Source organism: Anolis sagrei, chromosome 2 (assembly GCF_037176765.1).
Source record: "Anolis sagrei isolate rAnoSag1 chromosome 2, rAnoSag1.mat, whole genome shotgun sequence".
In the NCBI taxonomy this organism is placed as follows: domain Eukaryota; kingdom Metazoa; phylum Chordata; class Lepidosauria; order Squamata; family Dactyloidae; genus Anolis; species Anolis sagrei.
This window is the reverse complement of record NC_090022.1, coordinates 136,283,859-136,400,447: the sequence shown is the minus strand read 5'-3', so window position 1 is coordinate 136,400,447 and position 116,589 is coordinate 136,283,859. Positions and strand designations below refer to the sequence as shown.

General features: G+C 39.9%; 6 protein-coding genes across 6 annotated transcripts in view; 4 read left to right on the top strand and 2 right to left on the bottom strand.

Moving 5' to 3' along the window:
• Positions 1–17,709: 17,709 nt before the first annotated feature.
• Positions 17,710–29,279, top strand: LOC132765532 (keratin, type II cytoskeletal 6C-like). Its single transcript, XM_067463876.1, has 9 exons — positions 17,710–18,342; positions 21,133–21,347; positions 22,897–22,957; positions 23,687–23,782; positions 25,681–25,845; positions 26,258–26,383; positions 27,214–27,434; positions 28,381–28,415; positions 28,654–29,279. Exons 1-9 carry the CDS (start codon positions 17,818–17,820, stop codon positions 28,956–28,958), a joined length of 1,749 nt encoding a protein of 582 aa, XP_067319977.1. The 5' UTR covers positions 17,710–17,817; the 3' UTR covers positions 28,959–29,279.
• A 3,317-nt stretch (positions 29,280–32,596) lies between these two features.
• ETAA1 (ETAA1 activator of ATR kinase) lies at positions 32,597–42,596 on the bottom strand. Its single transcript, XM_060764202.2, has 6 exons — positions 42,345–42,596; positions 40,039–40,176; positions 38,796–38,872; positions 37,065–37,183; positions 34,478–36,465; positions 32,597–33,233 (listed from the first exon to the last, which is right to left on the bottom strand). Exons 1-6 carry the CDS (start codon positions 42,514–42,516, stop codon positions 33,121–33,123), a joined length of 2,607 nt encoding a protein of 868 aa, XP_060620185.2. The 5' UTR covers positions 42,517–42,596; the 3' UTR covers positions 32,597–33,120.
• A 9,176-nt stretch (positions 42,597–51,772) lies between these two features.
• Positions 51,773–68,932, top strand: LOC132768384 (keratin, type II cytoskeletal cochleal-like). The gene is made up of 9 exons (XM_060764203.2): positions 51,773–52,676; positions 54,394–54,602; positions 59,194–59,254; positions 60,438–60,533; positions 61,283–61,447; positions 62,223–62,348; positions 63,000–63,220; positions 64,822–64,856; positions 67,627–68,932. Exons 1-9 carry the CDS (start codon positions 52,248–52,250, stop codon positions 67,857–67,859), a joined length of 1,575 nt encoding a protein of 524 aa, XP_060620186.2. The 5' UTR covers positions 51,773–52,247; the 3' UTR covers positions 67,860–68,932.
• Positions 68,933–74,212: 5,280 nt separating this feature from the next.
• LOC132768385 (keratin, type II cytoskeletal cochleal-like) lies at positions 74,213–83,769 on the top strand. Its single transcript, XM_060764204.2, has 9 exons — positions 74,213–74,754; positions 76,854–77,062; positions 77,974–78,034; positions 78,767–78,862; positions 79,699–79,863; positions 80,810–80,935; positions 81,338–81,558; positions 83,029–83,060; positions 83,184–83,769. The coding sequence occupies exons 1-9, from the start codon at positions 74,284–74,286 to the stop codon at positions 83,459–83,461; spliced, it is 1,659 nt and encodes a 552-aa protein (XP_060620187.2). The 5' UTR covers positions 74,213–74,283; the 3' UTR covers positions 83,462–83,769.
• A 2,936-nt stretch (positions 83,770–86,705) lies between these two features.
• On the bottom strand, positions 86,706–100,140 carry LOC132765533 (keratin, type II cytoskeletal 8-like). The gene is made up of 10 exons (XM_060759815.2): positions 99,706–100,140; positions 97,306–97,514; positions 95,944–96,004; positions 94,242–94,337; positions 92,188–92,352; positions 91,948–92,073; positions 91,070–91,263; positions 90,430–90,456; positions 89,186–89,217; positions 86,706–86,944 (listed from the first exon to the last, which is right to left on the bottom strand). Exons 1-10 carry the CDS (start codon positions 100,138–100,140, stop codon positions 86,706–86,708), a joined length of 1,584 nt encoding a protein of 527 aa, XP_060615798.2.
• Positions 100,141–108,045: 7,905 nt separating this feature from the next.
• The window catches only part of LOC132768387 (keratin, type II cuticular Hb5-like), an 11,846-nt gene continuing 3,302 nt past the window's right edge, over positions 108,046–116,589 (top strand). Inside the window, exons 1-5 of the mRNA XM_060764206.2 lie at positions 108,046–108,504; positions 112,003–112,211; positions 114,445–114,505; positions 114,905–115,000; positions 116,286–116,450. Coding sequence (XP_060620189.2) covers positions 108,046–108,504; positions 112,003–112,211; positions 114,445–114,505; positions 114,905–115,000; positions 116,286–116,450 — 990 coding nt within the window. The remainder of the gene's footprint in view (positions 108,505–112,002; positions 112,212–114,444; positions 114,506–114,904; positions 115,001–116,285; positions 116,451–116,589) is intronic.

The window sequence follows — 116,589 nt, the reverse complement described above, 5'->3', positions numbered from 1 at the left end:
TTGATTTCCCACTCAGTCATGGAAACCCACTGGGAGACCTACACACTCTCCGTCCCAGAAAACCCCATGGTAATCTCATTTCAGGGTCATCATAAATTGAAACAACTTGTAGCCACAGAACAATACATTTTTGGAGGTCTTGGGAAGAAACTCCACTACCTGCTGCTTAAACTTTTAACTGGACATGCCAAGGACTGATGACAGGATCTCCCATTCATGAAGCATGTGCTCTGCCAACAAATTTTAATCCATGCCTTGCCCCATACAGAGAATTAGTAAAGACATTTGAGGGTGGTGGGAGTAAAAGTATGTCTCATGTCTCATGGGATCTCCCTTTCACACACAGAATCATATAGAGTAGGAAAGCACTTCTTAAAATGATTCCATTCCACATATACAATCCCATGTTCTTATACTTCCAGTGACTTAACTTCTTTGTTTTCTGACTGTCTGGTTGCTATTTATAGCCAGACATGTCTATATTATGTGTATGAAACTGTAAGGTAAATATTTATCCACAAGTATAAGGTGGGCCAATCTAACTACACAATCCCAGTTTAACTGCCCAAGCACACTTCTCTTTTAAAAAATGCCCCGGTCTAGCAACTCACTCATCCGAATACTACTTGGTTCCAAGATCATCCAAGAAAGGGAATCCTTGCATTTTCTCAGAAGCAAGAAATGATAGCCTGTACCAACCTGTAAAGAAAGATCAAAAGAGCATGTAGATCTTTAGAGATCAGTGGTAACACATACAGTTGGAGATGCAATACATATAAATGGAGATGGAAAGAAAAAAAACAACCCGTAATGAGGGTGTCAAAAAAGGGGACTGCTGTACAGGTCATTTTTATAGTTTCAAACCTGCAAAGCCTATTCGTCTATCTGGGTTTTTTTTCCTGAATATTCCTAGGGTTTATGCCTTTTTTTTGTCATGAAGCAAAATAATATACTTCAGCTACTACAGGCTATGCATAACATGTGTGCCCCACTTCTCCATGGTGTGTGGGAAATTCCATGGGTAGCATTTACACCAGAGGTTAACTAGGCTAACCATGAAAAGTGGGGTAAATAGAGATTTGAGGCATTTCTCTGAAACCTACAGACTCTCATGTTGGAAGAACAATGAAGATTGGAATAGGAAAGAGAAACAGGGATATTTTTATAGCAGCTGGGAATGTGGGATGACATAGAATTCAGTGGGGCAGACCCTTTTATACTGGGACAACTGGAAGGCATGTAATTTTGTAGTGTGAAGCAGGTGTAGTGTGCACATCAAACAACAAGGGTTGAAATTACTTCTGCTTCATGGATGTAGGCACAAGTGGCATGTACTCTTTCCATGTACTGTAATGTACAGTTCAGCACTGAGCTGGAAGGGGGCATGAATTTGCCCAAAATTATTGGTGGTGGGATCCTTTCCTGCTCATTCCAAGAGTTGCCCATGCTCACCCTATTTACCAGTGAGCTATGAATCTTCCATATCATTGTTCAACTCTTGATTCTTCTTGCTATAAAACAAGCAAAAAAAAGTGAGATGTTCCCTGAGTAACAATTCTCATGAATGTGCATAATTGAACTGAAATGTCTTTCATAGTGATTACTGCAATAATATTTTATGTTCCATAAAAAGCAGTATTTTTGTGCTAATCAGTCCTTTTAAGTCATCTTACCATGCCTCTGGCATAAATGTTTTTAATATATACCCATCCCTGTAATAAAATGCACTTTATTAAGACTTTCCCCAAAAATATCTTTAATAAGGATAATGTATGATAAGAGTTATAACTCAAATGCGGAATATCCCTTGGAGTGATGCAAATCTATTGTGAAGAGGCTTTAAATAAATTATATTACATCCCCTGAAATCTTCTCAGTGGCTTGAGGCAAACTGCTGCTCTGTTTCTCTTCCAAGGCAGTCCTAGACATGTCTACTCAAAAATAAATTTGGCTAAATTCAGCTAAACTTGTGCAAGGTAAGTAAATACGTGAACTGGTGTGGTGAAGTAGTTTACATTTAAGAACAGTTAAGGCTAGGGGCTTAAATATACTGACAGGAAAAAAAATCCCCTGATGAACTCATCTTGCTGTTAGAGCCCAAGGCGGTATACATTTCCAATCCTTCACTCTTCATCATGCATGCAAATGCACACATTTCCTGTTAAGTGGAAGTGCACTAAAAAAGCAGTCCACAAGTTATGAACAAGATATTCTATTTGTTTGTAAGTTGGAACAGGTACATTTTTGAAGTGTAACTCCAGCCATACACACACACACACAGCTTTGGATAGCACAGGAAAGGGTTAACACCCTTGTGGTGTTTGTTTTGCTGTTGGTGTTCCTGTTCAGAAGATTTTATCTCACTTTCTGTCCCTGTGATAATTGGATTTTGCAAAATTTAGCTTGCTGTTGAAACAAGGATTGGTGATAAAGCTTCAGTGGATACACCTTTTCCCCATGATACCTCTTTTAGGAGTGAATTTCCTTTTTGAAGGATAGATTTCTCTCATTACCTGTTGTCTCACCCCGCCCCCCTTCTTAAATATAATATATTATCCTTTTTAATATAAGTTGTTTCCAAGTCGGATGTTTGTAACTCGGGGACTGACTTTATGGATAAACTTACATGCAATTATACATGTGCACATACCTTGATAAAAAAATAGCAACTTCAGATTTAAAATTCAACCTGGGAAAGATCAATTTCTTGGTGGGAATAATTATTTCCTGCTAACTGCTCCCTGCAACTCTACAGTGAAGGGATGCCATCTGGTGGGCCATAATCCAGGTGGCATCTCTTCATGGAATATGATCCATAATCCAGATTGACCCAGATGAAAGTGTAAAGATTTGCTTTGCAAGAATATCCTGTGCCAGGATTACAGCATCTATGAGACCTGACTAAGGCAGGGGTCCTCAAACAAAGGCCCGGGTGCTGGATACGGCCTTCGAAGGTAATTTAATCAGCCATTGCTCAGGGTTAACTTAAGTCTGAAATGACTTGAAAGCGCACAACAACAACAACAATCCTATCTCATCAGCCAAAAGCAGCCCCACACTTCCCATTGAAATACTAATAAGTTTATATTTGTTAAGATTGTTCTTAATTTGAATTATTGTATTGTTTTTAAGTGTTTTTGCAAATAAGAAATGTGCAATGTGCATAGGAATTCATTCATGCTTTTTTCAAATTATAATCCCCCCCCCCCCAACAGTTTGAGGGACTGTGACCTGGCCCTCTGTTTAAAAATGTTTGAGGACCCCTGGGCTAAGGTTTGAATCCTTTTCAACCATGGAAATTCACGGGATGACCATGGATAAGTCACATTCTCACAGCCTCATAAGAAGCCATTGCCAAATGCTCTCTGAACAAATTAGGCTGAGGAAACCTTTGGATATAGTCACCAACATAAATTGGAGTTGACCTGAAGGCATGGAGCAATGTAAAAGTCAATATACAATTGCAAACTCAGCTCTTATCTATCATTTGGAGAGGATAATGATACTTTCAATCTGTTTTACAGCAAAGTAGCATAGATTATTGGGAAAATAGATTAGAAACCACAGAAGCTTGTCTTGGAAAAGAAAGATGTATGTTCACTGCTAGTAAGGTCTCTCACCTCCAGAGGGGACTATCTCCACACTTTTATGGCTTCAGTTTGATTAGCATTTTGGATGTAAGTCAAAACCAAAAGAAAACACCACCAAGTATTTTTGCTAGGTGACTAATAAGTAAAATGCCAAAACATAAGAAAAATACATTCTATTCTTTGAAGATAGATATTTTGTGTTGCTAAAATCAGGGAGGGACACTTATAATGGTAGGATTAATTAAATACACTTCTTAAGCAGGAATTAGAATGACGCAACCCTTCAGATATTGTTGAGCTGCAAATCCCAGCAGCCCTTGGCTATGCTGGCTAGGTCTGTTAGGACTGGCAGTCCAACGATTTTAGGAGAATTTTGAATGAAAAGTAATAATTCTGCTTTGTAAAGCCATATAGGCCTGGAACCACACGGCAAATCATCATAAATAAATGAAATAGTGTGCCTGCAATGCCTATAGACTAGACAACTGTTTTCATTTATACTAAACAGTGTGCTCAATTGTTGATGGAAAGTATCATAGACTTGACAAAGTGATGCTATGAATTAGTATTTCCAAAAGACATCAATCTGTTTATCCTAGGGGATACTGGGAATTATTCACCAGATAAATAACTTTTTCAAGCTGTAGTATAACACAGAAGAATGTTAACTGGACAATGGCAAATCCTTTCTGAGGTCTTATTATTTGCTATAGAAATGCATTATTTTCCAAACGCAAGAAGCTTGTAAGACTTTATGTGTATTTGTCTTATTTATTTACTATATTTATATCCCACCCTTCTCAACCCTGAAGGCGACTCAAGATTATTTTACACATAGACAACTATTCAATGCCTTAAAACAATGTACAATTAAAATCAACATTAAAATTAAAAATAAATACATTAAACATGTAAAAACATTACATTCACTATTTAAAACCATGCTATCAGCAATCATAATCCAGACCATTCCGGTACATTGCACATAATTCCATATCCATCTATTGCACTGCAGATTCTCCGGTCTTGATCCCAAAACCATGTTTTCACTCTCTTTCTGAAAGTCAGGAGGGAGGGGGCTGATCTAATATCACTGGGGAGGAAATTCCACAGCTGAGGGGCCACCACTGAGAAGGCCCTGTCTCTTGTTCCCACTAATCGTGCCTGCAAAGGGTGCGGGACTGAGAGCAGTACCTCCCCAGATGATCTTAATCTTCGAGATGTTTCATGGGGGGGGGGGGTACTTTTGGACAGGTAAGCTGGACCAGAACCATTTAGGGCTTTATAGGCTAAAGCCAGCACTTTGAATTGTGCTCAGTAGCAGATTGGCAGGCAGCCAACAACAACAACAATAACAATAATAATAATAATAATAATTGTATATGTGTATATAAACTGAATGCAAATATTTCATAACCTTTTTCAATTGGGGGGAGACTTCAGCTGAAAGTTGGGAGGGGGGACAAATGTATCTGTTTTCTCTATCCTTCATACTCATTTTATTAAATTAGAATAAAATAGCAACTGAAATGAGATCCTCACTTATTCTTAGCTGAATGTGATAAAATGTTTTTGTCTGCTCTTGAGGTTTACAACCGAATAACACTTTTGGCAGCCCTAGGGGAACCAGACAGTTTAATCTTCCATAGAAAGGTTAATTAGAGTATTAGGGCCACTCCTTTGCCAAGTTCAAAGGAATAGTTCACTTGATGTTACTGATGGGATAATAAAATGAGGTTGAACATTTATAAGCTTCATACAGGACAACTGTGCAGACACAGAGTTGTGTATTGTGTAGTCCAGATAGACATTTACTATCTGTGATGCTGTACAATAGAAGAAGTGCCTTGTACAGATATGCACTACGGTAAAAGGATGTGTTTTCTTTGGCAAAAGAATGAGGATTTCCCAAAGTATCTGATGGTTCCTGGAAGCCACACCTCTACTTCAAAGGACGTTGAGTAACTGACACTGAAGTCATGAGAAAGTAAAGGCAAAGGTCAAAGAGGTGACTTTCCAGAAAAGAGGAGGTGTTGTGACACCTAAAGAGGCTAGGTGGAATTCACTAAATGAAAGAAGATTTCTGCCTGCTTCTCAGCTTCACATGTTGGTCTATAAATTTATGGAGTAGCCAAGCACAGATGGGGAAAAGTTAATAAATTTCCTAAATTGGCAGAGTGAAGCAGATTCAGGAACTTTATAATAACTAGCCCTATAGGATTGACCTCCAGAGATCATCTGAATTTGTATGATCAGAATGAAAACTGACTTGACTGCATCTACACTGTAGAATTGTTGAGGTTTGATACTACTTTAACTTCTGTGACTCAGTATTATGGAATCCCAAAAGCTGCAGTTTTACATGGTATTTAGCCCACTCTGCCAAAGAATGTGGATGCCTGACCAAACTACAGCTACCAGAATTCCATAGATTGAGCCAAGCAAGCATGTAGCCGGGGGGGGGGGGGCGCTTGAGGGGCTTGAGCCCCCCCCCCCGAAATTCTCATGGTGGTTTGCGAAAAGGCCTTACTGGTGCATTATTTAAACTGTTATGTTTATTCATATCATGATCAGATCACCATACTCAATATATCCCATATGCATGGGGGTATTGGGGTAACGAAACAAAAGGTTTGCTAGGGTAGACCCTCTTTCACTCAGACTCAGCCCCCCTGAAACTCAGCCTCCCTGAAACGCCCCCTGAAAAAAACTCAGCACCCCCCCCCCCCAAAATCGAAATCCTGGCTACGGGCCTGGAGCCAAGGCAGTTAAAGTGTGAAGTTGATTAATTCCTCACTTTTCTAAATCCCTGTAGTTCCCAACTTCAGCCAATGACTCAGATACCTGAAGGAATACAGAATCAATGGAAGACTAACCATGTTAACAGGTATCAGGAACCGAAGGACTTCAGGGCCAAATTAAGATCAAAATAGGACATGACACAGAAATTCTGGAACTGATTGTTTTTAGTAAAAGAAAAGGAGGTCTAATTACAGATCACTCACTTCCTGCCTAGTTTGGACTTTGCTTCATCAGCAATAAAGCAAGGCAACCGAGTACATCCCTACAAGTGGATAATTCCATTCAATAAAGAGAGAGTCAAAATTAAAGATCTCACTGAGCTTTCTCATCCTGGAACAGGTTGAAAACATATTAGAATACTTTATGGCATCCTTTCTCAATGTTTTTACCTTGGAGGAGTCCCATAAAAATTATTAATATATAAACAATTGTTATTGCCCCCAATCATGATCTCTTGCAGTATACTTAGAACTTCATCAGATGGACTATGGTGCATGGAAATGGAGCCTAGAAGCCATCTTCAGGAGTCTGCTGTTACCAGACTCCAAACAGCAGAAACTGGGAGGAAAGCAGGGGAAAGAAGATGGGGAAAGACAGGAGTGAACAGGGTAAGACTGTCCCCTCCCCTTCCCCCCATGCCCTCCCGCCGGTCTGGCTAAGTCCTAATATTGTATCCTAGGGTTCCATAGAATCTTTGGGTGAAAACCTTTGTTTTATGGTAGCATCCAAATTCTGGTAGTTTCTTAGAATTGTAGAGTAGAAGAGAAGACAAGAGAGGTTTGACCAAAGCACAATCGAGTGGTTGTATTATGCCCTTTGATCTAGATACTTCTGTGGATGTTGCCTAAAAGCACATTAGCTTTTAAAACTGCTGCTTCACTCTGTTGACCCATGTTCAGCTTGTGATTAACTAAGGGCCCTTCTACACAGGGCAGAAATCCAGGAGGAAGCAGGTTAGAATAGTTTCTGTCCCCACACCCTCCCTTAACTCTGGGCTTTATCTTGTTGAGTGTCTAGATGCTACCCTAGGTCAACCCCCCATTTCCCTCCTCCCAAAAATCTTACCCAAGGGGCCTGCGAGCAGCATTGACTCCTCTGTAGAGTACTCCTGATGCTTGAAAAAGATGCATCAGGAGGTGGATGTGGGGGGAGGAGGGAAATCCTTCTCTCTCTCCTCACCTCGTGACAAAATTGACTTATTCATCCAACTCTTTATCATATGAAATTAATAACTGCAAGCAATATTTGGTGTACTAGGTATAACACTAATCAGCAATACCATGCATAGAAAATAGAGCGGAGATAATTTCTATATTAGCATCACACCTAAACTATGGATATGGGATCAAAAATTCATGGTAAAATGTTTCCAGCAAACCCATTAACCACAGCTCTTAAATTACGCTATGATGACGGCAAAGTGAATATGATGAACAGGAACAGTGTTATCCTGGTGAATGTGGATAAAACTGTTATGATGTTAACAAACTAACTGTTGCTAAAAACAATGGAGGGTGGTAGCTCTGCTCTCATCATCAGTCACTCCCAAACCTGTAGCTACATCTCCTTACACATAGCTTTGTCTTTTGTAATCAGCGTTTCCTTCGAATTCCTTTCTGGTTAATAAGAACCAACTGTACTTGCCTTCCTTTGAATACCAAGTGCAGACTGTTCTTTGTTTTTAAAGACTAATAAAACACATGTCTTCCCCACATTCTACCCACCCATTTATCCCATTGTAATTGACAAAAAATCCAGCAAATCTTACATGTGTATGCTTGTTAAAATTTCTCTACAACCTAAATGAAGGTTGTTTTCCTGGAGGAAAAAATGACTTCTTAAAAAAACTTTATTAAACACACCCCAAAATTATAATAAAATAACATAATAGTTTAATGTTTTATAGATGTGGATTTATTATGTGTGAAAAGGAAAATGGATTTCCTTAGAACTAGAAAGACCAGTATCCACTAATTGCAGTGATGCAAATGATGCATTGCTTTATTATGTGTGCCATCTTCATGTATTTCTCTAATCTGTGCCAAATGAACATACCCAGACCCCACTTGATGCATCTCAGTCCTTGGCTCCTCTATTCGAAACTTTGGCTAAAAGGAGAAGGATATTTCTGATTCTTCTCCTCCTCATTGGAAATATCAGAATTCCCTATTCTCCATGAAAGATGCCATCCAAATTAGATGGGGATCTATGCTTAAGAAATAGCTTCCCTGTTCATACCTGTTATTGGGATTCAAAAGCCAAGCGAAAGGTCCAGATTTGAAGGCAGTGGAATAGACTCACTGAATCAATGAGATCTTTGTCAACTCAAATGAATTCTCTTTGGATTTTCCTTCCTGATATGAAAAGAAAGATGAGAAACAACCTCAATGCTAGGAAGTTTCATGGAGTGCACCAAAATCTGGGGGTGGGGGGAGAGAAATAAAGAAGAAATAAATGAATCTCAATTTTAAAAAGCAAATCAAAGCTGTAATTTGAGGATCTGGAAGTGGAGTACACATGCCTATATTTAGGGGTTTCTGGTGGTGGATCCCACTCCACATAGGCATTTGGTCAAACTGGCATGTGTTATTGCCCCAACCATAATCTCCATCGTCATTGCAATGATACTGCACCTTGTTGATGGGAATCTTCCTACTGGCATGGAAATCTTCTATTGGACAGATGGCAAGCTATTTAATCTCAGCAGACTGAAAGCCAAAACCAAGGTCACAACAATATCTGTTGTAGAAGTCCAATACATTGGTGGCAGAAGAAGAGCTACAAGTCACTCTAAACACCTCTGCGGAAGCATATGAATAGCTTGGTCTCTTACTGAACATCAAGAAAACCAAAGTGCTCTTTTAGCAGGCACCAGTCAATCCCTCTCCAATGGCAGAAATACAGCGAATGTTAGAAGATGTTGACCATTTCCGCTACCTTAGCAGTCACCTCTCCACAAAAGTCAACATTGACACTGAAATACAACGTTTGAGCTCTGCGAGTGCAGCATTTTTCTGAATAAAGCAGAGAGTGTTGAGGATTGGGACATCTGTATGGAGACCAAGATGCTTATTTATAAAGCTATTGTCCTCCCAATCCTGTTATATACCAGCGAAATGTGGATCATCTGCAGACGTCACACTCAACTTCTATAACAATTCCATCAGCACTGCCTCTGAAAAATCCTGTAACTCTTTTGGGAAGACAGGGGACATTCTGGAATTTTGGAAGAAACCAAGACCACTATCATTGAAGCGATGATCCTCCACCACCAGCTAGAGTCGCCACATTCCCGAATGCCTGATCACCACTTCCTAATGCAATTACTATACTCCCAACTCAAGAATGGAAAATGGAATGCTGGTGGGCAGGAAAAGAGATTTAAAGATGGATAAATCTTCCAAGAGGAAGATACATCAAGCCAATCCTGACCGGGACCTCCTTCCACCTAGAAATCTATGTCCTCATCATGGAAGAACATGCAGATCAAGAATAGGTCTACAGTCAGCTACAGACCCACTGCCAAGACATTACACTTGAAAGATAATCATACCCGGAAATGAGTGATCGCCGATGATTATGATGATGCATCTGGTAATTCATTTGACCATCCAGTCAGATGGAAAAGGTGTAATTTATCCATGATGATCACACATTGCCATTCAGCTTGTGATACATGGTGGTTCTCCCTCTGAGACTTGGCAAATGAGAGTTCTTGGTCAAGGTATTTGTGGGGCATTATTTCACTATCAGGGCAGCAACAGTGGCTGCCAATTGTGATGTTGTATCAGTGGCCATCAAATCATGATTGTTGGAAGGTGGGGCTTTCTAGGCTTATGTCTGTTAGCATGGATCTTGGATCCTGGATCAAAGGTTGCTGTGCAGGTGGTCATTATTGAATATGGGATTTCCACCAGGGGAACTAGAGTTGAGAGTGTGGTTTGGATGGTGGGGGACAATCCTTGTGAACAGTATCCAAAAAGTTTTGTCCTTTTATTACCCAAATTATTGTGTCATCACTTGTGTATATATGTGTGACTAGGAGATGACATCCCCACATCCACAGAAACAAACAATATTGAAAGAAATACCTGTTGCAAACACCCAGCCAACACCCTGATGGTCCCATTATGATTATCTTCACTTTTAGTCCTCATTTACTCAGGTACCCACCCTTCAGGGCCAAGATTCCCAATGTTAAAAAAAGTTTTGATCACAGTTCCTAGCATGCAAATGCTCAAATCTATTTACCCATAATAGAGGAGCATGTACAAGAAAAATAGAAAGTAACCACAGTAGGAATGTGCAACCAATGTGATTTTTGCTAGTATTCAGAGATACAGTGGGTGGAGGAGTCCTTGTGGGATTATGGAAAGCAAAATCCTTGATATATTTAGGGAAATGCCAGTTAACCTCAACCACAAAGGCATGCAGATACATGACAGATACCAGTTATCTATGTCACTGTTTGAACATAATGGCTTAGAAAACTCAGGGTTGGATTCTGACTGTTCTTAGGTCCATGCCTAGTCTATCTCAACAATGTAAGTGCTCACATTAGAGGAACACATTTCCAAGCATGGACCACTTCAAGGTATACATACACTGCATTGGACACCAAAAGTGGGAGACAAACGTACCAGAGTGGATCCGTCAAAGACAAAAGGCCCACAACATGTCATGTAAAAACAGAATGCATGGTTTCCGTCTTTGTTCTGCGCTGTGGGAAAACCACCGCTACAGCACCACCCTATGAGAAAGCCCTTTGTCCTAAGCCAGAGCCTAGAAGTAATGCAGTAAGATGTGGAAAGTTACTTTTTTCACTAAATTATTTTACAAAAATTGTGGAAGGAGAAGAAATGTTTGGTTTGTGTATTGTGTGTCAGTAATATAACATTTTAGAGTACATCATGGCGGTTTTGCAAGTTTTATGTCATTCTTTAAATAGTCCCAAAGGTTTTTTTTTTGCTTTTTTGTTTGTATCCTCCTTGTATCAACCTTTTTTTAAAAAAAAACAACAACTATGGAACAACTCGACAATCTGCTTTTTAAGTAATTTCAGTGCTGTCAATTCACTAGGGAAGGGAACTCTTATCCAAGCAGCCTATTTCTGTCTTCCGTTTCAGCAATGCTCTAGCATTTTAGACAGGGTATTCAAGCTAGTCCTACTGTTGGTTGTCCTTAAATTGGAAATGCTGGAGGTATAGCACCAATCAGTGCCTTTAGACATATGGTAGTTGCACTGCATTGCCGTTATCAAGTGGGTAGAGACATTGCATAATTGAACCACATATGTACACATTTGCTTTACGATGGGGAGGGTAAAGTGGAGCTGATGGGCAGCATGGATCCTATTTTATGCCTCAAAAAGCCCACCACAGTTTTCCAAAGGCTTACAACTTCTAGGGACCTTTTTAAAAAACCCCCAAAAAACCCCAGTGTGATTTGTGGGCCAATTTTTGTTCTAAGGCCATGCAGAAATGCCTCCAACAAATACAAGAATACACACACATACACCTCCACCTTCACATGCACACCACAAAATTGTACTATTCCATACCTATATTTTCCTTTGTACATCCTTTCAAAATAGTAATAGGAAATAATGAAATATTTTGAGAAGGGCCTTTAAGAAAAAAGGCCCTTTTCTCAAGGACCTTTGAGAAAAAATGAGGTTTTTGGGATTGCTGTAGGTCGGTGCTGCCCATATGCGGGGCAATTACCTGGCGGGATAATTAGGTCCTGCTTTGCCTGCCCACCCCATGTTACACAATGGCAAATGCAGACTGCAATGACATAATCAAGGAAATGATATATCATGGTGTCACTGTTACATCGATCTTAGCTTAAGAAGCACAATCATTTGTAGCAGGAGCTCTGTTTACACAATCAGGTACTGTCCATTGCATAATGAAGAGGGACAACCACAGGAATACAGGGATTTCCACTGGCATATTTCATGCACAGGATGCCAAATCAATCTCAAAATCACCAGTTCTGGCTACTTCAAGAATGAAGATCTGGTGGCTGACAATTGGGCTGGACTGTCTAGTAGAGATGTGCATGGAATTAGTTTCTCCCATTTCCTTCACTTCTTTCATGTCTTTCTTCGAGTACATAGAACAGGAAGGCCCCGCACCCTACAAAAATCAGCTCAGTACGAAAGCAAGCAGGAGCGGGTTGTGGCTCCTGCCCTGCTTTTTGGCATCACAGAATAAGAGCCGGCCCTGGCAGGCACAGATGCTCCTGCACACCACATATCCACTTTTTACGGATAGCATTCATGATAACTGGCTTCACACTTGGGGCTTGTCAAAAATTGACATTCTTCCCAGGGAAGGTGAATTAGAAAAGCTTTGGTTTGCATCTTAATTACTCTACCAAGAAAAGGTCCAAATGAAATAAACAAACAGCTACTTGTTCCTAAGTAGCTCTGACAACCTTAAAAACTGCACTTCATATCTGCACTAGACGAAGCTAATACTAATAGTTATTTGGTAGACATTTAGCAAATAACAACTGGCAATCTTATACTCACAAAACTATTATTGTTTCCTCATTGCAGATAAAACTAGTAGCATTACCACAGTCCCTTATTCCTCCACTCTTTCCCTTCATTACTCCACTCCCCCTTCTCCCAGCACCAGTCCCCGGCACTGACATTCCTCCTTTTCAATTATCTTACTATAGCCATACTCTGTCTTTACACCAGCCTCCCATTTGCCCATCTGTCCCTTTTCCACTGATCTGTGCTTTGACAATCTGGCCAGCCCCACCCATTATGCTTTAAGTCAGGAAATTTTCACTTCATTTGTTTGAAGGCGGGCCCCTCTTTTCTCACTATTCTGTCACAGGGCCCTTCTATACATGCAAGATGTGGAATCAGGTCCTCATTGTATCCAGACAGCGACTTCTTGTGACTGCCCAGCCATGTTGAACATAGTTTTGCATTGCTGGACAGCAGCTCTAGGGGTTCCCCGCCCACTGTACTGCTGATGTCCCTAGTCATGACATGAAAGCTACCTGGTCTTGACTGCTTTGGCTTATGTCACCCATAGCACTGGCTCGCTAAGGAGGCTGAGAGGAGGGGAAATCCCTCCTCCCTCTCCTATCCCATTCAGTGTGTGGCTGCTTTGGTTGAAATCAGCCAGAGCATTCAAGACCAGGTAGATGGGTGTTGCAGCTAGAGACAGTTGGCATCATAGGTGTGTGTGACATGGGATACCCCATAGCTCTGAACAGACTGAGAATATGGGATAGCAGTCAGGACATCTGCAGTCAGTTCTGGTTAGGAACCACACTGTCTTCACTCCCTTAACTTAGGAGAAAGCTCGAATTCTGAGACCCTTAGGGGTAAAGACAACAACGAAGGGAAGGACAACAAGAGATGGCTATGAGCAAGCATTATGTGTGCATTGGATGACTTAATGGTAATATACGTTGCATTGGACACCAAAAGAAGGGGAAAATGTGGTTTGTTTCAGCTAAGAATAAGAAAAGTCAAAGGGTTAAGGGACGTCTTTAGAGAACAAGACATAAAGAAAATTTTGAAACACCTCCAGTGTACTATCCCAGTTTTGCAACCTCCAGACACTCTAAAATATGAACAATGGGTCTTTACTTCTGGTATTTATCTAGGAGACTGCTAGTATAAACAGATTTTGGTGTGAATCACTTCTTCTCTGAATAGTCTGGGAAGAAATAGAACTATATAATATGCAAGTTACTAAATGAAATAAGGGGGCCCATCCCTTCTGAAAAATGTTAATCAGAGATACTGTGGATTATCTACTCTTTAGGTTTGTCAGCCTATGAATTCTCTGAAATCCCAGAGTAAATCTTTTAAGGAGTGTTTTGGCTAAGTGGAAGCTGAGCAATCAAAAATTATATATTTTGCTTGCCATCTGGTAACTACCATTTCAGCAACGACTCCTTTTGTTTCAACTATTACTATTACATGGAGCACAAAATTGCAGGAGAAAAGTTTCCTCTGGGAGCATCTATGCAAAGGAAAGAGACGGTTTTTGCTTTTGGAGAGAAACTGTTGTTCAAGCATAGAGAACATACTTTAAGATTAGTGAAGACACACGTTTCTACAGATAGAGAGTGAAAACAATTCTGGACAAAAAGGATCTATGGTCTAAACTGGTACTGTAGGATCCTGCATTACTTATTCTTTGCTAGCTGCCTTTTGTAGTTGTGAAAGGATGTGTGATCATGAGACCTTTTTGAATGTGATCAATAACCCTGACCAACACAGATTTTGGATTCCTCAAATGTTAGCCCTGTTACTGGGTATAGTTGACATGCTGATTCCAAAAATGGCACATTTTCCCCTATTATCTCTAATTTTTGAGATGTAGAGCATGTGCTATATCTTATGTTCAGCCATAGAAATCATGATAATCATACACACACACACACACTATGTATGTATGTGGCAGTGTATGTTTGCAGCAGCTTTCCTATTGTTTCCCAATTTCACAGACCACTGTGATGCCCAGTAATGATGAATCTATAACAAATTTGGCATACAGAACCCTGATGACCAATACAACATGGTGCTGGGGTTTGGGGGGTGAGGGTGGGACTGACCCATTCGAGTGGGAGTTTTAGTTCACTCTGTACCCAGAGATCACTCTGAATCCCACCAATGAGGGGTCTGAAGCAAACTTGGCAAAGAGAACCCTGATGACCAACTGAACCTACTTAGAGGGGGTTAGGGGGACTGACCCACCTGGGTGTGTGTTGTAGTTCAGACTTCATCCAGAGAGCACTCTGAATTACATTGATTACAGATCTGGACCACACTTGACACACAGACCCAACATAACCAACTTTGAATAATGTTGGATGGCCATCTGTCAGGGGTGATTTGAATGCAATATTCCTGTTTCTTGGCAGGGGGTTGGACTGGATGACCCATGAGGTCTCTTCCAACTCTTTGATTCTATGATTCTATGAATACAGGTGGGGTTTGGGGGTGATTGACCCACATTTCTGGGAATTGTAATTCAGTCACATCCTTATGCATTTTCTAAGGAGAGCATTCATTTTTTTAAAAAGGCAATGGGTGACTTTTTCCAAAAAATAGTGTTACAAACTGATATTACCGAACATCCAAAACCAAACAATGCCTTTTTCAAATAACCCAGGCATCCTCAGGTACCCAAGCTAGTAGCTAATAAGCTAGAGGTGGTGCCTTCTATCCATTCTAATTTTCTGAATCACCACTCCAAATAATCCCAGGAACAGGCCTAAAAGCCGAAACATCAAGATTTTTTTTTGGTTGGGCTGCATTTGTATGCTGAGAAAACACACAAATGGTGCTTCCCAAAGGGTTGATCTCTGATGGGATGAATATGTTCTTAAACATTTCTAAATTATAGTTTGTATTTTGTGAACTAAGCATCCCTCCCTAAAGTGGTGCAACTCTTCTCCCTTAACATGTTATAATAAAGATCTACTGAGTAACTGTGTTGATTATATTCTGAGCGGATACACACAAATCCAAAGAGTGAACAGAATAACTAGTGCAAATTCATATTTATTTATTTATTTATTTAAAACATTTATATCCCACCCTTCTCACCCCGAAGGGGACTCAGAGAGGCTTACAAGTTATATGTACATGCAATATATTATATTATTAGTATAATATTGTATATTATTAATATAACACACAATATATTATAATATTGGTATTATATATTACTATATTGTACTATACCACTATACTGTAAAATTATTAGTAATATTACATGTAATATGAAATATAAAATTATTATATTGTATTATTATTAGTATTATATTGTATTACATTATAATATTATCAATATTATATGTGTATTCACTAATAATAATAATAATAATAATAATAATAATAACTTTATTTTTATACCCCGCCTCCCTCTCCTCAAAGGGCTTCCATGGGACCAAGCCTGATCAAAACAATTAAAATGTGGCCCATTAAAATACATAACAACAATATAAAACAAAGTAAAACAACAAAATTATAACAAAATTAAACAGCATCAAATTCAACAACCAATAACAAAATTCAGTTTATCGTCACGAGTGTGCGGACTGGTGCAACAATAACTTAAAGGATAGGGCTAATAGGTAAAGTGCATGGGTCATAAGGCAGCAGTAAAGATAGGAGTAATAGTAAAGTGAGAGGACAAAATTTAGGATCCTAGCTGGGGCCAGCTATCTAAGGAATTATCTACTCAAAAGCACAGTGGAACATCTACATCTTTAACTCTTTGCGGAAGGTGGACAGAGAGGGGTGACAAGGTTCCCACTAGCCATGCCTGAGACAGTGGCAGAAGTGAGAGGAGAGCCTCTCCAGAGGATTTTAGAGATTGCAAAGGTTTGTAGAGGAAATGCGGTCATGAAGATAGGCAGACCCCAAACCTTTTAATATATTATATTATTAGCACAGCACAATATTAGTATTATATTACCGATGACCCAGGAGACATGGTGGAACTCTGTCTTCTTGGCTCCCCTCCTTCACTCTGGCTTTACAGCATTAGTTGGTGATATGATATATGATATCATATCATATCATATGATCATATGATAGGGAACTGAAATTAAATTTAGTTGCAGTCTTCAGATTTCTATGAATTTTCAAATTCTGCAGTACAATCTCTTACACAGCATCCACTCACTGTATGCTCAAGAGCAAGATGAAATTGGAAGGGGCTGCTGAGAGTATGCTCACAGGTCCATGGCGCATTGGCAAGTTAAGTGGCATGCAAGTGGAGCAGATTTGTTTTGCTATACTTCGCATATCATACTCAGGAGCCCATTTACTCCTCTCTCAGCATTTACAATATCTAGAAGCTTGGTCAACACTACACTTCTGAAATTTAGGAGGCCACTAGCCTTGGGTTGATGTTCATTTTCATTAGATTTGTGCCTAGAAAGGGATTAGGCATGTCCATCTCCTCCTTTGCTTTGTCTTGGTGTAGAGAAAATGGTAGAAAACAGGACATCTTTCCCTTGAGTAACTGGTTCTTCTTAGCTTCTTGTTTGCCAGCCCAAGAACAAACTGAACTCATTAATATCCCCAATCTCCTTTGCCTAGTGTGTAAGCTAAGAAAGGTGATCATTATTCCAAATTACTCACAAGCAGGAAGCTTAAGCTGTGTCACTTGCATTCAGCCTTTTTGTACAGGCGTGTGTGGCAGAGCTTTCTGATGTCACTGTACACAAACACCTCAGGGCATACCCGGCCCCATTAATCAGAAAGATGATCCACATTTTTTTCACAACCAATCCTACTTCCTCAAGGATATAAATAAAAGAAGAGCCCCAAAGTGTTAGAGAAGACAACCGCACCAGCCCCTGTGTGTACTCATTCTCTCGCTTCCTCTGTCTTCTTCGTCTCCCTTTGCTTCATTCCAACTGGGCTACAATGTCTCACCAAGCCACCGTCAAGATCCAAAGGAAAGGCTTCAGCAATTCCTCTGCCATCCTGCCTAGCACTAGCCGCACCAGCTTCAGTTCACGCACCGTGTCCAGGGGTGGAAGCTGTGGTGCTGGTGGTGCCGGTTTTGCTAGAGTTGGTGGTGGTGGTGGCTTTGGCAGCCGAAGCCTCTACAATTTTGCTGGATCTAAGAGGATCTCAGGTTTTGGGGGAGCTTCTGGTGCTGGGTTATGTGCCAGCATTGGTGGTGGCTATGGGCTTGGAGGCAGTGGCTATGGGCTTGGTGGAGGCATTGGTAGTGGCTTTGGGGTAGTTGGAACTGGTTTTGGTGGAGGAATTGGTGGTCCAGGCTTTGCTGTTTGCCCACCTGGTGGAATCCAAGAAGTGACCATCAATCAGCACCTGCTGACACCTCTCAATCTGGAGATTGACCCTGCAGTACAGAGAGTCCGTAAAGAAGAGAGAGAGCAAATGAAGACACTCAATAACAAATTTGCTTCTTTCATTGATAAGGTAAATGAATGGCATTTCTATACCCTCCAACTGTCCTGATTTGAAAAGGACAGTCCTGATTAATCCTCTGCGATCCCACTTTTCTACTACTGTTTAAAATGTTTCTCTCCTAACCTTCCTTCCCTCAATTTTTTTCTATTGCTATAAATTGAGTTTGGAGTGCAAAATTAGCGAGGAGGAGAGGAGGAGGCAAGACTCTCCCTTCCCAGGAGGCTTGGGGAAAAAACAAATTGTTGGAGCATCTTTGACAACATTGGCTTGAAAAGGGACATGTGAAAAGGATATAGGCCTGGATCTACACTACAATATAATGCAGTTTGAACTGCATTATACAGTCAGTGTAGAGCCATATAATGCAGTTTAACTGCATTGAACTGCATTACATGCATCTACACTGTCCACATACTGTAGTTTCAATCGAAGTGTAGATCCAGCCTAAGAGTCTTTGCTGACTCATGTTCAACTTGCTGACAAGTTGAACATGAGTCAGCAATATGATACAACAGCTTAAAAAGCAAATGCAACTCTAGGCTACATCAACAGGAGTATACTGTTTAAATCGAGGGAGGTATTATATTCTAACTTGGTCTGAAATCAACTAGAATACTATGTCCATTTTCTGGGCACCACAATTGAAGAAGGCTATTGACAGACTGGAACATGTCCAGGGAATGGCAACCAAAGAGGCCAAGTCGAATGAGGAGCAGGTTAAGGAACTGGCTATGTTTAGCTTGGAGAAGGGAAGGTGGAGCATAAACATGATAACCACGTTTAAATATTTGAAAGGATGCACACTGAGGAGGGGCCAAATTTGTTTTCTCCTGCTCTAGCGACACAGAGCAGTGGATTAAATTGGTAGGATAAGAGATTCCACCTCAACATTAGGAAGAACTTTCTGGCAGTGAATGCTGTTTGGCATGAAATATGCTGCCTCAGAGAGTGGTGAAATCTTCTCTGGAAGATTTTAAGCAGAGGCTGGATGGCCATCCATCAGGAGTGCTTTGATTGGGTGTTTCTGCATAACGAGGGTTGAACTGGATGACCCTTGTGGTCTCTTCCAGTTTTATAATTGTCTTCTAGCTCAGGTTTTGCCTTTTTGACCACTCACTTCATCTGTTTGTCTGTGAAATGCTGAGGAGTTTTACACACTCTCTATTTTGTAATTGCTTGCATGGTATGATGTTTTTAGCATTGGACTATGTGTCTAGAGACCAAGATTTGATTCCCCACTTAGCCATGAAACCAGCTGGCCAATCCTGGGCAAGTCATACACTCCCAACCCCAGAAAATGCCATTATAGATTCATCTTAAGATTGCTGTAAGTTAGAAAGGAAGCAACAACAACCAAAGCAGGTCTTATAATTCAAGAACCCATCTACAGTTAACGTCTAAAATTCTAGCTCATGCCATTATCACTTTTAATCCGGGGATATTTTGTCCACGTGGATAATACAATGCAGAAAACACTTCCTTTGCTCTATCCCTATGCTGTCATCAGCATCCTAACATGCATCAATTGTGTAGCAATGAATTTTCAGTATGAAAATAAAATGATTGAAAAGGTTCCTACAGTTTTTCATGAAACAGAAATTTGAGCCAATGTTGTAGGTTCCAGCTTGTAAAAATCTTGAGTATTTAGAAGTTTCAATAAGGCAATGTTATTGGGAAGTCAGTCCTCCTGAACTCATATTGTGTTTACTTCTAATTCATGATTTATAATAAGCTTGGCCCTAGGAGATGCCAAATTTTGAGGAGATTCCCACATCCCTTTATTTGAGAACCACTGCAAGTCCTAATGTTGTTAGATGAATAACTAAAGTCATTAAAAAAATAAGTTGGAAACCTAGTCCAAAAAAGTTGAGCTTTTATAAATGATGTGTGTCCCAATTCTGGGTCTTTCCATTGAATGGATAGCATATGGTTGAAAGGGTAGGTGACTCATGATGTGTAAGAATGACATATGGAGAGAGGCAAGACAGCACTGAGGATGTCTGCATGATGAGGCTTGAATGGCTCTCCATGCATTCGTTCATTCATTCATTCACTCACCTCTACATTCATTCATTTATCTGGCTAGTCATTCACAGTTATAGCTTTCCTAATTCCAGAGATTTAGCACAGTTACAACATGCGAAAGATAAACAATGATTTAGCAGCCTGTGCTTATGCAGGCTCAATTTCCAATGTTTTGAGGTCTTCAAGTAAATTGGTATAGAACTACAGTATACAAAATTTCAGTTAAAAGGATGGATGAAGAATAACCAATATTGCTAAAAACATTGTTTAAGAAAGCAACACAATAATAACTTTATTTTTATACCCCACCTCCATCTCCCCAAAGAGACTCAAGGCGGTTTACATGGGGACGAGCCCAGACAAACATAGATTAAAACACGATAAAATATAACATCAACTTTCATTCATCTATAGTGTAATTCTCAGCTGTTGATTCTCCAGATGCTGCTGGACTTCTGCTTCCAGAATCCTGACCATTCACCATGTTGGATGGGGTTTCTGGGAGTTGAAGTCCAAGTCTCATGGGCAAAAATGGTAAGGGATCACTGTTCTAGAGGCCTTACCATAATGCCAACAGCCAAGCAGAGTGGAGAGAAAGAGAAACACTACTTTAAAGCATACTTGGTTCTGGGCTAACAGATGAATTTCCAAGAGACAGTGGGAAAGGATCCCATAACTGCTGCAGCTAAGGGAGCTGAGCTGTCTTAAAGCCCATAGTAAAATTTACCTTTTTAGGATGCATGTTGTTATAATATGAAGCTTTTTTGCCTTCAGGTACGTTTCCTTGAACAGCAGAACAAGGTATTGCAAACTAAATGGACCTTGCTTCAGGAACAAGGGCAGAAAACAGTTAAAAACAACTTGGAACCTCTTTTTGAAGTTTATATCAACAATTTGAGGAAACAGCTGAATGGCCTGGAAAATGATAGAGGAAGACTCCTTGGAGAACTGAATAACATCCAAAACCTTGTGGAGGACTACAAGAACAAGTAAGGCTCTCTCTTTTTTATGATTATTTCATTCTCTCTCTCCCATCTACACCTTTGTTTCCTTTCTGTACTGCAACTAAAGTCACAGTCTGCACAAGCAGCAATCTAAGGGTATATTTCAATTCAAAAGGCATAGAGATTGCTCTATGGTTCTACCTAAATCTTGTCATTCGGATCTGGCACATGGTAGCTTTCAACATACCTCTGGCCTCCAAAATGCTCCCCCACCACCTGGTTTGATGGAGTGGCAGTTCTGGCTTGCAGCTTTGAGGTCAGTTGAGTAGTGAATACACCTAGGTTGTAGGTTAACCTTTAAATAACGTATGTGAGTGTTGAGAAGTATCGTCGAAGGCTTCCATGGCTGGAATCACTGGGTTGTTGTCGGTTTTTTGGGCTATATGGCCATATTCTAGAAACATTCTCTCCTCACGTTTCATCTGCATCTGTGGCAGACATCCTCACAACCTCTGAGGATGCCTGCCATAGATGCAGGGGAAACGTCAGGAAAGGATACTTCTAGAACATGGCCATATAGCCCAAAAAACCTACAACAACCTGTTTAGCAGTATTCTGAAACTAGGCTCAAGATCTTGGATGGCTTCTTAAAACTTCTGACTAAAACCCAGATCCATAATCCCAATCACATCAGCACTGCCATCCATCGCTGTGAAGTCAACCAAGATGGTAGGCTGACTGGCTACATTAAAATATTCCATCTAGTTTTATTTTACAACAAAGGAGTCAAAAGAGAATCAGCCTGAGGCTGAAGAACAACTTTTAAAGTATAATTTTGATTTAAACTGTAACTTCTAGCTACATACATTGTTAAGAACAAAAGTGGTTCATGTTTTTGGCACACTTGCACAGTTCCTAGAACATGTAAGGTCTTAGGGAATTTTCCCTTCTTAACTCTATTATTTAAGGAATATATACCTGCCCAGAAATTAAGGTCTGCTAGAAGGGGGTCTCAATATGAAAGAAGAGGACATAGAAGGTGGCCTCCTCAGCTGCTCCACTTCATTTGTGGAATGCTCTCACTCTGGTGGTCTCACTGGTGCCAAAACTGGTTTCTTTCTGTCAGCAGTTGACAGCATGGCTCTTTACGAAAATCTTTGAAGACTAATTGATTTCAAGGCATGTGCGAACATGGTCTGGAACTGTGATAGCTTTTAAAATGTTTTAAACTATGGCTGTTTTTAATATTTATATTATGTTTAAATGATGTATGCTTTCAGCCTGGAACTGTTGTAAATCCTGAAATAATATGCTAAAAGAAATAATAATAGTCTTAAAATTAATAAAATAAATAAGCAGAAGAGAAAAGCAGGCTGTTAGGGCTCTTGGTATGCCATCCTCTGGGCTATGGGCTAGCAAGTCCTCCTCTCCAAGATACACACACATACTTTAACACACATTTTAGCACTTCTATTACTGTCTGGCAATATGCTGAAGAGTAATCTTTTTTATTACAATCCCATAAGCATTGCACTACATGCCTATCTGATTAAATAAAGCATTGTGTTTTCCCCTGCCTTTTGTGTCCTCGTAGATATGAAGATGAGATCAACAAGCGAGCATCTGCAGAGAATGATTTTGTCACACTGAAGAAGGTGGGTTACTGTATGTAGATAAGATAGATACACAGTTATTCAAAACAGCATTTTTCATGTTATAGTTACTGTAAAAAAAGTATTGTGTCCAAATATACAGTAATACTTTCGTAAAAATGTATTTTTAAATGCAAACTTCAGTTTGCTGTACAAAACTCTTTCCAAAAGCAACATTTTTTGCAACTAAAAAAAGTCTCAAGAGGTTGTTTAAAAATGCACATCAAGTTTTATAATCTCATCCAGTGGAGGGAAAAATCATTGGTTGTTGAGGCTGTCACTATTTGTTGCATGTGGGGATGAAATAAGATTTTGAGTAATTCACAGTTTGGGTCACAGTATGCGCCCCTATGACTTCTGAACTACACTATGTAACATGATTTTTGTTCCTGGGTTATCCATGCCATTTCCTTATTGGTTCTATCATAAAAATATGGAAAACATTTATTAAACTGCACAAACTTTGTTTTTGTGGAGCATCCTGCAGCACATTTTGCTATAATTTTTCATTGACCATCTCATAGAGTCTCAGCCAATTCAACATAGTTTGTGGCAGCCACAAACACAAAGTTTCTGGAGAATAACAACTACTTTCAAAGTAAATACTGTACCATGGAGCAGGAAATAACATTTTTAAAACAGGAACAGAAAATGTTCATAGTGTTATCTGCCAACAAATTTCCAAATTCTAGTTCAACAGTATCTTGCTTCCCTCTCACTCTGCAACTCCAGGATGTGGATGCTGCCTACATGAACAAAGTAGAGTTACAAGGCAAGGCTGACTGTTTGAATGATGAAATCAACTTCCTCAGAACCGTGTATGAAGCGGTAAGTATTACTTTTATTCTCTTTAAACAGACATTTTCTATGCAAACTGCAGTGCACAGTTGTTTATTTGATTTGTTGCCGAGTTTGAGACATTTCTGTAGTAAAAAGGAATGCTGCCTAATAGTCACAGAATTGTCATTTACCAGTAGCTGTTTTCATCAAGGACTGTCACCAACTTTCCTAAAACAGAATTTTGTAGCAGTAGAAAGCCAACACACACACACACACATGCATCTTACCATAGTAAGGCATGTCACGGGAAACATCAAACTATCCCTCTCATTTTTTCCCATGGACAATTAGCAATACTTCTATGGAAAAAAATTAGAAGGTTTCCCAAGAATGAGATTTACCATTAAATTGTTGATTTCAGTTACAGTGAAACTGAGGCAAGTAATAATGTTCCTGCTGAGGAATTTTCTAGATAGAGATAGATAGATAGATAGATAGATAGATAGATAGATAGATAGATAGATAGACAGACAGTGGCTCCGGTCATTCCTGGAGGGTCGATCTCAGAAGGTGTTGTTGGGGGACACCTGTTCAACCCCACAACCATTGTCTTGTGGGGTTCCTCAGGGCTCAATATTGTCTCCCATGTTGTTTAACATCTACATGAAGCCGCTGGGGGAGATCATCCGGAGTTTCGGGGTACGGTGTCATCTGTACGCGGATGATGTCCAACTCTGTCACTCCTTTCCACCTGCTACTAAGGAGGCTGTCCAGGTCCTGAACCGGTGCTTGGCTGCTGTGACGGTCTGGATGAGGGCGAACAAATTGAAATTGAATCCAGACAAGACAGAGGTACTCCTGGTCAGTTGCAAGGCCGAACAGGGCATAGGGTTACAGCCTGTGTTGGATGGGGCCGCACTCCCCCTGAAGATGCAGGTTCGCAGCTTGGGTGTGACCCTGGACTCATCGCTGAGCCTGGAACCCCAGGTTTCGGCGGTGACCAGGGGAGCATTTGCACAGCTAAAGCTTGTGCGCCAGCTGCGCCCGTACCTTGGGAAGTCTGACTTGGCCACGGTAGTCCACGCTCTGGTTACATCCCGTTTAGACTACTGCAACGCTCTCTACGTGGGGTTGCCTTTGAAGACAGCTCGGAAGCTCCAACTAGTCCAACGCTCGGCAGCCATGATTTTAACAGGAGTGGAACGCAGGGAGCATACAACCCCCCTGTTGCGCCAACTCCACTGGCTACCGATCTGCTACCGGGCTGAATTCAAAGTGCTGGCGTTGGCCTTTAAAGCCCTAAACGGTTCCGGCCCAAGCTACCTATCTGACCGCATCTCTGCCTATGAACCCACCAGGAGTTTGAGATCTTCCGGGGAGACCCTGCTCTCGATCCCGCCTGCTTCTCAAGCTCGGCTGGCGGGGACGAGAGATAGGGCCTTCTCGGTGGTGGCTCCTCGGCTGTGGAACGCCCTTCCTACGGACATTAGACTAGCACCATCTCTAATGGTATTCCGCAAAAAGGTGAAGACCTGGCTGTTTGTGCAGGCGTTTGAGTAATTTAGTGCAATCTGGTAATGGAACATAGGAATGGAACAATGGACGACGAATCTGGACTACGCTTGGATGATGAGAAGATTGGGTACGGTTGTTTTTTGTAATAATTGTGCATTGTAATTGCTTATTGGTAATTTATGGATAATGTGTTAAGTCAATTGTTATATGTTGTATGGAACCACTGCTGTTTCTACTGTTTCTACTGTTTGTGAACCGCTGTGAGTCGCCTTCGGGCTTGAGATACAGCGGTATATAAGCAAAGTAAATAAATAAATAAATAATAAATAATAGATAGATACTTAGATAGATAGATAGATAAATAGATAGATAGATAAAGATATATGGATGTATGGTTCAATATGTATCTTTTATTCTTGTATCATCTGCAGGAGCTTGCCCAGATGCAAACACAAATCTCTGACACTTCTGTGATTCTCTCAATGGACAACAGCCGAAACTTGGATATGGATAGCATCATTGCTGAAGTAAAAGCCCAATATGAAGAAATTGCAAACAAGAGCAGGGCTGAAGCTGAAACTTTGTACCAATGCAAGGTAAACAATCATAACTAGAGAACAACAGCATCCTTTTGGTTCACGTTGCATTGGTCTTAATAACAAGACATTTACACCTACAGCTAAATGAAAATGCCCTGCCTTTTTTTCCAAGGCCAGTAATACTTTAGACATGATTTTGCACTACTTTTTCTTCTTTACTGATTTCTAATCCATTCGCACATACTTTAAACAACATGAATCTGGTCAGAGAACTAGTGGCAATGGGGCCGCTTGAATCTCATCTTGGTGTGGTGGGTGGCATGATGAAAAGAGAGAGTAAATGAGCTCTGGTGAAAAAATATTCCCTTGGAGGTATTGCAAAAGCTGTGTATCTGCTACACACGACTCAGTAGGAATGGTTACTCCATATGGGATTTACATTGAGTTGTGTGTTTTCTCTATATATCAGTATGAAGAACTCCAGGCTACTGCTGGAAGACATGGTGATGACCTTCGCAACACCAAGCAGGAGATTTCAGAAATAAATCGACACATCCAAAGACTGCGAGCTGAAATTGACAATGTGAAAAAGCAGGTATGCTATGGTCATCTCTTAATATAATCATTGTTTTTGGTCTCTGTTCTCATCCACAGGAGATCGGTTTTATGATTTAGAGTTTTCATCCCAGCCAATTTTCTCATTATTTTCCTCAGCTGAACTGGTTTTGGACTTCTCACCTTGGGTCCTTAGACCAGTCTTTACAGCACAGATGGACTACTTTGGGAGCCTAGGAAGGCCACACTCCCTTCCACATGCCACTGCAAAACCAAATATTTTCCCCAAATGGCCCCCAACAACCTTATGGAACTAAAAGCCGCCACCACCACCCCCCCAGCCAAAAGGGGGGAATGAAATAAAAGAGCATTTCAAGTTCACTTCTTGATTTTTTAAAGGTCTCTCTTTTAAATTGGACTAATGGTGGATGTGTTAAAAGTGTGACCACATCATCTCAAGGGTATTTGGGGTGTATTTTTGACCAATTAAGGTTCTGGGGGTCACAAAAAACTCTAGAACCTTAACTTTGTACCTTTTGTATGTTTACTCATGGATACATGTACCTACTCTACATGTATCCATGAGTATTGTCCTCATGAATGTTTGCTTCTACAGTGGCGTCATTGTTAGGATAGTTTCAACATCAGTCCTGATATTATAGATGTGTCAACAGATAATTTGTGATACTTTTCACACAGAAGCAAGCTGTGAAGGAAGGAAAAGAAAGGTTGCTCAGTGTGGTGTTGCATTGGAAATTCAAATTATTTTAGTGACAGCAAGGTGCACATAGAGCAACAGAAAGAAAATATCTCTTGACTCCCAAGAAGTGACCTATTCAAATGAATGGCTCTTTGATTTTCCCCTCCTAGTGTGCCAATCTGCAGGCAGCCATTGCTGAAGCAGAAGAACGTGGCGAGCTTGCTCTCAAAGATGCAAGGCAGAAATTGGCTGAACTTGAGGATGCTCTCCAGAAAGCCAAACAAGATATGGCTCGCCAGCTGAAGGAGTACCAGGACCTAATGAATGTCAAGCTGGCTCTAGATCTTGAGATTACCACCTACAGGAAGCTGCTGGAAGGAGAAGAATGCCGGTCAGTGAGATACAATTACATACACTTAAACGCCATATCCTTACATGCTCCATCTCGATAAATAACTTGCACCTCTGTCTCCTGTACTCACGTCTCCAATTCAATTTGGTATTGCAACTTCACATCTTTCTACCATGCTCACTGTGAAACATTTAATAACATTAAGTAATCCTTGCAATGATTTTAAATTTCTGCCTCTCTTGAAGCCCAAATAGAAGTTATTGGACCCTTTCAATCAACAACTGAAAAGTTGCTGTATCTTATATCAGGTCAAGCTCATGGTGGTCTGTAACAAGTGAAAAGATGGGGAAATTTTTCCTTCTACTTCTCTATCCCCCCCCTCCCCGCCATTCCCCTCCCCCACACACTCACTTCAAATGCAACAGAGGGGAAAGACACACTCTACTCAGTCTTCTTGATGGGATATCTACTGTTTGCTGTTCGATGACTCTGGCAGCCTAGATGAGACTTGTAAACTTTGAACATCAAGTGTGCAACATTTGCCCTCTTTTCCTGAGCATGCTCTCCTTTTAAGTTCATCCCCTTGCCAGTCACATACTTCTCCTGAACGTATAGGCGACAAAAGCAACCAATTATAGAAGTTTCAGCTCTCAGGACTTGGAGCTAGTGACAATTTTGTCAGATTATCCAAAAATGATCCTTGGTACTTTAATATAGAGGAAGTTTGGACATTTTGATTTCTCCAATGCTAGGGCTAATCAAGGTAAAAGGTGTTTTTATCTACCGTTTGCTGGCGCCACATTAGACAGCCAAATGACAATTTGATAGGTATAAGCAGAATCTTACAGAAGACCAATGTATGTTCCACATAACATGTTATCTGAAGGGACATCCAGACTTTGTCACAATGCAGCATATAATCCTGCCACTTTTGAAGTACCTTGAAATGCTCAGAATTCTTACCTCCAATTTTCTGTCCTGACAGGCTGGCTAGTGATGCATCAGGAGCTGTGAATATCTGTAAGTATTCTGTGGGCTACAATTTAGTATGAGGGGATAGTGCTACCAATCACTCTTCCTGTTGTTTCTTCTCTCAGCTGGTGTCATAATCCAGCTCGAGTCAGCATTGATGAAAGGTTCTTTGGAGTTGGTTTGCATCATTTTCTACTTGACATTTTTTAAGTATCCTGTTCATTTATTTTGCTTTATTAACTAGCAAATTCTGAATGAGATTGAGCTTGTGCTCCTTTTTCCACAGCTGTTGTGTCTTCAACTGTTTCGCGTGGAGGTGCTGTTGGCAGTGGCCTTTGCTATGGAGGTGGGAGCAGCCTCAGCCTGGGAGGAGGCAGTGGTTTTGGAGTAGGAGGAGGCCTGGGAATTGGCAGCGGGCATTGCATTGGAGGAGGCAGCTTCAGTTCTGCGAGTGGAAGAGGGATTGGAGGAGGAGGCAGCTACAGTTCTGCGAGCGGAAGAGGAATCGGCGGAGGAGGCATGAGTCTGGGAGGTGGCAGCTCCTCTAGTGTGAAATATGTCTCCACTTCTCAGTCAAGTTACAGAAGCTAAACCTAAAAATCAGGCAGCCTTCTAAACATGGAAACAGAACACAAACCACCCCTGACTTGGACTTTTGTCTACATAGTGCACACAACTTTGGAAATCCAGTTTGTTTGCTCTCACTTGGCAACATGCAATACTCTCCTTTTCAAATGATCCCACCATACTGTAGTGAGTTCTGCCTTCGGCTCATTTAGTTCACATCTGTTATTGTTCTTTCCCCTCCTTGCTGGCTATCAAGGTTGAGTGCTAAATTTTCAGATTTTGTATAAATTAGATGTCTATTTGTTGCGCTTTGGGTTGTTTGTGTTATTGTCCAATAAAATGCATATTGTAATTTATAGTTGTTTGTTCCTTCAAATACCTAATACAAACGAAGATTCTAAGGGTGCTTAAAGTAATTCTTAGCCCTTCTATAGCAGATTTAAAGAATCTGAGATGATTAGGAGACTTTTACAGGCCAAGATTATACAGTTTGCTGCTAGTGGAGACAAGTGATTTCCCTAAAGCCATCTAGGAAATGTGTTTAAGTAAGATTTGAACTAGGGACTTCATAGTTCACCTCTTAACCAATGGGTTAGCTAGCTATAAAATACTAACTTCTCACTTCAAAGCAGTCCAACTATGGAATAGGGAATATCATATCGAACAAAATGAACAAGTGATTTTGTGAGATAGTTTATTTTAAAACTAAATTGTAGACCATCTATTACTTTAAGTCAGTGGTTCCCTACCTGTGGTCCATGGACCACCAGTGGTCTGCAAGAATGAAACTATGGTCTGCGGCCTCACCATTACTAGTTGCTTTGAAACCATGTGGCAACAAGTGACTGGTCTCACAAAACCCTTATAGTGCCAAGCCAATGGGGAAGTCAGGAGGGGAGAAGCTGACTACCCACACAATATTACTACTACTACATCAGCTACTACTACTACATTAAATATGGTTTTCTGTGGGTGAGCAGATGGCGGCTACTGGATGGCATATGTTCTGTATCAGAAACTAGAGTTGATGTGGTCTATCCAATATAATTTTCTCAATCAGCACCCCAAATAACCTAACCAAATCTAAAACTGACCAAAAACCGATTTAACACTTTTGATACTAATTTTGGAGAGTGGTCTCTGATCAAAGTGCTCCCTGGTCAAAAAAGGTTTAGGAACCACTGCTTTAAATGCCAGTTGGACAAGATTACTAAATTCTTGGATGCTCTTAAAATCAAATGCTGTCCTAGCATAACAAAAAGACATGTCATCATTCTTTTTTGTTGTGATGTGCCTTCAATTGCGCTCATATGGCAATCCAATCAAAGGGCTTTCTTGGTAAGCTTTCTCCAAACATTTGCCTTGCCTCCTCTTTAGGCTGAAAATGTGATTCACCTAGTTTTCTGAGGGCTTCCAAGGCTGAGCAGAAATTCTAACTCATTCCCAAATGTCATAATCCAACACTCAAACCACTAGCTCTCCAACACTAGCATCTTTCTCTATTTAATGGCTATTTAAACAAAGAATAGAAAAGCAGTCATGATGAAATACAAAATTAGATGCCATCTGTTCATGCAAACCCATGAAAGAAACAACCAACAGCCTTGTCAGTTGCCCACTGCTGCTAACCGTGCTAAACAGCAATTCTATTTTTTAAAAACTATTTCCTTCTCTAATCCATTTTATATTCTGAGTAGACTAGCCTTTACTCTGTATAGTAGTACTTGCTTGTTGGGGGTAAAGAATCACAATGCTTAGGCTGCGAGCTTCAACCAAACATACCAAAGTATAGTTCCAGTGAGATGAATTACATCAAGGACATTTGGAAATTTGTAGTTCTCTAATTAACCTTCATCCCGTTGCTAAATACAGTGGGCCCATGGCTCCAGAGCCCCAGTAAATATTAAAATCCATGGGTATCCAAGCCCCATTATATACAATGGTAGAATAAAATAGTGTCCCTCACATAAAATGGCAAAATCAAGGTTTACTTTTGGGATTCTGGGAGGAAATATTTTCAAGCCATGGATGGTGGAACCCCCGGATGCAGAATCCATGGAAGGCTCACTGAACAGCAAGGGATCCAGGTAAATAAAACCAAGCATTTCTTTAGCACTACCAAATCTGCTACACTTCAAAAAGTGGTTGGAAAAAATGAGGTTTATGTGAAGCATGTAGTGAAGGAATAAAACTCTAAAACATGATTTCAGATAACTATCTCTTCCACTCTACAAACATTTTTTGCCTTAAATCTAGTTGCTAGGACCAACTAAGTGGGGAGGGAGTGACCATGACATTTTCCAGCTATATTCTGGTAAGACCAACAGACCAAGTATTTAAACTGAATTTAAATCACAAGTTATCATAAGCTTAATAGTTCACTCCCTAACATAAATTTATTTGGATTTAATATAGTGTATTAATTACTTTCTATTACCTTTCCTATTTCTAAGCCTACTAACCCTAGAACTCCATTAACAACTGGAAAGACAAACCATGAAACTCCCAGAATCTTTCAAGGCATAAAATCTGTGGCACTGAAGCATTCCCATTACTCTCATTGTAAGACATGTCTAAAGTCTTTAAGACAGCCTGTCATTAATGTTTGTTGGGTTCACAGAAATAGTGGTGACTTCTTTTAACAAATACAATGTGATGTGGGGACTGATGTGATCCCATATAGTTATGGGGTCACATTAATCCTCTTTTTTTCAAAACCTATCAGAAGACTGTAAGTTTTGGATAATTCAATTCCCAACTTTTTCTTTCTAAGCTATTTTCCCAATTGAGGAGTGAGCATTGTGATTGTCGTCTCCACAGGGCTTTGTCTTGGGTATCCTCAGGTCTCAGGCTGGCAGCAAGCATGTCTTCGTTTATGGTGTCCATCCATCTTTTCTTTGGCTGTCCACACAGTTGTTGTCCTGCAATCTCCAAATGTGGTGCTGTTTGTGCTACTGATGTTGGTTCTCTTCTCATGACATGGCCATACCACTGTAGTCTTGCTTCCTGCATTTTCTTGCTGCTCGCTTTTCATTTGGCACATGGCCAAGAAGTGTCAAGCCAAGTGTACATCTTATCATTTTCATTTCCGTTGTTAGTTCATGTTTCTTTGTTGCTGGCCAGCACTCTGCCCCACAGAGGGCTACTGGGAGAACAACTGTAGTGTAGATATTAGCCTTGATTTGTTCTGGTATTTTTGAGTCACATGGAATGCCAGTAGTTTGCCACCATTTCAACAGGTTTCATTTATTTATGGCCATACACCTGGTATTGTGTTGCCATCTGTGGAGCCTTTTGTCCAGTAGTCTTTCAAATACCTTCATTGCATGACATTCTGAAACCTCCCGTGGAATTGCCTGTTCATTCCTAGTGAGACAGCTAAGAGACTTCGTTGCCAACCCTATCCATGGAGACATAATGAGCTCAACCCAATACTTTTTCAAGAAGACCGTGTTGTAAAGGATGCCTGTTGTTCATGTAGTTTGGGCAATGTGAAATCTGTTGGAACTGGTCCATGTGACACACAACACACACTTTGTCATACCAATTTTGGTTCAGGCTGATGAAATTTTCTACACCAGAATATACCACTTCTTATGCATTTGAAAAGAACCAAGCACTACCTATATTTCCCATTGCAGACTAGAGGGAAAAAACTCTCATTGGCATAGAAACAGCTACAATTTTAATCGTAATTTACAAAGTGTACAAAATTTACACAGATAAATAAATCCTACATAGCTCAGACCTACTCTGTACTTCTTTGAGAATACAACATTTAAAAATGCCCCCAAGTTGTGAACTGACTGCTTGCCTGGATTTAACATGATGATTCTGCATTTGCCAAATCATTACAATCGCAAACCATTAGGCCTGGAACAGTGTTTACTATGATTCTGATGTATATATATAGACTGCAATTAGGAGACCCACATTGTCCTATCAAGAAAAACATTTCTAGATGTCTGGCTTCTCATACACCCATAATTAAAGCTGGCACTGTCTTAGTTCTGACATAATCAAATGACAACTCTATTCACAAAGAGTGGAGAAGAATTCGTTAACAGTGGTTCAGATGCTGAAATTTTAATCCACTACCTGGAAAACCTGTTGACAGTTTAGTGGTTTTAATTATTATTCTGCCCAGCTGTCAATAATTCCTCCCCATTCAATATATTGAGCCCACTCAGGTAGGTGCTGTATTTTTGAGCAAGCCTTGCATTTTACATCTTCTCCGCTCAAGAGCCTCTTGCTTCTTCCTTGCAATTTCTTCTTGAGAACATTTTGTACTTTTCTGTTCTGTAATAGAAAATACGTTATTAGTAGCCTGTATTATGAAATATCATGGTCTGAAGGTAGCTACATTTCTATGGCTCCAATGTAATTCAACTGAAAAGCAGAGAGATAGTTTATGCCTAACCTCTTAAAATCTTGGTGCAAGAATACTGATTCAATACTCTTCAGTATTCTCGCATCTATGCCTAACAAAAATGAGGGAAAAGAGAAAAGACTCCATATCTTTTGAGCTGCCTCATTAGAAGTCTGTCTGGAGTTGTAAAGGAACTGGAGCATCAAGAAACAGACAGGTGGTCAGTAGTCATTAACACTGGGAAATATTCACGTTTGATGAAAGTTTAACATGGGAATAAAGGATAAAAAACAACTTCCAAGTCACAATTCCATGACACAATTGCCAAACAAATCCATCGTTAGCAATGGCAACATCATACTAAACTAAACACATTTATTAGTCTAAATGTTACCCTAGGAGGCAACTGTAATATATACAAAACATGTACTATGTCAATCCTGCGCAGTGCAGAACAAAGTTTGTGAGCCAATTTAAAATGCAACTTGAGATAGCATGACTTAGTGAGATAGCATGCCCGCGATAGATGTGGGCGAAACATCAGGAGAGAATGTTTCTGGAACATGTCCATACAGCCCAGAAAACTCACAGCAACCTGAAGTCCCATCAATTTATTAAAACATAAAACACACAGCTAAAGACTGAATTGGGGGTCTTGTACTTGTAGAGCATATTCTCAAACACTAACGTACTCCCTTTCCTATTTTACTCATTCATCATCCATGAATGACAGTCACCACTGAAAGTTCAGAAATCACAATGGGAAAGAAACTGGGACAACTGCAGGTTTTTAAAGACAATTATTTAATGTTTGCTGGTCTCTTGCAAAGAGTGTTTGACTCATGCAGTCATCCAGTGTGTTTTCATGGCTGAGCAAAGGTTTGAACCCTGGTCTCCAGTTATAGTCCAACACTCAAACAGTGAGCCCACAATGATAGTCCAACCATTTAGACTTAAGGACTATGGCTAGCATTCCAGCAGAGATCCGAGGACAAAGGAAAACATGATGCAAAGCCTTATCATGACTTCAAAGTGAGAAGAGAGACACTTCTGTTTTTTTTTTTTCCAACCATGTCTGATAGCAGGAAAGGGTACCCCAAGGATGGTGGAATGGCAGCCTGGATCTGATCTCAATTTGAGATTCTGAAAAATTCCACAACCTTCAATAACTTACCTGTTTTGTACTGTGCAAGGCAATCAGAGAGGTGCCTCTTAAAAGGTGGCTTCGTGTTTGTCTGATTTGCTGTTTGGCTTTGGATGTTGGGTGCATTCTTGTTTTCTCCCAATCCTGGAAGAGTTTCCAAAGTTTGGCCTATGTTTACACTTCTATAATCCAAAGCAAGAGTTTGAGAAGGATTAGCCTTCCTGAACACATATTTTGACTTCTCAGATGGCAGCTGATTAATATTGCTGTTGTTTGGCACTCTGTCCATGTTACTTAGGCCATTCTGCCATTGTACATTACTGTGATTTAAACAATCATCTGAGCGAGTAGCTGAGCTTGATCCAGAACTAAAGTCTCCTCCAGGCACCGAATGAGATCTGGACCATTTTCCTCGGATGCAGTTTGTGCTCTCAGTTTTAAAGGCTTGCCAGTTAGGCTGCACAGGATTTGTACAGTTCTCTTTCTTTGGCAGTGTTGCAATTTTAACGGGAGTTCCCAAGGAGAAGGTCTTCCTCCCATTCTGGCTCTTCTGGATCAGTGGGCAATTAGAAATCTCTTGATTGGCTTCTGTGAAGCAACTACTTGCTTCCAACTTGGAAGCCCTTCCCAATGTTGGCATGGCTTTTTCCTTCTCTTTCACTACCTTTTGGCTCAGAGTGTTTTTTTCCACATCGTCACAGACTTGACAAAGCAAATCATCGTCCTCATCACCGTGTGTGTCCCAAAGACTATCTGATTCACAAAATAAGTCTAAAACATCATCTGAGAACTTGGGCTCATCCCAGTCATCAAATGAAAATGCACTATTCTTGGGCAATTCTTTCTGCATCAAATGGCATGCATTGTCTGGACCACTTGCTTTCCTGATGCTAAGAGCCTTCATGCTGGGAGAAACAAAAGATGACTGATGGTTGGTACTGGACATACTGCTTCCATATTTTCCTATCTGTGGTTTAGGAAGAGCAGATGGTTCTGAAACAGAAAGAGATCTTTTTTCAGGAATACTTCCACTGGCTGGACATTTGAGTTGAGTAAATCCCTCTCGTTTGCTCTTGGTTCCTGATTTCACTGGAAGAGGATTATAGCAAGTGATTTTGTTATCTCCAGTTGTTGAAATGAATTTTGTCTTCTCAGTTTTTATAGTAAGATTACTATGCGGAAGGACTCTCTCTGTATTACCTATATCAATGCTTTGCTTCTGTAAAGCAGATAATTTTGGGTCAGTCTTAAACGAATGAAGCAGTGCCCCCTGAGCAGAAACTTCAGAACTTTCTTTTTGTTCCACATTTTTATTGGAAACATGAGATAAAGGACTTTCATGGATAATTATCAATTCAGGATTCTGGGTAATTTGCATAAGAAATGAATCATCTCCCCAGTCATCAAAATCATCATTGGCAATTTGGTCCACTTTACTGGAGACAACGGAGCCAGTTGTACAAGAACTGATTTTTGGAGCTGTTTTTTCAGAAGACCCTATAGAATTGGAAGCGGGGATAGTTGACAAACATTCTGTAAGCAGCACTGCAGTTCCTTCCCCCCTCAGAGGTGCTTCTTCAACTGTTGGTTTACTAGCAGCTGTAATATTATCCCCCTCCAGGAGCATGTATTGGTTTTCATGGAAACTTGAGTTTGATGAACAATCTGAAAGACCCTGGCTGAGCCCACCACTACATTTCTGAGTGGGGCCATCAAAAAGTTCATTAAGCGCTATTTCAGCATCAAGATTGAAGGGTTCCTGCCTACTGTCTTCACAGGGCTCAAGAGCCTTGGTGCTCCTGCCAACAGCCCGAAAGGTAGGATTTTCTTCAAGAAACTCCTGTTGATTTTTCATCCAAGGCTCATCCTCATGTTCGGTAGAATTTTCTGCTTCAGATGTAGAGTGAATAATGGTGTGGCATGAAGAAGTTTGATCTTGGATGGCATCTGTTAGGTTTTTGTCAAATTGCTTTGCCAGTTCCATAAGCTCCTCTTCTCTGTGTTTTGACTGGCGGCCTCTACAAGAGCAAACACAATTGAACATACATACACATTGATGTCACAATTTTTTCAAAATTCAAATACAGATTTCAGCATTTTACAGTTCAAACAATTTAGCAGATTTTTATCCTGCCTTTCAAGAGGAAATATCCAAAGAAGCTTAAATATAGAAGGGATGGAAATAAAAGATGGGGGCACTGACAGCATTGTCACTGAATAATAAAAAAATATAACGTTAGAAGGATAAGGAGCAACAAAATATATTAGATGTACTGTCCATTTGTGGATCTCTAGAAGCTGTTGGATTGTACTGTACTGGCTAGGATTGATGGGAGCTGCAGTCCACATCATCTGAAGAGCTACTAGCTGCCTAACTTCTGATTAAGAACCTAACAGTCTACATTGTATTAATAAAACCTTCTTGTAACAAAAATGTTTTACTAAGAGTCTAAAAGCAGATGAAGAGAAAACATAATGGAGCTGGGTAAAGCTATTGGACAAAAGCTCCAAAAATAAATCTCATCTCACTACATAACATGGCAAGCTATTCCTGCATGTTTTGTGAAGTAAGAAATTATTTCAGAATGTTTATAAAGTGAAGCAACTCTCAGCATACCTGGCACCATTTACTTTTCTTCTTGATCGTACTTTTGTAATTGCTGGAGTACAAGGAATTGCATCATCTCCAATCCAAAACCCAAGAAGATTTCCTTCATGACAGGCAGGCTTTTCATCCTGAACAAGAAGAATCAAATAAGTAAACACCACGGTTGTACATCTGTCAACCTTCCAGATTTTCATGTATTTACCTTGTTCTTCTGTCAAATTCAAAGCAGTTTTTATAATTACAGTGTTTCCTCACTTATAGCGGGTGTTACGTTCCTACTCTAAAAAGCCCAAGTGAGAAATTATATTTAAAGAAAAACCATTCCAATGCAATGTCTATAGCAATGGTCCAAATTTAAAACAAACTCTGTCAAAGAGTAAAGACCTACACATGTTGGAAACTAAAGACTTATCAGAAATGTAAGTGCATGTTTTTTTAAAAAAATGGGAAAGGCAAAACCTTTAAAGATTTGGGATGTCTAGTTCAATCAACATGATTTATTTCTGAAGATACCGTGAAGTTTCCATCCAAAACAGATGTACAACTTTATCCTACCATTAATCTTTACTCATTATCTGGGGGGGGGGGGGGGGGGGGGTTAAATTTATATTTTGGATTTTTTTTTCTCCAGTGACATTGCAGGTTTCAGTTCTAAGACCGCAGTTTTACAATGTTCACCTGTGCAAATATGGGTGGATAGCAGTCTGCACTTTATTGCCAAGATGAGCCAATATGTCACAATCTAATTATTTACTAGAAATTAAACTGAATGGGGTTTCAAGAATAAGGTTGCACATCTGTAACTTAATTTATGAAAGAGTGCACCACCATCCACTTGCCAGGAAATAAATATGAAGCAGCGCAAGCACAAGTCATAAAAGATAAGAACATTTCAAAATACATATAGGTCATTTTTTAAAAAATGGGCAGGGAATAACAGTGCACTCATAGTGTGACTACACTAACTGGAAGTAAGCCAGCCTTCCTATTAGCACTAGGTTGACATATCAAACATAAAGACGTATCTTTATATATTATCCATAGTCTCAGAGACAGAATAGATCTCCTTAAAAACACTGACATTACAGAATGTGTTATCAGCATTATAACAAACATTGAGTTTTCCCAGTGCAACTGGTATTTTTTCTTTTATGAGCTAAGTCCTACTCTGGGTGCCAACTAGACTGAAGAAACAAGAAGTGAATCCTAAAACTTATAGAAGTAGATTTGAATAGTTATGAAGAAATACAGAGTTCATTCAGAACTGAAAATATTCAATTGGTCAAAGAGCAGAAATTGTCACTCAGAAAAAATAAAACAGATGACTGAAAAATGGGTGAAAAATCATTCAGGCCTATAAAGGAACACACAAATTAAGTGAGGAGACATACTGCAGCAATATGTGGCATGTTTCACTTGTATCTAAAAAAAACCAAAAAACACAAAAAACAAAAACAACAAAAAACCCAAAAACAAAACAAAACCCTAATATAGCTGTTAATATCAGTTACAGCATCAGTTGAACGTATACTAACTTGTATAGCTGCCTATAGCTATACAAATATGATTTTACTTTGTATTAAGTATTATAATTATGCAGACATTAGAAAGTTTAATCTAACAATACCACAGTATATCTCACCAGGTTTCCCCAAGCATTCTTTTAAAGCAGACTATTTTCATAAAAGAAAAAAAATGTGTCAAGACACTGCGGCTTTACTCTAAGAAACAATTAATTACCTGGGGAGCAATCCGATTTACGATTTCTGAGATTTCAACTGTGTGTCCATTAACTGTCTGCTTCTTTTGTTCTTTGCCTGAAAAAAAAATAGAATTTTTTCAGCACTATACAAATGAATTTTTTTTAACCTCAGAAGTCAATCAAAGCTTGCAAATGAATATGCAGAGCACTTGCTTTGTACTATGACCCACTAAGTCAGGGCTGATCCGGCATGATATATGTCAGGCACTGGGGTGGGCAGACAGCACCCCCTCCTTCCCAAATGCCAACTGTTCAGATGGGCCCAAAGTCAGGAGATACTGTACTTTGGATCCTAGACTAAAATTTGTATTGTCCTCCAATTTTGGTTTTTGCAGGGGCAAGGTCGTGTTGAAGTTTTCTTGCTTAATGTTGCTGATCCAGGGCCCATCTGACCTAAGTTGGCAGTGTAGCTATGTCACTAGTGTAACTGTAGTGAAAATCTGAAAATCCACTACAGAAGAAACATTCAAACAAGAATTATTTATTTAGTATTTCTTGTCTTTTCTTTCAGCTATAAGAGCAATAGAGTACCTTACTTTTAAACTTTTAAAACACACACTCAGAAAACCATTCCAGTTAAATACCTATTTGATAAAAATCAAAATACCAAGGTAACTAAATTCAAATGCCCTTTCAATACTTGGAAAAAGCACCTGAAACTGAATAGTTATATTAGCAAATTGTAATTATCCACCAGCATAACTATGCTAGTGAGCCAAGGACCAGCTTTTTCTTCAGCTTCTGCAGATATGCAATAGCAGCCAAACACTTCTGGGCTTAGTAATACTCATCTTCTCAGCCACTGCATGAATACACACTCTCTCTAGCTGCATTTGCGTTATGGAGAGGAACCAGCAGCAACAATTGCTACTGCCACCTGGACAACAAGTTATGGCCTTATAGTTGATCTACAAGATTCCAGACAAAAATAACACTTTTTACTTAGTAAATACAAATGTGCAAATTCCAGAAAAATCAATCTGGGAAGACTTGTCTAATTTAGGGCACCACAGATAAAATGGTCCAATATGGGAAGCCATCACACTACCAGGGATGGGAAATCCAGAGCAAGGCATCCACCAATGGCCTTAACAAGAGACTGTCTTGTTATTCTAACAAGATAATCTAAATCCAAACAATTAAACCCTTTTACTCCACAACTCAAAGTTTAGATTACACAAAGGAGGAGTTTAAATAAAAACAACTGCAATGAGTAGTTACCCAGCTTATATGCAATTGGTGACTGAGGATCCCAGAAGATCTCTTGCTGCACATCGGTTTCATTTGCAGGAGAACTGAACGTTGGCAAGCGTGACCTGCCTGCTCGTGTTCTTTTGGGAGTCTTATATGAGTTAGTTTCTGTGTGATAGACATGCAAAAAGGTACTTTAGTAAAAATAATAAAAACCAAGCAATATTCTTGAATAAAATGAGTAACATTGCATGGACATCTGTACTCTTCTGATGATGAACATGAGCAAACAGCAATAGGTACCATATATATTTTTACGAGTCAAGGACAGTTTGTGGCCTCCCAAAAGTGGATTTTCATGACCTGTAGACAAGTTTGAGGGTTATTCCACAGGCCAGCACTGCCTCAGGAGGGTAGCTGTATTGAGAAAATGGTTAATGTAAGTTCTGCTAGAAGTCAACTTCATGGCTTACCCTCTCTCCCTAATTTTCACACATAAATCACCTGGCAATAAAAAGCATAGCCACTTTAACAATGCATTTGAACTGATTTTTTTTGGTTCCTCCTCTGTTCAGCTGTTTCAATTCTAGTTTGCAATGCTGAGCACTTTGTAACTAAAAACATGCATCTCAGTTTCCTTGTTTCGTACTCCACTTTGCCTGTGGTATTGCAACTTCTAAAACACAGGGCATGGGGAGTATTGTTTCTTGTTACATCCAGATCTAGGAGTACAATATGGTTAAAGAGGGGAATAAAAATGTTTCATGTAAGTTATGCCTTTTTCTCCAGCCCACTTGAGTCAATAATATGGATGTCATCACTTCATATCAATCCCAAGGTAACTGTTCCCTGCAGTCATCAATGAACATTTCAGGGAAAGATCCACTCTGGGGTAACAATGCCTTATCCCAGCTCTGTCTAACCATTGTATAACTGTGGATTAAATCCTATGAAATGCATGAGGTTGCCATAAAATGACAGGCAACTTGGACACACATGCATTACATGTCCCTTAAAGTATTTCAGATTGCAGTTCCTATACTGCCTGACCACTGGCCATACTATGTGGGGGTGACTCAAAACTACCAGTTTATTGTGTAGTAAGCCATTAATGACGCGGAGTAACACCTTCAAGTGGGCCTGGTATGCCCCAACTGTGGATAACATAATCATCAATTTTGATTTACCTTATCTGAAAGCATTTTATGTTTTTGGCATTTCTGTGCTACAAGGGGAGTTGATCCTGAATAGATTTGTTTAGGATATCACTTTGCCTAATTTTGCATAAACTTTGCCTAATTCAGCCAGTAAGAACCAAGTTCTCAGGGCCTTTCCATACAGCCCTATAACACAGAATATCAAGACAGAAAATTCCACATTATCTGAATGTGGACTAACCCAGTTCAAAGCAGATATTGTGGGATTTTCGGCCTTGATATTCTGGGATACAGGGCTGTGTGGAAGGGCCCTGGGTTATCTCACACTACTATACAATCCTGTTCAATGTGGATTTTATACACATTGAAGGGGCCTGAGAGAAAATATCCATACTTCAAGAACAGTTCCCGTTCAAAGCAGAAAATGTGGGATTTTATTCAGCTGTGTGGAAGAGGCCTCATTTCTGCATAAAGAAAAAAAGTCTATCCTTTCTGTCTGCTTGTATGGATGCGGCATATTATTAGGCACGACTCAGCACAGATTATAATATACTTATGCCACACAGAAAATGAGGTTTTTATAATAATTTCATTCATTATCATGAGTCCCTACAGGGGAAAATAAAGTATTATTATTATAATTTTTGAGGCACCATGGGACACTTCCTTTTTTGCAGTGGAAGGACACCTGGAAGCTACAGCAAAAAGCGAGTACAGAAGGAAAAGAGGCAAGCAAAGGATCCTGCTCAGGATCAAAATATCAGAAAAGGGTCTTTTCTTAAACTGGGAGAGGCAAGCTGTTTCTATGGATTCCAGTCTAAGCAACCAAGGGGCCTTCCCCAGACGTTTTGGGAATCACAACTTCCATCAGTTTCAAGCAGTGGTGGGGGCTAATGGAGGTTGTAACCCCAAACGACTTCCTTTTCTTGGGAAGGAGCTCCTTGTTTCTAGTGCAACTTTTGCAGAGTCCAATTCTCAGCTTTACTGCAAAACATGCCACTAGTTGTTGTTTTTCTCGTGAGGGGCGGAGAAACAACTCTCATCCGCTCCAGCTTGCAATCAGGGAAGATAGGCACTGTAACCAAAGGCAGGCCACTGCCATGGGAGGGCCCTCCCTTGCTCCCAGGGCAGCTTAGGCACCGAGGGGGGAATGTGCGATTGGGAGGCAGGGGCGAGTACCTGGAGGGCCCCGGGGGGAGGCGGGGGCCTCTCCCGCCGCTTCGCCTCCCTTGGCTTCCTGGGCACCCTCGGCCGCAGTCTTTCGCCTGCTCCTCCTCCTCATCGCGGGACTCTTGAGGCGAAGCTCCTCCACGTTTGTCGCCGCCGCCGCCGCCCGCCGTTTACTCGCCATTAGGAAAATACAAAACTCCCGCGGCGGCGGCGGCGGCAACTCCCCACACGCTCATCACACCGCCATCTTGGCCCGAGCTCGGAGGCTGCCGCTGATTGGCTGGAGCCGACGCTGCGGAGGCGAAGATTGGTTCAGCTATTTTGAGAAGGGGCGGGTGGGAGAGGAGGCTAGCCCAATCTGGTTGGAGAGGCCGGGAATGGCAAAAGGAGGCGATTCACACAGAAACTGGCAAATGGATGGAGGGTTGCTAGTGTTCAGTGACTAAAGGCGCTTTGTAATCTTTTGATGCCAGCCAGGGCCCTGCTCTAAACTGGGTTATAAAGCAGTGTGGACTCAGATAACTAAGGGCCCCTCCACATAGCCAAATAACTCAGAATATCAAGGCAGAAAATCTTACAATATCTGCTTTGAACTGGGTTATCTGAGTCCACACTGCCATATATTCCAGTTCAAAGCAAATAAAGTGGGATTTTATTCAGCCTGCGTGGAAGAGGCCTCAAGGCCTTCCGCACAGCCCTGTATCCCAGAATATCAAGGCAGAAAATCCCACAACATCTGCTTTGAACTGGGTTATCTGAGTCCACACACAGATAATGTGGGATTTTCTGCCTTGATATTCTGGGATATAGGTCTGCATGGAAGGGCCCTCAATTCAAAGCAGATATTGTGGATTACCTGACTTGATAATCTGGGCTGTATAGCTGAATGGAAGAGCCCCCAGTTCAAAGCAGGTATTATATGGCTGTGTGGCAGGGCCCTCAGTGGTCCCCAAATGTTGTTCCTCCCAGGCTTTTGGACTTCAACTCCCAAAATTCCTAACCATTAGACATGCTGGGTGGGGCTTCTGGGAGTTGAAGTCCAAAACCATTGATCTCAAAAAGATTCTATGGACATTTGTTTTGTGGGTTACAAATCGTTTATGATTTAAAGCTCTTCTACACAGTCATATAATCCAGAATATCAAGGCAGATAATCCACATAATCTGTTTTGAACTGGATTATCTGACTTTACACTGCCATATAATCCAGTTCAAAGCAGATAATTTGGATTATATATGGCGGTGTAGAAGGGGTCTCATAGTGACCCTAAGTTTCATGGAGCTGGCTAGATTTGTTTGCCTCTTCTTTTCTCTGAGGCTGAGAGCGCGAGACCTGCCCAAGAGCACCCTCAGTTTCCATAGGTTGGGCCCTGTGAAATAGCAGTATAACCGTTTGTGAAAGCATGGGGTACCTCTACACAGTAAAATCAATGCAGTTTGACACCTCTTTAACTGCCTGGATTAACTGCTATGGAGTATTAGGAGTTGCAGTTTGACAAGGTCTTTAGCCTTCTCTGCCAAAAAGCGAAGGTGTCTCAAACTACAACTCCCAATATTCCATAGCACTGAACCACAATAATTCAAGTTATGTCAAACTGCATCAATTTTGCAGTGTAGCTGCAACCTGAGATTAAGGGCCCCTCCACATATTTTGGACTATAGCTCCCAGAAGCCACTGGTAGCAGAGGACGAGGGAACCTGCAAGCAGAGAAGGCCAACTATCTGGTGATGTAGTGATTTGAAGGCTGGATTGTGGTACGGGGGTTAAGGGTGGGTTTGAATCACTGCTCAGCCGTGGAAACCCACTGGGTGGCCTTGAGCAAGTCACATTCTCTCAGCTTCAGAAGGAGGCAAATCTCTTTTGAACAAATTTTGCCAAGAAGACCCAATCAAAGGTTTTGCTTGAGGTTCGAAATGGCTTGCAGGCACAAAACTGATAGAGTTGTCAACGTAAGATTTGGTGGGGTCTCCATGGACAGACAGCATACTTCTGAAAACCAAACATGCAACTGGAATGGAGTAGCCTTCATATTTTTACTTCTCTATTTCCCAGAAATTTCTCAGGCCCCATCTACACTGCCATATAACACATTTTTGATATATATGGCAGTGTAGATAAGGCCTGACAATGATAATTCTTTAGTAGTAAGGCTTTTGCCCCTCTCTTTTACAAGACCCACGAGCATCTTCTGCCGCCTGCCCAACTTCAAACAGTTTAGCTCAGCTGAGTTGCACCTGTTTTTTCTGTCTTAAGTCATAAGCACCTGCCTTGAATGCATTTCTAACCAATATGTCTGGGGATGCACACCTGAGTGTGTTTATCCAGGAAGTCATTCCCACCATGATTATTTTGGGGCCGATAGCTACTGAATTGAATTGTTTTAAGTATGCCCAAATCCCCACAAGGTTATAGTTCTGAAGTTTATTCCTGTGCATTATTATGATTCAGAAGTTAAGGCCAGGATAAGCAAGCTGACTCCCAAATAAGTGCATATGAGGACTACTTTCTTAGCTGTTCTCCACTTAAATTGCTCAGCTGCTTTCAATATACACATTGACCCTTCTCTAATCATTATATATGGAAAACATATGATTTCATTTGGGGTTGTGGGAGGGAGGAACAGGCACATAAGAGGCCAAATAAAGGCAGCCCTCTGTACCACGGATTCAAACATCCATGCTTGAAAACGTTCCAAAATGGCTTGATTTTTTCCATTTTATATAAGGTCATTTTACTATTATTATTTATTACTATTAACTTTATTTATACCCCACCTTGCTCCTTGAGGGGACTCAAGGCAACTAACAATCTCGCACTTAGTCAAGTTTAAAAAGCACAATTCAAAAGTTAAAAAAACGATTAAATGGTGACAGTGTGATCAAAACAGGTTACAATACATTTTCAGTACTTATGACTATGAGCTGCTCCTTGCCAATCTCTCCCCCCCCTCCCCCGTTTAGTTTTGCCTGAAGGCATATTTGTACTCAGGATTTTTTCTTACAACTGGGACTCAAGATGGCTTACAATTTAAAAACAAATATAAAAACACTAAAAATATTCAAAATGGCCATTAAAATATACAACCAGTGAAAACCATTTTACAACAAAGAATCAAAGCAAATAATAGAAGTTACACATACCACTTTTTTTTTTAAAAAAACCCTCATCCTATAAAATAGTCAGGAATTAGATTTGCTACCCATTACTCTGATCAACTAATGTAGCACTATTACTGTAGTTACGGTTTCTAATAGAAGAACCAGTGTGGTATAGTGGTTTCAGCATTGGACTGTGATTCTGGAGACCAGGGTATGAAACTGCTCAGGCACAGAAACCCATTCAGTGATCTTGGGCAGGTCACATTCTCTCAGCCTCACAGGAAGGCAATGACAAACCTTTTCTGAATCAATCTTACCAAGAAAATCCTGTGATAAGCATGTTTTATGGTTGCACGAGAGCTGAAATGACTTGGACATACAACATCATCATTAGGAAAGATTATTTGGTTTCCCTGACCATTCTAATTCAAAGTAGAGTAACCTGCTTGGAATCCCCCTTTCTTAGCCACACAATGCTGTGCAGTGCATTTCAATGCTTTGGAGCAGCACACAAACTCAACCATTCAATTCCCCATTGCCCTGCATCTCTTCTCATTATTGCCCTGTGTCTCTTGCCTGAGCACTGAGAATACTCTCTTCTCAAAACCTGCTCAGAACAAGCCAACAAAGGCCAAGTGTATGTTCTGTCCTGTTATTTTGGAGAAGCCAGCTTTGCAAAGCAGCCCTCACAATGACTTACTTTTTCTGGCAGTGGCAGCAGTCCCTTTCATTTGAGCAGATGGAAGAAGGTGAACAAGTAAATCTAAAACAGGCTAGTTTTTCCTAAATAAAAATAAATACATCCAGTGAGCCTGGTTCTTCAGGTAGCTCATTTCCCCATTTCCTTGCTAGATGTTCTGCTGCAGCACAAGGCAGCCACCCATGTGACTCTTCCTCCTCTACATCCCATTGGCTGAATCGAAACACACTCCAAGGAATGAGTTGTGGGGGACACTTACATTGTAGAATTAATCCAGTTTGACCCCACTTTAACCACTGTGGCTCAGTGCTATAGAATCACGAGAGTTGTAGTTTTGCAAGGCCTTTAGTCTTCTCTGCTAAAGCGTGCTGGTGCCTCTCCAAACTACAACTCCCAGGATTCCATAGTATTGTGCCATGACTGTTAAAGTGGTGTTGAACTGCATTCATTCTACAGGATTGATGCAGCCTGTGTTGACCTTGAATTGCCAAGTTATAATTATGCTGAAAAGTGGTGCATTGTAGCCATGGCTGTTAGCAGGCAAAAAAATGACACCGTGCAAGCCGTGCAGTAACTTTTGGGAGTGTTTTTTCCCCTAAGCTTTATGTTGTTGTGGAGGGCCAAATATACTTTTGTGCTAAGCCAGAGAGATGGCTGCTCAGTCTAAAACCACTTTGCATACAAATATGTTAAACTTTCTCTTCTCCAAGCACCACTTATATTGAAATATTTCAGGAATTTCTTGAGACTTTAGCCAGTGCCTTGCGATCTGTCTGGAGAAGACTTATTCCCATTGGTACAAACATGGTGTTCTGGGGGTGAGTGAGAAGCACCATAAATTTGCTAGAATAAAGTCCACAGAATGTGGATTTCATTTGCACCAGTCCTGAGCAGCCGTAGGTGTTTTTCTTCATACTGAAACTATCAAAAAGGAAAACAATAACAGCAAGAATCCATGGAAAAATATATATATAATATATATATATATATATATATATATATATATATATATATATATCTTCTGCCCTGGTTGGTAAAAATAGCAAAGTTTTACCAACAACAACATTTTATTATAGTCCAGAGGCCCTTATTGCTCAATAAGTGTGCATAATATCAAGGTTAATAAGATTAAAAACACCTGACTGATTGAACACTCGGATGAAATTAGTGACAGTTAAAACTGGTTAAAATATGAGATTAAAACCGAAGCCATATCAGATGGCTATGAGCATAGGTAAAAGACTACAAAAAGGTACCAGGTATATTTCAGGTATAATTCTCCAATCCTGGCTGCCTCTGAAAGAAACGTGGCAACAGCCAGGGTCACATGGGGAAGATCATCACCAAGTAAAAACTTCACATAAAATTTCACTGGACTGGCCGGTAAATTTCTCAGTAGGGAATTGATTACATGTGCTTGAGCTTGTTCATAAAATATGGTAGATGTATTTTACTTCCTCTTTGTTACATGGCCAGAGTCTCATTCATTGTTACATGGCCATGCACTCTCATTCATATGTATATTGCTCCCCAAGGACATTATCTTGGGCCTTTCCATGCAGCAAATAATCTAAAAAACTTGGCCAAATACCATTGCCTATTTTCCATGTCATGTAATATGTTCCTGTCTGAACTGCTACGTGGGAGATTTGCGGGTATTCCATCCAGTGAAAGACTCTGCCCATGTTGTTACCCGTTGAATCAATGGGATCTACACAACATAAAATATACAACAACATTGCCCAGTACTGAAGTGAGAAAAAACAGCATTTGTCTAACTTACTTTTTCATGTAGTCCAAAAATCCTGTTCTGGTCAGTGGGAAAATTCTACCTTATTGTTGGGCAGACTTAAATGTTAAGCAATCACCCTTGATTAATTGAATTTATCACGTTGGAATGCTTAAACCAGGCATATTTTTAACCAAGATTATAAATTGCTTCCTATGATTGCGTTTTACTAGCATGTTGTAAAATTCTGGTTAACAGTGTCATTTTGAAAATCCATTTATAACTCTTAAACATGGAGGGAGTCATTTAGGTTTTACAGATTGCCCTGCAGGCAGCAAAGTTAAAGAGTTCAGGAAATAGTGTCACTATATAATTTGATCTGGAAGCACATCTGAAAGGCATGGAGAAGACTTGGATATTTTTCTTGTCTGGAGGGATCCTTATACAACCCTAGTGAACATTGGAACTTATCTATTATCTGGAAAGATGATACTTTATTAACCAGGCCATTTTTAAGGACTCTTTAAGGACAGCAATCCTTAATCTTTATTTGATTTAGTGCCCCCTTTCTTCACCATGATGAAAACCAAGACATTTGTGGCCAAATTAACATCAGAACACAGTCAAGATGGCAAATTAGAAGAACACTCAAACTAGGAGAAGCTGTAACAGTTTGTGTTGGTGTGTGCCTTAAAGTCATTTTAGGCTTAGGGCTATCCTACGGTGAGCCTAATGATTACAAAAATTTGAGATTTTCCAAGGACCCTAGATATTTATTTATTTATTTATTTATTTATTTATTTTATTTCATTTACTTATACCCCGCCCTTCTCACCCCGGGGGGGACTCAGGGCGGCTTACAGAGGAGGCACAATTAAATGCCTAAAACAATTGACAGTAATACAAAATACAAAAAAGCAATTCAACTGTTAGAATTAAAACATCAGTGCATAATAAAATATTAAGACAATCTCATGCTCGGGTTCAGAGTCCATATATCCATTCCATTCCATTTGTCCTTGTCTGTTGTCAGATCCTTAATTTAGCTGCCAGTGTGTCCAAAGGCTTGGTCCCAAACCCAGGTCTTCAGTTTTTTCCTGAATGCCAGGAGGGAGGTCGCCGATCTAATCTCCCCAGGGAGTGAGTTCCACAGGTGGGGGGCCACCACTGAGAAGGCCCTGCTCCTCGTCCCCGCCAACCTCACTTGTGAGAGTGGCGGGGTCGAGAGCAGGGCCTCCCCGGAAGATCTTAAGCTTCGAGGTGGGATGTAGAGGGAGATCCGTTCGGACAAATACACTGGGCCAGAACCGTATAGGGTTTTGTAGGTTGCCATGAGGAAACACCCCACTGATATCTAGGGAAGACTGGCGAGTTTCGCTAACAGAAATCAGGATCTCAACAAGCAAATCCATCTCATTAGAATACAAATTTGCTTTCATATTCAATACATTGTTTTAAATAAATTTCTTTATGATTTGTTGACAGTAAACAACATTGATATTTGTACCTATTTTATATGCCTATATATTGCTTTGTTCTGTTAGAACTGTAATATAACTGACTGGTTGCTGATGCCTTGATAAATAAATGCCTATATACCTGGGGTCATGTAAACACTTTTTTGGTGAAAAGGGGTCACGACTGGGAAAAACGTTTAAGAAGTCCTGGTCTAGAACAAGTGTCGCAGCTAGAGTGGACTCAATGAGTCAATTGCTAATTGTAACTTGTGTAGATCCAATGATTCAGCGGGTCTCCACTGGCTTTGACTAGGTTTTAGGGAATGTCTTTCCCCCTCTTATATGTATCCCTCAGGAGAATTTGCCCCCAATGATAACTGTGCCTTTGTTCACATGAGGTGCAATGCAAATGGCATAATTCCCTTAATAATTAAATATTCCACAACCACAGAGTTGCACTAACCAGAGCAGAGCTAACATTGTATGTGCAAAGCCAAGGTTTTTGTGATCCACCCAAGAGCTTGTTTTCAATGTTAGGGGGTGATTTTACATGGTGAGAAACAGTGGGGTGTTTCCTCATGGCAACCATTCCAGTTCACCTTGTACTATACAGACAATTGCCATAGGGCCTAATAAAATCTCATGGCATTACATCATTTCCTTTAGAAACAAAGATGCCCCTATTCAAGTGCTACATTTATCCCATCTAAAGAAGAACAGAGTCCCCTGATGGTAGTTATGGGAAATAGGAAGCAGAGGCAATGCCTTGGGGGTGTCCAGGTTTTGGTAGGAGGAAACTTAAAAAATTCAAATTCTCGTTATCTAATTTTTAATTCTCAGAATTTGGAGGCCATAATTAACAGAAGTTTTTGTGATTTTTTTATGGTTAAAAAATCCAAATATAACACAGAAGAGTGCTGTGTTTGTGAAGTTTTCAAACATAGTCAAGTATATGTTTTTTTAATTGTGTGTTTAACCATTATTGTTTCGCACTACTGTGTATCAATAAAACACTGTTCCAAAAGAGAATGCAATCTTGATAGTGTGCTTGTTGTACAAGCTGTCATATAAAAATTTTGTTTCAAAACCAGTAGCCATATTAGTCTGTTGTAGCAAGAATAAGGAGTCTAACGTTGTTGTTGTTTTCTTTCAGGTTATTTGTAACTTAGGGTGACCATATCCTAGTGTTTTCTTGACAAAATTTGTTCAGATAGTGTTTGTCCTTGCCATCTTCTGAGTTTCAAAGACTGAGACTTGTCTAGGGTTCTTAGTGGCTTTCCACACCTAAGTGGGGATTCAAACCCTAGTTCAAACTCAAACCACTAAACCACGCTGCCTCACAGTATGGAACTTTAAAGACTAACAACATGTAGCACAAACCTTTATGTATTGTTGTCGACTTTATTAACTATGTGGAATCCTACCAAGGTTTATACAGGCAGTCCCCAAGTTACGAGCAAGATAGATTCTGTAAGTTTGTTCTTAAGTTGAATTTGTATGTAAACCAGAACAGGTACATTTTTGAAGTATACTCCAGCCACACACGCATATTTATATATGCATGCTTTGGATAGTGTAGGGAAGGGTTAACACCTCTTTGGTATTTGTTTTGCTATCTGTTGCCCTGTTCAAAAGATTTCATCTCTCTTTCTGTCCCTGTGATGATTGATTTTGAAAAAATTGGCTTGTTGTGGAAAAAAGGATTGGTGAGAAAGTTTCAGTGGAGACATCTTTCCCCCATGATAACTCTTTCAGGGGTAAATTTCCCTTCTTAGAGTTAGATTTATCTTTCTTCCTGTTGTCTTACCCCCGTTTCTAAGTATGAGTTTGTATCAATGGGAGTGGGGTTCAGGGTCCTAAAACAAACTCCTAGAAAATACAGATGATACACTTTATTCTGGAATCACTACCATTGCTTCTCCATTTTCCTTCATCTCTAGGGCTGCCCTGACCAATAAATATAGTCAAGAAGTCACTTCAGGTGGTTTATTCTGGTTGTCATAAAATAAAGTGAATGGACAAAACTGCAAGGAAATTAAACAATTATGGATGGGAAGTGTAGGGTAAATATGATTAAAAGACACACAAGGTCAAAAATTTTCTATTTGTACTTTATGTTATTTTTAATATGTTGTTAGCTACATGTTGAGTCCTATTATCTGGCAAAATGTGGGATATAAATGAATCACAACAACAATAATAGGGCCTATACTGTAGAAGTGATGGCAGTAGAGAATTCTTACTTAAACATTGGAAAGAAGCGAATGATGGAGAGAAAAAGCAAACGGAGATCTAGAGGTATGGATAGACAAGGCAGAGGGAGGAAAGGAGAACCTTCCTCTCTTGATGGGATTTAGCAGATTAGGGGTGGATGAGTTTCTGAATATTTATGCCCTAACTTGTGCTTTTGTTGATCTCATGGTGATTGTTGTAGTTGCATAAGTAAGGAACAGATGTAAGGATGTGCACCATGAGAACCATTGTCAAGGGAGCTGCCTGAGAAGCACTTACTTCCCTCCTGGGACAATTCTGTTCCCATCAAGTTCAAAAAAGAAGAAGAGGGAAAAATGCACGTGTTGATTTATATGCAGTTAAAAGGAATGCCTTGAGGGAACCTCTGGCACTGTAAAATACAGGGTTAGAAGCTCCTGTTGGATTTTACAAGCCCCCAGATTGCCAGGGCATTACGTTAGGAACATCCAGTGATGAGCAGAATGGAAAAAATGGCTTTATGCCCAACATACCAAAATGATTAATTCAGCCCACTGTCCTATGATCTCTAGTGGCCAAACCCAACTCGTGAATTAGATAAAAGGGGGAAACTTGAGAGGTTTCAGAGGGATTATTTCACCTTCATAGTCCAGGAACCTTGCCTTGGTTCATCTTTCCATCTTTCTCTTTCCATTTACTCCCTGTGTTCAAAAGCAATGGCTCAAAAATCAGTCAGAGTTACTAAGAATTTTAGTGCATCTTCGGCTGTTATGCCAGGTAGCCGAACTGGCTTTAGCACTGTTTCAGTATCCCGGGGAGGTGGAGCAGGCCTTGGACATGGTGTTGGTGGCTTCGGGAGCAGGAGCCTCCATGGTTTTGGAGGAAGTAAAAGAATCTCCATGGGTGGCTATCGCACTGCCCGATCTGGATACGGTTATGGGTTAGGTCATGGAGGAGTTGGGTACAGGATTGTCGGTGGTGCTGGGTATGGAGTTGGAGCTGGCGGCATCCATGAGGTGACGGTCAACCCAAACCTCCTGGCTCCTCTCAACTTGGAAATTGACCCAAACATCCAAAGAGTAAAGAAAGAAGAGAAGGAGCAGATCAAGACACTCAACAACAAATTTGCCTCCTTCATTGACAAGGTAAGTTTTCTTTCTCATATTGTCCTTTGGGGATACTTAGGGATTTTGAACAATGTGGACTTGTATACAGATTGGAACATTGTTATCTTTCTATTTTTGCTCTTCTCCATTTTTTTGTGGAGCACACATTTGTTGGGAAAATAGATTCAAAAGTAACTTGACGCAGAAATGAGCTTAAGAAAATAGCAAGGTTTAGAGGCAGAGTGATTAAATTGAAGCCTAAAGAGCATTTGTGTGTGTGTACTAGCAATATTTTAAAGGTGTCAAAAAGAAAAAGCGATGCAAACACAGAAGGAATTATTCTTCATAAACAGATTCCACAGCTGGAACTTGAAAGAAAGCTGATTTTTGCTATATTGAGATAAACATCTGAATACTTGCAACTGTTGAAGAATAAAACAGATTTTGTTTGGCACTCTTTGACTGGAGATGCTTAAGTCTAGACTGACTAACCGTTATCTCCTTCCAGTTCACTGGTTGTACTATCCTGGATCCCAGGACTACATCTCATAGAACTTGATGGATCTTACTTTGTGATAGATGTATGATTGCCCTATGACTGTAGTCTGAGATCCAAAGAGCTACTTTACACAAAAATGGCCTTCTTGTCATTTCCCATTTTTAATAATGGAAGTAAGAGATATAAGCTTATTATGAGCTGGTGGGAAAAAATGCTAAGGCAGAGAGAAGGACCCTTCCAGCAGATCTCAAATTGTAAGGAAGAATACAGACCTGGATTTGAGCCGTATAGGGCTGTATAGGTCAAAACCAGGACTTTCAGCTTGGCCTCCAAGTGGATTGGCTAGAAAGTGGAGTGCTTGCGACAAGGGATTTGTGTGCTCCCTGTAGCCAGGTCTAGTTTGCAGTCTGGTTGCAGCTCTTTGGACCAGCTGAAATTTATGGATGCTCTTCAAAGGCAGCCCCAAATAGAGCATGTTACAGTGAGCCAACCAGGATGCAACAAATCTGGTCTTAAGGAACAGGCTCAGCTGGTGGAGAAGTTTGAACTGTGCAAATGCACTCCTGGCCACCACTGAAACTTGAGCTTCCAGGCTCAGGATATAATCCAGGAGTACATCCAAACTCCAAACTTGTATATTTTCCCATCTAGCACAGGTTTGCCATCTAGCACATGACTATTCTCTGATCTGCCTTCTGACTAACCAGGAACACTTTTATCTTTTGTGGAGGTTTCAGTTTATTTGCCATCATCCAGTCCATTGTTGGGTGGGTCTAGAAATCTCACCTTGCGGCTTCCAAATTACTAGCAGAAAAAACCTCCATCACTTGGTGCAGCTGATGCCTGTTAAAATAGGATTTTGAGTCTGTTCAGGAGAGGTTACATAGTTCTGCATTTGACTACATTTGTAATGCTTGTTCTCTGTCAAGTTTTTAAAAACATTTAGAATGCGTACAAGCCTTCACAATTAGATCCCCATTCCTGAAAATAGCAGTTCCCAGCGTCATTCCCACATCTTCCCATTCTTCACCAACTGAAGGGATTTGTCACTTTTTCGATCCTCTGACATCAGTCACCGTATGATATTATTAGAGTTGAGAACTGACAAATTTCTATCTCTCTCCAATGTAGACATCCTTCCTGTCCAATTAAAATAGAGGGAGAAGATGCTAGGAGGTTATTTTTCTGTTTTGTATTAAGATGTTTTGTTTTGTCAGTGAACTTCTGTTAATTTGCAACTTGGTTTTCCTTTGGTAGGTTCGCTTTCTAGAGCAACAAAACAAAGTGCTAGAGACAAAATGGAGCCTCCTGCAGGACCACAAGATCACCCGCCATAACTTTGATGCAATGTTTGAGGCATACATCGCTAATCTAAGGAGGCAACTAGAGGGTATTTTGGGAGAGAGACCACGGCTAGAGTCAGAGCTGAAGAACATGCAGGATACTGTGGAGGACTTCAGGATCAGGTGGGCAACATAAAAGAAAGATGAATGAAGACTGCTTCTTAAAAGCGGTCCTATCTTCTTCTGTCACAAACCTTTTTAGATATATTTTTGCAAACCACACAGTAATTTTCGCATCACATGTATTTTGGAACCTTCTTCCAGGCTTATTTTTTCTTCTCTTTCTCTTCCTCCTCTGCATCCTGATTACACATCAGCCCACACCACTGGATGAGTTATTTCAATGGTTCCTTATAGATGATAAAGGCATGAGGAGAACATATGTCTTTAGCATTCGTCTTGAAATTGTTCTGATTTGCCTCTCAGGCTGGATCTATACTGGCCTGTATCCCAAGATCTGACCTCCTTAACACGCCTTGGAAAGAGTGCATGACATGGTGCAGGCCCAGGAGAGAAAGCGTGCATGCCTGCCTGCCTGCAATGTCTCTCCTCTAGAGTAGAAACAGCTTTAAGAAGCATTAAACCCGGTCTTCTATAAAGACAGGAGGGAAAGAGTTGTGTCTTTAATGCTTTTAATCCAGGTCTTAATGAAGGATATGGAGGGGGGTGCCTGTGGGAAGTCACCTATCTAATGGGCCAGATAGGGTGCTTCCTTAACACTGTTGCTGACACCCAGGCTCCATGAAGGGAAAAGAAAAGCTCCCAGGAACAGAAAGGGGAACCTTATAAGCTCTTCATTGCCACCAATGGGCCGATCCACCTGCATTTATCGGCTATGGACCAAAAATTGCTATCTGGCTACTCGCGCATTCTCGGGAGGCATGCAAAAATACATATGGGGTCTACTAGTATCAGGCCAGCAGAAACGGATCAAGTTTCAGCTGAAATGCACAAGCCTAAAGAGTAGATATCCATTGTCATCAGCCACATATATGTATGGTGCCAACTGAAGCACATGCCTACCACCACCTTCAGAAAAGTTGCTGATGGAAGCCAACATTTTTCTTTCTCCTCGGTTGCCAGTAAGTGATAGTCAGCAATTTGTACTAACCAACAACTTCCCTAGCCACTGCAGTACAATTCTACCTAGAGGGAAATTCCAACCTGATTTTTTTTTCTTTTTGTGGCATGTGACTGTAAACCTTCTGAAATCATTGGGATGGCATTTATGCTTCTCTAATTTATGGGTGAGGTGTTAATTACTTCAATGCCAAGTTCCAGCAACATGGAAAGAATGTTACAAAGGGCTAATAAAAGCTGTTAGTTTTCAAATTAAGGATGAAATTATTCGAGTTTTAAAAGAGTTATCTCTTTCATAAAGGTTTGGCAGTTGCCTGATGGCTTGCTTCCATGGCTAAGTTCTATTTTTCCCCAAGGATTGGTCATTTGATGACACCTACTCCCTCAAAGACCAGTTCCTACAGCCCCTTTTGGCAGCTTCCTGTCTGGCACCATTTGAAAAGCAAAACTAGATAGATAGATTTATGTTGGCCTCTCCTCAAAGTCAAGGCAGTAAAGCTAGTCTGGGCATACTCATGTTTGCATTCCTTTGAAAACATTCATCAAAAAGAAAGTGCCCAAAATGGAAACATGAAGGTGCTTAAGGGCACTAACACAGGGCACTAACACAGACCCATTCAAACTTCAAAAGCATATCTGAGAAATCTAGTGGATTCAAAAATAGAGACAGTTGAGCATTTGTGGCCTTGCATTTTTATGCAAAATAACAAGGTTTATACACTCTGGATTGAAGGTCAAAACACAGTTCTACACACATTCCTACATTTTGCAATGTAATTTACAGCTTTAAAACTCTATCTGGAAATGCACTTATTAAAGATGGCTCCATGCAGAAATGTGTGCCAGAGACGCTGATGATAATGATGTTGGCTTTTATTGTTTCTATTGTGGTCTTATAGTGTTTTAATGTTTAATTTGTATTTTGTTATTATGTGTACTGACTTGTTGTAAACCACTTTGAGTCGCTGAGCAAGGCGGTATACAAGTACAGTAAATAAATAATAAAGAACTGTGTCCTGTCCTCTCAGGTGAAATATGCATGATATCTGAAAAATCATAATGGCACTACAAAACCAATTGCAATGATAGAAGACATATCAAACCTTCTACTTGTCATAGAAGCTAACTTTGTCAGAAAATCTTTGAGATTGTATTTTTCTGAGATCTTATTTTCTCACCTTTGATTGCCTATCCCTGAACACTGACCATGTTGTACAATTTCTTCCAAACTGTCTTCTCAATTTTCTTTTTGCATATGATGGCAGCCACACTTTAAAAAAAATACATACATAAAACCTCCAAAATGGCATTAGTTCTACATCATTTTAAAGGATGCAAATCCTGATCATGGATAAGCTGCTTAATGATCAAGCCACATTAAGAGAAATGAAAGAATGTAGGGTGCTACCATTACTCATGGTGATTCTTGTCCCTGAAAAACCTGATAATTTCTCATCTCTCTGGAGAATGGTCCCAACAGTTGTGTTGCCCAACCAGAAAATTTTGGAGAATTTGAACAGAGTTTGGAAAAGTTATTTTTGGGGAATCCCAGCCTTAGGAATGCTGGCTGGGGAGTTCTAGAAGTTCTGCTCCAACCAGGTCATTTTCCTGAACTCTGTTTTTGAAAACATAGTTCTGGATTCCTGACACTATTTTTCTGATCCAAGTCTGAATGTCAGAACACCTATAGCCAGGCTTCCTGTGTTTCATAGGGATCAATGGTGGGAAGCCACACAACAGACACATCCCTTGGTGGGATGGGGTTTGGAGTAAGTCAGGTGATGTGGGGTATGGGATAATAAGTTTCCCACTGCTCTCACCGGGCACCACCAGATTCACCACAATCTATGGCAATTCAGGAGGCCAATGTGATAAGGTTGATATACTCAAACGCACAGGATGAATTGTTGATTATGGTTCTGGTTATCAGTTTAGATAGCTTCAGAAGAATTTGATGAAATATATATAAAAAATATCTGATTATTTTAAAATTGGTGTGATAGCTAAATGGAATCTCCATGTGGAGGATCACATTACCTCTAAGTACCAAAAATTGGGAATTGACTGACAACTGCCTTTCTGAGCTTTCTGAAATCAGCCATCTGGCTACTTTTGCTAGTTTAGATCTCTGCTTCTGCCCCTGTGGGATTGTTTTATGTTCTCATGCTAGATCTGGAATTTGTGAAAATGTTGCTTTTAGCTAATACTTAATTCTAACATTAAGACATTAAGGACCTCTTCACACTGGGGAAAATACCCTAGTTTTGCCGCTTTTATTTGCGGCTTGGATGAGACCTGCCAAGCGTCATCAGATGGCATATGGTAGGTCCTACCCACATTCCTCCCAAAGTGGAGGGGAAGCACCAAAAGGCACTTCTTCCATCACCATGGGGGAAGAAAGAGCGCTTTGGGTATTTCTGATGGACCTACCCGCATTTTCCTCTCTCTTTCCCTGTATGATGGGGAAAGGGTGACGGGCAACATGTGTTGCTGCGCATTGTTGCCCTTTTCCCCACCTGATGGAGACAGGATGCCAATGTACCCTGTCTCATCCCCACCATATGAAGGGGAAAGGAGGGAGGGGTGCTACAAGTCTCTCTGTTCACCTTCCCTTTCATGGACAACTACCAGTGAAATAGTATGGCCTGAAAGGGCTGTGTGAAGCGGTCAAAAATCTCCTGTTTTGTACACACTGGCTTTTAATTCTTCTGTGTATAATTTTATGGGGTGGACAGATGAGTAGGCTTCATATCTTGTTTTCACTAGTTATTATTCATTATTATTTTTATTCATTTATATGTCCCGTCCCCCCCTCCCCCTCCAAGCCATAACGGGACTCAAGATAGCTTACAAATTATTAAAAACTATCTGGAGTAATAACTATATAAAACATCAACATAAATATTAAAGTTATTTTGGAAAGATATATACAATTTGGGAAAGTAAAATTCATTAAAAGATTACAGTTGGCCCTCCCCATCCATAGATTCTGAATCCTTGGATTGGCTTTTAAAAAAATAAAAAGATTCTCAATTTTATTTAAGGAACACCATTTTACTGTGCCATTATATATAATGGGACTTGAGCATCTGTGAATTTGGGTCCCCATGGGAGTTCCTGGAGAAAATCTCACCAGTATATACAAGCCAACAAAACAGTACAGTACACCATTAAAAGCGCACCACAATAAGTAATCACCATGCGAACCAAACTGGAAGACAGCTCACAATCCTTTCACACAAAATTCCATTTCTGTGCTTTCTCTCTCTCTATGTGACCCCCCCCCCCTTCTCTCTCATACACAGAAATCCTATAGAGACTTTCACACACAAATGCCTTTACTTTCAACACTACAACTTTTTGTTAGTAATGGGCCATTTTGTTGTGGCCACTGCTTTAAAAATGAAATGAAACTTTGCAGGTCTACTTAAAGCAGCCTAAAAATCTACTTGTAGATTTTACTCTATCTTCTGTCTTTTCAACCCTCTTTCTGATAGGTAAGAGATAATAGTAGATAGATTTAGAAAGAAATGGTTGGAACAGAAAAATAAGAAGTTGTTTCTTTGTTAATTAGTTTTTGGTCTTGTATTTTTGAGTACTAATGAGTTGGATAATTCCTCTTTCCTCTTAATAGGTATGAAGATGAAATTAACAAGCGTACAGCTGCAGAAAATGAATTTGTAGTGCTCAAAAAGGTAAGTAAATTAGATATTTGTGTGTGAGAGTCATGTATAGATGCACACAAGCTACCCATGCACACAAAACAAATAGTGTTAAAAAAATAGTTGCTTTTGAGAAATGGGAAGTGAAAGAAGGTAGTATTAAAATGGTAAGTGTAGAGCAGGGGTCCTCTAAGGCCTGGGGGTTGGATACGGCCTTCCAAGGTCATTTACCCGGCCCTCGTTCAAAAAAGCACACAACAACAACAACAATGCTGTCTCATCTGCCAAAAGCAGGCCCACACTTCCCATTGAAATATTAATGTTTATATTTGTTAAAATTGTTCTTCATTTTATTCATTGCATTTTAAGTGTTTTTGCACTACAATTAAGGTATGTGCAGTGTGCATAGGAATTCATTCATTTTTTTCAAATTATAATCTGGCCCTCCCACAGTTTGAGGGACTGTGACCTGGCCCTCTGCTTAAAAAGTTTGTATAGTATCCCCTATATCCTTGGGGGATAAATTCCCAGACTTTGAGTGAATAATAATAATAATCATAATAATCATAATCATAATAATAATTTTGTTTCTTATCTGCCTCCTCATGGCTTGAGGCAGGTCACAGCACAGTCAAAAACACACAAATACTATATAAAAAGTCTACACATATTAAAATGCAGTTCCATAAAAGATACATATCAAAACATTTCTATAAAATACACATTAATAACGCAGGGCAGAGACCAAAACATAGGACATGAATTTTAAATTTATACTTTCAACGGGCTGGGTAGGCTGGAAGAGATAGGGTTTTAGATAGTTTTTAGTGAACCCATTGAAATGAAGGACTTCCAGCCCAAGAATGCCATAAAGTCAAGCTGGAGGACCTAGAGAATGCCTAAAGAGGATGTGGATAAATACAAAACCCATGAATACAAGGTCATACTGTACAATAGGAGTTTGCTCATCCCCCAAAACAACTATAACTAATTACATTTAAAAGTGCACTTTCAAGTTCTTTCTCATTCTAAGGAGGTCTTTTAAATGTAGGTATGTTGAGAATAGCCTATTGCTGGGCAAAACTGATGGGGATTGTAGCCTAAAATATCTGAAAGGTGAAATGTTCTTAACCCAGTTTTAACCTCTTAGGGGAAATTGTGGCTTCGGTTCCATAGCAAGTGCTGCAGTCTTCAGTCTTTTTGCTTCTTTTTCCAGGATGTGGATGCTGCCTTTATGAACAAGGTTGAACTGGACACCAGAGTGGATTCCATAAATGATGAAGTCGCTTTTCTGAAAGGTTTCTATGAAGCGGTAAGGAAAAGCATTTTCTGGTTTTTACTGGCTGCTAAAGAGTTGGTGGGAATTATTGTCCAATTCTTCTGGAGGCTGGGAAAGTCTGATTTGGAGAATAGATATAGAAAGTGAGGCTTTAAAACATCTGTCAGGGATGCTTTGATTGTCTTTCCTGCATGGTTGGGCTGGATGGGGTGAGTGGTTTCTTTCATCTCTATGATTCCATGATTCTGTGAAAGGAATTCCCTTCCCCCAAAAATGCACATGGACCCATTTCTGACTTTTAAAAGAAACCTGAAGACATATCTATTTCAGACTGTATTAAGTTAGTTGTGCTGGAGACTGAAGTATTCGTCAATTCCTAAGTAACAAAGGTATATCTCTATGATTAGACAGAGTGAAGCAGTTGCTTCAAGCAACAGGTTTCAAGTATCTTTTCATGAAAAGGAAATGAACTTTTAGTTGATAAATGTGTTATTATTCAGTTTCTATTGACAAAGATAAAGGGAGAAGTGCTTGAAAGCTCTTCTCTGTTCTGTATGTTAGATAACTTGTGTGTCCAATATATCATGGGTGGGGATATTTTTGCTGTTTTGAATCGGACAGCAAGATATTTTGGTCTGCTCCTGATCCATAGCATCTGGCAGTGCTTCCCATTTGCTTCTTGTATGGTTTATTTTTTCATGATGTATTGTGAAGTCACTTCCTGTCTGAGAAGGAAACTAGAACATATTTCATGTGTTTTGCTTTGGGAAAAACATCTGTAGGAATTAGCCCAGATGCATGCCCAAGTTTCAGACACCTCTGTAATTCTTCAAATGGACAACAACAGAAACCTGGACCTGGATAGCATCATTGCTGAAGTTAAGGCTCAGTATGAAGATATTGCCAACAGGAGCCGAGCAGAGGCCGAATCATGGTATCAAAGCAAGGTAAGAAGGCCAGAATTCTTACTTTTTGTGTCAAATTTAAGAAGATCCTGGGCTTAAAGTTTCTTCGAAATATGACTGGGTTTTTTTTTGATGGCATAGAAACTCTATGTGGTCCTAGCCAGAAGAGATATTGTTGAGTAGCATGAGGCAACTGACTTAGCTGTCATACCAGAAAAAGTGGTAGATGGTCATGCATTATTCCTCACTTCTACATGTGTTAAGGCAGCCCTGATTTGTAATGAGAACCTCCTTGTTCATTCTGCTGAGAGATAAAGTTAGCCCACAAATGAGCATTGTTAGGTATTCATCAACGTTTCTAGAAGTAGCATTCAAAACAATGTTGCATTAAAAATATGATATACTTGACCCTCCACATTTTTGCATTTAACTTTTCATTTATGGATTTGATTAATATGCTCTTTCTATGAATTTCTAGCTTCTCCAGCACAATCAACTGGTAGTTTACCATAGAGTTCTACTGGAGAACCTACAGATTCCTAGAGGAATGTTTCCTTAGGTTAAAAGAAATTAGGTTTTTTATTTGCAATTTTCCCACTTTTGTTGGAGTCCTGAGTCACCAGCCTCACAAAAGTGACAGGCCTATTGCATACCCATTTTTCTAAATTTGAAGTTGCTGCTCTTTTGATGTAAATAAAATAAGTGAAGCATCATCGTGCATTCAAAATTGCCTCCATAATTCATTACCAGATATCATAGTTGAGATATAGGGATTGAAACAATTTCATTTAATAGGGTCCCTCTTTTTTCTTTTCAGTATGAGGAGTTGCAGCTGTCAGCTGGAAGGCATGGAGACGATCTGCATAATACGAAGATTGAGATCTCAGAGCTGAACCGCATGATCCAAAGGCTCCACTCTGAGATCGACAATGTGAAAAAGCAGGTACTGTTCTGCAGAGGAAACAATATAGGCTTTCATCTGGGGAAATAACGCTTTGGGGGGGGGGGGAGTGAAAAAATAGTCAAATAAGACAAGCAGTATTTGAAGGATTGGGACTGTAGCTCTCAGGTCTCTGAGCTATCACCATATTTAATCTAAGCATTTATTTAACCCCAAATAGAAACTCTTGCTTGAGTGATTCATAGAGATAGCCAGCATAGTGTAGTGGTTTGACCTCTAAGTTACAACTCTAGAGACCAAGGTTTGAATCTACTTAGGCATGAAATCCATTATTCAACAAAAAACACTAATTATTATAAGATTTTCACTCGTCAGGGCACAGGTTCCTTGAAGATACAAAACTGTCAACCTTAAGTGGTTATATACCATTAAGAGCAAGGAAGGTTTTTGGTTTTCTGAACTATATTCAGTTGGAATTCCCATAATTCTTAGGCCCTATTGTCATTGTGAGGAATGATGGAATCCATAGTTCAATAACATTTGCAGGACTATCCCTGTCCATTGCAAAGGTGTGCAAATGGATGCAGAATCAGAGACATCAGTGAAAGGGTACTATCATGAATAAACTCTATTAATGCCACCAATTGAAAGATTATGTTGTCTGAACCAAGTTCTTGCCTATGCATCTTGCAGTGTGCCAACCTGCAGGCATCCATTGCTGATGCAGAGCAGCGTGGAGAACTTGCCCTGAAAGATGCCAGGAACAAGCTAGCTGGATTGGAGGAGGCTCTGACGAAGGCCAAGGCAGACATGGCCCGTCAGCTACGAGAGTACCAGGAGCTAATGAATGTCAAGCTGGCCTTGGACATTGAGATTGCCACCTACAGGAAGCTGCTAGAAGGGGAAGAGAGCAGGTAGGTGGACTGTGAAATGCTAAACAGTTGTTTATTCTGTGTGGAAGTAGTTTGGCATGGACCAGGGTGCACAACTGTATTGTAGTCATATTTGCAGGGGGCAAGGGTTTTATTTCATCTGAGATGTTCCACTTGACTTCTTATCACTCAGACCTAACCTAGCCTTGAGGTCTGGACTGCAACTCCATCTATTCCAGCTGGGCTTCAAAGGATGGAGATGCTGGGATCTTCCAGATGTTTGGAGTCCCAAACATCTGGAAGTCACTAGGTTGGAGAAAATTGGCCTGTCTTTTCCATGACTGCAACATATATATATCTAACCAAGAAGGAACCCATAATAGTAGATTTTAGGCACGGCTTATAAATATCATTTTTTAAAACTACATCTCCTGGAACACGTCATCTCGCATGGCGTTCTAGCCCCAATACTAACTTTCAAAGCTCATTCTCTTGATTATTTTTCCACACTTTTCTTTTGCCTTTCAGAGGTTTCCTTGAGAAACTCATGACCAAGTCCCCTTCATTTTGTTTACGGTATATAAGAGAGCTAATATATTTCAGTAAAAGAGCCTAAAATATCAAGTCCCAATGACAATATTTTCACCTGGACATCAATAATTTGCAGAAATTACACATGAGTAACTGAAGAGGCAATCAATTTCTTTTAACTCAGGGTTTCCCAAACTCCGATCTTCCAGATGTTTTAGATCTCAGTTCTCAGAATCTGAGAGCTAAAGCCCAAGACTTGAATTTAGGAATCATTACTCATGGAAAAACGTGGCTATTTCAAGAGCATGAAGTTCTGCCTAAATATGATTTAGAAAAGGAGTAGAGAAATGTAGTGCTCTAGATTGTGCAGGGTAACAGGGTCCATCGAACTGAGCCAACATTCTGAATTACAAGGAAAGCTGTAAACGGAAATCTCTCAAAATTAAGAGGGCCATGGTTGTTCATGCCTGATTTAGAAAAAGAACACTTTCCCTTGCCATAGGGTATTCTTTAACACATGCTGGGCTGGGATCCACTGCCAAAAGGAACACCTACATGGACCTATTGCCAATAGCAATGCCTCCTGGGTCTGTCATTTAGCCGGGACATGGTTGCATCATCTTTATCATTATTAGCCACAACCTTCGTGCCTCAGAGAATAGTTTAAACATTGGATTCAGGAGAAACTGAAAAGTCAGGGTAGGAATTGTGCATCCCTGCAGGTGTTGTTGAACTGTACCTCCTAGCTTTCTTCAGTGATGACTATGATTTTTAGGGCTTCTGGGAGTTGCAATCCAAAATCTCTGAAAGGCACAATGTCCATGCCTGGTTCAGTCAAGGCTCTCCTGGGTGACAATTTGATCCCAGAGCCATTCTTCAGTATTCCAGAATTCTAGACCACACTATTGCTATAATGTGGAAGACACAACGTCTTGCTCTCTGCAGATGGATGATCAAATCGGTTGTTTCACTTGGGAATCTTACTCTTTCCTAAGACCTCATTCATGCAGTGACTAAGGTGTGAGGAATGTATGGAACAACTTCTGAACAGCTGCACCTGGCCTTCAAGATGTTGAGCACAACAATAACTTTCCTTGTTCCTTCTTTAACAGGCTTGCTGGAGAGGGAGTTGGTGCAGTAAACATTTGTAAGTAACATACATATGAATCACAAAAAGTCAGTAAGTTATGAGCCTCTTATGTATAATGTCATCCTTCTGATTTCCCTTCTTCCCTTCTGGCAAAAGGTACCCAAAGCCTGCAGAGCCTTCATACTGAAACGTCTGCACAAACCATCACCAGGAATTTGCAAAAGCCCCTGAAAATGTATCCATTTAAAAAAAAACCCATATAGCTTCTATTGACATTTTTCAATCTTTTAACTTTAGAATGACTTCAAATACAACTCCGAGTTTGCTTTCAGCTACCCCTGATGGGCAAACCAAGGGTGCACAGATGCTATTTGTTTCCTTCCGTTATGGCCTGATGTAAAATCACCAGACGCTTCAAAATTACTCTGTCAGTCAGGGTTCAATCTATGACATTCCAGGGTCTCTTTTCTGCTGTACAAATGTAGCACTTTGATTTTTATGGCTGCCTCTTAAGACACCCTGGGGTTTATAGTTTGTTCAGAGGCACCAAGGGAGCTCCCTGGCAGAAGACATTAAAGGTCCTTTCCTCAACCACAAGTCCCAGGATTCCAGAGGGTGGTATGACAATTGAAGTGGGATCACAGTATGGTATTTCTATAATGCAAATGGGATCCAGTTGCTCTTGGACTCTTTTCAGGGGACTGTTAACCATGTTTGCTTAACTGTTAGCAGTGCTGGATAGACCCAATGGAAATTATAACCCAAGAAGTTATCCACTTCTGCTTTAGACCTAAAATGGGTTTTAGATGTTTTGGGGCTCACAGCCAACATGGCCAGCCAGCAGACAGAAGCAGAAGCTGAAGCCTAACTATATCTGAAGACTTCCTATGCACCACAAATGCCATGAAAGTATAAGCCAATAAGATTGTCCACTAGGTCAGATTAAATTGCTGCCTAGTTCACCTTCTTATTTCCAAGAGTGGCAATGAGATGCCTCTACAAACCCCACCAACAGTTCAAGAGAGGATAAGACCCTCTTGCTGCTTTTCCATCAACATCTAGTCTTCAGAAGCATGCGACTTGAATCCTAGGGGCAACTCAGTTTAGTGTATTTTCAGTTTAGTGTTGAATATGTAGCTATGTATTTGTGATGCATTGACAGATAAAACAGTTTCTTATTTTTAACAATACAAGGGGGAAAAAATCTGTCTTTGATGGCATTACAAAGGCAGTTGAGAACACTCTTTAGCTGAAACATCTAGTACTTTGCCCCATGATTTCTCAGGCAGGCCCTTTGTGAAGCTTTTCAGCATTGGCTGGAGGGAAAAGTGGAGGGCACACTTGCAGCCAAAGTAGAACTGAAGGACAAGTGGCAGAATTAGCTAAACCAGCCTGGAGGACTGTTGGGATTCATACCCCGTTTCAAAAGCACATGTAAATAACAGTGCAGGACATCAGCCAATAGGTAATCAAATAGAGGGAGAAAAGAAAAGAAATGAAGAGAAAGCTTTCCAAGGAAACTGGCTTTTGGAGCAGGCTCTTGGACACACTAAAACATGTAGTTAGCTGTGTAAAATTCTATTATGCAAAGGCTGATAAACTGGCTGTTTCCCCACTGCCATATACAGGATCCAACTTTCAGGAATGACATCTCCATCAATCCATACTAAAAAGGGATTCTTGTATGTGACAATCAGTATCTGATAATAACGTATGTGTCAGTTGTGGGCTAACAAGTACAGCCTGTTCTGAAAGGGTTGTGTGAAGGATTTGCTTAAGAATGTGTTCTATTGAATTTAGTGGGGCTCTGGAGTAAATGTGCACATCTCCTTAGCATGCTTTTATGGGCTACCTTTGTAATAAGCATCTGGAAGTTGCTGGCTCTCCCATGTCAATGAAGCTGACCCAAGTGCATAAGTGCAGTCACATACCAACATGGGATGTAAATATTTGCTTGTTTCATTTCCTAAGTGCAAAAACAAATTGAGTTAGCCATCCACATTTGTTGGCATTAGGACACAGGACTCTGCTATTTTGTACCTAAAAGAGCACCTCTCTAGGAATCTCTTACGTCCACTAGCATCATTCTATGATTAACCTCCATTGGAAGTTGACCACAGAGTCACATTAGAAGAGCTAGCAATTCCTGGAAATAATATTTTAATCAAATCCACGAATAATCAAATTCACAAACGTGGAGAGATGACTATAATTTTAGTTCCACAAAAAAAACAGAGTTTCTGCATAAACAGAAAACACTAGTTGTGCTTCAGAACCCCCTTCACATAAAGCTCATGTGATATTTTTGTGCAAAGGTTTAGAACAGAAAATGCATATCTTGCACAAATATACTGATTCCCATGCAGAAATATTGTGGATTTTTTCCTTACAGAAAATACACATTAACTAACTACACATATGTTTTTTGCACAGAAATCTGTATTTTCTGCAAACTATGTGAGTCACAAATTTGTAGCTTGCAGGAAAGACTTTTATCTGCAGAAACAAAACATTTTCTGAGGACAAAAACTACATTAATTCCTGCATTAATCCCCTTATCACACACACACACACACACACACACAGTTCTGAAGTATAAGGAAGCTTATCTCTGATTTCCCTTCCTTTGGTGGGATATCTCAAGTGTTGTTGTGGCTGTAGCTAGTAGACAGTAGTCTTTCCATCCCTAGCACATGTGCACACACACCTAAAGATGATGTGATATATTTCCCATCTCTTTATGCCTCTATCACCCACCTATTTGTTTGCTCAGCTTGTTCCATAGCTCTGACTATCTTCAGCACCAACCCTTTCATTCTCTTTGCAGCTGTTGTCCATTCATCTGGAGGCATGAGCTATGGAGGCGGCAGCAGTGCCATGGGCCTTGCAGGAGGAGCTGGTCTCGGCTATGGAGGAGGAGGCCTCAGCATGGGAGGAACCAGCATCAGCTCTGCTGGGGGAAGGGGGCTTGCAGGGAGCATGGGTTCGGGTAGGGGGAGCAGTTCCAGTATGAAAATTGTATCCAAAACATCTACAACCAGAAAGAGCTATCAGAGCTAAAGGCTTTGGCTGTAAAAATCAGTTAGAGCAGATCCCCACTCCAGCCAGAACAAACAACACATGGCGTTGCCACCAAAATCTCTAACTCAACATGTGAGGGAATTCTGTTGTCTTTTAGCTGCTTTTTCATTGCAATTTTCATCAGCCTTGACAGGGTAGTAAGTGGTGAGGGATGATGAGTGTTGCAATCCAAAACCAGCTGGGAGAATAAATGTTTTTTATTCCTTCTATAAAGCATGGGACAATTTCTAGCATAGTATGGACTTGGAGGAAAGGGGTGCTTTCTCCCTCAAAGGACTCCACTTCAGCTGTTTTTCTTTTCATGCAATCAAACACCTGAGGCTGTTTTTGCCAGGAGAAAACCAGCTGGAGAGAAGTGCTTTAGAGGTACAAAGTCATTAGCCAAAGAAAGATTCAATTCACATGCAGCATTCTGGCTTAGTTTGCTGTGTGGTTTTAACTTGGCCCATGCTTTACATAATTTTTTGCAAGTCCTATTCTAAAATGCAGGTTGTGTTTCCATTAAGTCTAGCTTGCTCCTATCCCTCATCTTGTATAAGAAATCCAAAAGCTTCTTGTCAAGTAACTCTTGCTATACATGTGTCCTCATAAAGCTTTCCTAACTCATGTATACTGCTCCAAAGTCTCAGTGGTTCAACAGCCTCAGATCTGGATTTCAAGTTCTCTTCATTCTCAGCTAAAATAGTGCTGCTCTACAACCCACAAATTTTGGATGAAGTGAGTTGCAAATTCCAAAGATTCCCATCTGTCTGGTATATTTAAATCAGTGCGAGAAGCTACAGTTGATCCTGCCAAGCTCTCCGATATGCATGATTCCAGCTTTTTTTGTCAGCATTAATGGCTTTTCACAGGATTTTATTACATCAGGAATATAAATTATCAGGTAATCTATCTTTCATCCTATTCTTGATTTTTAATAGATATGTGATATCTGCTGCTTTTCAAAGATATGGTAAATCTCCATAGTCTCTCCATCAGCAGATACTGTAGTATACCTTACTGAACAATGTGCTAGTATTCTGTTTTCATATCTTAGGGGGCATTTGCAATTTTCAAACCTTTTAACTAATTAGTAATTAACCTATTCAATTATTTGATTTAAAATCCTTTAAGTACTTAATAATTAAACTATTCAATTATTTGGTGAAAAACATCACAACCCACCTAAAGTTAAGCAAGTTAAGTGCTGCTGATGTGAGGAAGTTTCCACCAAATTCCCCTTCCACGGCCAATAGCAAGTGGGGTGTTGAAGGGCAAATAGTACAAAAGAGACCACATCATCTACAGCACAACTACAAATCTAGAAATCATTCAGTCTCCAGAAAATAAAGTGAATATTAAAAGAGCCAATAATAGTTTTGACCTAAGAAGAGTTAGCTATTATGGCTACCTTTGGCTGAATCATGTACTGCATATGGAAATTAGAACAATCTATTTTTTTTCCTTTTCATAAGGCTGGGAAAAAGAAAATGTTTTCATAGGCATTGTTTGTTCTTTTAAAATACCAGGGGAAAAGGTGGATTTATTATCCTATCACAGAAAATCATCTTTGAAAGATACAGTTAAACAACAGGTGTGCGCCTTTTTTGAACTAAAAAATACTTTTGTATAATTTTTTTAAAAAATTTCAAAACATTTGAGGATCTTTGGTGTTTCTGGTGGTGGCACGCTGAAAGCATTATGAATATAACCACCTTATCACATTGGGACCTTTTGCCCCTTCACAGCACTTTGGAGATGGTCCCTGTCAAGCACCATAATCTGAAACTCGGCAGACCCTCCCAAATGCCGAGGAAGTGTCACAAGATGCTCCCTTGGCAACAAGGGAAGAGTAACTGTGTTTTGGGTAGCTACCTGCATTTTTTGACCTTTCCTCTATCTGATGAGGGAAAAGGCAACGTGGCAATGCACATTGCCACCCTTTCCTCTATCTGACAGGGACAGGGTACCAACATGCCTTGTCCTATCCTCACCATGCAATGGGAGAAGGAGGTAGGGTGTGTGGGGTGCCTCATGGCACCCCGTGAGACTGCCAGCAAAATAACTGTTTGGACTTGGAGAAACACAACTCATTTTACAATACAGCTATAAAATAATTGTAAATTACAATGTTGGAATTAAAAATATTACAATTATTTGATGTTCTTAATCTGCAATCCTAAAATTCAACTATGGAAAAATTACAAATTAGTTTTACCTACTGCTACGTGAGTGTAATATGGCAACAGAGTAAAAAAAATCAGATAAAAACCATAAATATGTATCCATAATCAACCCATAGAATCACTTGTCATAAGCAAAATGGCCGCATTCGTCGATTGTCTCTAGGCATGTTCATTGTTTGTGCCTTGTAAAGAAGAAAGTTGTAATCAGACTACTGCTCCACTTATTACTTTGTATTTGCATTGGAGTCTTTCAGGTTTCAAGGAATCTCCTTAATAAATTGCTGTTAACCCAAGATGTGTCCATTGATTATGACTTTAACTTTGATAAGAAACAACTGAGTGGTTCCATGATAGCCTTCTTTAAATATCTTAGGGGATGTCATGTAGAAGGTGAAACACACTTGTTTTCTGCTGCTCCACTACACTTGAACCAATGGGTTAAAATCACAAGAAAAGAGGTTCAACTTAAACGCTGTGTAGAATGTTTCCTATAAGAACAGTTGAACAGTGGAATAGACTGCTGAAATGAAGCTGGGGAGACTTTCCTGCTTTGGAGGCATTTAAACAGAGACTGAATGAGCATCTTTTGGGAGTGCTGTATTTGTGCATTTCTTCTACATTGGGGTTTGGGATCAATAAGTATTGCCATCTCTTCCAGCTCTATTATTCTCTTCTAGCTTTCAACATGTAGCCTCCATGAAAGCAGAAACATGTTGGAAAGGCAAGTCTGTTTTCCTGAACTAGGCTTAAACCCATGATCTTGTCAGAAACCAAGAATCAGCATTGGCTTTTAGAAAAGTACAAAACTGGTTTATGCTATACCAGGCCATGTTTGTCAGTACTGTCAACAATGTCTGTGTGCAGACTATCTGGCATTTCGGGGCTAGAGATGCTGGGGCCTTCATTACGCAAAGAATGAGCTCTTAGAAGTGGCTGGTGGATCAGAATGGAATAAGAAATTGAATCCAGGTTTTAAAGATATGGGATGACATACTATTTTTTCCCTTTAGATTCAGTTCTCCACCAGTGATATGGGAGGTATCATCTGCCATTGTGTTTTCCTACTGATATCTTATGACCCCCACTTTAACTGGACCAGCAAATGTTTTCAAATCTCTTCTTTAAAGCCACTAACAATATGGAAAATTTCTCTGGAAAATCACAGCCAGCTAACTGGCACATTGAAAAATATACATTCCATGAAATGGAACATTGGATGGGCTCCAGGGATGCCAAGGGAGTGATACATAAAACTCTACAGTGCTATTCTTCCTAAATGTCCACAAACAGGTCTTTCAAAAAGGCAGTTTATTTAATGCAAAGTGATTTTATCACTACCATGTGTAGTTTGGCTATTGGAAGAATGTTTGGACAGCTTCAGAGTAGAGTTGCTCACTGTGTCCCTTGCAATTTAGTAGAACATGTATGGAACCAGACCTTAGCCAGGTGCCCCCTACCCATGTACAACATATATTTTTTCAGACATAGGGTCTTTTATTTGCTTTGAGAAAAATAACAGCTCATTTGTCCATGTCTGTGAGCCTGCAGTTTCCTGTATATCATCAAGTAAGCATGAATCCAGTTTGGGATTTATGCATAGGAGTAAGAGGGATTTAAATTTCCATACACACGAAGAGCTAATTTTCCTAAAGCTCCCTTTCTACAAAAAAAAAACAAGGAAAGAAAGAGGGGGGGGGGAGGATGGGCATCAATGAAGGGTTTATTTTAACCCTAGCATGGTGCTCATGGTGCATATTTAGGGGGGGGGGGAGGTGGGAGAATGATTTAAACTTCACTTGTGCATACATAGAGGATCCCAGTCTGGACTAAAACTTCACAATTCTTTGAGGTAAAGGCAAATTAAAAGGCTCTACATAGTGTGGCTTAGTTTTTGGGAACTACTTCTATGACCTGGCAGATAAGGGATAAAATGGATCAGGTTGGCACAAGCAATTTTAGGCTGGGGTGGCACAGCACTCATCAGGGCAGTAAGACAGAGTCACTGGCACAACTCACTGTGAGGGTGCTAGAGCAGGTACAACACAAAAGAATCACAAGATACCCGTGAGCATGGGTATCTTGTGTTTCTTTTGTATTACTCAGGCAAGAACTATGGATATATAGGCAATTGTCATGTCAAAAAACCACAAGGTATGGGCATCAGATCTAAAACACCAAATCCAAAAGCCTTACAAGTAAACAAGGCTTGTTTATTCAGAATAAGATGACAACAAACACTCTCACGACGGTGTTACTTCAATTAAGCATGTTGTAGCAAAATCAACCAGTATTGTGTAGTGTTTGAGTGTTGGACTATGACTGTGGAGACCAGGTTTCAAATCTCTTCTCAGTAATGACATCCATTGGGTGACTTTGGGCAAGTCTTTGAGGGTCCTTCTACACAGGCTCTAAAATGCAAAAGAAACTGGGATAAAAGAGGGGGTGGCAGCAGCTAGATGACATTTGTTAAAAAACATGTATTAAAAAGTGGATTTAAAATCTAATTCACATCACTGAATATGATGTGGGACGTCATTGCTATACATTGGTGTGGACTGCTCCAGAGCATATGTGCATTTTAAAATCTCGAAACAGCTGATGAGGGCTGTAAACAAATGGAGCCATAGACACACAGGTGGCTAAATGCAAGCACAAAGAGAACTCTCTGCAACCATTCCTTTGTTCTCATATTTGTGAAATTAAATGGAGCTTGAATGGACACCAGCATGGCAAGAAAGTGACCCCAAAGGGAAATGGGGTTTAAAAAAGCAAACATAAAGGCAGAGGAGGATGAGGAGAGATAATTTGCTTGTGTGCACATTAGAGTTTATGAGGTCCAGCACATCTCAGAGAGTCAATAATGATGATGATGATGATGATGATGATGATGATGAACGGTAAACTTCTAGTGGATGTCCTGCGTCCATCTTGTGGATTTCTAAAATCTGCTACAACTGAACCTGTCAGGATGCTGGGGGATCATTTACCGGGACTGACACCTTAGTGTCTGGACTCTTCCTAAGGTCTCATGATTTTTAAACCCACTTCTTTGTCCCGCATTATGAGGCTGTCTGGAAGGGCTCTGAGGTTCATCACATTTCCTGTACTGAAGCTAAACAAGCAGCTGATTCTTATTTTGCCACTGAAAATATGGAGCAATGCCTTTAATTGCAGTTGACTAGCTTGGTGATGGAAGGCCAGCCACATACCTTTCTCTTCCAAGTTCACGTTATCTTTACCAAGAAGAAGAAGAAGAAGAAGAAGAAGAAGAAGAAGAAGAAGAAGTAGTTGGGATTTTTTTGTACCCCACCTCCATCTCCCTGAAGGGACTCGGGGCACCTTACATGGGGACGAACCCAAACAACATGGCTAAAATATAGCACATTGAAATATATAAACAATAACACAAAAAAGAATAAAGCAAAAGCAATTATAACAAAATACAAAAGCAAACATCCCCTGCTTCAGTCAAGCCAAGCAACTGCCTCATTGTGGGGATTAAATGCATGTGAGGACAAATCAGTACTACAATTTTCTCACAATTAGGAAAGAAAATGCATATTCATTGGAAACATTTTCCTAGTATTCAAGCAACACAATTTGTTGTGGAGGAATTCTTTTGTATAGAAAAAGTATGGGTTTGTGTGTGTATGTGTGTATGTGCTTTTCCAGTTTGCCTAACTAAATTTAAAGCAAAGGCAAGACTGATTCAGGATTTCTGCCTCTTTTCTATCCTCCAGACTGTATACTTAAATATTCTCAGGCAAATACATACACTTAATAGACAAGGCATTTGCTCTTTTCCCACATATAAAATAAAGCAGCCACCTCTTTCCTAACTCACAAGATGCTGAGAACATCAAAGGAGTCCCTTCCTCCTGCTGTTTTAATAATCACTATAAAAATGGGAGGTTTGCAAGTCTAGTTTTTATGGAACTGGATTTCCCTGCCATTAAATGACTATTTACAGGAGATGTACTTTCAAGTAAAGACCACATATCTCTCAGCAAAATGGATAAGCAAATTGGTGAGCTAACACCCCAAGCTAATAAATGCCATTTAAGTGGCCATCTGAGCTGGATTAGACAGTCAAGGGCTACTTATCCCACAAATAAAAAGGGAGAACATTCCTGTTCAGGTTTCAGTGGGAAAGAACCACCACTAGATCCTTTCCAACCTGCTCCCGTACTAACGGGCTGAAACCACATCAGCTTTCATTCCTCTATCCACCAGCCATCATGTCCTGCCGATCTTATCATGTTAGTTCTAGGGGCGGTGGTGCGGTCAGGAATTACAGTTCATCTTCAGCTGTCTTCCCAAGGAATGTAAAACGCTACAGTGCCGTCAGCACCATCTCATACAAAGGGGGCAATGGCATTGGTGCTAAAGGGTTAGGCTTTGGGAGCAAGAGTCTTTGTGGCGTTGCATCTTGTCGGCCCAGAATTGCACTTGGTACCTACCAGCCTGTGAAATACGGATACAATTTGGGGGGGCCCGGTCTTGGATATGGCTATGGTATGTCCAGCTTTGGCTATCGGGTTGGTGGAGTAAGTGGACCTTGTCCAGCTGGTATTGCACCGGTCACAGTCAACCCACACCTTCTCCAGCCTCTGCACTTAGACATCGACCCCAGTGTCCAAATGGTGAAGCAACAAGAGAAAGAACAGCTGAAGACCCTCAACAATAAATTTGCATCATTCATCGACAAGGTGAGTTCTGTGAGATCTCAGGCCCCATTTGTGACAATGTATGTAGACTTTTCAATGGAAAGGTGCACCAATTCTACAAATTTACAAAAGTCAGAAATGTGGACGGACAATGAAATGATTTTTAATAGTAGTTGTGTTTAGACGTTTACATACTGAAATACCTCAGGCAATTTGCAATTGTGTTCAGTTGAGTTTTACTTAGAGAGAGATAATTACTGAATAATTTCTTTGGAGGTGAAAAAATACAGTAGTTAACTTCTGCATGCTTTTAATTGATTTTAAAATCTATTATGATATTGTTTTGAGTGTTTCTAAATTATATGTCAAAGTTTTCTTTTGCTCCACTCCAGAAAAAAACCCCCAGCACATTAAATAAATAAACAAACAATAATGAAATAATACATAGTTCAGATTGCTGGTTAAGGCAACCAAGTTTTTAAAAATGCTTTAAGGACTAAAACTTCCTGAATTTGCTAACCAGCATAGTCACTGGCAATGCTGGGAAGTATAATGAAAAAAGTAGCCTGTCCTGTGTTGTCTTTTCAAACTAACAGTAGCTCACTAAAGTAGCAGCAGTTGTCTTTGCTATTATCTCCTAGGTAAGAGGAAATTGTTCAGTTTTGTTTTCTTCTACATTTGAAATTGTGTAAACTTCACAAGTTCCTTTCATTCTAAATATGTAATCTGTGAATCCCTTTGCCCAGCACCCTACCTTATCTGCAGATATGCTTCCCCATCACACGTGGGGAAGCATTATTACTCGACTTCCCTCCATGCTGGCCCCATTGTTCCCAATGGAACATGTTTCCCATCTTTCGAGGGGAGTGTCCTACCATGCTGTCAAGATGCTTTCTCCATTGAGCACCTCCATAAGTTGTTTTATGTCATGTGATGGCATCCAGCAGGCTCCGAGGAGGAAGCCACCTGGCAGCATGCTATGACACCAATTTCTCCTTGTGTGATAATGAGGTGGTTGGTCTCATATTAGAGTTAAAATAGTCAAAGCCCTGGACTTGAAAGAATGAATCTGTCTTTTTTTTTACCTTTAATCTTCCCCTACCCCCAGTCTTAAGCTTTTCTTTCCCCATTTAGAGTTTGGGCAATTTTTTGTTCAAATAGATTTGAAATAAAATGCCCACCCATCTCTGTTATTTACGCTCCACTGTCTCACTTTCATGGGGTTCCTATGCCCATATTCCCAGTGAATGTGGAGGGCTGATTGTATAATTATATATGTATTTGTGTGTGCACATGTTTGTATTTAAAATATGTTTCCAAGGCTGCATTATGTGGTACCGCATTTCTGTGTACGAACCCACACAATCTCTTTGATCATCTGGAGAGGCCCTGCTTGCACTCCCACCTCATTCACAGGCTCGATTGGTGGGGACGAGGGAGAGGGCCTTCTCAGTGGTGGCCCCCCAAGTCTGGAACTCACTTCCCAAGGACATCAGACATGCCCCAACTCTGGTAGTCTTTAGGAAGAGCCTGAAAAGGTGGTTGTTCCAGTGTGCCTTCCCAGAATAAGGAAAACTCTCGGCAATATGCCCTCAAAATGCACTTTACCACTGATTTAGGACTGACTGCATTCCCCTCATCTCTCTTTGAAAACCCTATATCAGTTATATCCTACCTTGTTCATGCTCAGCGTTATTTTTAAAAAAATTAACTATTACATTTGGCCCGGCCATAGGTTTTTAAATGCATGTGTGTTACTGTTTATTGTTTATTATTTATGTGATTTATATTAATTATATTGTATTGATTGTTTTTGTTATGGCTTTTGTTATTGATGTACTGTGGGCTTGGCCTCATGTAAGCTGCACCGAGTCCCTTGGGGAGATGGTAGTGGGGTATAAATAAATTCTTCTTCTTCTTCTTCTTCTTCTTATTATTATTATTATTATTACTCTGGGTACCATAATTATTAAAAAAAATTCAAAGGTAATATTCAGCATTTCACCTGTCCAAATTAAACTAGATTATTTTGGGGAATTGTGATATATAAAGTGATATAACATATAAGTTTGAAAGTGAGCATTCCACAAATTATAAGTACTGATAATAACTAGTGTTATCGTTTTGGGTGGGGGAACTAGGTTCGTTTCTTGGAACAGCAAAACAAGGTTCTAGAGACAAAATGGAGTTTACTGCAAGAGCAGAAGCGAGTCAAGAGCAACATAGAGCCCCTGTTTGATGGTTTGATCCATAAGCTAAAGAAACAGCTTGAAGCTCTGGGATGTGATCGAAATAAGCTTGAGTCAGACCTGACTAGTTCAAGGGACATATTGGAAGATTACAGGAAAAAGTAAGTGAAGGTTTATACTTATCTAAGATCTAAGATATCCTCAATTTTATCTGAAAGACTGATCTCATGTTAATGGGGTTATGAATGTATTACAAGGTGCTGAAATTATTTAGCAATAGGTAAATAGATTTACAGATGCAAAGTTTACCTATATATTGCGAATAGATTTGCAATATTTTACACTTGGCACATACCAGCTTTCCCGAAACAACCACCAACCAATGAGCTCTATGATATTATTATCATAAAGCTCATTGGTTGTTGGCTGATGTTTGCTTTTATATTTTGTTATAAAGTTGTTGTTTTGTTCTGTTTTATTATATGTTTTTAATATGCTATATTTTAAATATGCAGTTTGGGCTCGTCCCCGTGTAAGCCACCCCGAGTTCCTTTGGGGAGATGGAGGCAGGGTACAAAAATAGCTATTATAATATTATTATTTCCTGCTTTTTGGCAGGGAGTTGGACTGGATGGCCCACAAAGTCTTTTCCAACTCTATGATTCTATGATTCTGTAAGATGTATACAATAAGGCATTTGTTTGTCTTATCTGCTAAATATTTGGATGGGTGATTGCCAATGGATACCAGGTTTGTTGCCTATATTTCAGAGGAAGTAACCATCAAAATGACTGCTGAGAATGGGAGTATATGCTAAAAGCCACATTTCCACTGGAAATAATCAAAAAGGTGATAGGCTATGACAGTCTTCAAGCTACCATAATGATGGCTGTTCTGTTCCACATTCATGTTTTTATTCCACTGAGTTTGAGAAAAGTTACCCATTTTGTTCTTTTACTACAATTTTCCACTATTGTAGCAACACTTTAAGAATGGTAACCTAAAAATCTATTTTTTTAATCTTTGTGTTTACAGTATAATAATACGTCCAAACCTGTTCTCTTCTTTACAGGTATGAAGACGAATGTAATCGGCGGACAAGTGCTGAGAATGAATTTGTAACTCTTAAAAAGGTAATAGTTCAACAATGAGTGGAAGCTTTTATTTTTGGCCTTCATTCATACACAGTGCATCCATTTACATTTTACATACAGTCCTCCTCCATATTTGATGGAATTAGGGAGCAAGACCCCTGCAAAAGTGGGTGGGGTAAATTAATTAAATGACTTATTTTTTTTTCAGGAAATAGCACCACTTTAGGACTCACTAGATCTTACAGCATGTTGACGGAAAAAATGATTTTAGTGATGAGATGCTGAGGACTTATTTTTTACGGCTTTTATTGTTTTATTGCTTTTATATGGTTTATATTATATGTCATGTTTTTAACTGTATTTTATGTTGTTTTGGGGCACTGACTGCCGACTGTAAACTGCTTCGAGTCGCCTTCAGGCTGAGAGGGGTGGCATATAAATGTGATAAATAAATAAATAAATAAATAAATAAATAAATAAATAAATGTGGCCACTGCCGTGTAAATCACATTATCTGCTTTGAACTGGATCATCTGAGTCTACACTGCCATATAATCCAGTTTAAAGTGGATAATTAGGATTTCATATGGCAGTGTAGAAGGGCCCTGTGAGTCAGTCATACTTTCTCCAGACTGACTTATCTCATAAGGATGCTATGAAGGGAAAGTGAGGGGGAGGTGGAAAGTGCTAAATTGTAACCTTTGTAACCCATAAAATAAAATAAGTAATCTAATAATGTAAGTACTTACTACATTTTTGTTTAATGCCTAGGATGTTGACTGCGTATATATGCATAAGGCGGATCTGGAAGGCAAGGTGGAAAGCTTAGTGGAAGAGGTCAACTTTCTGAGGTGTTTGCATGACATGGTAATGGCAATTCCTTTTCAGTATTACATCATGTGTAACTCTACCACCACCAATCTTTGTCCCTATATATTTCTTTAAAAAGTAGAACAAACAGGATAAAAAACACAACAGATTAATAATTGTAGAGATATTTTTACATATGAGTTCATGAGCACTTATGGCAGAAAATACCCCATTTGCTTTTTCAGAAGAAGAAATTGTGTTTAAGATGTTCATGTAGCATAACTGTAGAACAGTAGTTCCCAACCTTTGGTCCTCCAGGTATTTGGGACTTCAACTTCCAGATTTACCAGGTAAATTGGCCAACTGTCTGGAATACTGGGAGCTGAAGTCCAAAACACCCCAGAGACCAAATAGGAACTACTCCTGGAAAACATTAAGAATCAGGGCACATAAGCCTTTCAGAAGCAGCAACTGAAAGAACTCCTTGTTGTAAGTTGTTGCTATTAAGAGCACTAGTTGTTTCTTAAATTTAAACACATGCTTAGGTTAGTTTTTGAGAAGGTGCGTGTGTGTATTTAGTGAAAGGATGAAATTTGAAACACAAATAAATTAATAGTATCCAAATAATTCTGTTAACACTTGCCACTGGGAGCCCACACTGTAATAAAGAAAGCTACCTGGTAGCATCTAAGCCAGAACCTAATGATCTTCACTGAAGATCATTAGGATCTGCCAACCAAGCTTGGCATAAGTCAATGCCAACCCTACCTCTAGCTATTGAAGCCATTGCCCAATTTATGACCTCAGATTAATCAAATAAATATATTCTGTGACATGCTAGATCATACCCAAGGTTGGGTTGTTTTAAAAGATTTCATCTGTGCTCCATGCAGGAACTACAGGAGTTGCACTCCTGCATCTCAGATACTTCAGTTATTGTGCAGATGGATAACAGTCGAGAACTGGATTTGGATGGCATCATTGCTGAGGTCAAAGCCCAATATGAGGACATTGCGAACAAGAGCCGCTATGAGGCAGAGTCATGGTATCAATGCAAGGTGAGAGTCCCATTTCTTTGTAAGACCCCCCCCCCCTCCTCTCTCCTCCAAATTCTTGTATGGGCATAGCACTGATCACATGAAACTGATAAATTAAAAAAAGGAAGTGAATTCCAAGTGAAAGTATTGTCTAACATGAACACAGAACCGTGAAATGGTGGACAATATTAGCACTGTTTTGAGGTTTCATTTTGATCTTTTGTCTGCAAATGGGTGGGGTTTTTTTACATTATTAGTATTGTTTTTCAAATTTAAACAAATGCTTAGGTTAGTTTCTGAGAAGGGGTCTGTTTGTACTTAGTGAAATGATGGAATTTTAAACACAAATAAATTAATAGTGTGAATATGTAAAATTAATGGTGTAAAATTAAACATGTAATGAATTTCCTCCCATATGAGTCGATAGGTGAGAGGCATATTGAAAAGATGGGATAACTTAAACAAGTTCATTTGCCATGTTGACTGTTGCAATTCACCAGGGCTTTAGATGTGGCAGCAGTGCCACCAAGGAGTTTGTCCCTCAATGTCCATAGGTGATGCACACCAAACAGTGGAAAGTATGCTCTGTCTCAATAGTAACAGCTCTGGACACTGGAGAGCAAACAAACAATATAACATCTCCATGTCTCATTGCAGCAGTTTGGCTGAGCAAAAGAAAGGAAGAAATTGGGGGGGGGGGGGGGGGGAGCTGCATGCAAAAGATTACTGGAGGAGAGAACACAGAAAAATAGCTCATATCAAGATGGAACTTGTATGATCACCTCATCCCTTGATCCTATAACTGTAACTTTAGAAAACTTTAGCAAATCCGAAAATGATTGTACCAAAAAAACAAACAAAATAGAAAATCAGAGGATTAGGACCATACCATAGACCGTTAAAGACTCTGACTCACTCAGAAATGATTGCAATGAGATTTTTCACACTGCATCTTTGTTTTTCCAAGTATGAAGAGATGAGGGCAACCGCTGGCAAACATAATGACCACCTACGTGACACCAAGAATGAGATCATGGAGTTGAACCGTGTGATTCAAAGACTGAAGGCCGAAATTGACACTGCCAAAGGCCAGGTAATTCTAGTTTTGCTTTCTGTGTTATTAATGGCCTCAGAATTATGATTTTTGCTCATCAGCACAGAAGACTTTGGGGAAGTAGTGAGTCAGAAATAGTAAAAGGACATTTATAATAACATACTCTCAATTAATCTTCTGCAATAATCAACTATATTGTCTCAATCTTAAACCTCCTAAATAGGATGGTTTAAGCTATACACTGGGATTTTGGCTTGTGCAGCACACTTGCTTAACAGAGTTTATTCAAGATGTCATTGTATAGTACTTTTTGATAGGTATTTTTTTTGCTCTTGCCCTATCCCAGCTGTGGACCATTCATTCTGCAACCAGAATGTCACATTTATCCATGATGGTGGTATTGTAGGGCCCAATAGCTGAAAATGACTGTTCTCTCTGTAGCGTAGCAAGCTGGAGGCTGCCATTGCAGAAGCTGAGGAGCGAGGAGAGATGGCTCTCAAAGATGCCAAGTGCAAGCTGACTGAGCTGGAAGATGCCCTCATAAAAGCCAAGGCAGACATGGCTCGCCAGCTGAGGGAGTACCAGGAACTGATGAATGTCAAGCTGGCCTTGGACATTGAGATTGCCACTTATAGGAAGATGCTGGAAGGAGAGGAAAACAGGTATGTAATTGTCTTGCATCTTTCTCCTAACTTAGGACTCAAAGTGACTTGGCTAAGTTAGGGCTAAAAACTATTGCAACTTTAACTGCATTCATTTTCTTTACATATGCTTGTTTGATTTGCATTTTGATATATACCAAGCTAATTTATACTCTCAGAACAAATATATGATGCAGAATATGGATTTCTTCTTCACTGCACACTTTTTTGAATTCCATGGTTAGAAAAAAATGCATGCAAAATGTGTATATTAGAGAAAATGGTATGCACAAATGTTATACCTTAACATATGAATTATGGTATGCATGCATTTTAATGCATACCCTGGGTCATGTGTATCAAAAATCCACCTTGCTTAATATGCATGCTAAAATGCATGTATCGAGCGAACCATTTACAAAAAAAATTGTAATGAAATTAGATAGGTGAGCATTATCCTAGAGAACAGGATCAGGATTCAAAATGGCCATTACAGAATGCAGAGCTAGGGAAAAATTAACAGAATGAATTTCCAAAAGGATAAATGATGGGAACTACAATTAGACAGTAAAAATGAAATGCACAAATATAGGATGCTTGATGATAAGACATGTGAAAAGGATCTAGGGATCTTATGGAAGGCAATCCTAACATGAGTCAATAATATGATGCTACTGTCACAAAGGTTAATGCATCTCTGGTCTGCAACAATAGGAATATAGTTTTCAGATCAAGAGATGTAATAACATCATTCTACCCAGTTTTAGGGACCTCATCTGGAGTGTTTTGTCAAGTTCTGTACACCACAGTTAAAAAAGAATGTTGAAAAGCTGGAAAATGTTCAGAGGAGGGCAACCAAGATGGCACAGGATCTGGAAACCAGGTTCTATAAGGAATGACTTAGGGAACTGGGAGGTGAAGAAAAAGAGGATTGGGAGGTGATACTATAGCCATTTTTAAAGCTGCGAAAGAATGTCATGTTGAAGATGGAAGATTCAAATTGCTAGAATTTTAGGAAGAATTTCCTGACAGAACTGTTCCATAGCTAAAGAAGCTGCCTCAAAATGTGGTGAACTCTTTTTTGGAGGTCTGGAAACAACGCTTTGGTTACTATTTTTAAAAAAAATACTTTGATGGTATATTGTTTTTTCCAACACTATGACTCCATTATTTTTAATTTGGGCTGTTACCAGAAATTCTCAGTGCAGAAATGGGAATTAATGAATCTGACCTCACAAGTTGTAAACCAAAATAAATATAACTCTTGGCTTTAAGCCTCTTTTCTGAAGCAACCAAGTCTTCTCTGATCTGTCCCTAAAGACTCTGGATTCATCCAAAAACAATTCAGGCAAAAATAACCTGGAAATCTAGAGCAGGGACAAGCTCTGGAGACTGGCCCCATCTGGTGAGTCACATGAATGCTACCTGGCCAAAAGAAATGCAATATGCGTTGTGAAATAGACATGTGAAATGTTTCTATTTTTTTAACAGATTGTATGCGGATTCCTGTCCAGTGAATATATGTAAGTAGTCTTTTGGTTACTTTCTCCATTCTCCACCTCAACCTGATCTTTATTATCAAACTCACACAGAATATTCATTTTTGGAAATGGGTTAGACATTATTTGGTTTTCTTCTTCCTGCAGCTGTCTGTCGAACCCAGGGTGGACTGGTGTGTGATCCTGATCCTAGCATCGGAGGAGGATATGCTTCAAGCAGCAGAAACTTTGTCAGAAGTGGAGGCATTGTGAGCAGTGGAGGACAGGGAATGTGCAGCCCTGGCCTTGGGCGAAATCTCTCAGCAGCCAGTTGCATTGATCTGGGGGGCCCTGGGCTGCCCACTGGAGGATACAGCACTGGGAGTGCTAAAAGCTCTAATGTCAAGTTTGTGTCGACTTCCACATCCTTTAGAACAAAATATTAAAAATGAAATACTGTAAAGGCAGCTCATTCTGAAAGGGGAACTTTGTGCTTCAGTGGGGATAGCTGCAGCCTTCCAAAAAGTGCAGGGGGGAGGGCTATTTGCCTGTTTCTTTCTGTTGCCAGTCATAAACAGCTGGCTACAAAAATGAGTAGATTTTGTCCAATTAATGTAATGCACATGTATTTGTTTGCCAATGCTTTTTGCCAGGGCTTCTCTTTCTGCCAAACCCAATGGAGACTGGAAGCCTGAACCCTGGCAAGGGAGTATAAGGAGGGGGGCATCGGAGACTTATTTTGGTTTCTCCTGAGCTGTTCGCAAAGAAGCATCCCTTCAAGTCCCTAGGTTTTCCCTAAAATAAGGAACCCTGCTGCTGTTTGTTATAAGGCAGGCTGTGGCTGAATGTGGACTGCTTGGCCCATTGAGTCTCAAATTGCAAGTAATATCCTGAAATCATTGTGCAGATATCACGGAGTGAATATACATGTGGAAATCTGTCTTTTCCCCAGTATATGCACCATTTAGTCAGTTAGCACCACTGCTTAGCAATTGCAATTCTTCCTCATTTTTTGAGTAGAAATGGGGCTCTCTCATGGATGAAGTCCTACCACTATCTCTGTGGTTTGTATTTCTCTTTGGTTTAAGTTCTATATTTCTAATAAACACGTTCAGCATACTGCTTCCAATGCAGTGAAATCTTAGCTTTGTGAAAAGATGAATGGATACCACTGCTACATTGCTACTGTTAGATCAGATTTGCCTGGGACCTAATGCGACTTTGTTGTTTCTGTATGCCTTCAAGTCTTTTCTGATTTATAGTAACCCTAAGGGGAACCTATCATGTTTTTTATTTTGGTAAAATATGTTCAGGGGCATGTGTCTTTTGTCTTCCTTTGAGGCTGAGAGTATGACCTGATTCAAGTCAGACAATGGTTTTCTATGGCTGAGCAGGGATTCAAACCCTAGTCTTCAGAGTTATATTCCAAGCAGATAATACTGACCTCATTCTGCGGTTGTGGATCTCTATGTATTCAAAATGACACCATTCATTTTTAAGAAAGAGATGGCACCACAGAAGTATAACAAATAATTCAGGAAAGTGGGGGTTTACAGAAATGGATCCCAGACAGCTCAATAAGGACTGAACATGAGACAAATTATGTGTACATTAAACCATCAGAAAGCAAAGGTGTTGCTATTTCTCAACCTGGAGGTCAGGACCCCTGGGAGAGGTCATGAGGGGATGCCAGAGGGGTCACCACAGACCATCGGAAAACACAATATTTTCTGTTGGTCATGGGGGTTCTGTGTAGGAAGTTTAGCTCAATTCTGTCATTGGCATGTTTCAGAATTCTCTTTGAACTATACATTCAAGCAACTACAACTCCCAAATGCCAAAGTCTATTTTTCTCAAACTCCACCAGTGTTGACATTTGAGCATGTTGAGTATTCGTACCAAGTTTGGTTCAGATCCATCATTGGTTGAGTCCACAACACTCTCTGGATGGAGGTGAACTCCAAAAGTCAAGGTCAATGCCCAGCAAAACCATTCCAGTATTTTCTGTTAGTCCAAATATTCCAAAAGTCCAAAATTATCCACAAGCCAACCCTTGTGGATAATTTTGGACTTTTGGAATATTTTGGATTTCAGAATTCTGCATAAGGAATGCTATACCTGTATTGGAAACAAGAAATTATCTGATCATGAGATTTGGACAGAAGGACAGAAAGAAAACTTGAAAAAAATATCAGCAAATGCTCAATCAGGCACACATATCAATTACTATTATAATTTTGGAAAACAAGCGAAAAGCCATGTTTACTATTTTGTAGTGTTTTTGTTGGTCCTAAAAACTCTTTGTAACCTACATTTGCCCAAATTTGATTGCATATACCAATAGCCTTTTACTGTAAAGGTTGACTGGCATATCCATCCAGGCTGGTGTACATGTAGCCATAAAACCGTTAGTAAAGTTATGCTAATATTCCTTCGAATATGACTAACAGTGCTGGTTCCATTAGACCTGTGCTACTTAAACTGGTGGTCTATAGACTAATGACATCCATAAGCCATTTCCTGTTGATTCCCAGTGAACTAAGTGAATGTAATAATAGAAGTTTAACAAGTTTAACATTCCTTATATAGAATTCCAAAATCCAAAGAACTCCAAATTCCAAAAATATCTGAATGGGTGATTGAGATAATGGCACCTTTGCGAATTGTACAGAAACTTTGTTTTATGCACAAAATTCTAAAATGATTGTGTATAGTCCTTCAGTCTATATGCATAAGATATATTTGAAATAGAAACAATATTCCTGTTTAGATTTGGATCTTATCTCCAAGATAATGTATATGTAAGTATTCTAAAAGCTAAAAAAAACCCCCACACAAACCAATCCTGATATATGGAACACTTATGATCCTAAACATTATGGACAAGGGATACACAACCTGTAATATTGTACAAATGCAGCATCAGTATGCAGCTAAAACAATGCTGTTGTAGCAAGGGGATATATTGCAGGTTTTCCCTACATGACCCTGAACCTTTTGTTTTACCAACACAGCTCAAGAGTGAGATAAACTGCTGCAGTCACTACCTTGCTTAGGGAATGTCAGAAAGTGCTCTAGATGCATTGACATAAATTTGGTGACTCTTTTGCTGGCACAAATCTGATGCTGGTACCAGACTCAGGGGTGTCCTGCCAGCAGGATCCCTCCACTAGATTTCAGTAAAAGAGCAAAAAGGAGAAAAATGGGGTGGGGGGGGGAGGTGGGGCTGAAAAGGAGATGGAAGAATTGAACACAAGATATCATCTTTCCAAGGCACACAGCTATAATGCCAACACAAAGCTAGGTCCAGGCAATAATAATCTATTTAATGTCCATTTACAATTCCCTTGAGGGTTTGGATTTAGACAGGCTGAAACAACCTAGGTATGATTCAACTGAACAGCAGAAAGCTAACATGGCACTTTTGTTCAGAAAGTTTTTTCATCAGAAAATATATTTTATCTGAGGACCAGAATTCTTTCTCTCTCTCTTTCTCAGTACACAAAATATTCATCTTTTTGTCTCACTCTTGGCAACAACTTGAGGGACACTTCTGTTGGCAGTTTCAGAAGTCCTTGTTTTTTAGTTTTCTATCATATACTCTTTATTTTCTACATGGAGCCACAGATAAAGTAAGCTGGGGACACAGAGCATATTGTGGTGTTCTTAGTCATTTCATGATATGAAGCTTTAATGAGGGACAGGTGAAGAGGAACACGAAGAGCCTCCCGCATCTCCCGCATCTCCCGCATCTCCCGCATCTCCCGCATCTCCAGGGCCACTTTTTGCGGTGACACTGCTTCCAGGGGTGGCTTTATCACTGTCGCAAACATCTTTGCTGCTGGGCTTGGTTTCACATGGAAGTTTGCGCCCTGATCCATGATGGAAATTGCCATCACCGACAATTGCACCCTCACTTCTTTGGACACCTGAGGAAAAAGTTTGCCATACATTTTCATTCTGTAGAGAATCCAGACTTGATTTCCTGTTAGAACAATGGCTCCCAACCTTTTTTTTAACCAGAGACCACTTGACCAGGAATCACTTGACCGGGGACTACTTGAAGGGAGCACTTCCCAACATTAGTACCAAAAGAGTTACAAATCAGTTTTGGTCAACTTTAGATTTAGTTTGGGTATTTGGGGTGCTGATTCAGAAAATTGCATTGGATAGATCACATCAGCTCTAGTTTCTGATTCAGAACACATGCCATCCAATAGTTGCCATCTGCTGGCCCACAGAAAACCATATTTAATAAGCCTCTGCACTATTAGAGGGTTTTGCGAGACAGTCACTCTCATTGCAACAGTGTAGCAATGGCGAGGCCGTGGACCATAATTTAGTTCTTGCAAACTACAGATTGGGATAAAATACACACTCTAATTGAAACCTCCAAAGGGTTCTATTTGATGATAGTCCACTGAGCTAAATATGTAGATTTATGTAGGAGAAAGACCTACTGAGGTTTGGGAATCATAATTAACAGCTAAGTCTTGAATTTCCATGTTCAAAGCCAATACATCACTGATTCAACATAACTATTAGTTATATTAAGATAGCAGCAATAAGGAGGAGGAGAAGAAGAAGAAGAAGAAGAAGACAAAGAACTGGTGGGATCACAAGCCTGAAAAGGTTACAGAAAATGAACATGTCAACCCTCTCTGGGACTTTTGAATTCAGACAGAGTTTTGGAGCACAATACTCCTGACCTCATGATCGTGTTAAAAAACAAAGTATAGATTGTCGATGTCCCGGGTGACAGCAGGATTGTAGAGAAACAACTGGAAAAGATGACACGATATGAGGACTTAAAGATTGAACTGCAAAGACTCTGGCACAAACCAGTAAAGGTAGTCCCAGTGGTGATCGGCACACTGGGTGCAGTGCCTAAAGACCTTGGCCTGCACTTAAACACAATCAATCCTGACAATATTATCATCTGCCAGCTGCAGAAGGCCACCTTACTGGGATCTGAATGCATTATTCGCTGATACATCACACAGTCCTAGACACTTGGGAAGTGTCCGACGTGTGATCCAATACAACAGCCACAGAGTGTCTGCTGTGGACTCATCTTGTGGTGTTTCAGATAATAATAATAATAATAATAATAATAATAATTATTATTATTATTATTATTATTATTATTATTATAAGCTAGTAAACCCCAAATTATATGTAATTGCTAGTTATAATTTTAACAACGCATAATAGAATGCTTGGGATCTCCTTATTTGGAGTCAAGGCAATGACAAAACTGTCTCTGATATTTCTTACCTAAGAAAATCCAATGAAATTAATGGTATTGCCATAGATCAACTGATTGAAGGAAGGCATGCACACACACACACACCACAATCATAAGTGTTGGGAAGAATCAATAGAGGATGCCTATTTAGGATTTATGCTAGGCTAATGCTAGACAAAAATACGCTTGACCAGACACAGATTTGATATCATCTAGCAAGAAAGTTCTTACATCCCCAAGCCAGCGAACAGGTGATCAGTTTGTGCTTCTCCCACTTACTTCTTCTTTATCCAATAAAGAAATTTCAGGTAAATCAAATGAGCCTTAGAATTTAAACCTTTGATGCAACACTTTGATGTGGCTTAGAAGAAAATGGCAGTATACCTATTTTTGAAGGAAATAGGTATACTATGGTAATTTCAGATGATATTCTGATACAGCCTATTCGGTACCATTTTAGATGGAACATTCTGACATTTGTGAAAAGAGTGAGAGGAGTCTTTTTCCAAGCCCCAACTTGCAAGTGTTTGAGTTACAACCTCATCACACTGAGCTAAAATAGACGGCATGCACTGATTTTAGCCCAGGTCACCAACAGAGCTGTCTGGCTCCCATCACATGATGCCTTGCCAGCTTCGTGGGTGACCTGGAATAAAATCAGCACATGCCACATGAATTATAGTCAAAACACATAGAAGTCACCAGACAATCACAACTCTACAGTTAAATATGGCAGAACTGTGAATGATATTATTTGAGATGGAATTGTAAATATGTGTAATGTATGAGGACATTTGAAAGTGCACTAGGAAAAGATTGATCACACACACCCCCATGTCTGTTCAAATCACCAACAGGCTGTGCAGTAGTACATTCTACCCAATCATGTGTTAGATAGCACATTAGTCCATAAGCAACTTACATATGTTCACTGCACAGTCTCCTCTCTTCAACCTAATGAGAGATGGGGGGAAAAATAGAAGAGTGCAGGAGAAGATCATTGGTTGCTTCAGGTTGTTTCTAGCACACATACAAATATGGATATTCTTCCCTAATTTCCTGAAGCTGGATGACACTCAGTCTAATAAGTGAAACATATCTAATGAACAGCAACGTGTTTGGGTTACAACCTAGTTTGAGGGAGTCCTGGGTAAGATTCCCTTTACCCTTTTTCCTACTGCCATAATGATCCCTACCACTTCCTAGTTTAGGCTACCTGGTGGGATTTTTCCTAGTTTTTAAAAGTAGAATAACTAGAAAAGTAAAGTCCTGACCAAAGTTCCATGGCTCACCACTGCTGTGGAAAAACAGAAAAAGAAACATTGAAAGTGGTGAGTAAGGAAAGGGAAGCTGACAATGGATATCACCCCCAGTGACCCCCTCCCAACTACCCAAAGTTGGATTGAGCCCTATACAGGTCTTAGAAATGATATTCTATCTGTGATGGCTTTTCTGCACATAAAAACACAGCTTGATGGTGTCTGAGTGATATGTATAAAGTTCACTTTCAAAGATCTCATATACAAAAAACTCAAGCTAAGGCATAGCTGCTTAGCAGTAAGTTCTATTCTATTCAATGGGATTTGCCCGCGAATAAGTACAGGCAAAGGTTTGCAGTCTTCAAGGACTTCTAAAAAGAGTTGCATTCAAGCATGGGATACACAGAAGAAAAGAAGATTCTGAAGTTCTAAAAGTGAAAACATGGATGAAACAAAGATTTGAAATCCATGTTTGTTCTGCATTTGAATACTGGGTTTTTTGGGAGATAGTCTGTAAAACTGACATTTTAAATCTCACCAATTTTAAAGGCTGGATTTCAACTGAAATCTAAAATATCTGGCAGGAGAGAACAACCCTCCAATGGCAGTACTAAATTCTTTATTTACATAAAGATATTGTTTCAATGCCCAGATGTCTGGGTTAAGTCAAATGAAAAAGCAAGCATTAAGAAAACTAGTTGGTTACATATATTTTTTTTTGAAAATAATTCACCTCACCTCAATTCAAATCAGTGGTAGCAGAGGGCTCCCATGTCAGTGGGTCTATAAATCTGCTCTGGGTTTTAGTCTGAGATTTAAAGGACTTACCCCCTCCCCCCCCCCAAAAAAAACCCTATGAACAACAGATTTCAAATTAATTTCATAGGAGGCCTAAAATTACACTTACCAACATTCCTCTCCTTCTATTAGCTTTCTGTAAATAAAGATAGAAAACATCAGTCTTGCCTTTCCTACATCCAGTTTTAAAAAACAAGAATTCTTTCTATCTTAAATATGAAGAAATCTGACTTTTAGAAAATCCTTCTGACAAAGGTCTGAAACAATATATTTCCCCAATAATGCACTGTTTCCCAGCATTGAAACATGTCATACTTGCCAGCCAAGTACTTGTTAAATGCAACTACCATCTGAGAACTGAAACGTGGCAACCCTAAACAGAATTAGCACAGTTGAATAATACCCCTGAACTCAGTGATGATATAGAGTTGAGTGGAAGTTTTGGTCTCTATAGATGAATCCAACCCTACTGCGACCATGCTTCTGTATTCTTGCATTTCACAGCTGGCATGCATCTTTCCTCATAACAGTATTATTGGGTTACTTCCCATTTCTTTCATATTTTTTATTGTTCTAAAAGGTTGAAAAGCATTGTAAAATTTAATGCTATTTAGGTTTTAAATACCCAAAGTCCTCAGTCTGGACAGTTACTTCTATGCTATATTTTTTATTTCTAATGTGAATAAAAAAAAGATTGCAAATTAAATTCTCAGCAAAAGTAAACAAAATAAATTTTCATTCATCCTTACCTATAAGTAGCAATCTCAATGTTCAGAGCCATCTTGACATTCATCAGGCTCTGATATTCCCGTAACTGGCAGGCCATGTCCTGTTTTGCTTTGTGCAGGGCCTCCTCCACATCACTCAATTTGCACATGGCATCCTTCACAGCCGTCTCTCCGTGTTCTTTAGCTTCAACCACCTCATCTTCCAACCTGCAACGCTGTGGACACAGAGCATACAGGTTATTTTCCCATGGATCCTGGAAGGGAATACTGAGGAACCAATCCCAAGTAATTTTTTTCCTTTAGCATTACTATTAGCTTTTAATCAATCAATCAATCAATCAATCAATCAATCAGTCAGGACCAGATTACATGTGATGCAGATGTAAGATGACACATCATCCTTTACACAGGGCAGGCCCCATCATTGAGCAGAGTGCAGCAGCCACCAGAAAGGTCAGCAACTGTTCAGTTATTTAATTTGCTTATATTGACATTTTACTGTCAATTAGGAGAAGGATTTTAGGAATATCTTGTCTCATCCACCTTAATATCATGGCCAACTTTGGGTATATATTGAAACAAAGTGAATTCAAGTAGAGTATGTATTCTAAGACAAGCACTTAAATATCCAACTGAGGAGGAAGGCGAGCATGACACCCAGTTCCACGCTGTGGTGAGTGATATGTAGGCCAAAGCTTTTGGTTATTGGAGGCACATATAATGAGAATGGACAGGAATGGCGCCTATAAGGAAAGAATGTGTGTTCCATCTGAATCTGTCATTCTGTAGTTTTCAAATATGTTGAAGAAGTTTCTCACATCGTCTCCTCTTTTAATATTTGACATTAGGATTTTATGATCATGCACCTGGTGATTTCATAGGAAATCCCTTCAACTCACCTGAGTCTTGATACTTGTGATTTGTGATTCCAGTTGGTGAGCAGTGCGAGTTAGAGCCTGAATTTCTTCCTTGATATTATTCAGGTTGTCATTGTTCTTTGCTGCTGTAGTCTTGAGCTCTTGATACTATTGTGAAATACAAAAGAATTTGTTAAGAAGTGGAATGGGTCACAGTTCCAAGATGTTTCTGGAGGAGAAGGCTAAGTCGTGCAATGGCCGATCTTCCCTTCAGTTGCTTACCTGATGCTGGAGCCAAGCTTCAGCCTCAGCTCGAGTTCGGGATGCAATGTATTCATGCTGACGCCGAAATTCCTCAATGGTGCGGTTCATATCTAAGGCTCTTCTGTTGTCTACTTGAACCATGACACAGGTCTCAGAAATGGAGTTCTGCAGCTCAGAGATTTCCTGCAATGACACAGATTGCTTTTGTTATTTTCAAGCCAGACTCTCTCCACGATTTCCTGACATCCATCCCAAAGTAAGTCGCTGGTAGCCTTCTCTTCCCTTCTTTGGTGGCTGCAACACAACCTTAGTAAAACTGTATCTACTATCACAATGGACTCTTGGATAAGAGGAAAACACCCACTTAACCCTGGGCATTGTCTTTAGCCCACATTTTGAATCATGAATAAGAAAAGGGAAAAAACCACTTTTAACATGATCTAGTGTACACTTGCCAGATTATTACAAGTATCCAACAGTATTTTAATTTTTCCAGTTAAAGATGTGCGTGGAAATATTTACATTATGGAAATGTGTTTATAATGATACGAAAATAGAGGAAAATCATGTAAAAAAAGGTATCTATATTGGAGAAATTGCATTCAGGAGGTATGTACATATTAGAGGAAATGTCTTCCTCCTGCTGACTCCAGTGCTACTAATCCAGTGCTACTAACAGTTCCCAAAAGATCATTAGTAGGGAATGTAATTCTCCTCATCCCACAAGAAATGCCTACATATCTCAAGGCCTTTGCACTCTACACAATAGTAGCAACGTGATACCACTTTAATTTCCATGGTGTGTCCGTGTGGTTTGGTCCAAGACATTAGAGAGGCCCCATCCACACAGCTGTATAAAATCCAAACTGAACTGGATTATATGGTTGTGTGGACTCAGATAATCCAGTTCAAGGCAGATATTGTGGATTATCTGCATTGATATTTTGCGTTATATGGCTGTGTGGAAGGGCCTAGAGGATTCTAAAGGCCCCTTTCTCCACTGCCAGTCCCAGGATTTTATTTGAATGGAATAATTACTGTTAAAGCAAAATCACAGTACTATAACTAGTTGAAAGGGCTCTCACTGCAGGGCACTCAGGAGCCTATTTGCACAACTCTTCATGAGTGGCTTTGCTTTTACTTTTGCTTGGATGACAACCTATTTCCCCAATGATGCTGGACTGTGACTCCCTCAACCTAATCAATAATGCAGGATAAAGAATGTTCCAGTCCACCATCATCTGGAGAGTGACACTTTCCATATTCTGTTCACTATTGAGTATGTCCATGTTAATCCGCTCAATGTACATTTATGAGAAATTATCCACGTCATCACCCTGGTCTTCTCAAATGTCATAGGATGCATGCAGCACAATTAATCTACAGAGCCCCATGCTGCCCATCACATGATGTACAGTCACTTCTGGTGCGGAGCCCCCAGTGGCGCAGTGGGTTAAACCCCTGCTGGCAGGACTGAAGACCAACAGGTCGCAGGTTCGAATCCGGGGAGAGGCAGATGAGTTCCCTCTATCAGCTCCAGATCCTCATGCGGGAACATGAGAGAAGCCTCCCACAAGGATGATAAAAACATCAATTCATCTGGGTATCCCCTGGGCAACATCCTTGCAGATGGCCAATTCTCTCACACCAGAAGCGACTTGCAGTTTCTCAAGTCACTCTTGACATGGCTCCATAGATGAACTGTGTTACAAGGGTCCTATCATGCTCTGCCCAAAATACGGGAGGCTTCCTGTTGCTTTTATAGGAAGCAATGGGGCCACATGATGGGGAAGTGTTGCTGCAGGCAATGCCAGGTGCAGGGGCAACAGGATTGCCTTGCTGTGTCAACATGGAGGGTGGCGAATTCACCCACTGCCCCTCATCAATGTGATGAGGTCCTTGGTCATGACTAAGTCCACTCAGGAAGGCCCAAGGCCAGAAAGACAAGCAAAACACATATATACACACACAAACACCACACAATCCAATGCAAAAGACTTCCTAGTTTATTGTTTTAAACATCTTTTTATGGAAACTGACTGGAAAAGTTAATATAGAAATAAGAAAATCACCTGTGCATATATATGTTTCAAGAAGCTGATATGTTTGGCCAATTTTTCTACCTTGGCCTCCAATTCTGCCTTGTCTGCAAAGGCAAAGTCCAAATCCTGCAAGAGAAGCAAACCAGGGAGTTTTACCAGAGTAGATCTCTTTGTCAAGGTTAAGTTGGGAAAGAATGAACACAAATGTGGGTCTGGGCATAAAGTACATACATAGAAAACAGAAAATTTGTCAGACTTAAGGAAGGAGCCATTTTACTCTGCAGGAGACATATGAGAAAAAGTATATATTTCCTGAACTTTTTGCACAGAATCAAGATTTAAGAAATAAACTTTGCATGGACCAATGAGGACATTTTGAAAATATAAAAGTTAAAATGAATGGGGAAAAAAACTAAGGAGAAACAATTTTGAAGGTTCCAAAAAAATAAAGTGAAAAAGTAAACACACACATTCAGGGAAATGAGTGAATTTAAGTGTGGGAATCAAACACAAAGTCTAGAATCAAAGCTATATAAAACAAGAAGGGGAAGAGAAGGCAAATGTCACTAGAAAAAGCTTTTCACATCTTTGTGTGTATTTGCGAAGTACCACAGAAGTATCATGTAAGATAAAATTTGTGGTATATTTTTGTCCTTCTCATGAAACAACATATCAGACAAATCTGAAGAAAAGTCAAAAACACTACTATAAAATTGTTGAGTTCTTCGGAGAACTTTAGAAATTCATGCAGGTTCTAGTCCCCACCCTTTAACCTAAACCCGGGCTTTGTCAAGGGGTGGCGGCGGCTATGTGCCATCCTGAGTCAAATCAGGGTGGCATAAAGCTCCCCACCCCAAGCCCTCCTGGCATGAGAAAATGATGCATCAGGAGGAGGGAGAAGGTAAATCCCGGACACATCATTGTCTTATGCCAGGACGACTGTAGGGAGAGGTCTGTGCTGCTGACAGGTCTTTTTAGTAAGTTTTGGGACCCAAATGGGAGGTTGGAGGGGAGTAGGTGGGCACCCTCTTGCAGATGGCTGTGGGAACTTACCCCTAGTGTTGTAGAACGTAACCCCAGAGGCCAGTCCTCACAGACCCAATACCTCATTAGAGCCAGGCCTTTCAATAAGGCCCAGATCTAATGAGGTATTTAATTAATATGGAGTAAACCAAGAAAACCTTGGTTTATTCTGCATTAATTTATTTTTACCAGAGGTGTCGTTTGGATACCTCTGGTAAACCGAGACAAGTCCTGTATTTTGGGCATGTTTGGATGAACCCTTAGAATTAAATCTCTATCATGTGATCCCACCACATATGAATCTAACTTGAGTTCAATGTGATTTACTCATGAGTAAACAGATACATGATTACCATAGACCTGTTTTTCTGTTAGCAAAATCTTAGAGCAATTCTGAAGAAGGTACAAAATAAAGACTCATTTTCTAGCAGGATCCCAGGCAGAACTAAAGGCAAATAGACTGAGACTAAGGGAACATAAAAATCCAAAATGGCAATAAGTCAGGCATTCTGGGATGTCAGGACATCATACTACACATCCAAACAGTTGTGTGAAGAGGCCCACTGCTCGGATATATGCAAAAGTGTTCACGAGATGTCAGAATCTTCTGAGAAGTAGCCAACTTGGGTTGACTTCATTGTGATGAAAATAATTATATAGTTGAGACGATAAAGGGAGCAAATACCATAAAAGATATAAATATACTCACCTTTTTAAGTAAAACAAACCCATTCTCAGCAGTTGCTCGCTTATTTAATTCTTCCTCATACCTAACCCAGTTAGAGAAAAGATTCTTGCATCAGTAGAAAATAACAAACAACAGAGGATATCCAAAACTGTAAACTGGGCGCTTTATGTTTTGCAATTTTAAAAGTTGTAAATCAGTGCTTTTGAAGCTCTTTGATCTCAGAAAATGGTAGTTTCCCCCACTAATGTGACAAAATTTAGTGAAGTATTTGTGTTCATTGACTACAGTTGTTTCCTTCTTTCCTTGAAACTATCTGGAAACTGGCAGTCAATAGCTTACAAACTAGCACCAGTCCATGGAGCAACATTTTGAGTAACATTGTTTTAAATCAAGAAAGGTTTAGATATATAGATCTGTGGCATATATATCTATTTACTTATAGCTCAAAGGTTAGAAAATTAGTTTTTCTCCATGCTATGAACTGGTGAGCAAAACACACACACACACACCCAATAGAAAACAAACACCGTTCCAGCTTAACTGTGTTGTGATTTTTGTATAAAATTCAGCTTTTGAATCTCCCCAACTCATTTTTTTTAAAAAATATGCTTTCTAGCATAAATAGAATAGATGCATCTTATTCTGACACTTATAGCCTCATAACATGGGAGCAATTGAAGTATTCTAGGATGCTTCTGTCCCTACTCCAGCCACCAAACAATGTATGGAGAATTCCAGTGGGGATCCATGGGTGAACTGGAGCAGGAGCATATTGGGACACTACCACCACCGATATGGAGCCCACTCCATGTTCCACAAGGAACAACAGGGCTTTGGCACAGCGGTGATGCGTTCCCTCGTGGAATGGAGAAACATCAGCTGGCAGCTGGGGCACCAGGATTGCCCCTGCCTCTCCACTGCCTCCATGATTTGCTGTGGAGGCTGGCAAATCACAATGCTGAACCTCATCCATGTGATGAGGCCCTTATTTATAGAATATAGTGTTTAAAATGTCTCACATATACTCATATATGTCAATCTTATGTATACTCCAAGGGCAGGTCTGGAGGCCAAAATGATGGATTTTGAAATGACCTGTGGATAAGTCGAGGGCCATTCCACAGAGAGGTGAGAGCATCAATGCTGCCTTATGGGAGCAGCAGTATTTCCCTGACCAGGCATTCAAAAAGGCCAGAAGCAGTGCCAATGTGGGGAGAGGGGACGGTGCTTCCTTTAGGCTCTTCTGGAATGGGATAAACTCTCTTATATTTTGCTACTCTATCTTGACTCATGGATAAGTCAACTCAGTTTTTTTGGGTTGATTTTTTTAACTAAAATTTGTAGACTTATACATGAGTACAGAGCAAATATACTTTGGTTCACCTGCTTTTGTTTTTCTCCATTGTCTGTGCTGAACTATCATGCTCGATCTGTAGCTCTTTCTTCTCACGATCAAGGCACTCCAACTCCTTCTTAAGTCTGCTAGTATGGTCATCAAAGAGGGGCTCCATGTCACTTCTGTGCTGTTTCTTTTCTTGCACAAAGTCCCATTTTGTCTTTAGCATCAGATTATGTTGTTCCAGCAATTGGACCTGAATCCCAAAAAGAAACAAATGAACAAACAAAACAATTTTTGTAGAAATAATGTCAGGGCAGACTCTCTTATTAAAGGGATGAAACACTTCAAGGCAATGGGAGTAATTTCCCCATGGTTTCATCCCATGGCCTTACAATGACCTTTTAATGCTTGAGCTCACCACATGAGTGAGCTTTGATATTAACTTTTTCTAGCTGTGATGGAGGTTGATGCTCAGGTTGAAAGGGCTTGTATCTTATGCCTATAAGTTTACATGCTGCTGGGTCTTTGAGAGTTAAAGGAGTACCACACGAATCATATACTCGGGGAGATATGGCAGGTTATAAAATTATTATTATTATTATTATACAAAAAATGTCAAATAGACAAATCCCAACAGATATCACAATCACAAAACATCACATTGCTATACCTACTCTACAACCAACATGCTACATCTCCAATAACTGCACTAAACGAAAATGGGTTATATGTCACTTCTGATTTGTCAGATTGCAATTATATTAACTCTTTCTTCTCTACAATTTATTAGAAAAGAAACATTTATAATACTAACGTATTTCTACTTAGCTCTCTGTATAAACATAGCTTCTCATTTTAGCCAAAGCTTGTGGTAGCCTGGGAAATGGTTTCATGCCTAACTTAGGGTGATATAATTTATATACAGTACATCAATGATTGCTGGAGATGCACAGGCAAAAATGCTATTGTGCAAGAAGTTGAACTTCACTGAAGGATCACACAAAGATGCCATGCTACTCACCAAAAGCAATATGCCAAAAGCAATATTCTCCTGCTCACACCTCAAGGCCATACAGCTGTATAAAATCCACACTGGACTGGATTATATGGCAGTGTGGACTCAGATAATCAATTTCAAAGTAGATATCTGCCTTGATATTCTGGATTATACGGCTATGTGGAAGGGCCCTTAAGCTCAATGATAATTCTGAAGTTTCCTGGGAGCTCTAGCGTAAATCCCATGTACTCTTGATTGGCATTAATGATTAAATGCAGCTGCTGAATGGTGAATCCATTTTATTATGCCTGTGTAGACATGGCCTAAGTAATTTTAGTTTTTATAGACTTAAATTCATCTGAAGTAAACCTATGCTGTGTCTTCTTGCAATTGCTACAAAGAATTCAGATGATATATGGCTTGCTTTGGAGCAGTGCTGCTGCTTCCAGATGTTAATCTAGTACAAGGGGAACTGCAACTTACTCGATAGCTTCCAGGAAGCTCCAGAGTGATCCTGGTAACTCCTATGTTTTGGATTATTTAGGTAGTGTAAATGCAACCTTGAAAATGTATGCTACCAACTTCCTTACCTCAGTGTTACATATGGATGTCCTAATTCATCTAGCAAACTGACATTTTTGAAATAGGTTCAAGTCATACCTGACAAGCTTTTTTCCTACTAGGAAATAAGAATATTTTAGGTCTCAGAAAGGGATTCTTAATCTATGGTCTTTGGCCCATAGATTCGGGGGGGGGGGGTGTCTCTGTAGGGCTTCTCATGAATCAGATACAAGATAAGTGAGGAATAAAACCACTTGCTCTGCAAAACAGGTCTGTTAATGGCATTGAGCTTACAAAAGTCCATATAACTAGGAGACAAAACCAGCATCCTATAATTATGGACCTCATCATATTGGATGCTGGAATCACCAGCTGTGCACATCAGAGGAGTGGGGTAGAGGTGGGGTGGGGGAACCCATCACCCCATATCGCCTGAATTACCTGAAACTCCAACCCACCGGCGGGGGGGGGGGGAGTTCCGCTGCCCATTGTTGCTAGTCAACACGGGAAGTCTCGTGTGTTGTTGTGGCAGTGGCATACACCAGTTCCACTGTAGCTTAGCCATGGAGTCCCACTGGAAGTAGCTGTACATCATGGGATGGGAGGTCCATGGCTAAACTTCAACAGAACCAGCATATGCTGCAGAAAACAGCCTTGTCTGATGAGGTCATGAGTCTCTTTGCAATTATAAACTTAACAACATGCTGTAATTCTAGATTAATCAAGTTAAACTGTATAAAGAGATTCCTTGGATTTTTGCAGTGGGACTCATAATTAATATAACAATCTCATTCAGAACCCCTTTTCAAGAAAATCACTACTCACGCATGTTCCTCTGTTTGATTCTAAGTGAAACCTATGTTCTTTCTTTCCACCCTCAACTCACCTTGTTAATGAAACTGGCCAATTTGCTGTTGAGGCTCTGAAGTTCATTCTTGGTCTCACGCTTCTCAGCTAGGGCTTCGGTGTCTAATCCCAGGTCGAGCGGTTTCAGCAGGGACTCGTTGCATGTTACAGAGGTGATACATGATTCCCCAGGAGCACCTGCTCCTCCAGTGTTCATGAAGAAATGGTTGGGCCTAGTGCCACAATAGTTGTATCCAGCCCCAACATTGCCAGGATGTCCATTTCCAGGAAAGTTGTTACTGAAGGCAGGCCAAGGTCCACAGGAGCCGACACTTTGACTGCTGAAGCCACCTGTTCCTCCATTACACATTCCAGTATCCATAGGAGGGCAAAAGCCATGGCTGGCAGGTACCTGACCTCCATTATAGAAGTTGTAGTTTCTTGGACCACATCCAGGATTGATGTGGTAAGGCATGGCTTGTCAGTGGAGAGAGATGAAAGCAGATGAAAGGAACTATAAAAGAGGCATGCTGGGGGAAGGAAAGGGAGGAGATGAAGAAGGAAAGGGTTTAAGCCTTTGTGGGTTTAAGAAAGGCAAGTTGTCCTTTATATGCATTTTGGGAAGCTGGGTTTGGTTGCCTGTTTGTGAGGGAACAGCAATTTCATGGCGTTTATGAGCTTTCAGAAATGCTTCTCATATGTGGGGCTTAATAAACTGGCCAAATATAGTTCCCCTTCTGAGTGTGCACATGAAGAAACTCCTATAAAATTACTGGGTCAAATGCATCCTGGAGGATATGATATCTGGAGCAAGACAAAATCCACTGTGATTGCCAGTCTGCTTTCCTCTACTCATGTGCCTTTTTTTAAAAAAAAGGTCATCCTGGCTAACAAATTCCGTAAGCAGAAAAGACAACTATGGAGACAGCCTCTTGGTCCTGGCTGGAAACATGTTCATAGTTGTTGCAATGGCTACATCAAAAACAACTTCTGAAGTGAGCAATGCCATGTGATTCTTGCAGAACTGGTTGCATGTTGATGACCATTATGATGCTCAAGTCAAATGGCCAGCCCTCATGATGGAGGATGCGGCAGATGTAATAATTAACTTTGTATTTTTAACACCATCCTAGTTTCATTTACTAATAAAAACTATGATGACAGCGTCTGTTGCTGGTGCTGCTGACGCCCTTTGGAAGCCCTGCTTCACTGTTATTAATGGTCTCAGGAAAATAAAAAGCAAAGCTAATAAAGAACAATTATTTCAGGTATGCTCACCAGTTGCTCTATGGTGACTAGCTAATGTACTGTTGTTTTTGTTTTGAGACTCTAGGGTGTGTGTGTGTGTGTGTGTGTGTAAGGGGCATCTATGGAAGTGGAAGGATGATGCCTGGAACTGTATTGCTATTCCACTCCCTAGATCAAGAGCATGCCCCAGCTTTTCCATTACACTTCTGACCTGAGGTTCCCTTGGTACACAAATCACTGGAAGAATGAAAACCTTATGAAGCTGCTGACAAATTCAGTGAGAAGAAGAGAAACTAAGAAAATAGGGACCCAGAGAGCATGTCAATATAATCCCATGTAAACGAATTATTCAAATGTCTCTTGTCATTCTGTGTAATGGGTCCTTGTCCCAGAAAAGCAGTTATAGTGCTGAAGCATGAGGAAAGACAAAGAAAAATAGTTTTTTGAAACATTTTTTCACATTGTCAAATAGAGAGATGGAGAGTTTTAGATAGGGCAGGAAGAATGGCTGGTGGTGTTTTGGAGGGTGATGGGGAAAAAAATTACTGGGTTACCTCCAAGCATCCATCAAATGGGTACTCAACATTTTCAATGTCCCAGAATTCTGCATTTTAATGGTTGTAGGCAACAGAGTTATGGATCTGATTGGCCAACTAGATGAAGCTTTTAAATCTTCTAGTGAGTTTCACACTCCAAAAATTATGCACTCAGCTTTTCTACATGAATGAAAAAAACCTTAATTGCCTTGTAATAATAATAATAATAATAATAATATAATAATAATAATAATAATTATTATTATTATTATTATTATTATTTATTTGATCAGTCATATGACCATTTCAAAATAGAACACGAGTAAAAAAACAAGGCAACAAGGTGATAAGTCAGAGTCTTATTTTCCTGGTTCTTCTTTCAGGAAATCTGCTCTTTTCTTAATAGCTTTCAGAATAAAAAGGCTTACTCTGATTATGCTGGATCTTTCCTGCCCTTGCAAGAGGGATGTCAGAATATCATTTCTGTTGGGGGACCTACAGTTGGATAATATTGGATGTAAATATCTGTCTCGCATTGCCTTGTAGGTGCTCTGATCCTAGCATACACACAATATCTGTGGCTATTCATTTGCAATGTGTTTCTCTGGGCCTCTATCAATTTTGAAAAACTTTGTTGTTCATCCTGAAGTTTTAAAGAAAATTCAGACTTAGCAACAGAGTTTAAAGAAGGAGTTAATGGTGGGTGGAACTGATCATTGGGAGGCGAGCCTTCCTGCCAATAAATTGATCTTTCCCAGTTTGATTTTTTTTAAAAAAAAAAAAAAAGTTGTGTGGATACGAGCATGTCAGCATAAGTGCATCTCCGCTTAACAGAAAATATGTTTATTTGCATGCATAATGGGAGCGGGGGAAAGAAATGAAATGTTAATTCGTGGCTGTGTGGCTGAAAATAATGTGAGGGATTGGAAATGTAGGCCAATCCCTAACAGCAAGGAAAATTTGCAAGGGGAAAATGTGTGGTTGGTTATGTTAATACAATGTGTTAATATGATGTATAGCATTTATTGGGAGACTGCAGGGCCAATGTGGAGAGGAAAGGACCTCTCCCCACCCTAGGAACGCTGGGGGCGGGGGAGCTATTTGTCTCCTCATCCAAAGAAGGAGTGGATTATTGTCCACTGGAACCGGTTGAAGGAGGGCATAGCCAACAAGTGGTTTTGGCCGGCCTCTCCTTTTCAGTCGGTTCCAGCCACTGACCCACCACGCCCGCCCATTGAACAGTATAATTCTTGGTTGCCAATGGGGGTAGGAATTTTTCCATCCTATATTCTAGAACGGTTTTTTCGCCTACCCTATACTGTTTTTTAGGGGCTATCTGGGATGGTGTGTTTTTAAATAGGACTTGGTTTAAATAGTTTAGAAAAACACAAAGTGGGTGGACTTTGGAGTGAAGGCCAACAACTAAGACACTTGCCTACTATGATAACAGCTTGGGCTGAGACAAGTTTTAATGGCCTTAAATAGGGAGAGTTGAGCCTCAATAACCTGGGGGCAAACCCTCTCTGCATATTTCCTTTGTGGTTGCCTGGGTTTATGTTACAGGCTACCCAAGTGTTCCGCCCAAATAGTTGAGGGGTAGGACGGATACGGACGCTACCTCAACTTTGTTACACCAATTCTATACACACAAGTTAGACCAGTTGAAAGTTAAATAGGTAACTATTAAGAAAGTTGCCCAAAAATTTGATCCAAAATAATGTTGTGTGGTCTCATTATTTTGGGGGTTGGAAGGCAAATGCATAATGTATTTAATCGGTGTGTTAGAATATACTATTTCCCTCCAAAAAAACAAATTACATAAAAGAACAGAGGGAGCCTAATTAGTCAAATTTCTGCTTTTTCAAAAATTCTGCCTCCGTCATGTGGGCCCTTTAGTTATAATAAGACATCTGTCAGAATTATAGCATTTCGTGTTCTTTCACATACCCAAATCCCTGATTCTAAGACACACTTCCCCCTCCACATAAAATGGATGCATCTTTGAATCGTGGGTTCAGATATATATATATATATATATATATATATATATATATATATATATTCAAAGAGGTATCAGTTTTCAGAAGTGTTAAGCTCCTTAGTGTGTTGTACGATCAGAAACAGCAGAGTCTTTTAGCATTTCAAACATTATCAGATTTTGCTGGAGCATAAGTTTTCACTGAACTTTTTATTTCAGGAGACTGTTGGAAAATTTCCTTGATTTCCTAGGTTTGTGGTGTTTTTATGATTGTGATTTAGATTTTGGTTTTTGCTTAAAATGTTTTTTTTTAGTTGTACTGTAAATGGCCTCTAGTTTTATTTTTGGCAGAAAAGCAGGATTTAAAATAAATCAATCAATCAATATTTAAAGGTCATGGGACTCTGTGTTATTTTTAAACTTTAAACAGGTTACCACAGAGCAAATAAACACAAGTTGGGCTGTAATTCTATCACAAGTGCAAAGCCTGTGCTTTGTGAATGCTTTACAACTATACCTGCAATGAATTTGTATTATTATATTTCTTTATACTCAATTCTCCTGAAAGAAACTCAAAGCGGCTTAACATAAAAGTTACTTTTCAAATTTTTCTTTCTCCTCGTCTTCTTTGCTAAGCTATCCTAAATGTCTATCTGGATACCTGGTGTCTCCTTATCCAAGTCAATCCAGCTTCCTGAAGGCAGAAGAGAATCGAGGTCATCTTCTCTTTACTCATCTTTATATGTTTTCTCTTTCCCTTGGTAATAGTGAGGGGGACAGAAATGTAAAGAGATGATTTATATCTTTTTTTAAAGAATGGCTAATGCTCCTTTATGTGATGTAACCCCCCCCCCCCCGAAATAAATGTTTAAAAAGAGTGCCTCCCTTAACTCCACTTCATTGTTGAGGGCAAAGGACCCCAGAAAGGGTGGCTCCTTACGTCGGGTGCTCCTTACGTCGGCTTAAAGAGATTTCCACCCATGTGATGAAGGGGAAGCCAGAACGGTGCTGCCTCTGGCAAGGTGAAACCAAGGCTAAGGAAAGAAGGGAGAATGGAGGGAGATCCAGTGGGCCAGATCTTCCCAGATTTTTTAGTTGCCGGATCAAAAAATTGACTTTTCTTGACCAAATTTGGGATGTTCCTGAAAAATGGATCAGGGGTCCACCAAAATCCAGATACTGAAAGCAGATTGGGGTTTAACCAAATTGAACATCCTTAGTAGGTAAAGGGTGGCCTCGGGGCAAGATGTTACCCTACTCCAAGGCTGGTTTTCCATCTCTCCACCCTCCAGTTTGATTGGACTGCCTACTCTTTTTAAAAAACTAATTAGGCAGGGTGAATCAGTTGTCCTAGTAGCCACCAAGAATAGCAACTTAATTTTAAAGTAAGTTACTGCCTCTTTATATATGCACTCATACTGTGCAACAATTAAAAGAAACAAGTTATCACAACCAAAAAAGTGTGTCAGCCTTTCTGATTTTTCTGATTCCTGCAGCCTTTGGAGGGTGCCTGATCCATAACCATGAAACTATGGAGAGAGAGTTGACTCGGAGAGACTCAGACAGTATAACCCAGTTAAAAGCTGGCTGAAGGACAAACAGTACACATCCAATGCATGCTGTAGTGTACATTCAGTCTGAAACAGTGAGTTTAAAAACATCACTAGAAAGTCCAAAATGAATCAGATAATGCACTGCAACTTATTAGAGTATATCCCATGCAGAGTATATCCTGAGATGGGAGAATGCAGAGAGTGCTTGCCAGCTGGCCAGAAAGTAAATACAGACAGTCCCCAAGTTAGGAACAAGATAGGTTCTGTAGGTTTGTTCTTAAATTGAATTTGTTTGTAAGTCAAAACAGGTACATTTTAAGTATAACTCCATATATGTATGCATGTGTGTGGGTGTATGTATGCTTTGAATATCACAGGGAAGTGTTAACCCTCCTGTGGTATTTGTTTTGTTGTCTGTACCCTTGTTCAAAAGATTTCACCTCACTGTCTGTCCCTGTGATAACATGATTATGAAATAAAATGGCTTGTAGTGGAAACAAGGATTGGTCATAAAGCTCCTTTCCCCCATAAGAACTCTTTCAGGAGTGAATTTCCCTTCTGAGGAGTAGATTTCTTACACTTCCTCTTGTCTCACCTCAGTTCTTAACCATGCATAATTTGTAAGTTGGATGTTTGTAACTTGGGAACTGCCTGTAAGTTCTTCCCAGAGAGGGGAAGCACATCTTTCCTCAACTTTGTTCTCATTTTCTCTGCCTTGCTATGGTTTGCTGTGCCTTGCACTGATCCCAAATGGACATATTGATGTACATCAACACATTTAAGTGGACTATTTACATGGGGGAAATGGTTTTAAATTCTGATCCTCAATCAGCAGATATTCTGGTCACCGTCCCAGACTCAAATATGGTCTTGGGATATTTGTTAAGGGGCCTCTTCACACTCCATTTTGTGCTATTTCAGCAGCACCCTCCCTCCTTCCCCCATCAGATGGGAGAATGGGATGAGTTGGAGCCCTGTTCCCATCAGATGGGGAAAGGGCACAAAAATTTGTTTAGCAATGTCAGAACTACCCCAAACCCACTTACCTCTTCATCATTGTCAAGGAAGCATCTTGCTACACTTCTTTTCAACTTCAGGGTTGAATGTGGGCTGGGCCAAGCTAGTGTTGTCTGATAGCACTCGGCTGGCCCTGTCATGAATGACTTTTCAATAATTCTAAAGCATAGGTTTTTTTATTGCAATTTCCAGTGTGAGAGGGTATAGCAGAATTTTGACAGAACTTTTACACTAAGAATGATATTAGACATACAGATTCTATGCAACTACATTGGATTTACAATTATATTGGTTAACAAACAACAAAGGGGAGATACATTTTCAATCACCATTCACACACATGTACATGCATTCATCGTCATGCATCCAAATATTTTCTCCCTCCTCAGAGAAGCACCTGTTAGGTCAGACCCTGCTTTACTGCAGCCTACCAACGCATAGTTCCAAAACTCACATAACACCAAAATTTCAAAATGCTGAAATGCCAAAACTTATTTCCCTAAGAACAGTGCCAAGGACCAGATCTTGGTTTTCCATAAAGCAGAACCTGACTCTCTGCACAAAATCTAAGACCCCAAAAGCTCACTTCTTCCTCTTTCCTTGAGAAAGAAGCCCCAAAGTGATCAGACTGCTTCCTTGCAAATCTGCCACTTTCCAAATACACCACCTCTCTCCTTCCCATGGAGCAGAGCATGGTGGGTGAACCAGACTCCTCAGGTCTGTCACAGTTTGAGAATTGTCACATTGAGGTTTTATATGAATATTCTGCTGATGTAGTCCCAAAGATGTAAATTAATGATAGACTTCTTCCATCCTGGATCCATCTCAGTTTCCTGTCCAGATGTTGACTCTTCTTGATTGGTGTTGACAAACAGAAGGCTTGTGTTGACTTCCTTCTTAATATAAGGAATGTTGTAAACATTTCTCTTATCACTGTTCCAATTCTTATCGGAGTTTACTTTTCAGTTCTTATTAGCAACTTTTAATTACGGTCCAGCAAGCAGGTACCCCCCCTTTGGGGGGAGAAGGGCAGGGTAGAAATGCATGAAATCAATAATAAATATAAATAGTTAGTCATTGCAGGCCTTAACATTTTACTGGTGCTTCCAAAATTATTAACTCCACCCATACATCCTTTCATTCTTCCATTCATACCATATATCATATTAAATTCACATTAATCAAATCAGCACATGGAATTTCTTATTACAGGCCCCATCTTGAAGAGGAGATAGCATCCTAACCCCCCCCCCCCCCCCCCCAATGTGATGAGGTGGTAGGTCTTGCAGTGCACAGTGAAACTGATTCATTTAAATCCACCTTCAAACTTTATAGTAGTGTCAATGTACTAGCAACCTTCTCGATGGAAACCTTTGGAGCTTGGAAAAGATCCTTTTAGGGCACTATATTACCAGAATGATCCAGGCAACAGAGTCAATGGTTGTGCCAACTTCCTTGGTTTTGGGGGTGGGAGTAACAACTTACCAAGGTAACTTTTTGAGTAATGCATCAGTGGATGTCTTCTTGTTCAAAAAGATACAATTGCTTGCAGAAATAATATTTGTGTGAGCAGAGTGTCTCTACTTCATCGTATTCCAAAAATGTGATTTGTCCATATTTTGTTGTAGTAAAATGAGAATGCTGGCTTAAAAATACACCTCCTTTCCTGATGTTGCATTATCAGTCTCCAAAGCTACTGAATTGAATCATTAATGCTTTAATCAATCATGGGAAAAAGAGTAACCGGTAGGAAAAGTGTAGATTTTTTTTAAAGCTTGGCATTTTCTCCCACGATTGGTAGCACCCTGAGTATCATTTATAGACTTCATGAGCCACACTCTTCTTTCTTTTATGAAGCAAAAGTAAAACCCTTCAAGCTCATAAATGCTAGAATTTTTTTCTGATCTCCCTATAATGAAGCAACCAAGCCCATATCCACAAAGAAATATAAAGGCCACACACTTATCGGATGGAATCAGACTGTTTCTTGCTGGCTCTTCCTGCAATTTTAACTTCTTCATTTTGCAACAACTCTCTTTGAAGAAACCATGTCTTCTCCACCAAGTCCTGCAAAAAGACCCAGTAACTTTACTTCTTGCTCAGCTCTGCTCCCATCAACTGAGAGCAGAAGTCACTTTGGTTTTCCTTCCACTTCCAAAGGATGCAGCTCTGGATTCAAAGGAGCTGGTTACTTTAGTAGCCAAAGTCTGAGTGGTTCCAGTTCTCACGGTCCTAAGATCACAGGGAGTAGCTGCCGTCCTGCAATATATGGATATGGGCATCGAGGAATTGGTGCAGGATATGGCTACAGTTTATATAGCCCCTATGGGTTAAATCAAGCTGGAGTTGGTACATCTGGTACTCCTGCTATTACACCAGTAATTTGTAACATGACTCTATTGCAACCACTCAACCTAGAGATCAACTCAGCAGCCCAAGCAGTGAAATGCCAAGAGAAGAACCAACTTCAGTGCCTGAACAGCAAGTTTGCCTGTTTCATTGACAAGGTAAGTAAATAAGACAGATTAAAGGATAAATTCATTTTATTTATGTATCCATAATAAATTCACCATTTTGACCCATTTGAACTAATATATGAATCAAATGTGATTTGTTCAGCAACACATAGACTCTCCACATTTCACCATTTGGTTATCCTGTTACTGTTAACAAATGCATACAAAAATGTGTCCAATTGCAGAAATAACAACATCCATTTTGAAAAAGTTGTGGTTGAATCAGAAGTAACATTGGGGAAGAATCCCACTTAATATTGGAAAAAGGATAAGTGTAGACCGAACAGATCTCTTCATCCTTATTGTATAGTGGTTGCATAAACCTCAGATCTTTGAAACCCAACATGTGTATCACATTTGTCTCAAATCCTTCAAACAAATTGCACTTGTATATAAAATAATGAAAAAACACATTGAAAAAGAGCCAGTCTCTTTTGAATCACACTATGTAACATTATTACTTCATGGCCCCATCCCATATGATGCTGTGGTTTATAGTTTGGCGAGGTATTAGAACATTGGTTATGAATTCTAAGTACCCCTTGCTGTATTGCAAATGCCAGAATTTCATAGAGTGGAACCATGGTGATTAAAGTGGAATTATGGTGATTTAATTGTGTAGTGTGAAAAGGCCCCAGAGCAGTGTAGTAAGACTATGGAGCTTCTATTCAAGTGACCACTGAGGTCCATTTTACACTGCCACATAATCCAGTTAAAAGCCGATAATCTAGTTTTTATATGGCAGTGCAGAAGGGTTCTGAGCCATACATTCACAGAGTGATCTTGGACCAGTCAGGTCCCTTCTACACTGCTATATAAAACCCAAATAATTTGCTTTGAACTGGATTATATGGTAGTGTAGACTCACATGATGATGAGGACATCTTCAGCTTATCAGGGGGAAAGTCATCAATACCAGCCAATACCTCCAGTGGTTGTGCGAATTCCTCTGGGTTTTAGTCTAAACTTTATGGAAGACATCCAAGGGTGCACCTATACTGTAGAATCAGCACCAGTTTAACACCATTTAACTACCATGGGTCAGTCCTAGGATTTGTAGTTTGGAGAGCACTATTTGCCAGAAAAGGCCAAAGAACTTGTAAAATTACCACTCCCAGCATTCCATAGCATTGAACCCTGGCAGGCAAGGTGGTTTAAACTACACTAATTCTGTAGTGTAGCTGCACCCTTGGATTTTTTTAATGGCACTAAAACTGGAACTGCTTTATCACTTTAAATGTAGTATCTAATCAAATTAATTATTTACCACTGGCTATACTGCCTGGAACTTCTGGGACTTCAAATCCAAAATATTTGTAAAAATTAAAGATTTCTGATCCCGATTTAGAGCCTTAGGTTTTAGAAATTAATACCAGTGTTTTGACAGTTAAATACACTTGTGGTTTGGTGTCATAGGATTAGAATTGTGTGATTTTAGTCAAGTCACTCATTTCATTTGGATCTTGTAAAAAGGATGCTGAAAAAATAAACATGGAATGAATTGGTCTTTAAGGATCAGACCTCACGTCTGCTGTGTATGGGTTTTTTGTGGTCTTGGGCAAGTCTAGTCCAGTATTCTGCTGGAATGCCTGGGAGAACTAGCAGAGGACATGGAGGTAACAATTAGCAAAACAATATTTTTTCCGTTGTATATAATCAGTCATAACTCCATTCCACCCAGTTTCAACATCAGTCTGAAGGCCGCATAAACATTCATTTCATTTCACATGAGCAATGGCTTTCTTGAGTGTTGCAATTTTTTTGCAGTTTTATTTATTTTAATCAACAAAGGCACATGGATTTTCTGCCTAGGAAAAGCTCTTCTTTGTGAAGGAAACTAATCTTCTGCACTAAAAATAACTACACAAAAGATGCATTTAATAAGCTATTTTCCCAAAGTCTTCAAAGATTGCCATTTTCAATGACTGTCTTGAAGCAAGGACAAAAATGGTAAAATGTTTCAATCTTGCCTGTGAGAATGTCATGTATGAAGAACTACATCCCTGGTAGATAGCATCTGGTATTCAAGGTCATGCTACTCTGGACCATTTACTTATCATGGCCAATGGTTGCATGATAGAGGTAGAGTGGACGTACAGGAGCATTTCAAGTGCAGGAAGCCCAGTGAAAGCATCACTTCCCATAGAGCTCTTCTTCCTTTGTTGAAAAGCACAAGGAAGGACACAGGGACAATACTTTCACATGCACAACACAGAATTTTATCTTTAGACCTAATTAGAAGCCAACTCATCAATTTAATAGATGTGTGGACTTCTATTAAATTGTAATTGATCCAGGGTTCTACTTTAGTTGAGAGTAACATGGGACTGAGACCACAGAACAATAGCTAGATCATTATAGGGCCAACACTACTATTACGGATTCTGAGGCTGCAGCCGCACTGTAGAATTAATGCAGTTTAATATCACTTTAACTGCCCTGGCTCTATGCTATGGAATCCTGGGAATTGTAGTTTGATGAACACTATCCTTCTTTGGCAAAACAACAATTCCCATGATTCCATAACAGTGAGCGATGGCAATTAAAATGATGTCAAACTATTTTGTGATTTTAGCTACTTCAAGAACCATGGGTTTGGGGGCCCAGCAAAGTCTAGCTTCTCAGAAGGTTGAATGAGACACAGACAGATTGAAGGCAAAATCAGAGATTTTTTCTCACTGGTCAAAGAGAATGTCAATAGAGAAGAACTGCAATACTGCAGTTGCTAATTCAGAGCATATCTATTGCATTTTGACAGCCATTCAAGACTCCTGTGTTAGCTCCTGATTGGTCCGGGAAGTTTTAGTGAAGCAACTGACAGATGTTCTCAACCATCTCATTTGTTGTGAGACAGAACAATAGAGTCTTCGTGAATTGTCTTGCCCATACATCCCTAAATGATCCCACTGGTTACATTCTGGTGGGAGAAACTATTCTGTTAACTGCCAAAGCCCACTTAGCCTCTCTACAAGTGGTGGAAAGAAGATGCCCTAACCGATAGTCAATGTGCTTGGCACTTGGATTATTTTATGTATCAGCAAAGCATTGTTTTCCCTTGTTTATCCTCATTGAACATTCATTATCCAAAATCCCAAAATTTGAAGTATCCCCAAACTGTGAACATGGGTGGCTGAGATAGTGGCACCTTTGTTTTCTGATGATTTAATGTACACAAATTTTGTTTCATGCAAAAAAGTATTAAAATACTGTATATAAAAAAACTTTCAAGCTATATGTATGAGGCACATATGAAACATAAATGAATTTCATATTTGGACTAGGTTCCCATTTTCAAGATATATCAGTATGTACAAATACAGTATTCCAAAATCTGGGGAAAAATCCACAATCCAAGACACTTCTGGTCTCTAGCATTTTAGATAAGGTAAACCTGTATGGTAAAATGTAAGAAACTAAAGAAAGAAAATGAATGTGCCAGCTTTTCTTGTAAATTTTCCCACCAATCATTGGTGCCCCTGTCCTTTTTAGGTGAGATTCCTGGAGCAGCACAACTTGATGCTGAAGACTAAATGGGATTTCTTGAAAGAAAAAAAGCGCCAGAAAAGCAACATGGACCCCATGTTTCATGAATATGTCAGTAGACTAAGGAAGGAACTGGAGCGCCTACAATGGGAGAGGAATCAGCTGCAGGTGGAAATGAACAACTGGAGAGATACAATGGAAGGGAACAAGAAGAAGTGAGCAGTGGGGATGGATTAAGTATCATATTAACTACTCTGAACACTAGTGTTCCAGTGCAACACTAATCACTTCACTTCATTTATCTGGAGGTCTACTATGGTCAACATATTGTACAAATACATTTCCCAGTTGGCCAGTTATCATGGAAGGACAGGGTAAACCAAAAGGTCTAAGTGTATTATTGACAGAATTGCTCAGACGGCAGGAGAAAGTGTAGGGAACAAACTAGAACCTACAAAAGAAATGTGAAAGGACAGATTGGTAAAGGATACTGGGGGTGAGTTTCACCCAGGAAATTAAAATGAAATGGCTAAAGGCAAGCACTTGAAAGGAAAGAAAAGGGGAGGAAGGAATGGAGAGAGTGGTTAAACATTAAAAATATTGGGAACTCTGAAATTAATTCGAATTGCTTGGGGGGGGCAGGGAACTGGGCTGTCTGAAAAACAACTCTGCATTTCAGAAACAACACAATAATGGGAGAAAAAGTAGGTGTATTGTAAATTGACAGCTAGGTAAGTGCTTTCCAATTTTTTTGTCCTATTTCTATCCTGCCTCCAAAATGGAATTTTAGGGAGGATAGTACTCTGACACTGCTGTTTTCCATTTATGATCCTCCAATGATTTCCACTGCTTCTTGTTCATATCAGGGAGGACATTATTTAAAGAGGAAATGCAAAATTCATTTATATCTATCTATCTATCTATCTATCTATCTATCTATCTATCTGGTCTTCTCATCAGTAGCCATAGAAGCCCTTTGTATGGTAGTACTCTAGGAGACAGGCAGAGATTGGAGGAAAAGTTATTTTTTTTGGATCAGCAGTATTAGATCACTTCACCTCTATGAACATATCCAGAGACAGTGTTAGCTGTGATCCAAAAAACTAATGTTTCTAAGATCTGGAATTAACAAGGTCTCCTAACTGCTCCCCTTGAATGGTTACATCAGTGTTTCTCAGACTTTGGTCCTCCAGGTGTCTTCCAATATCCCAGAAGTTCCAGGCAGTGTAACAGCTTTTAGGAATTGTGGGAACTGGAGCCCAAAACATCTGGAGGACCAAAAGTTGAGAACCACTGGAGTAGATCACATCTTATATTAGAATGTCTAGTGGCTATGCTTGATAGGCATAATGAGACCACAGTTCCCCTAGTTCAATCCACAAAGAAGACCATTTTACCACATCCATGTATTCAGCTACATGCTTATTTTATATTTCTGAAGGCCTTGCTCTTAATAGGCTGCAGCATAATAGCTTGACAATGCAATCTAACACATGCTTAGAAACAACATTCCTGTAAGTTTAGTATGTCTCCTTTGAATGAATACCTGAAGAAGGTAATAGGACAAACAAATTGAAACTGAATCCAGGCCAAACAGAGGTGCTTGCCATCAAGGGTCCTAATCTGGGGGTGAGGGTGTGTCAACCAGTTCCGGATGGGATTACACTCCCCCTGAAAGACTATATTCACAGCTTGGGAATGCTCCTGAATGTCTCTCCAAATGTCAGCCCAGGTAGATGTGATGGTCAGAAGTGCTTATCAGTAGTGCAACGCTCTGGTAACCTCAAGGTTGGACTTCTGTAATGCACTTTACATTAGGCTACCTCTGTACCAAGTTCAGAAATTCCAATTAGTTTGAAATACAGCAGCCAGATTGGTCACAGGAACATCCAGGAGTGAGTATATTACACCTATATTAAAGTCACTCAACTGGTTGTCAGTTAGTTTTTGACCTTTAAAGCCCTACATGGTTTGCATCCAGGACTTAGGGCAACACTGCCTTTGTCTTCTCTTGTACAATCTGCCCCACACTATTAGGTCCTCTGGAGAATGGCTACTCCAGCCTGCCAGACCTGACTAGCAGCTGTCAGCCAGAGGACTTTTTCATCAGCTTCCCCAAGACTATGAAATTACTTGCTGGAAGATTTGACAGTTAGATCAGCTGTAAGAATTTAAGATGCAAGTGAGAAACCATCCCTTTTTACAGGCCTACCCGGTTAATTTTAAGTTGTGAATTTCAATATGCATTTTATCAATGGATTTTAACCTTGGTGCATCTTGTTCTATGTCTTTTAATAGTGTTTTATCTCTTGTTTATATGATGTTGTACGCCACCTCGAGGCATAGGGAGATGATGATGATGATGATGATGATTTGGATATAAGATTATTGACTAATTGATACTAGTTCCTTATTAATATATAAACTTTGTCTTGCTAATTATTCCAGATATGAAGAAGAATACAACAGGAGGGCCAGTGCTGAAAATGAATATGTTACACTTAAAAAGGTGAGTAGTGACAAAAATATATCATTATTAGCCACCTTGAAAGATTCACTTTATTCTGGGCAGCCAGATTTTAGTTTAAAAATGAAAAAGTCCTGGGTTTAGAAAAGATCAGTTAGCTATAAGATATTTACACAAGTATAAATCATCAGCAGGATTCCAGACCAAAGCTGGCATTTGATTTGTCATATATATATATATTTCAGATTTTGAAGTGTAGATGAGACAAGATCTGTGGGCAAAGAATGATTTGTTATAGCAGTTGTTTTTCTTTCTCATTATATCCTGAACATAACATATTGGCTTTTGACTATAAATTTGACATTTTCTCATTTGGGGACTTACTGAATGTTGGATGTCAATTACATTTTGCTTTCATTTGACATTTCTGTTTTCCTCTAGGAAGTGGATTACATTTTCATGGAGAAATCAGAAAAAGAAGCCAAGGTGGAGACATTGATGCAAGACATTTTATTTTATAAATCTACCTTTGAGGAGGTAATAACAATTTGTTAGTTCCATCAACAATGCTCCTGATATGTCCCAAACACCCCAGTTTCTCCTTTCCTCCCTGGAAAAAAGGATGAATGTCTTCTACAGAGCATAGTTTTATGAGGTATTAAAATTCAAGAATTACTCTGTTGCCTCTGACCAAACTACCAATTCTGGGATTCCACAGGAGACATCCAATGCTACAATTGTATGAAGGGGGAGTCAATAGAAATGGCAATTTAAACTATAAACAGATTGCACGCCCTTGCACTGTTTAACTGCAAGACAGTTTTTCAAAACCAGATGTAGATTTCTAGCCTCTCCCAGGTGGGGACAGGAGTGGCATTGTTTGTCATGCTCTTCAACCTCAAAGGCTTTAAGAAAATTGATTCCCCCGACCCATCTCAGTGTCCCATCCTGTATTAAATAGTGAGATTAGTGTTCATGGAATAAGTAGAATGTACTACAAAGTTATTGTAACTAAACTCTGAGTTGACAAAAACAAATTAGAGTGCCTTACATAACATGTATAAGTCTAGAAATTTTATTCAAAAAATCAATGAAATATCAATGGATCAACACAAATACTGTATCTTAACTCATATTTTAAAAAGAAACTATTCCTTCTCTTTGTGGAGTGGTGAAAGACATCACTGGAAGAACCTAGAAGAAGGAGTAGACTTCCTCTGCTGTGAAACTTCTGGTCTTTCTGAAAGCCTGAATGGGGAAATGGTGAGGTGGCTGGTGCCCTGTGGTGACATTAACTTATCCATGGATCGTATCAAAATTCATAATTATGGTCCCAAAATCTCCCTGTAATTTTTACATGAGGATGATTTATACATGATTACATATGGTAGTTGGGGACTCAAAGCAAAGACATGGCTTTCTTTGGCCCCATATGCATACCCTCCAACATTAAAAACCAGGTCACATCAGAATGTGGTCAAGATGGCAAAATCATTAATGAAGGGGGGGGGGACAAGCTAGGAGAGGCTGCAGCTGCTTGCTTTTAACTATGTGTGCTAGAAAGAGCAAAATTCCACCTCCTCTTGCAGTGTAAAAGACTCTGGAAGACTGAGCTGTATTGGCTCAGTGAGGAAAATTCATTGGGTGACCTTGGGCAAATCACACACTCTAAGAGGACACAGAGGAAGGCAATGACAAACTACCCCTGATTTTTTTTGGCCATAGGTCAGTATTGGTTTGAAGGCATTTAGCAACAACAAATGAACTATGGCATGAAAACAAGTCCAACAGCATCATGTGAAATAGTTGGTGTTCTTTACAGGAAATCTGTGAAATGCAGTCCAGCATTTCAGACACTTGTGTCACCGTGAAAATGGACAACAGTAGAGACTTAGATGTGGCCTGCATCATTGAAGAGTTCCGTTGTCGGTATGAAGACATTGCGTCCCGAAGTCGAGCAGAAGCTGAGGCTTGGTGTCAGTGCCAGGTATGTTGATTTCACCATCCTTAGTGCAGTGTGCCCTTGTGGTATTCACTACAATTTGGTTCCTGGACAACTCTTCCCTCCCCTTCCCCCAAAGCAATGGATACCAAAATCTGTGGATGCTCAAGTCCCGTTACATAAA

Bases quoted from the DNA above. Each gene is read 5' to 3' on its own strand.
- LOC132765532 (XM_067463876.1), top strand. From the start codon at position 17,818: ATGTCTCACCAAGCCACCGTCAAGATCCAAAGGAAAGGCTTCAGCAAT. The intron at 18,343-21,132 runs GTAAATGAATGG...TTTTGCCTTCAG, and splicing joins TTGCTTCTTTCATTGATAAG to GTACGTTTCCTTGAACAGCA. The intron at 27,435-28,380 runs GTCAGTGAGATA...CTGTCCTGACAG, and splicing joins CTGGAAGGAGAAGAATGCCG to GCTGGCTAGTGATGCATCAG.
- ETAA1 (XM_060764202.2), bottom strand. From the start codon at position 42,516: ATGGCGAGTAAACGGCGGGCGGCGGCGGCGGCGACAAACGTGGAGGAG. The intron at 38,873-40,038 runs GTAACTACTCAT...TTTTTTTTTCAG, and splicing joins ACCAATTGCATATAAGCTGG to GCAAAGAACAAAAGAAGCAG. The intron at 37,184-38,795 runs GTAATTAATTGT...CTTCTTGTTCAG, and splicing joins TAAATCGGATTGCTCCCCAG to GATGAAAAGCCTGCCTGTCA.
- LOC132768384 (XM_060764203.2), top strand. From the start codon at position 52,248: ATGGCTCAAAAATCAGTCAGAGTTACTAAGAATTTTAGTGCATCTTCG. The intron at 52,677-54,393 runs GTAAGTTTTCTT...TTCCTTTGGTAG, and splicing joins TTGCCTCCTTCATTGACAAG to GTTCGCTTTCTAGAGCAACA. The intron at 54,603-59,193 runs GTGGGCAACATA...TCCTCTTAATAG, and splicing joins GTGGAGGACTTCAGGATCAG to GTATGAAGATGAAATTAACA.
- LOC132768385 (XM_060764204.2), top strand. From the start codon at position 74,284: ATGTCCTGCCGATCTTATCATGTTAGTTCTAGGGGCGGTGGTGCGGTC. The intron at 77,063-77,973 runs GTAAGTGAAGGT...TCTTCTTTACAG, and splicing joins TTGGAAGATTACAGGAAAAA to GTATGAAGACGAATGTAATC. The intron at 78,035-78,766 runs GTAATAGTTCAA...TTTAATGCCTAG, and splicing joins AATTTGTAACTCTTAAAAAG to GATGTTGACTGCGTATATAT.
- LOC132765533 (XM_060759815.2), bottom strand. From the start codon at position 100,140: ATGCCTTACCACATCAATCCTGGATGTGGTCCAAGAAACTACAACTTC. The intron at 96,005-97,305 runs GTGAACCAAAGT...TAACTGGGTTAG, and splicing joins ATGGAGAAAAACAAAAGCAG to GTATGAGGAAGAATTAAATA. The intron at 92,353-94,241 runs GTGATTTTCTTA...GTGTCATTGCAG, and splicing joins TGAAACATATATATGCACAG to GAAATCTCTGAGCTGCAGAA.